The following is a 144,179-nucleotide window of genomic DNA, read 5'->3' as shown; positions in this document are numbered from 1 at the left end:
GTTATAAATATACAAGCATTTTCCACACAACAGTAGGCATATATAAATGCGAGCAATTGACAACACAAAAAGGCGCAACTGTCTAACAAACATTTAATTTTTATAGTCAGTTGTTCATTTGTTTAATTTAATATTAACCTCCCCTAATGAGACCGGTGGACACAATGTCTATTCTTGGTTTAATTTTGGAGACCACCACTCAAAGATCATCATCAATGTTCAGTTGTGGCCTGTACTCATTTTTAATGTATTTGATTGCCATAAAGGTGTCAGAAAGTTTAACCTGATGCTATAAAATCAATCTGCTGCAGCTGACACTATTGCTGTGTTGTTAATCTAATGTAAACACACACTTTTTATTTGCAAGTTGTTGTTTTTATGTAACTGTTAACTATATTTTTATCTTCTGTGGGTTATAGATAAAATACGGCACTTATAATAGTTTCATAAAATGTTTTTTACTTTTAGAAATCTCCAAGCTACCCCCTGTCATTATCCCGCAACCCCCACTTTGGGAATCACTTTTCTGGAGGATTTAACAAATTTAGTACCAGTTTTTTTGGGGGAAATTTGACTTAAATTTTAAGTAGGTGGGGATTCACTTATTAAGAGAGGCTGTAATATTTTTCTATATATATTTTAAACCAATTTTATACACAAATTTTACTATTATTTAACTAAATCACAGTTAAACTGTTGGACAATATAATGGCAAGTTAAAGGACATTTTATTAGACTTAAATTTATAAAAGTTAGACTTGTAAAAGTTATTTATCTACTAGCATAGCTGTTTTTTAGGATCATTACTCCTGTCATTATTCTGTAACAATATTTATCTATAAGAAATCTCACCAACCTAAACTTTGGAACAGCACTTTATGTATTGAAATATAAACATACACTTCAAATAATTTTTTTTACTACCTTTCTAAAAAAATATGCACAATTTTTTAAATAAAATGAATAATAATTGCATAAAAAGACAAAAAAAAATAAATTTCAGAAAATACAAATTAGATATTAAGCACACCCACCATTACCCATTTTTATAGGCCATTTTGATTATATTGAGCAAAATTCTTAGTCAGACATAATAATGATTCATTAAAATGAACTGCATTGCGGATGAAAATGTCACGGTTGGTTGCAAGAAAGCAGACCAAGTTGCAGCAATGAACAAAACAAAGGTGTTTATTGATGGTTTATTGATGTAAGCACAAGTAGACAGACAAGGGGATGACAATGTCCAAGCAGTAGGGGCAACAACACAGGGAAGCAAATGGTAGGGACAAGATGGCACCAGAATAAACAGCCAGCCAGGAGTAGAAGCAACAGTGGTCAAAACCAGAGCTAGATACTGGGAACAAGTCACGTAAACTCCAGACTGGCAGGCCAGGGAAGTCACAACACAGGCAGCAGTAATTGTACAATAAAATAATAAATATCTAAATAAATATATAAAAAAAAATAAAAAATAAAATAAATATATATATATATATATATATATATATATATATATATATATATATATATATATATATATATATATATATATATATGAAATCAATATAAATCCTAGTAGAAGGGAAACTAGACTGATTAGGCTGAAAATGGATAAAAGAGAAAATTTTAATTAAATAAAGAGTTCTAGAATCTTAAGGAGAAAAATTAAACAATCAAAAAGACAGCTAATAATCAAAAACTAATACATGACTGGGAACGACTAGAAGGATAAAAGCAAGACAAAGATTAGAACAAATTAAGTAAACACTAGGAACAAACAAAAGAAAGTAGTAGCTATAAACAAACAATAAATAAATAAACAAGAGAACTAGAAGAACAGGCAAGATAAAACACTATGCAAGGATACAATGCTAGGATTAGGGATGGCTGATGTGAAACAGATGTTTTGACACAATGTGGAGATCCCAAAGCGCTAGTGTTTCTAAACACTGCACCGAATCATAACCTGAAACACCCAGGTCACATGACTACAATGATTCAAAGCATTGGTCATTTCAGAAGCGTTTCAAGACCTGGCAAATCTGTGTTTGACTGACAAGGTGGGGAAAAAAAACCTAGTAGCCTAGTGGACCATGCGTGAGCACAGACTAACAGTGCTGCAAATGGCCCGAGTTCGAATCCCAACTTGTACAAATACTGTGAAATTATGACTTGATGTATTTTAATAATGTTCTTTTATGACCAAAGCAAGACATTTATTCACAAAGTGTTCATTCAGGCGTCAGACTAATGTTAAAACAAAACGAGCATTTAAGAGCATTTAAAAACTAACATCTATAACTGCATCACACTGCATTCCAACACATTATTTCAGCATGCTAGTCAGGAACTCTCACTGCTTCACTAAATCACTTCAAGCCTCAGCTCTATAACATGGGGTTTTAAACCTCAATCTATGTAATTGTTTCTTTGCTGAAGCTGTTCCAGAGCAATACATAAAAAAATGGCCATTAGGTGTCACTGTAGAGACGGGTTTCGAAGCGTTTCGAAGCTTCGACGCATTTGCTTCAATTTTATTCAGTGTTTCATAAAACCTTGCTTTGCCCACTACTAGCTAGGATACAATATAAGCAAAGACAAGCTCACATGGAACAGACCAGCAAAGAAATGAGAACACACAGCATAATATATAGAACAAAGCACACGAGAGACAGGTGAAAACAATCAGGATAACAAGGTTTAAATAAAAGGGTGTGGTAACTGAAAACAAGGAGGAAAGACAAGAGAAGCACATGGCCAACACAAATTAAGGCAATATAAACAAGCACAGGGAAACATTTAACACTGTCAGGACTGTCAGGCCAGGACAATGACAGAAAGGGCATCCGCTGCGTAGAACAGAAGAGTTGGCGGTTCATTCCACTGTGGCAACCCCTAATAAATCAGCCGAAGCTGAAATGAAAATGAATAAAAAAGTGAATAATTAAAAATATTATTATTTATTTAATGAGTCCCTTGTCACCAGTTGTGATCAGTTTTTTGGAATCTAAGTAAAACCACTCCAGTTTAGCAGCCTATTCAATTTAAAATCCAGCTCAGGCATTAACGCAGCCCAATCTTACATTCTGAATTTCACCCAATCCAGCTCCAGCACTTGCAAATCGGTTTAATATTTTTAATTGATGCACAATTAACATCTAACCTCACTCTCCAGTCGACTCCATTTACATATCATCATTTTGCCAGGAGGTCACAACTGTGCATTTCTCCTGACAAAGTTTGAGCTGCAGTGGTGTTGATTTTAGGCTTCCTTGATCTGCTTCAGGCCACACACACACGCACACAAACAGACACAGAAACTGCGAGGCTCATTAACACCACCAAGCAGACAGATTTGGTTGTTTTGCTTGAGTGGATGACAGGGTAAGCGAGCAGATGTCTCTTGTCCTCCATCCCTGCTGCATGTCTCTGTTGGAAACCCTGTGGAGACCTGTTGAGATCCGGGCAGCGCTGCAGCGACACCATGCTGACCTCCCTTTCAAAGCTAACCAGCCTCACAAGCTCTCCAAACAAACATATGCAGTCATGGTCATTCGCATTCAAGTTGCATATATAATTGAAATGTAGAGTGTGTAATTTCGGATAATGGCACAGGTTCTACTCAATTAACATTCGTTATTCTACAGTTGACATTAAAATTAGAGGAACTTGCACTGTAAGTGCTAGGCTTTTTTCAAGTATAGTGTAATGTTCATTATTTAAAATTTTAAGTTCGAATGTCCCCCTTTGCCAACCTCTCAGCTGGTTTTCACAACATCTTTCTGAACCCCGGTACGCTTGCTTCATCGAGCTGCTGTTGTGTGTACAGCTGTTGTTAGGTGATGGCCATGAAAGCCAAGATGCCATAATGGAAAGACGTTTGCACATCACTGTCATTCTGCTTTTACTGAATCTTTTGGTTTTAGTAACATACAAAGAGCCCCGATTCCCAGATTCACTCAAGGACTATTGAATATACAAGACTTGTCACTTGTATAGTTTTGAATGGGGAAAAGTATGATGGTCAATATGGCGAATGGAGCCCCGCCTACTAGTACAGGAACCAAACCTCGATTGCTATAGACTGACGTTTCTCCAGTGGAGACCAAAGCAAACATTTTTTGGTGTTGTAATCTGTACGAAACAAACACGAGGTACAGTCCTCCTGTCAAAGCACATCACATGACAGCAACTACTCAACTACAAACTTATGAACAAAGAGTCGCTGTCATTTCTGGAGGAGATTCACCATCAAGACCAAGTTGGGAATTACTTTAGAAGAGCAGCACGATCAGATGATAATTTTTCAGAGGATGATAATGTGTAGAACAGCCATAAAAGAGGTTGGTGTCGTGATCTTGTTTCTTTCGAAACCAACTGTTCAACCTGAAAATATGCTGATTTTGTTTGATTCTAACATTTAGAAATGAAACTTATGAGACGGTTGTTGTTTAATTTTACTGGTGATTCCAAATATGTACTGTAATTGTAAGCGTGGCAAACAATTTTAGAGAATTTGAGAATGCCCGAGCCTACTGCCAGAGAGGAATTTAAAAGATGGTCGCCAAGGGAAATGACTTGCCTTAAAGGGACTCACGTCCGTTACTTGGTACGATTGCATATATATCAGAAGTAAACCAGATCAGAGTTTTCGCTAACTGTACCCCAGACCACCTCTTTCTTGAGATTGCAGCCAGAACAAAGATTACAACCAACATTTCTGAAGGTTACGGCAGTCAAAACTGAACAGGCCCTTGCATTGAATGACTTCAGCACATCTGCAACCACAGGACATCACTAGTCTCTTACAGGCAAGGGTTTAAGATAAGTGGGTGGAGACAAAAGAAAAATGGAGTATTGAATCGCTTTTATGTATTTGTATACATTTAGGGATTAGATTATGCAAAATGAAGGATGTTCATTCATTCATTTTCTTTTCAGCTTTGTCCCATTATTAATTAGGGGTCGCCACTGCAGATTGAACCGCCAAATTATCCAGCCTGTTTTACGCAGCGGATGCCCTTCCAGCTGCAACCCTTGGGAAACATCCATACACACTATGGACAATTTAGCCTACCCAATTCATCTGTACCACGTGTCTTTGGACTTGTGGGGGAAACCGGAGCACTCGGAGGAAACCCACGCCAACACGAAGAGAACATGCAAACTCCACACAGAAATGCCAACTGACCCAGCCGAGGCTCGAACCAGCAACCTTCTTGCTGTGAGGCAAACGTGCTACCCACTGCGCCACCGTGCAGCCCAATTGAGGATGTAATTAGCTGGTTAAAAAGATACATACCATCAAAAATAATTGTAGGCTATAAACTATGTGTAATAAAAACATATCTTACTTTCTTTATTGTTTAATATGCACCGATCACTAAAACTTGAGATTTTCATTTTATGAAGTTAAAAAATTGTGATCAATTTATCTCAATCCAAATAAAATCAGTCCAGTTTAGTTGCCTATTCGGGCAAATTCCTTTTAAAATCCAACTCAGGCATTAAAGCAGCCCAATCTTACATTCTGAACTTCACATAATTCAGCTCCAGCAGGACAAAAATGTTCACAATTTATATCAGGGTTGCCCACACCTTTTCAGCATGCAAGCTACTTATAAAATCACCAAGTAAAAATGATCTATCTAGTAAAAAAATGCTAAACATATATTTAATAATAAACATATTGAGAATTCTGTATTTGTACAATACATATTGATGTACCTTGCATAACTGTATGAACCCATATTGTGCAATAGCCTACAAATCTGTACATATTTTTGTCATTACCTTACTTTGATGATTTGCACTGAATGGAATCAGCCAGGGAAGCATAGTTCAGACAGTAGCTGCTGATAGCCAGCCTTAAACACACTACCACTACCAAAACACACTACCAAATGATCATCAGTCAGGGTGGAATGATATTTGGGCTTAACCGCACCAACTTCGCTAAGTGCTGCAAAACTATATGATATGCTGGCGTCTATTTTTAATGCCATGCGATCTACCCACGCTTCCTTTGCGATCGACCGATAGATCGTGATCGACGTATTGGGCACTTCTGGTTTAGATTTTATGTGTGAATGAAATGTAAATAGGCTGTTAAACCATTTCCACTGCTAAACTTATTTTAAAGTACTTGAAATGTAAAGGGAATAATTTGTAATGCTGGTGTTTATCACAGACACATCAACCAATCATGAGTGTGTTGAATGATTTCAATTGCAAACAGACAGCATAAATAAATATTAATTAGATGTAATTTTGTGAAAATATTGACCTTTACTAATTAGCTTTACTGTTTAGCTAACTTACTATTTAGCTATACTATTTACTATACAGTTTGAAGTTACTTCAAAACAGTGTATGTAAACTTTTTTAGATTGTGCTAATGAAGAATGCACACAATGTTTCTGGTTACGGATGCATGCATCAACATGGCCAGAGTCTCATAGAAAAAACATAACCTATGAATTTGAAAGTGAGGGGACACAACTGAGATTTTGAAAAGTGGGAGTGACAAACTCATGCTACAGCTGAAAGGGTCTCCTTTTGTCCTTCATCTGGACAGTCTGCTCTCAAAGGGTTTCAGTCACATTAGAGCAGTTCACAAGCTAGCAGAATCAGTGGAAAGTAAGGCTGCACAATATTGGAAAGATCTGATATTGCGATATTTTATTTTTCTGCGATAGTTATTGTAATATAAATGCAATTTCACAAGATGAAAAGCTTTATTTGCTCTAGTTTTCTGGGGAGTCTAACATTATTCAGGTACAGTAATAACAATGCAAAAAATGCAGTTTTTTTGTTGTTTTGTCTTGTTTCTAGTCCAAATATTGAAACATTTTTAGATGAAGTTAACAAGATTGTATTATTTTCACCGTCAGAAGAAGTAACTCAAAATTTAGTGTTTTTCCTTAAAACAAGCAAAATGATCTGCCATTGGGGTAAGTAAAATAATCTTGTTTTCACTTTGAAAGGTAGATATTTGGACTAAAACAAGACAACAATTGTAAATAAGATTTTTTTTTTGCATAAATTGTAAAAATTCTGAATAAATAATTAATCTCTAATAAATTAATGAATCTTTGTTACACCCCAAACATCATTTTGTTTTATTTCCAAATGTTTTAAACTCTCTTGAAATGCTCAGTCACAGGCCTTAAAAACTCATGCAAATGATAAACCTTCACCCTATTATGGTAAAACTTTGCAGTGATTCTACAAATCATACATGTTTTGTAGCTCCTGGTTGACTGTAATTCAGACTCAACATTGCAGATCATGCGATATGGCTATTGCAGATGTGCACATTGCAATATCAATGCTGAAACGATATGTTGTGCAGCCCTAGATTTAATATAATGAAATACACTACTCTTTTTCTCCTGTTTGGATACAGAATTTTCAAATTGGACTAAGCAGTGACCTTGAAATGTAATAAATTGTAGAATTTGATTATAATCCTGTGTGTCTTTAATAGGAATCATGTCATGACTTGTTCTGAACTGATTTTGTGCATCCCATATTTTTATTTATTCTCTTCAATCCTCCTAATGCTCAGCTCTTTGAGCGATATCTGACTCCCCCCCTGCCCTCTCCCAGAAAAAACCTTCCTCCTTCTAGCTTACAGCTGTTGCCCCATGTGTCCTCGACTGGACAGGTAAAAGCTAGTGTGGACTGCTGTTGTACATGCATCTGTTGTTTACCCCAAATAATCAATGTGTCCTGAAATGTTGTTACGCACAGAAATAGACAAAATATGTCTCACCTCTCTCACACTAAATATTAGAGATGCTCTTATGCACAAAATGAACTGAAATATATTCACATCACAGTTTGCACAATCACAATAAACTAATCGATCAATCAACACCTAAAGAGTGTGTGTGCCCTCCTCAGTGCATGTCTGTTTCGTGTGTTGAAATGCATCGTTTCCTGCACTGAATCTGGTTTCATGAGGCAGTTTGCAGTGCACTCACCCAGATTTCTGATTTCTTTTGGTGTATTTAATACTGAATGTACAGTGATTCAGGAAAGTATTCATAGCGCTTCACTTTTTCCACATTTTTTATGTTACAGCCTTATTCCAAAATGGATTAAATTCATTTATTTCCACAAAATTCTACACACAATACCCCATAATGACAATGTGAAAAAAGAGTTTTTGAAATTGTTGAAAATTTATTAAAAATAAAAAAAAATGAAAAATCACATGTACAGAAGTATTTACAGCCTTTGCTCAATACTTTGTTGATGCACCTTTGGCAGCAATTACAACCTCAAGTGTTTTTTAATATGATGCCACAAGCTTGGGACACCTGTCTTTGGGAATTTTTGCCCATTCCTCTTTGCAGTACCTCTCAAGCTTTATCAGGTTGGATGGGAAGTGACAGTGTGCAGCCATTTTCAGATCTCTCCAGAGATGTTCAATAGGATTTAGGTCTGGACTCTGGCTGGGCCACTCAAGGACATTCACCGGGTTGTTGTGAAGCCACTCCATTGATATTTTGGCTGTGTGCTTTGGGTCATTGTCCTGCTGGAAGATGAACCGTCGCCCCAGTCTGAGGTCAAGAGCATTTTGATGCAGGTTTTCATTCAAGATGTCTCTGTACATTTCTGTATTCATCTTTCCCTCTATCCTGACTAGTCTTCAATTTCCTGCTGCTGAAAAATATCCCCTCAGCATTATGCTGCCACTACCATGCTCACTGCCTGGTTTTCTCCAAACATAACGACTGGCATTCACTCCAAAGAGTTCAATTTTAGTCTCATCAGACCAGAGAATTTTGTTTCTTATAGTCTGAGAGTCCTTCAGATGCCTTTTGCCAAATTCCAGGTGGGGGGTGGCTTCCGTCTGGCCACTCCACCATACAGGCCTGACGTTGGATTGCTGCACAGATGGTTGTCCTTCTGTAAGGTTCTCCTCTCTCCACAGAAGAACGCTGGAGCTCAGATAGAGTGCCCTTCGGGTTGTTTATCACCTAAGGCCTTTCTCCCCGATCACTCAGCTTAGATGGCTGACTCTAGGAAGAGTCCTGGTGGTTCCAAACATCTTCCGCTTACAGATGATGGAGGCCACTATGCTTTCAGAGCAGCAGAAATGTTTCTGTAACCTTCCCCAGCCTTGTGCCTCGAGACAATCCTGTCTCTGAGGTCTACAGACAATTCCTTTGTCTTCATGCTTGTTTTGTGCTTTGACATGCACTTTCAACCCTGGGACCCTATATAGACAGGTGTATGCCTTTTTAAATCTTGTCCAATCTACTGAATTTACCACAGGTGAACTCCAATTAAGTTGAAAAATCTTAAGGATGATCAGTGGAAAAATGTACCTGAGCTCAATTTAGAGCTTCACAGCAAAGGCTGTGAATACTTATGTTCATGTGATTTTTCAGGTTTTTTGCTTTTAATAAATTTGCAACAATTTAAAAAAATCTTTTTTCACATTGTTATTATGGGGTATTGTGTGCAGAGTTTTGAGGAAATCAATGAATTTAATCCATTTTGGAATAAGGCTGTAACATTAAAAAATGTGGAAAAAGTGAAGCAATATAAATACTTTCCAGATGTATACCAGCGCAAAGGACAAAAAATAATTTCCTGTCCGACTTTCTTCTGAGGAACAAAAAACTTTTCCATGCAGTTACAACAAATGGGGACAGAAACTCAATGAAGTATGTGAAAGTATAAACAGATTCATAAAAAATAGTCCATATGGCTAAAAAACTATATTTCAGGTTTTGTGATTACATATTATGATTTATATCTGTGAAATATTTTGTCTTCTTTATGCCATGGAATTTCCTATTTATGGATTCTGGAGAACAAAATATTTCAGACCTGAAAGATCTTCCAAGTAATAGATTTTCAGAATTACTAATGTTTGTGTAATGTAATTTGGGGGTTTTCAACCTTTTCTGTCAGATCATTTCAAATAAAATATTTATTTTACCCATGAATTTTAAATGAATATGAACATATTTGCATTTTTGTGGTTCTCTGATGATCATTCAGGTAAACAAAATCATTTTAACTTTAAAATCATTTATTTGAGTTCAAATATTTCACATTAATATGATTTAAGTTATTTACGAAGCTTGAAAGTATTGTAATTGCACATAGAAAAGTGTCTAGAACAGTAGGCGATTTTTTTACTTTGTGTGTTTGACAGATTTTAAGTGGGTAAATAATGACAGTTTTTATTTTTAAATGAACTATTCCTGTGGGAAAATATTTACATTTTTTCTTTGTGTTTATTTAATTGTGTGCTGTACTACATTTGTAGCAGCAGCTGACTCCATCTAAGTCTGGTTTTCATGACAACTCCAGTGATTTGACACAGAAACCTATGGTAAGTTCTTATTTATATGTGCTAGTAAAAAGTCCTGTTAATTTACCCTCAAGCCAGAGAAGATATAGGTGACTTTTTATCCAGTACAACATATTTTAGCTGAATCCCTGGTCCTTGGTTATTCATAAAACGTAAGTTATTGGCTAGCTCTTTGAGACGCAACACAGAGTAATAATATGTCTGTGCAGGAAACTGAACACTATTTAAAGCATTACTCGCTGTAATCCATTGCCTCAGGTAAAATGTCTGGTTCATAAACAAATCATTCTTTTCAGTCAGCTCATTTAGTGAACTGGATGAACCAGTTCACTGAATCAGACTTTAACAGCTGAAACTGTGGTTTGAGCCAGTACATATCTATAAGTCTCCTATAGATATGCTTGACATTGATTTCAGCTCAAAATGAGCCAATGTAATGGAATATATAATACAATAAGGCTGATTTCTGGCAACTCATTCAATGCTCCACTTACTCCAACAGTGACTGAATGGGCCATATCAGGGGTGTCCAAACACGGTCCTGGAGGGTTGTTGTCCTGCAGATTTTAGCTCCAATTTTCCTCAACACACCTGCATGGATGTTTCTAGAAAGCCTAGTAAGAGCTTGATAAGCTAGCCCAAGTGTGTCTGATTGGAGTTGGAACTAAACTTTGCAGGACACTGAGTTTAGGCACCCCTTGGCTATATGCACAGCTAGTATTTTTCAGCCAATGATGAACTTCCGGAGAAAGCTTAATGTGACTATTTTTTCATAACGATGCTTTTCCAGCATCAATGTTGTAACGTAATACAAATACATTTAGTTAAACAGACTTCAGCATTTATTTAGTTGTTCAAGCGTAAAATGAGATGAAAGTGTAATCGCTAACGCCATCAGGATCAGCAGGCGAGCGCAGAAACTCCATTGAAAATTCTGGGGTAAAATAAACGGTCATATTTTAAAGAAATGACGAGGAAAATGGATGTTAATGCAGTGCTTCTTGTGCAGTCTGAGACCCACTTTATATTGTATATCTATCAGGCAGTGAAGATCACTGATTTTTAAAGAAATTAGACCTTAAATGTGGCAATTTCATAATGGAAAGACAATTCACCAGAAGCGATGAGGCTGGCTGGCTGAAATTAAAAGTCTGTGTGCGCATATCCCATTGATGAGCCAGAGGTAATGTGAGGACTAGAGAATAGAGAAGTTGAATAAAAGGAACAATGAAATGTTTTTTATGTAAATTAATCTGATTATGTAATGAACTGATAAATCTATTTGAACCAGACACTATCTGTCCAAAAGAACCAGTTATTTCTCCATTTGTATGAGACTATAAAGGTAATAATGTTGTAAATAATGTTCAATTTCTTGGACAGACCGATAGGTATTCATAGGCCACAGGTATTCATTTTATTCCCTCATGTGCTTATGTTGTGCACTGATGTGCACTTGCATTTAAAGACTCACCAAGGACTACAGATTACAGAAAATCTTCTATATTGTTCTTCTGAAGAACAAAAGTCGCCTGTATATTGATGTCCTGAGGGTAAATTAACAGCATATTTTCACTTTTCGGGTGAACTATCTCTTTGACTCAAGCATCTCTCATGTTTATGAATCACATTCAGGAGTAAATTATACAAATAACTCCTTTTACAATGCAGATTCAGCATGGGATGTCCTCCAATCTGGTTCCCCAGATAGTCTTGACTGAATGCAGCTCTCTCCCCATGTCCCCTTCTGAGGACTCAGCAGAGAACAGGCCGTCCAGTGATGATCACACAATTAAAGACAATGACACTGGAAACGACATCAGAGTCAGCTACTTCAGCCACATTGTCAGGACTCCCCGTCTGTCGCTATGGAAACAAGACTTGACAACCAGCCAAAAAGTCCCTCAGATACAAGACTTGGATGCAGCCCAGAGGGAGCTCCAGAGTCCCGTCCATGATGTGACCCAGTCATGCCTGCCCTTAACAAGGGAGAGAGCAATTAAACAGCCTCTGAGGAGGGAACCCAGGGTTCAGGAGTCTCTCGAGGCGGTGACAGAGGCAAAAAACAAGCCAATGAGAAAGTCAGACACTATACTGTCTGTCTCGCAGCAGAATGGGGCTGCAGAGACATCTCAGGTCAGTTTGATTCGCACGCAAGGAGTCGGAGGGGAAAAGGAAGACATCTGCCACAGCACGTACCGTCGATTGGACAGCCTGGAAGAAACCATCCGTGAGCTGGAGCTCAGCCTGATGGAGTTTAGCACTGATCCCCACATGGGGAACTTCTTTCACCCGCCTGCACAGATGCCAAGTTCCTCCACAGAGAGATCTGGCAGCACTCAACAAATGGCACAATCCCCTAGTGATGGAGGAGGAACAACCAGACCCATAGTGCCACCCAAACCGTCATGCATCAGTACATCCACAGCTAAGGTTCACCCTAGCCTCTGGGGTAACACTTTATTTTACAGTGTCCTTGTTACACAGGTTCCATGTACTTACTATAGTGATAACCGTAAATGATGCATAATTACATGCAACTAACCCTAAACCTAACCCTCATTTTAAACCTAACTATATAGTAAGTACATGTAGTAAATTGGTATTTCTTAGTAGTAGGTTCAGACAGAATCTGCGGACGTTAATTTGCTATTTATTGTAAATAAATTAGTGCATTATATTGTAAATTATTGCAGAATATTTTTAAAAATCTGTGGATTTATTCGGAATAGGGTTGCATGATACTGGAATTCAGTACCAATTGATACGGAAATTGTAAAAACGATTTGATTTCCAGCTGACATTTGAGCGCTATTGAGCATGTTCTTAAACAGCGCTGATTTGCCGTTGTGTTCACATGCTCAACAGAAATGACTGTGATTGGCTGTGAAGGTCATCAGTTCACCGAACTCAATGCTGTTTACTGAGTTTAACCACAGATACAGGGACACTGGAGTGTTTTGAAACCGGGATTCATCAGCGGATCGCTCGTATGTCAGCTTATAGACAAACCAGCTGATTGATGGGACTTTGAAGCAGTCCAGTGTCCATATATCTCTGATTACACACAGTAAACAGCGGTGAGTTCGGTGAACTGATGACCTTCACAGCCAGTAGCGCTCAAATGTTAGCGGGAAATTGACGTTTTTAAAACTTCAGCATCAATTGGTACCGAATTCCAGTATCGTGACAACTCTAATGCGGAATGATTTTGGGTGTAACATAACTAAAAACTTAATATGTTAAATTAAAAATTAAACATTTTTAACTTTTATTTAATGTTTACATTGCAAATCCAAATCAACAAAATTAATTTGGTAAACAAAGCAAGTCTCTCGTATAATATTTCCACCGTTTATCTACTAAAAGACAGAAATTATTACTCTACAAACTGTATTGTTAGTAAATCATATGAACGTTTTTATATTGGTCAGTAATATTACTGAAATTCATTGAAAAACTGCAGATTTCTGCGCTGCCAAATTCTGTGTTGTCCTACTTGGTACTTAAATATATAGTCATACTGTTACAAGAACACCGTAAAACATAAAGTATAATCGCCTTCAGTGTCTCCTGGTCTTTCTGTCGTTCATTCTATCATCTTGGCTCTCTTTCTTCCTCCGCAATGGAAGTTTTTGTTGGCCTTTTCTGCAGGGTTGCTTAACTAGATCAGTTTGTTCTCCATTTCAAATCCTTTGAAAATGTGTTTGCCTCCAGCCTCTGTAGAAACACTTATTGTATCTTTCGCACAATAAATTCTCTTGTTTCGTCCTCTTCTTCATTAGTCTGCTCTTTCTCTTTTCTATTTTAAAATGACTTTGCAATTTGATTACTTTCCCCTTGTCTTATTTTCCTCTGGTACATAAGATTTTTATGTGGTTTTATAAAAAGATAAAGCCCTGGGAAGCTGTTCGCAAGTGATTTTGCTGTGGAATTTATGAGGTATTATCTTCTTGTGTTTGTCTTTTGTCTTCGGAGAGTAGTTGTCAGTGTAAACCGCTTTGAGTTGAGCATGCTATGAAGCAGCAATCCACCAGACGTCATGTGTATTAGTCTTCTCCACAGAGAACAGGGCTGATCTCTGTGAGTGACAGAAGGGAAGGATTTGGACGATGCCACTTATGTTTTCCACCATGTTGCTTTCAGCCCACACATTTGTACACCAGCCAGCATTGCATCATCTCTTCTAACTGTGGCAATTGAGACCCTCGCTCTAGGTCATTGCACCCTTCTTTCGCAGGACAGATGGAGCCTGAAAATCGTGGCTCCACCTGATTGCATGCATTAGATCCTCTTACAAAGCCCTTCGTTCTGTGATGTGCTGATTTGCATAAAACACCGCTAATGGGCCTCCTCAAAGCTTTAAAAGGGCTGTTGGCTGGTTGTGACTCTAGACTTTGGTCTAGGGCTTGATCTTATGTAGGTAATACATGCAGAGTGAGGAAAGAAAAGTGTTCATCAACTTGGATCGTGCCAAGAGCTTTTGTCAACATTGTGCAGAGCCATATGATTTATAATTTCTGAATTGAATACAAGAAATTACAGATAATTTGTGTCTGTGTGTGTGTGTGTAAGAGAGAATGAGAGGACGATGCCGAAATGCTTGCATGTGTTCTATTAAAAACACATCACCCTCTTGCCTGTCTTGCACACTGCTCTCCTTCAGCACTTCCTCTGATTGCTAGTCATGGGGAAAACACTGTTGAAAATTGGATGGAAAATATTATCAAATACAGTGTACAGAACATCTGTTCTTGTTTTTTTTGTTCATATCAGACTAGTGGTGGGAAGGCGTTGTCTCGTCTCAAGCATCTGCAGCAGAGCGGGTCAGAAAAAATCAAAACTAGCAAACAGAGAGAGGACTTCCTGAAGAATCATGGACAACAGCAGGTATGATCCATCTGTCTGTAGTCTCAATTGCTTTTCTTTACTGTCAATTGTTCTGTCGTCTACCTAGTGTTTTAACATTCTTGTCTGTCTGACATTCTGAATATTGTTTTATCATTCTGTGTGTCATTCTACAGTTCTATCAGTTGTTCTAGGTAACATTATATTCAATGTTATCTATTGTTGTAACGTTGTATCTGATATTGTGTTAGTTTAGGATTAGTCTGGTCTTTGAGTGATAGATTGTGTACAGACTAGAGTGTAAAAAATATAGATGTAGTATCCGTGACATTACCCATAGGTAGGGCCAGAGAGAATCTGTGAACATTTTTTATGTTTCTGTGAAGAATTCTGTTGGAAAAAAAATCTGTGGATTTATGCGGAATGATTCTGGGAGTATCATAACAAAAAGCTTAGTATATGAAATAAAAAGTAATTAATTTTTAACTTTTATTTCATTTTTACAATGCAAATCCAGTTAGATCCAATTATTTGGTAAACAAAGCAGGTCTCTTATAAAATAAATCTACTAAAAACAGAAAATATTACTTTACAAAATGTATTGTAAATAAATCATGAACATTTTAATATTACTATTATTATTTCATAATAATATAAGTGAAATGAATTTAAATAAATATAATAATTGAATAAATATAAATGTACACACATTTACACAAGTAAATACATAGACTCAATGATGGGCTAAAAATCTGACGATTTCTGCGCACGCAGATTCCATGTGGGCCTACCCATAGGTTTCTGAAGAGCGCAAATGAAGCAACAAGTGGGGGTGGCCAATGGTCGGCGTTTTGTTCGTGCATCATCGCGCTGACCAGGGGTAACCAAAAAAGGGCACAGAGGCGTGAGCGGAGCTACAGATGACTGCTAACATTTTGCTTAGACAGGCTTTTCTTTGGGAGAAACGCTTAATACTTCATTACCTGTGACTCGTTTGTGTTCTGACCACTTGTGCTTGGTTGTATACTATATCAATAAAGTGTTTCGTCTTTTAAAAACACTGTTGCAATACATTAAGCCACTAAACATTGTTCTTATGATGTTTTTCTACAGGAGGAAAACGCAAATTACTTCCAAATAGTTCAAATATAGTCAGTGTTAGTAAATGTAAGGCTATTGATGAAATCCAGGCAAAATACCATTTGACAACGCTTCAGATGACTGTTTTAGAGCCTATAGCTAATCAATCTGTCAGATTCTGGAGTGCTTTACAGGTCTAAAGAAAATTATAAATTAAAAAGTATCTTAAATAAAACAAATAAATTTATAGACATGGTATATAAGTATATAATAATTTCCCTCAGATTTGAAATCGCGGCTACTTGAATGGTTTGTGAGCACAATCAGTGCACATAGCAATAAATAACTGATAATTGTAGGAAATAATTCAAAAGGCAATTGACTGTGTAAAGCCACATAAAACAAATCAAAAATTCGATGTATATGACAAGTTCAGTGAATAATCAGCTAGAATCAGTGACATGACGGCAATCAGCAAGACCTAGCTGTCACTCAACCCACATAGCAATATATCTCTGGCCCAGCTCTGGCCCGCACAATCAGCTTTTGCTTGGCCCACATACCGCAATGAATTGCTGTACTTGACTGGACTAAGTCTGGCTTCCAGACAAGGGCCAAACATGGACCATATCATACCATAAATAATAAAAATGTATTTGAAATGTGTGTCAAGATAGACCACTTACATGGCCCACATATCAATTATTAACACCTGGGCCAAATACTACATTTTACATCTGGTCCAAGTATTCTGTGCTGCCTTAAATACGGTGCCACCTCTGACAAACCAGGGCCATGTTTGGCCCACATGCTGTATGCCAGTGCCGGATGAATGCCTGCTGTGCCAGATTTATGCCAAATCTGGGTCAGAATTCTTTGCTACCTGGGAAGTGCCCACTCCCTTAATTACGCAGACTTAATATAACTCAATATAAACTAAACAAATGAGTTATTAAAAAATCACCCCCCTCACAGTTGTCATGAAGTGTAATATTAGCTATATACGCGAAAATCGTTTTTTGTACCAGGTTGTGAACACCTTTTTTTCTGCTGTAAAGTTGGCTATTTTAACATGGGGTTCAATAAAAATGTGGTCTGTTTTGGAGCCAGGCCTAGTGGAATTTTGATGAATTGCAGTTTCAGTTACTCTCGTATTAGCTTCACGAGGGAAAGTGAGATGTTGCCGTTTGGTCCAGACACATTGTTAGTCTTGATTTCAGGTCTTAGTCTTGAACATGGTATAAGTATCGACTCTTGATTTTATTATTGTATTAGTTTCGTCAACGTTTTAAAAAGGTTTGCTGAACGTTGGGAGGATTATTTTGTGCTCAAATCTAATTCAAAATGTGTCTGAGGGGATTTCAGTAACTATTCACAACTCAGACTACTGCCACAAGCTTTTAGGAGAGACGTGTGTGTCAGTCACAAGTGAAGTGAGGCTGTGAAAGAACTTTTCAGCAGTGACGAGAGTAGCGTTTTCAAAAGGCTTGAATTGGTGCGTCAATCGCAGAACATTTGGGACTCTAAAGTGCACTGAAAACCCCCTAACAGAACAAAGAAACCAGAGACAGGTGGGTCTCAGGAGAAGAGGGAGAAAGGAAGCATGAAACCTGAGACTGGGGAAATGTGAGCTCTACAACAGAAGCGAAGTGAACGAGACAGGTGGAGAAAACAGAGGAGAGTTTAAAAGATGGATTAGAGGGAGAAAAAGATGCACATGCACATGGCCAGCTGAGGGCCTGTACGCTGTAGGTAAGGAAAAGATAGATATGCTGGTTCTCTGTAAATCTTTTCTCTCTGTTTAATAAATCTGGCCCCTGTTCAACAGGCCATGAATATTAGAAAAGAATCTAATCTTTTATAGGGAAGGGAAAGAGAAGCAGATATTGGCAAGAGAGCAAGCCAGATCAGAGGGTTCATTGCAGCTATAATTATAGGAGAGCATATTTGCTGTTATAGGCACTCCTGCTAAGCCGGATATGATCAGGATTTAGTCTTGTCAGTGTAACAGCTAATTATTCCCTTTGAAGTGGACTGTGTATATCACATTTTTGTCTTAACCCTCCTAGAAGCAAATGGATACAAACCTTTATGCACGCACATCTTTTTACCCGGTCTTTTATAATTTTATGTAGCCTTTTCTCTGCTTGCTGAGCTTTTCACCATGCCTCATGGCCTCGTACACATTTGATTTAGTTTTCCAACCTAGCCTTTTCTCAATAGACTCTTTATTTCAAATGACTACTCTCTGTGGTTCCTCGCATAGATGAAAAGTAAATCAACACATCATTGCTTCACAAACACTTCACACACTCTCTCTGGTACAGGTATGATTCACTTGCCCACTGACCTTTTATCCCAGTCTTTATTAGACTAACATCAAATTCAGTCTGAACCTTAAATGTATTCAGAAGCATGGGGTCAAACTGTTTTGAACGTAATGATTTTGTATCTTTTAAAATCAAACTGTTTGCATACTGCTTTCACGTGGAGTGGGAGGTCCCTATGGGACTACCTTCCCCCATCAAAGGCGCGAGCTTGTTCCCCCCCACCTTCCGGTGGCTGTTTCTGGCAAGCACCAGGCAGGACGACCGAGTTCCCTTGGTCTCTTTCCCAGCTCGGACCAGTTGGTTGGAGGAGGGGGGATTTCGGTGACCCGCTGGTCTCGCCTTCGGGAAGGAAGAGACGTGGGGGCCTAGGGTTTAACGTCCCCTCCTGGTTCCCCACCCAAGGGGCAGGGGGGAAACGCCTGTCCCAGGGCCCTGCTGGCCGATGCTTTTTTAAGGGGCAGCACAGTGGCGCAGTGGGTAGCACAATCACCTCACAGCAAGAAGGTCGCTAGTTTGAGCCCCTGCTGGGTCAGTTGCCATTTCTGTGTGGAGTTTGCATGTTCTCCCCGTGTTGGCGTGAGTTTCCTCTGGATGCTCCGGTTTCTCCCACAAGTCCAAAGACATGTGGTACAGGTGAATTGGGTAGGCTAAATTGTCCGTAGTGTATCTGTGTGAATGAGTGTGTATGGATGTTTCCCAGTGATGGGTTGCAGCTGGAAGGGCATCTGCTGTGTAAAACATATGCTGGATAAGTTGGTGGTTCATAACATTGTGGCGACCCCAGATGAATAAAGGGACTAAGCATGAATCATGAACATAAATCAATGTTTGCATACCCCCAGCACCCATTTTCATTTCACATGTGGCAATACTTGTGAAATGGCCAAAAGGGAAATGCATTCTTTATGTCTGTACAAAAGTAGTAGCTATTTTAATCTGTGTCCTCAAGGGGCATTTCGAGAAGGCTGGGTTAGAAGGATATGGACCAGAAGGTTCTAAGAGAGTGAGAGAAATAAAAGAGAGGGAGAAGGTTAAAGGGGAGAGAGATGCTGGGCGATATATAGATGGAGAGTATTTTTCTGCTCTATCAGGGTGGAATAATTGGCTCTTCATGTGGAAAGACTCTGGCTTTATCTTCACCCCATCGCTCTCTCCCCTTCACTCCTTGTTTCCCTGCTGTCCATCTCCCTCTCAACTGATTTGAGTCTGAGCAGATCTCAGAGGACTCGCTTTTCGCATCCTGTTCCAAAGAAACTGGAAAGTGTTTGTGAGTGATTGATGGTAATAGAGATGCTTATATGTTCAATAAACCCACCAAGTACTTGTCGAGAGTTCTGTTTCTTGTTGCAGTTGTGCATTGTGAGTGTTATGAATGTGCATGGATTTGGTCTAAAGGGATGAAATCCACACATAAAGTTGTGTACCAGGCTAGCATCATGCTATATTGATCCTAACCTGAATAATGTTGTCTTGTGTTTGTCTTCATCCTTCCTTCCATCCTCCCCCACCCCTTGCATTTTCCTCTTTGTCACTGCTACCTGCCTGTGTCTCACCTATACCACCATCCTTCGTCGGCCCCTCATGGCAACCATACACGTCCAACCTCTCAACCCAGTAAGCAGAAGAGGGTGACCCAGTCCAACCTGACCTAACCAAGGCTTGTCCACCTCCTCCTCCGCTGTCTTCACCACCACTTCTTCATCAGCATCTCCTGATTGAAGCCCTCAATCCTTTACCTAGTTCCTCCTAGTCAGTCATGTGTAATTTCAAGAAAATGCCCCAAAACATTACCCAGTTGTCAATATTCACCAGAGCCTCATTTAATACTTAGAGAAAGTGTCTTGTGGGAGGGATTATCAACATTGCAGCCAAACCAAACTCTAAAGACCTCCCAAAATGTTTTCGTTCCTAGCTTTTATGCTGTTTCTTTTTTTTTTTTTTTTCTATCCCTTATCCCCCCTAACTTTGCCTTCAACGTTCGACCCTCAGGCTTTGAGTCTAAACATCAGTAGAGCCAGAGCAACTGAGTCACTCCTTGCAAGCACCAGAGCTGCTAGTTTCTCCGGTCACCTGCCCTCTGGATTGAGGAAGTACCCTCAGGAGGGGGCACTGTCCTCCTTGACAGCCTCATCCAACCAGGCCAAAGCTCTTCTGGCTAGTCTCTCCACATCCAGCCTCTCAGCCGAGGCCCTGCTCCTCTCATCCACCTTCAGACACAACCGGTTACTCAGAGAGCAGAACATCAACTCTTCAAGCCTTCCTCTTCACGTCTCCAATGGCCGATCTCCTCCTTCTCCAACCTCACCCACATCTTCTTCCTCACCCCAATCTCCCTCTGCTCTCACCTCACTGAGTCTATCCTCACTGGCTCTGAAACCTTCCACCATCCGCAGCCTGGAATTCCTCAAGGAGCAGAACAAGACAGAGCTCAAGACGGTGACTCCGGAAGACAATGAATAAGAGGGACCTGGCTGTAAAGGTTCCACATATGGAAAGTGGACACTGCAAGTAAAATAAATTTAATGCAACTTACCTGAAAGTTCCTGGAAGGTTAGTTTCTGTAGCATATTGTTTCCTACCCTTTCCAGGGCTATCCCTACCAAGACGCCTTTAGGATAACAATTAAGTAGTGCATAGAGGTGGATAACCTAATGTTCGGCATCACAGGTTTACTTTTCTCTAGTTTTTGAGCAGATTCAAATTGTACACCCTACTTTGACCTGCGTTTCTGCCAGTTCGCCAATCTAGAGAACAGATGGGCTTGGACACTCACCACCAGCCCGTTTCCAGCTCCACCACTCAGCCAGCATCACAACACCCACGGGAGGCCTGGGGAAGGACTCTTTACCCAAACCCTCACATTCATTTGCCAAATCTCACATGTTGGAGATCTAGCTAAGTTCAGTAGATGTCCATCAAGTGTAAAATCAAGACTGTAAGACTATGTAAAACCAAGTAGAGTTGCAATAATCGAAAGTAAGTACTGTTGTAGTCGGTGTTTGTTGAGACGTTTTATTGCTCATATCTATATCAACAAATGGAATGTTTTTAAAATATACAGAAAAAACCTTAATGGAGGCAGCGTTACTCGTAATGTAGACTTTGGCTAACAGTTGTACTGCTAAAGGGAAATAACTGAAATTGGTGCTATGGTTAATATTTTGCTGATTATCCACTTCCTTAAATGGACTGTTTACCCCCCCAAAAAAATGATTTAATTATTAACACATTTATGTATTGTTCCAAGCCAATATAACAATTTCTGGAAGAAAAAAAGTTAATTTTTTTGTAGTGTCAGATGTTGTTTTGGACCTCATTTTATGTTCCAGAAAGTCAAAGAGGCTTGGATGACATAAAAGTGAATGATGATATCATTTTTTTTATTTTTGGTGAACTAATCCTTTAATGGTCATACACTGCCTAAGAGTACAAGTTTGTTCTCATTTGCACTCAAATAGGTCTTCATACAGACATCTTACATGCTTGCTATAACTTAGCACAAGTTTTCATGGCAACCAAGGAATTGTGGGATACCGAAGGCCAGCATGCTTTAAATCACATGAGTACATTGGATAGAATTGAGGCTCAGTTTCATAGGAGTCATTGTTTTTCTATATATATGTACACTACTACCTAGAAGTCATTAAAAAGCACAACATGGTTTAGAGCAGGGGTGTCCAAAATCGATCCTGGAGGGCCGGTGTCTTGCATATTTTAGTTCCAACCCCAATTAAACACACCTAAAACAGCTAATCAAGCTCTTTCTAGGTGTACTAGAAACTTCCAGGCAGGTGTATTAAAGCAAGTCGGAGCTAAACTGTGCAGGACACTAACCCTTCAGGACCAAGGTAGGACACCCCTTGTTTGGAGGCTAGTGATAGTACAATGATCTGACAATCATCAAACATTTGGCACAAGCTTGTGTTAACCATTGAGTCTTGCAGATTGGATTTCAATTTAAACGAGCAAACATATTGTAATGGTCACCATGTAAGGATGTCACAAGTAAGAAAACTGAAAGTAGTTCCACTTTGCGTGTGCCAGTGGACATGATCCCTCACATAGAAGACATCTGTGGTGTAGAGCATTCCAGCTCATCCTTTCTCCTAATGAGCCAATCAGACTTTTCTATCAAAACCTCATGCACTTAGATTCACTTTCATTTCAACTAGACAATTGTGTGCAAGTTTATGATTACCTACAAAGGCATTCAAATATAAATATCACATCTATTCTATGGTTTCATCTCAAAGTTTTTTTGGTCATAGAGGCTCTGGTTATGCCCACTCATCTTCCTGTCCCATTCCAGCTATCATGACATTCGCACACACACACTGTTAACGCCTCTTTCCCCTTCTCACATCAATATTGCTATGTTCACTATGTAAATTTGTGAATGCCACAACCTGCAGGTTTTCTCGTGAGCCCAGAGAATTTAAATGTGAAAAGGTGAGTGAGAGGGGAATATAATAAGTTGAATAGAGCAAGACGGGAGATTTTTCCAGCTTTCTGACAAAACGAATGTGTGAAATTGATTTCTCGTGGTGCAGGGTTTAAAATAATGGCTTAAGCACTAGGTCGACAGCGAGAGTAAATGGCCAGAGGGAGAGATTAGTGGTGTTACTCCGTGTCTCGCAGCCAAATCGGCCTGTAATTCATGTCCGAAATGCACAATGATTCACACAGGGAGGTGCTGGGAGGAACAAAAAGGTCAAGCTTAGCCTGTTGCATTCAAAGAAATCTCTTAATTTAGGGCACATTTTAAATGTGGTGTGTGTGGATGAAAGAGGAAAAACGAGTTTATTCGGGATTAACATCTGAATTTGCTAGTTATACTAAAAGCTGAGAAAATTTCTTGTGATGCCTGTGCAAAACAACAAAAAGTATGTCAGCGAACTGAGCCAAGAATTATGTCCAAATTCATAAAACAGATAAAAAGTTCCTACATTTGATTTGTGCAGTACACTTTATTTTAAAGCCGAGAAATGGTAAGTCAGAATGACTATTATAGACTGTGGCTGTCATGAGTCCGATGCACTTTAGCTCAACTCTGAACAGCAGAGTTGTTATATAGACTGAAGGCAATTGGGGGAGAGGCTACTTTATGTCTCGCCCTGTCTTCCTGTTTCAGTTGAGATCAAACCTTGGATGCACATTTCAAAAGCACATTTCAAAGCACTTCACAGGACCTTTATAATTGTCAAATACTTCTACAGTGCCTGTTGCTGACTATTTAGGTAAATCTTGTAGGAATTTTGGTGTTTAATTTTAAAAACCCAGTGAAGCAGATGGTGACGATTTTCATTCATCACGTCACATTTTAGGATTGGTATGGAAACCTCAGCTAAGGTGGTACCAAAAAAAGAAACTTCGATGTGATGCACTCGTGCCTTCCAGACGCACGCAGTTGAATAAATGCAGCGAGCGCACCGTGAGTCACGTGACAAGAACTGACCGATCAGCTTCATACTTTGTATGGAATATACACATTTCGGTAGACTAATTAGTAATTTTTTCCATAAATTAAACTTGTATCAGAGTAACAGCAGTTCTTTGTCAGCTTGTCATCCCGGTTGATGATACCCAGCAACATACGAACCAACCCCCCTTCACCCCCTTCCCCCACACATAACCCCCACCTGCCCCTGATCCGTGGTAAAATTGTCATGCATTGATCGGTCCGTGATTATAAAAAGGTTGGGGACCACTGCAATAAATGACATAACAGATGCAGTATGTCCAAACTGTAGTCTACACACATTCACACTACTTATATAAGAAGTGGCTCAACGCAAATTTACTTTTTACAATAGACCAAGAGATGATGCAATGAATGGCTCTGTGGTTTACCAGTTCCTTAAAACTTCATGTGTAAAAAAAAAAACGTTCATGCAAGCTTCATATTCCCATGTCTACAGCTCAAAATATTATTACAAACTAGCAAATTAGATGAATTCAGCAATTCATGCTGCAGTGAGCGCACTGCAACGATCAAAACGTTACCCTTGTGGTTACGGTTTCTCAGAAACGAGAAGTGGGTTTCATGCTTGGATGGAGATGGTAAGAATCTACAGCACTTCCTGTCAGGAAGTACACTTCATTCTTTTAGTTAAGCCATGGGTTGAAATTCGTTGAAGTAAGAAAAGGCTTTCCTGACCCCCTCAGAGACTGCGATGAATATTTGTAGGAAGGTGGTAAAATCTCCCTTTTAAAAGTAGGATCTTTCTGTCTTAAAAACATGGTACAATATCAGCTAAGACATGATATGCACATCTTCAAAGTTATTTTTCACTCAACACTGCTGGTAAAAAAAAATGTATGATGCAAAATTTGCTTTGTATGTTTTGTTTCTTGATTTTTTTTATTAACTGAGATTTATTTGTACATATTTTTGTTTTTTTAAATACGTATATAGCAAAATTATTTATTCAAGTGTCTCTTTGTATATTAAGTTGAAAATATTACTCTGTACAGGCCATTTTATGTATAATGTACAGCTGCATCTTAACCACAGGTTTATAGTTTTGTTAATTATTATTTTATTATAAGTTGTTGGGTGAATCTGAAGAAAAAAAAAGCCTCTGTCCACCAAAAAGAATCAAATTATATAAGTGAAATCAGCATACTTACAAAGCTCTACTCTGTATTGTGACCTGACAGTGTCGTTTGCTTAAACTGATCATTTGTTGTTTAGGGTGAAATCAACAATGTGGATAATGTTAAATGCACGGCCCTTGTCTGCCCTCTAGTGGATGGGAGTAAGTCTGCAACTTCATTGCTTATACTTCAGTTCCTCAGCGAGACAAACAGATGTATAAATCGAGTGAATGTACAAATGCCTTGGTCAACGAAACCGCTGCTTAAATGTTTCTGCCACATTCTGCTAATTTAGAGTTGCAGTTTCCCCCCTCAGAATGACTGCGGGGAAATAGGAGGAGCTGGACGCCTCTTTTAGTTATACCAGGCCCAAAATAACACAGAGTCATTTAAAGAAAGCACATTCTTTGTTAATAAATGGTCTATGATGGAACGTCTTTATGTAGAATATTTTAACAGAGCTCTTTAGTCCCTTAAATGAGATTTTTCTACATGGATGTGTGGATGTTACACAATTCTGACATTATTAAAATACTACTGAACAGTAAAAGAAAAAAAAGAGAAGAGACTATAACATGTATATAAAAGCGTAATTATTAGAGAGTCCTACAAAATTATGTCCAGAAAAAAAGGATTTATTTAAAAGATGGAGTTATAAGGTATATATTAAAAGTGAAAAAATACTAAAAACAATAATTATAGCAATGCATGTATATTCTAAAAAGCAATCGCACGGTGCAGATGATTTTAAAAAACAAAGTTATCTACATGTTTTTTTGATAAAAAAAATAGTCAACGGAAAGAATAGAGAGGTTCACAGCTCGTAGAGACAAAGTATATGAAAAAAATGACTTTTTTATGTCTGATTTCTTTGTAGCTCAGGCATGTCCAGTCTTACTGTAACCTGTGATGATGTGCAAACCAGACTTGATTGGCAAGCTCTGAGTGTGTTTTACTGAGTGATTAAACTCCGCTCGGACCATCAACCGATCCTTTACCCACGCTGTGACCTTCCCATCTCTAGACTAGAGGAATATACCACCTGAGCGTCGCTCTATATACAAATAAGATATATAAACACCTATAGATACAGAAGAAAAAGAAATTAATTTGTCAGTGTGGATGCCATGATAACTTTGTGAGAAATGTGATTTTATTTGATTTGGATTTTTTTTTCCCTGTGAGAAAACGTCGAGAGCTGAGACCTTTTGTACATACTTGCTGTGGTTGTGTGTCTAATAAAGTACAGCTCTCTTCTACGACAACATTTCCACTGAGTCTTTTTTTATGTTGTTGTTGTTCGACCCAGTGTAACATAAAAAGTATTTTTGTACAAATTTTTTGCTAAAATTCCTTTGAAATTACGCATAAAGCAAGTTAGCAGTATGAACAGCAAAATCAAATGTATTAAGCGTGAGAGTACAAAATGTTTTTATGGTTTATGTACAATTATATTGATCTGCTTCAAACAGATTCTCATAGGCTGTGTGTGAATGTGTGATGGGTGTCTGTTAGTGTGACTCTTTGTGGTTGTGTGCACCATCTGCTGTCGTGTGAACTTGTGTTTGAATGTGTGTTTGCCAGATACATTTAAAAAATGTTTTACTATTTGTATTTAGAGAATAAGATTGCAGATTTTATGTACAGAAGCACCCAGGATTGTCTCTTGAAGGTTACACTCAGTTGTCTTGTCGTGGAGCTGCTCTCCGACCATCGCCTCTTCTGTATGGTGAGTTTCTCAAATCTGGCACAGACAAAGAAAAATTATTGTACAAATTTTTGGAATAATAATTTTTAACTATAAATAAATAATGGCTTTAAATTGTAAAAAAAAAAGAAAATGTAAGAGACTGGTTCAAAATTCTTAGTGTCTCTGGACTTACTTTTTCTGAGAATTTTACTGAGAACGTTTTTACTGAGAAAAGTGCTGTTGATATATCATTTAAGATAAGACATTTTTACCTGTGATAATGTCATCAATGGCCCCGTCTGTAACTTGGGGCTTCACTTGTCTCTTCTTCAGCTCAGCAATCAGGTCTAACTGAGGCATTTTGGGCATCATGGGACCCTGATAAGACAACAAGATTTACTTTAACTTTTTCAACATTAAAATCATCCTAAGACAAGAATGGCTGTTGTTCAAAAGTTTTAGGACAACTTTGATGAAAGATCTATATATACTGATGATATATATACGTATACACACACACTACCGGTCAAAAGTTTGGGGTCAATGTGATTTTTAAATGCTCATCAAGGCTGCATTTATTTCCTCAAAATACAGTAGAAATTGTAAAATTGTGAAACGTTATTGCACTATAAAATAACTCTTCAAAAGTAGTTTATAATTTAATTCAATCATTTATTCCAGTGATTTAAAAGATTTATTACAACTTCCTTACTCCAGTCTTCAGAGTCACACGATCCTTCAGAAATCCCTCTAATATTATTAAAAATAATAATAACAATAATAATAATAATTATTATTATTATTATTAGTCATTCATTTTCTTTTCAGCTTAGTCCCTTAATCTGGGGTTGCCACAGCGGAATGAACCACCTACTTATCCAGCATATGTTTTAAGCAGCGGATGCCCTTCCAGTTGCAGCCCATCACTGAGAAATATTATTATTATTAATATAATTATTATTAATGGTAATAGTAATAAAAGCAATAATAATTGGAGTAATAATTTCATTTGAACTACATACAATAAGAAAGAAGTTATTTAAAATGTTTTATAAATATTTCTTCTAAATTATTTTACATTTAATAAATGTCGCATTGATGAACAAAATAATTTTCTTTAAAAACAAAACAAGAAAAAAAAACTGACCCCTAACTTTTGACTGGCAGTGTATATATAGTAGTCTGTAGTTTTTAAAATCTTCCTAAGACAATAGTTTTAGGACAACTTTGATGAAAAGTGATGATTAATTTTAAATGATGCTGTACATTTGCATACATATATATATAAAGGCATATTTTATGAATGCATTTTCAAACCTTTTGAGGGGTGCCATCTTTCTTCTTTGGGGAAGGGGTTGCCTGTTCTTCTGCTGCCATTTCCTGCTTCTTCTTCTGTTCGTTGTCTTGTTCTGCTTGCTGTTGTGTGACACGATAATAGACCACCACAGTAATTAATAATCAAGCTGCGAAACTTGCAGTTCCCTTGCTCGTGGTGTAGAGCTCAGCTCTTCAGCATGCTTATTCAACATTTTATTCCTTTACATGCATTATTTCAAGCAATTCCCATTAGCATCTGAACGATCAAACAGCTTTAATTACCTTTAAAAATGTGTGTGCAGGGCCTGAACTAACGTTTTGCCACATGACAGTGGCTGGTGATAGTAAATCATCTTTTATAGGTTATAGAACTACAGTTGAAGTCAGCATTATTACCCCCGTTTATTTTTCCCCCCAATTTCTGTTTAACAGAGAGAAGATTTTTTTTAACACATTTCTGAACATAATAGTTTTAATAACTCATTTCTAATAACTGATTTATTTTATCTTTGCCATGATGACAGTAAATAATATTTTATTAAATATTTTTCAAGACACTTCTATACAGCTAAAGTGACATTTAAAGGCTTAACTAGGTTAATTAGGTTAACTAGGCAGGTTAGAGTAATTAGGTAAGTTATTGTATAACGATGGTTTGTTCTGTAGACTATCGAAAAAATGCTTAAATGGGGCTAATAATTTTGACCTTAAAATGGTTTTTAAAAAACTAAAAACTGCTTTTATTCTAGCTGAAATAAAACAAATAAAACTTTCTCCAGAAAGAAAAAATATTATCAGACATACTGTGAAAATTTCCTTGCTCTGTTAAACAGCATTTGGGAAATATTTTAAAATAGAAAAGAAAATTCAAAGGTACTAATAATTCTGACTTCAACTGTATATGCATTCTATGCATTATTTGATTAAAAGCAGTTTGAAAGAAGGAATAATATCTAATGGCAATTTGAAATATTATTATTATTATTAAATTTAACAAACCCAAAAAAATACACTTTTTATAACAATAGTTTAATTAAAGGCTTTTAAAGGTTATTCATGTTTATGTTTATGATTTGTTGTTGTTTTTTTTTTTTTGTTTTTTTGCTAGTTTTTTTCTGCTTTCAAATGTTAAATCATAGAGCATGTGAGGAAATGTAAAACATTACAGTCAAGATATTTACAGATTAAAATTATGTAAGTCATGCGATACCCAATTTTTAATCTGAAAGAAAGGTTTACAGGCTACTATGGGGCTCACCTGATTCCAAACATTTGATTTCAGATTTTGTATATGCATCAAGAACTGAGTTACTCTACAACCTATTTGAAGAAATCTTGGGAAAAGGAACTGGGCATACAGAATGAGACTGATACATGGGAGGAATGTCTCATTAGAATTCAATCATGTTCTGTTTATTCCAGGCATCAATGAATTAAATTTAAAGTAATGTACAGACTGCACTACTCGAAATCTAAATTACACAGAATTTTTCCTACCATCTCTCCTACATGTGACTGGTGTAAGTCTGCTGAAGGTTCCCTGACTCACCTCTTTTGGACGTGTCCAAAACTTCATGATTTCTGCTGTGACATATTTAAATGGTTTTCTGATATGTATGGTTTTACCTTTACACCTGACCCAGAAATTGTTATATTTGGGTTCTCTGCTGGATTATTATGTGTCCATACAAAGAACTATAATTTGTGGAATGATTATTGCTAAGAGTGTCATTCTAAAACTCTGGAAATCAGATTCTACTCATCAATTTAAGCCATGGTTAACTTATCTCACTCAAATATTGCACATGGAAAGAATCCATTATGGAGTTATTGATAATCTTGGTAAGTTTTACAACATATGGCAAGCATTTATTGATCACCAGGACCAATATAATGCAGCAGTGTAGTGTTTAATATGCTCACTACCCCTATTGACTGCCTCTTTGTATTTTCATTGAAATTGTTTATATGCCCTAATTGTTTTGTTAATAATAACTTAGTTTTTATTAATTAATTAATTTATCAATTTACTTATTTTTATTTCAATTATTATTATTATTACCATTACTTTACATGCTTATTTCATGTATTTCTTTTATTGAAAAATGTAAAACTAATAACAACACTTGTTAAAAAAATGACAGTGAAGTATTACATTTTCCTCTGATTTGGTGTGAGAGTTAATATTACGGCCTGTATGTACAGTATGTGCTGAACACTTTCAACATCTGTTATTAAACTTTCTCTCACCTTATAAGCTTTGATGAACCTTGCAAAGATTGGGAAGAACATGGAAGGCTGTGTTGTCTTGGGGTTTTCTCCGTAATACTCCACTACAGCCGCATATGCCTCCTTGTTGAGAGAGAAAAAAATTAGAAAAATGACCAAAATTTCATTTATGGTAGTGTGTGTTTATGAGTGTGTTCCTGTGGTCTCACCTGTGCTGTTTTGCCATCTTTAACGAGGGAGTCTAATACATTACTGTTGGCCTTGACAAACTCTTTGAGCGCCGGGATGTCATCCTGCACCATAAACTCCTTTTTGGTGCCTTCCATGCCTCTTTCCAGGGATCTGACATCCTGCAGAACACCGTCCAGAGACACTGACAGAGCAAAGGACAGAGAATTCAGTTTACTAGAACTTCTATGTTAAGTTGCTTTGACACAATCTACATTGTAAAAGCGCTGTAGAAATAAACATGAATTGAATTGAACTCAATTGAGTTGAAGAATCAGTTTGTTTCTGACATCACAGTTTCTGTGTCCAAACTTTCTATCAGACACCAAAAGCAAACAAGTGGTACTAATATATGCTCAAAGTGTGCTGTAATACCATACTATCTTAGATGGTCTGACAGCGACGTGTCAATCCTTAAATTATTAGTGTCTGGAATGGAACAAGTCCAGAGATTATTGTGATTTTCTAAAATATTTTGCTTTAAAGTCTGCGAGAACCGTAAGTTGCTGAGACTTTTATTTCAGTGTGTTGATGTACTTCCAACTTTTGTGTGTGGATTAATTGTTCAACTAAAGAATAAAAATGTGCGCTAGCAAAAAAAAACACACACATTTTCACACAGACTTTAATGTCGAAATGAAATCAAAATGTATTTTTTATATGTATCATACCTGCCAACACTCCCGTCCCCCCGTATTTCAGACCCTTCTCCCATTTTGGTCTCTCTCCATCACAATCACCCCCCCCCCCCCCCCCCCCCCAACCCCCCGCTCTTCAATTCACAAATTGACTTTATCATATGAAATATCATAACCTTCCCTGCCCCCTAGAAATGACATTTCTTCACTTCTGGTCACATGGACGGCCCTTTGGGCGTGGTTATTGGGGCGTGACTCTTTTTTCTTTCATCTATTATCAATCTTCTATCATTTATCAATTAGCAACTGCCATATTCCAACAATCCAATCAGTTCCCAATGGATGAAATCATGCACTGCCTTATTTTTTTTCTTATTTCAGGACCCGTTTCAAGTGAACTTAGGTCACGATCAAAGAAAAAAGGACAATCTTCATTTCTGTTTTATTGTGACTTAAAGTCTGATGTCACAGCTTCTCAGATCACACAAATGGTACTAATATAAACTCACAGAGTGCTGTAGTACTATAATATTTCAGATATGTTATACTTACTTACACACAGGGCCATTTATATCGAAGTTTATATTTGTACCATGTTAAATTGTACCTCATAAATTTTTTATGAGGTGGGTTGTTAGCCCAACGCTCAACCCCCAACCTGTAAGACCAGATATCTTATACTATGAGACAGTAATTTATCAATCATTCAGATATTGGTGTTTTCAAGGCAGCAAGTCCAGAGATAGTTGTGAACATCATGATTTTGTAAAAGATTGTTTTCTTGCTTAATGAGTAGAGGCAACTTAACAAGCAGAGTGTACTGTAGTATGTTTGTCCGTAACGCACTGTGTACATTAATTGTGGTGTAGCATTTTGTCTTTTATGTCTTACCTAGAGCAGCCTTGTCTACAAAGCGGAGTTCATTGTGGAAGGAGGTAAGCTCGGGGTATTTCTCATGCACCATATTTGCAATGAAGTGCAGCAGAGTCTGTGTGCGGTCTGTAGACTTTGTGTCCAGCAGCTGAAAGACACAAGAGAGAAGTGTGTCTGTGAGAAGAACACTGGGCTGCTAAAGACACAGATTAAGTTACAGTATTGCAAAGATAGAAGGCAGAATCAGAAGTAGATCATGCTGAATTTTTAATTTCGGATAAAAATCACCCATCTTTAAGTAATTTAATAAATACTTTTATTTTAGAGCAGCTTCACAGTGAATGTAGATATAAATAATATAAATGTACAATATGACATCAGTTGATGACTATGACGGGATTATTTTGTTTAATTATGCATTTAAAAAGATTTAGTTAAATGCAAATGTGAGATGTTATTTCATTTATATAAAAACTTTATTTTAAACTAATTTTGTTTATTTAAAAGATTTTAAAACATTATTTTAAGATACTGTATATATATATATATATATATATATATATATATATATATATATATATATATATATATATATATATATATATATATATATATATATATATATATATATAACCTGCAAATTCTCAATATTGATCTAGGATAATCGGGGTTATTATACATAGTATGCCAACACGAAAGTTATTAAAATGCTGACTAAAATTTTTTAAATAAACTTAATATTAAATAAAATAAAATGATTAAATTGCTAGTTTGAAATGCAATACTTGTAGCTTTCGTTTAGTATAACTTGATGTACTAAAATTATGTGAATAATTAAATTAAAAATACAAATAATTATTCATTAGATATAAGGCAAGTTTATTTATATAGCACATTTCATACACAGAGGCAATTCAAAGTGCTTTACATAAACAGGAATTAAAGAGATAAGCATAAATAAAATAGAAACAAATAAGATAAAAACAGATGAAAACAATGGAAAGACAGTTTTTCCATATTCCAAAACATCGGTGTATCATTAATTCATTTATTTTCTTTCCGGCTTAGTCCCTTTATTAATCTGGGGTCACCACAGCAGAATGAACCGCCAGCTTATCCAGCATATCATCACCTTAGAATTATAAGGTTCTATCTGACATTTTTGTCAAAATTGAGTAATTGACATATTGTTATTAAATGACATCTTATTTACATGATGGCATGTTTTTTTATAAGTTGTTTACATTTTAAGACTGACTAACTGGAATGCAAAAACTTGAAGCTCAATATCTCAAAATCATTCAGAACGCAGATAGAACCTTATAATTCCAAGGTGACGATATGTTTTATGCCCTTCCAGCTGCAACCCATCTCTGGGAAACATCTATAAACACTCACACTGATACACTACGGACAATTTAGCCTATCCAATTCAACTGTACTGCATGTCTTTGGACTGTGGGGGAAACCAGAGTACCCGGAGGAAACCCACACAAATGCAGGGAGAACATGCAAACTCCACACAGAAACGCCAACTGACCCAGCCGATGCTCGAACCAGCGACCTTTTTGCTGTGAGGGAACAGCACTACCTACTGCGCCACTGCATCACCCCCACAACAGATTATCTGTGGCGAGTCACGTCTTGGATCTAAAAAACCTTAAAATTGTGTATAAAAATACACAAGAAAATAAAAAATATTAATAGAATTAATTAAAAAAAGGAATTAACACATTTTATTTAATATTACATTTTACTACAATTTTTGTTATTTTAGTAATAATAATCATATTAATTATCAGTATTTTTGTTTTTTGATAATTTGACGTGAATGGTGTGTATTTGGGTGACGCGGTGGCGCAGTAGGTAGTGCTGTCATCTCACAGCAAGAAGGTCGCTAGTTTGAGCCTCGTCTGGGTCAGTTGGCATTTCTGTGTGGAGTTTGCATGTTCTCCCCATGTTCGTGTGGGTTCCCTCCGGGTGCTCTGGTTTCCCCCACAAGTCCAAAGACATGTGGTATAGGTGGATTGGGTAAGCTAAATAGTAATGTATGTGTGAATGAGTGTGTATGGGTGCTTCCCTGAGATGGGTTAAATGTGAACACGTTAAACAGATGCTGGATAAGTTGGTGGTTCATTCCACTGTGGTGACCCCAGATTAATAAAGGGACTAAGCCGAAAAGAAAATGAATGAATGGTGTGCATTTATGATATTTAATATGCATGCCATAAAAGATGCATAAAAGGCAATCTGACATTTGAAAGGCTTGGGGAGAACAATCATGATATGAGTTAATAATATTTATAGTTTGTATTATTATTAATATAACCCCTCAGCAACAGAAGATTAGCAAGAAAAGGTTTTATTCCCATGCAAAAGTTTCAGTCCCTGTTTTCTTCAGAATCCTTGAACCTCTTTTTCTCTACATCAAATGTCTCTGTTTGAGCTGCCTCTCAAAACAAATCCAAACAGAACTCTCCAAACTCTCACCTGGGCCTGTGATTTTCTACAGTTATTTACAGTTCAAACACAACAGCGAAACCATGCATAACTCAAAAACACCACCCTTGAAGTTTCAACCGACAGACTGACTCACCAAGTCGAGGCTCTGCAGACGGAAGCCATACGCTGCTCCTCTTTTACTGCTGTTCATGTAGTTCCCAAAGGCCAGGATGATCTGAAGCCGACAAGAAATTGACAAGTGAGCTTCACTGAAGCAGCGCGCCATTAAAATCAACCGAACACAAATGTGCTCTACTCACCTCCAACATTTTCTTCAGCTTTGATGAGGACTTGAGGGACACCGATGCTGCAATGATGGCATCCAGTTGCTACAGAAAAAGGTTTTCAATTAAAACATATGCTTTATGTTGGGTAGGCTGAGGCTCTTATAAATACTGTAAATAATTATTAATTGTTTATTTTTTTTTTAGATTTTTGTTTCTTTTAAAGATTCAGATTGTAGTATTGGGGGGCCTCTAAATGGGAGGGATTTGGATCCTATTATAACATCAGGAAATTTCAAAAAGACTTATTACGTTTATATCACCCCAATATGACCCCCAGTGTGTCCACTTATACCTACACACAGTTCTGTCCAAATAGCTCCCAAAAGATGATTTTCCTCATAGGTGCCCTTTAACATAACTGTAAGAAATGTGGTTATTTCTCACTGTTATTTATTAAAGCATTAAGTCAGTGTTTCTCAACCATTTTCCTGGAGGACCACCAACACAGCATGTTTTGGATGTCTTCTTTGTCGGTCACACCCATTTCAGGTCTTTTAGTCTCTGCTAATGAGCTGATGATCTGAATCAGGTGTGTTTGATTAAGGACACATGGAAAGTGTGCAGAGCTGGTGGTTCAGTAAGGGGCCCGTCACACTGTATGTGGTTTTTGTAATGAGCGGCGCCTTTTTTAATGGACACCTTGTGTTTTTTACATTGCGTTCTGTGTGCCTACAGTTAAAAAAAGTCAATTCTGAGTGGGAAAAGTGTATGAAGTCAGTCACATCTTTTTTATTGTCCAATTAAATGAAAGCAGAGGTGAGGTTTCCGTTGAAGTGACAGCAGTGTTTGTTTTGTCAAGACGACTACAGAGATGGAGGAGAGACTAGTGCTCGCTGTTTCTGAGATATCTGGACTTATCTGGACTGAGTTATCCATTATTCAGACTTCACGATTTGTGAATTTCACAATATTTTTAAAAACCAGCAGGCCTGAATAGTTAATAGCCTAGATAATCGGTAATAGCCTAGCAACCAACAGTAATAAGTGCAGTCAAAGACTATAGAATACATAAGACGTGTCACTCATATTGTTTTGAATAGGAAAAAGTGTAATGGTCAACATGACGAATGAAGCCCCGCCTTCTAGTACAAGAGCCAATCAGTGATCGCTATAGACTCACGAACCTCCAGGGGAGGGGCTCAGACCAGACGTGAGTTTCTGCAGATTTTGTGTAATTCGAACATTTAGAAATTAAACTAAAGACACAGTTGTTGTTCAATTTCCTTGGTGATTCCCAATATGACATTTAATCATAAGCTTGGCAAGCAATTTTGGAGACTTTGATGTTTCCTCATTCACACAAAGTGCCCGAACACACTGCCCGAGAGGCACTTCAAAGATGGCCGCCGAGTGAAATTACTTGCCTTATAAGGACTTAGGCGCAGTGCACTCCTTTTTTTCTTGTCAACAAAAAAAAAGTGCATCTCACATTTTTAGAACAGAAAAATGTGTTCGATATGATTGACCACTAAATCATTACTCTAAATATTTCATGATTATTATACCAGTTAACAACCTTTTTTGCAGCTTAGGTCGTTATCGTGATAATATCGTATATCACGATAAATGTTTGAGTAATTAATCGCAACAAGAAATTTGATGAAACTGTGATGTTAACTGACCGGCTGCAGGCGTTTGATGCTCTCAGGAAAGTTCCCCATGAAGGTGAGAGTGTTAATCCGCTGGGAAAGGCGTGGGATTTTCCCAAAGCGGCTGATGAAACGGTCCTCCTCGCTCAGGTCTTCTAGAGGACGTCCTTCCTTCTCATAGTTCTGGAGCAACTTCATCTCATACTCCGATGGGATGAAACGTTCCAGAAGTTCCAGAAAGTCTAAGCTCAGAGACTGATCATAGCTGACAACAACAGAGAGAGGAGAGTTTCTGTGTCGGTTCAGATAGTTTTAATGGTGCAGTTTGCTGTTCACAAGTGGATACATACCTCTCAATTGCAGTGCAGATTTTGTCAGGGTTCATGCCTCCCTTGCGGAGGGTGATGGCAAGGTTTTTGGCCTTGTTAGCTTCCAGCAGGGACACCTTAGTTGGGGCTTTCTCAGCCACTTTAACCTTGAGCTTAGAAAGATCTGCTGGAGGACTTTGTGCCTTAGTCTTAAACTGCTCCGCAAATAGATCCATATTCAGAGCCTGAGATGAGAGAATGTACAGTATTAACTGACAGATCAATTATTAAAGGATAGTTTGGCCAAAGATTTAAATTCTACTATCAATTATTCACCCTCTTGTTGTTTAAAACATGTTTAACAATCCGTCTACTGGTGAATGTAAATAAACGATACTTATTATTAAATAATTGTGTCCAAACAATGAAAGTCAATAAGGCTTTTTACATTTAAAGGCACAATATGTAGGATTATTCTTTCATTGAAATATCCAAAAACCATTAGGACAGTGTTAAGGCACACCGGGATGCTTTTTGCTCGAGTTTTCAGTCAACGTTTAACGTCTCGTGACTAAATAAAGGGCGCCAATATGATCGTGCACACCAACGTGTGAAACGCCAGACATAAAAGCGCCATTTTTTTAAGAAACGCCTCATGCTTGTTTTTTTGTTTTGACACGCCGCATCAAAACCTTCTCCACCAATCAGAATGGCACTTTTGTTCACGTGCACGGAGCTGCTGAAGTTATAGTAAACAGCACTTGGAGGCACTCAAGCGGAAAACTGTCAATGTGAGCACACATTAAAGAAGATGCCCAGAGGTGATATGAACATGGAGCTGCCTGTTGCACTGGTGAACAATAATCCTTTCTTCATCGCAACAGCTGGAGCTGCTACTTGAACTATCCATGCTTGTTCGAAACACCAGTAACTTTAACAACAAGTGAGTCAAATTTCTGTCTTCTTCTTCTGTTACAAAGCTTAAAGTTGTGTAGCGCCATCTAACATCAAGGAGTGATTTTGCATACTCTTCTGCTCGACACCAGTGTAAAATCGCTTGGGTTTGAATCCAGAAAAACTTCTCGAAAAACGCTAATGATAAATGCAAATGAAAAGCGTCCCGGTGTGTACGAGCCATTACTGTAAATATTTTGCTGACTCATGTTCTTACATTATGCTAATGTTTTGTTAGAATTAGCAATTGTATCTAAAGACACAAACTGCTTCATTGTCATAGCCGGCAGCTAGCTCTCTGCAATTCTCACATGGTCTCCCACTGAAGCTAAGCAGGGCTGTGCCTGGTCAGTACCTGGATGGGAGACCACATGGGAAAGCTAGCTTGCTGCCGGAAGTGGTGTTAGTGAGACCAACAGGTGGTGCTCAACCTGCGGTTTGTGTGGATCCTTATGCCCCAGTATAGAGAAGAGGACTCTGTGCTCCTCAGTGAGTGGTGTCCTTCAGATGAAATGTTAAACTGAGATTCTGAGTCTCTGTGGTTGTTAAAAATCCCAGGATGCCCTTTGAAAAAGAGTAGGGGTTTAACCCTGGCATCCTGGACAAATTTGCCCACTGGCCAGAAAAGTGCTATATAAACGTAATTAATTAGTATTATGTCTCTAATGATGTTATACACCAAAGACACTTTAATATGTTGTCTGATTTATTTGACTGCAAAGAGCAACATTATAACAGAACCTTATACGATTTTAGTATGATAAAACAGTGTTGCTTTTTTGACCAATGATTTTGATGGCATCACTCCTGCACTTCCTGCCAAACATTCTGTCAAATGTTTCTCTACCCAGGGTTAAAAGTGTTCTTTAGATTTATATCTGTGTTTATAACACAGAGTTAAGCACAGTGTGAAAAGCCCTAATGAGTTCCATGAGTGTCATTTCGTACCTACAAAACATAATATTCTGTTATGTCCCACCAAAAGAACTTCACTCAAGTTTGGAACAAGAAGAGTGTAATTTTTGCTGTTACCTCTAACACTTGCTCGTCATTCAGCTCACTAAACACCGTTCCGGACACTTGGTTGGGCTTCAAAGCCTGCCAGTTCAACAGAGGCATCCTGAACTTTGTCTGAATTGCTTTGCGCGCCTTTGGTCCTGTGTAAAACAGCAGAAAAGATGGGTGTTCAGTCACCATGCTCAGTGTACAGTGCTCAGCATATATATGTACATACAAATATTCTATTTCAAAATGGGGTGTACTCAATTATGCTGAGCACTGTATGTATGCTTATTTGTTTAATAAAGTTGAGTTTGTTAACCTGTTTCAGCTCCAGGGGCAGGAGGAGGTGGAGGCCCACAGCCAGGTGGAGGCGGGGGTGGTGGCGGACCTCCACCAGGAGGAGGTGGTGGAGGAGGAGGGGGAGGAGCACCTCCACTTCCAGGAGGAGGGGGAGGAGGTGGTGGAGGAGGGGGAGGTGCTGCAGCACCAGGTAGTGGAGGGGGCGGAGGAGGTGGAGGCGGTGCTGCTGCCGAACTGGGCAGCGCTTGAGAAGCTGAATCTGGCACAGTCACTGCAAACATTGCATAGATGTTAGATAATTGTTGGTTGATTAATTGATTTGGAGGCATGCTCTTTTCCTCTCCAAATGTACAAGACTCTTTCTTATAAACACTCCATGTTTCTTGGAACACATTGTGCTTTGTGCAACTCAGGCTCATTCTGAAAATGTACCTCTATATACATTTCTGGAGTGCGTCAAATACATCCCAGGAGGTATACTTTTTGCAGTTTTTTCGAATCCACCAGAGGCCGCTGTGTGCGCTTTTTGAGATCTCAATTTTCTCTTGCAAGTGCTATTCGTGCCTGCAGTTCTCGCGTAAATCCACCTGAGGCCTCTGTCGACTGACTGTTTGACTGACTAAGTGACTGACTGACTGACCAATCGACTGACCCACCCTCTTCCTTCCCTAAACCCAACCAATAGTGTTTTAAAATGCACTGATTGACTCACCACCCACTTACCTAAACCCAATTGACAGTTTTAAAAAGCAATCCAGAAAAAAGGAAAGCTGCCTGATTTTTTTACCACATTCTCACCCTGTTATTTACTTATTTTATTTTTTGAATTTAGTTTTTGTCTTACCCGCCTTCTGGAACCGTTTTCACTCGATGACTTTTCACTGTATGACTCGAACCCCCTTGTTGTGGTCAACTCCTCTCTGCGTCTCAAATCCACCGATGTACATGGCGTGCTAACTGGACAAACGTAACAGCAGGAAAGCTGTCCATGCGAAGGTAAGTGGTCAGCTGGTAAGCACGAAAAGGAATGGCATCATACCACCCCATATCGCTCGTTTTAAAGATGAAATGCAGCCATTTGTACTTCAGGCTACATAATTTGCGATCTCCCGAAACGTATAGGGCTACGTTTTCAGAATGAGCCTGTGTTGGCATTGTGAGTGTACTTCAAACAGGTGAGTGGGCTTGACAAAACAACATCTGTGTGTATGTAAATACTAAATGTAAAATGTTTTGTTTTTTATGCGAGTCATTTTGTCTAAAATGAATAAGTTTAAATTAAAGATAAATTCATTTCAGTTCATTAGATGCTTTCATTTTAGATGCCAACCAGAAGGAAAATTTCTGCTCCTTCTTCTGCTCCTACCTGTCTGAGTTACAATCTTCTCTATGGTGACTGGAATGACGTCAATGTCCAGGTTTCCAGAGGCTGTGCGCTCCAGACGAAGTAAGCCTTTCTCCTGCAGTTCTTTGAGTTTTTCCTCCAGCTTGGAGTCTTTTTCGCTCCCCTTCTCTCTGTCTACCTGTGAGGGCTGTGACTGACGCTCCTGCTCTCGTTCTCTCTCTCTCTGGATCTCTCGCTCTCGTTCTCTCTGCTGTAACGTGCTCACCTGAGTACAGGACTCCCGCAAGCTCTCCTGTTACAAACAAGATTTACAGTCAGACACTGACTGATTGTCATTTTTGATATTTCTAATAGTACAGACCATTTTGAGAGATGTAAACAATAACAATGGTCCTCCTAAAGTGTTTCCTCTTTTACATTTTTCATTTCCATAGCTTCTGAGAATCTCAAAAGGTCCACATTTTGATAAATAATGTTATGAAAGCTGTTTTAACGTTGAATCGCATCTTGTTACAGTTAGGAAATAGTTTGATAACAAAGCAGGAAATGTTCATGGGCCAATTGCACGACCACATTGAAATAGTCTATAAGCTGGAACAAATGCAGCGTAACACCTTTTTTAAGGTGTCCTTTTTATATGTGTTCTGTGTACTTACTATATTAATTACAAATAATTCCGCATAATTACATACATCTAAACCTAATCTGCATTCTAACTTTAACTGTATTCACCTTTATCTTCAGGTACGAACAGACTCGAGACTTCAGGTCTTATTCACTACCATTCATTTTTAGATGCTAAAACCAGGTTGTTATGCTGCTTGATGTTGCAAACTGATATTTTCTTATTATATTATTCTACTTGGTCTGTACAGTCATGCAAACACTTGTTTGTACAGCAAGTAGTTTTACCGTTTTCTGACGTTAATTATTCCTAGTCATTTCTTCCATAGGCGACTGAAGGTTGCCTAAATCGGAAGTTCTAAAACAATCGCAAAACAAGTGCACTTCAGCATTGAAGAATAAGGTCAATAGTAAATATATGTAATTAACTGTTACTCAGTAGTGAAATGAATACACTAAAACAAGGGCACCTTAAAATAACATGTGACCAAATAGGTAACACTTTAGTTCAAGTAACAATTCACACCAGTTACTACTGCCTTATCACCTGCCAAGTATTAAGATATTACCTGTTTGTTAGCACTTATAAAGCATGTAAATTATTTAAAATCCTTAATTCTACCCAATATCTCAACCCAACTACTACCTTATTAACTATTAACAAGCAGCTAATTAGAAGTTAATGATCTAAAAGTCTAAGTTAATGGTTTGTTGTTAGTAGCATGGTCTTTTTTTTACAATTGCTGTGTTTTGATACTGCATTGGACAGATATTGCTGAATTATCCTCCACATAGAGTAGGACATCATGGACATTATTATATATACATATGGAGACAAAAAAACATGCACAAATCCATGCTACACATATCCATTGGAAACAGTGATATCTGGGCCCTAAGTATGTTTTAGTAAATACTTCTTCTGATGTTGAACACTATATTGGAAAGTATGGATAGTGTGCACATTTCAGCAATACTTCACCTTCAGCAATGCTGATTCTTTAGTTGCCTGCAATAGCTGTTGCTCCAGTTCTGCTATTTTGTCCAGTGCTCCATTCTCACATTCCTGCAGTCTGGCGGTCAGCTACGGCACAAGAATACATACATTAAAGACTTATGAGTGACAGTGCAGCCTACATACATTATGAAGCACATACAGTATGTTATGCAGTAGATGATTATGTGCATTTTGAACAGCATATTTAACCTGTGCATTGTTCTCCTGCAGATCTGCTACAAGGTCCACTATATCTCCTTTATTCTCTGCATCCTCTAGCAGAGCTCCAACATCAAACACATTATCCAAATAGGCCTGGATCTGCACTTGCAGCTTCTCGCTTTCCATATCCTTAAGGGACTGTTCATTAACACATGCAAAACAAACAGTTGTGTGTCACTGTATGAGGATATTGTGCAACTTCATGAATACATACTGCATTTAACACATCTAAAATCATGTTACATATACAACACATATTTAAAAAAGAAGAGAGAAAAAATCACAGGGTGGCTAATAATTTTGACTTCAACTGTGCATGACATAGTTCATATTTGGATTTCAGAAATATAAAATATGAGTCATATATGCAACATATATTTTGAAATATTTTTAAAATGGCCATGTGCATAATATAGATATAAGTATATAGTCAAATGTGAACACAAATATACAATTATTGCTAATATATTTGACATATTTGTAAGTATTTGTAATTGAAAAATATATATATATATGAAAGCATCCTTTTTTGGATTATTTCCATATATACAGTTGAAGTCTGTTTTTTTCCCCAGTTTCTATTTAATGGGGGGAAGATTTTCTCAACACATTTCTAAACATGATAGTTTTAATAACTCATTTCTAATAACTGATTTATTTTATCTTTGCCATGATGACAGTACTTAATATTTAAAACAGTAAATATTTTTCAAGACACTTCTATACAGCTTAAAGTGACATTTAAAGGCTTAACTAGGTAAATTAGGTTAACTAGGCAGGTTAGGGTAATTAGGCAAGTTATTGTATAACGATGGTTTGTTCTGTAGACCACTGTTTCCCAACCCTATTCCTGGAGGCACACTGACAGTACATATTTTGTACGTCTCCATTATCTGACCCATTAACTTCAGGTTTTAGAGTCTCTTCTAATGTTGTAATGTTCTGATGAGTTGATTCAGGTGTGTTTGATTAGGGAGAGGTGGAAAATGTGTACTGTTGGTGTGCCTTCTGGAACAGGGTTGGGAAACACTGCTGTAGACTATCAAAAAAATTGCTTAAAGGGGTAATAATTTTGACCTTAAAATGGATTTAAAAAATTTAAGACTGCTTTTATTCCAACCGAAATAAAACAAATAAGACTTTCTCCAGAAGAAAAAATATTATCAGACATACTGTGAAAATTTCCTTGCTCTGTTAAACATAATTTGGGAAATATTTAAAGAAAAAAATGTCAAAAGGGGGTTAATAATTCTGATTTAAACAATAAATGTTGCATATATGACACGTTTTATTTATGTGAAATCCAAATTTGAACTTGTATGTCATTTATATGTTATATTGCCCATTTTTTAAATACACTAGTTTCCTTTGCTGCACGCATCACTGACCTCTAAGTACTGGTCAAGTCCTAGTTGGGAGAACTGATATTGAAGATGTACACGGAAGTTCATGTTCTCCACTGAGTGAACCACAATGTTTATGAACTGCATGCAAGCCACCTATGAAGAGACATATCAAATTAACATTTAAGCAGGATATTTGTCATATTATTGTCATATTAGATTAGTGGCTGGACTCACCATAAAGTCCACATTGCTGTCGTCATACATGAAATACTCCATGAGCTTCTCAAATCGATTCTTCTCTCCACTAACCTGTGAGAAGGTGAATGTTATGTGAATGTGAAAAATATCGGATGCTTCAAAAATGTTTACGTGAGTCTTAAGTATGGAAGATTTGTGTGTGGTTTTAGTAGCATCATTTGTGTATCATCTGGTCAAAACTTTGAGGTCAGAAAGATTTAAATTAGATAAATGAGGGCAAAACTAGTTGGTTGGTTAAGACATTTTTAACATGTGGTTTCTGTCAAGTAAATGCTTGAATTTTTCAGTCGTCAAAAAATACCAAGGAATAAAAAGTGGCTAAAAAACACATTGTTCAATAATTTTCTTTTGGCTTAGTCCCTTTATTTATCAGGGGTCGCCACAGCGGAATGAACCACCAACTTATCCAGCATATGTTTTACACAGCGGATGCTCTTTCAGCTGCAACCCAGTACTGGGGGAAAAACACATTTATAATAATTATTTTAAAAGTTTCTTTATTGCCACTGATGGGTAACAAACTTCAATATCCATAGAAACGTTTCATTCACAAAATGTTTACTAGAAAAGGTTTTTTGACTGTAGGGTTCTCTGGAGAACTGAAAAAAGGTTCTTCTATGGCATCACTGTAAAAACACCAGTAACACTTTGTTTTAACACAGCCTTGTTATATATGTTACATGTAATTACTATAGTAATTACAATTAAATATGCATAATGGCATGTAAATATACCTAAATGTAACCTGCATTCTAATCATGACTATAGAGTAAATATGTGTAATTATCTACTGTTATTAGGTAGTTAAATAGTTACAGTAAGGAAGACACCTTAAAAGAAAGTGTAACCAAAACCACTTTTTGGTTCTTTATGACACCTTTTTTAAGAGTGTAAATGAAATATGAAGCAGCTGTTTTAACATTGATAATCCCTACCTTTAACATCAAGGGAATAAATTATTTAAAATTACATTTTCAAATAGATTCAGAAAGAAAAATGTATATCAAATATGTATTAATGCATCCTTGGTGAAGATAAAAGATTCATTTAAAATAATCTATGTTAAACCCTCATATTTTGAATGGTAATACATTATTATTTCATTAATATACTGAGTGAAGGTGCAAGATGAAAACTAAATATTTCTCACAGTTTTAACGAATGATATTTTGATATTACTTATCTTAATATAAGTCTTTTAACCTCCTAAAGTCAACTGCTAATTTGATCTTTCCGCTTGGATTTTGCCTATTCAAATTCAAAAGCTTCCCAAATCCACATGCAGAGGTGTAAATGCAAAAGTTTGGTATCATTTTAAAGAAAACCCTTTGAATTTTCTTTTTTTTTTTCACTTTTTGAAGTGATTAAAATAATTGTTTATGTTGTCTGTTATAATAACTCCCTCCAAAAAAAAGTTTTTTTTGTAAACTCAAATTTGAAACTTTTAGGTTCTGTGTGGTCTAGGTTGCTGTAATTCATTTAGTCAGTAATCATAGGAAAAAAGAGAAATGTTTCTATCATAATCTCTGCAAATGCTATTCTATTCCAACTGATGAGAGAACGGAACCCCTTATGGGGGTAATAGGCCATTACGGACCTTTAAATTTGAAAGAATGTGGAAGTAAATGATTTCACGGACCTGGTACCGGGTATATGCAAAAAAATATGAGGACATCTTAAATGTTTTAATGCATGCACATACGTGAAATGCTAGTCATCTTACATCTTTAAAGTTGTCAAAAGCTGAGATGATGATGTCATGGCCTCCTCTAACCAAACACACTGCTGCCAACAGCTCCAAGACAAGAGCTTTAGTCCTATGAAGAACATAACGAATTGTATAATAAGTAGAAGCAAATCCACAAACAACCAACATATACCACAAAAAGAAAAACACATGCACACTAACCTGGGGTTTTTGTTGTTAAGACTAAGTGTGATTTCGTTGACACATCTAGGGTGTGTCATGACTAAATTAAACCCAGACTGTTAGAAAAAGAAAAAAAGATGAGTCAGATAAAGTTGTTTTAAAATTATCTTTTTAGAATAGAAGCTGTCTTGGGATACCTGATAATTCATAATAGCACGTAGACACATAATGCAGAGGTGAACATCATCTCTTTGGGTGGCCAGTCGGGCAATTCGCATAGTTTTTCTGCTATGTGCCAGTGAAGTTATTCTGATTAGGAAATGCAGAGGATAAGAAAAAGATCAACACTGAGTTTGAGAAAATGCACATGTCTGTTCAATATCAGTTCTTCATTTTTGTCCTGTAATCCCTATGTTTTGTTGTAATGATGACTGACCGGACAGTGAGCGCACGCGCTGCCCTGGTCATCGTGTGTGGGGCAGAATGGTTGACATTTTTGGCAAGATCCTCCACCGATCTCTCTGACATCCTCCTGTTGTCTGATACGGAGCCACCATTTTCCACAGATTCCACCTCAAACCTGAGAATAACATCAGCATGGGATCTAAGCTTATTTATATGCTATATGATAAATGTTCTGAGTGATTTTCAGTCACTTTTTGGCTAAATCAAAGACTTAACCGACCAAGTAATTTTGTGGTTATTAGGCATCTAATAGACGTCCATTAGATTTTCACTGACAGCCCAAATTTCATCTTGTTTTAGTCAAGTCGTGTATGTTTAGACATCTATTAGACATCTGTTAGACTTTTTTTAAACTTAAAAAAATGTTTGGTGGGAAGGATTGTTCACATCAACAACAATAACCACAATGATGATGAAGTAGTTCAAAAACCCTTTACACATAAAATGAAGAGTCAGCATCACACCTATAGCGATTATGGCACAGACACTTTTGGTAGAATCACTTTCAGAATTCTATTGATGAACGATGTGAATATTGACAGCCAATCATAAATAATTCTGCCATAAAGAGCTTGAATCTTTAAAGTGGTAGAAGACAGAGCTGAACACTCTTGTATAGCAGAATGTGGTGTGGACAGTTAACAGATAGTTATAGTTAGCATTCTTAGTGTCAACTTTCCTTTAGTCATAAAATCTTCTGACACAGTTACTGCAAACATATTAGATGAAATAATGGTTTATATAGGAAATGACACCATAAACATACGGCACGTCACTTTGAGAATATGACAAGTAGTCCACCAGGACATCCAAGCCTTGGTTTTCCTCATTCAGAAACTCCTGGGCCCACCTACAGTTTAAACAATAAAAGACACAGCATGAAATAGGGAATTTTGCTAACTTTGCAAAAATGTCAGTGTATTTTACTAACCAAACAGTCTACTAATACTGCATGTAAGGGATAAAGTACATCTAGCTGGTTGTTTTTCACAAAATAAAGCATTATAGTCTTACTAAGCCTGTCCCTGTCAGACTTTATGTACTTTATAATCCCACTTAATACAAGGTTACTTGCCTCAAAAGTAAACAATGAAACACGAAGCATCGTCTGAGCTGTAATAATTAACTAACTCTTTAATTAAATGTAAGCTTGCAGAAAGAAAAACAGCTGGATGCAGCCTACACTACTTTTACTATTACTCAGTTTGCAGATGGCCAAACAGTCAACCTTTACCAGTTTTTATTCCTTGGAATGTGATGGTTGACCAATCAGAATTAAGTATTCCAGTGACCCATTTAAAGTAATAACGAGAGTTTAGTTGACACCTAGTTCCAAAGTTATTAGAAGTCATTAGAGTATTAATAGAGACTCTGCTTAATATCTGCTAACACGTATAACTCACTTTCTTCAGGTTATGACTAACTTTGCAATTATGTCAGCTTAATTTTAACTGTACAGCCTACTAATACTCTAATAGTTAACAACTAATTTCGTTTTAGCATCACAATTACATTTTACTTGCCTTCAATTGTTGAAGTAAATTTAACAGTTCTATATAAATTAATTCAGACAGGCTGAGGAATTGTATATGTTTTTTACAAATATACAAATGTATTTTGATGAATAATTATATTTTTCAACTAAAGAAGATTACATTTATCAAGACGTTTGCACATAGTAAAGACACATTTAGTCAACAGCAGAAAATTAGTCAACAACAATATTTGGTATAAGTTCAAGAATCAGAGTAAATATTGTTATTATTATTATTATTATTTTATTTATTTATTTATTTATTGCAGAATAATGCGAAGCTCCAAGAACACTTTTGTGCACAATAAAATGCAAGAATGACTTTGTCCACCAATGTCTCCTATGTGAGATCAAAGTGAATGTTTACTATGGGTAATCTGACTCTTGCGTGTTGCACTGCTAAAACCGCTTCTACAACTGTCAGAGCCTCTAAAAATGAGTGCTAAGCGATTTGCATAAAGTGCACACACAGCGCTTTGCTACACTGCTGTCATTTAAAAAAAAAACATGTCTTTCATTGATAAAATAAAAAAACAATTCGGAATTCGGTAAACACACATTAATTGCAATACATTGTACTGCCTGTACAAAACAAGTTTCTTGACGACCTGACAGGAAGAGAATACAAAGACAAACTAAGTTGTAACTACAGGTGTTGTTTTTTTGGCACTCAAAAGTGTTCTTCTTAAGCTTCATGTTATTACATATTAAGTCACATTTAATGTTTTACAATGTTATTGTTCTTTTTCTGGACTAATTCTGGACCATTACTGTCAATAGAGAATGAGAGAGTTCTCAGGGGATTGAAACAACACGAGGGTGAGTAATTAATAACAAACGTTTCATTTTGAGTGAACTAGCCCTTCAATAACTTTTCAGACCTAGTATAAAATGATGCAATGATGTAAATAGTAATCATAACTAACCCAACACTGGTCAGAAATAGCAGTGAAGTCTATCATTGCACTACACAATAAAATAAAGCAACCACTAACCCAATGTGATTGGTTCTCAGCGATATTTCCAGCTCTCTCAGGACTTGAGTTGACTCCTGCACACGTTTCTTGAACTGTGGAGAAAGAGCCGCAGAGCTACGGTAAGCTAACCGCTAACCGACTGACAGACAATCATTCACCTCTCAAAAAAAGCTTTCACCTGGGCTTTTTCCACAGGTGTGTGTCAGAAATGACAAGAGGTGAAAGACAAATGAGAGTGTAGGAAAGTGGAGAGGGAAAGAACAGACAAAGAGAGACGGCACTGACCCTGCGTGTCACTCCACCCTGGTCCTGGTAGAAGCTCTTGATTTTAGTCAGGTAAGCCGAAGGAGGGTTTTTCACCTGAAATCGCTCCTAATAGACATGAGAGAAAGAAAATCTATTCATAGACTGGTTTCTTGCTTATAGATACTAAAAAAATACTAAAAGATACACAACTAAAAGATGTGTACAGTGGAGATTAAAATATGAGAACAACCTACAATTTGCAGCATGTTAGGTCTTAGTCATTCTATCACAGCAGGAGTAAAAGCAGTTTTAAGCATGTTTCTTGAGTTATATATGAAACTCTTCATACAGTGAGCACAACAGAAGTCTGTGTGGGCTAAACTGAGAATCAATTATCATTGTTTTGGCACAGAATGCAAACAATGCCTACATCTCTCAAATATCATGAATTCTTTTCTCACTCAGACACAACAACTGCCAAAAATCTTTGTACGTACAGGACATTTTGCACGTACATACTGTTTTCAAAACTGTTAACTTATGTTCAAAACAATAACATAATGCAAAACTGAATAAGACAGCAAAATTCAACAGCAATATTTTATTGAAACATATTTCAAATCTAAAAATGCAGTTTAACCAGCCAACATTACTATTGTATCTGTATTAGTGGATGGTGTGCATACAAATTCTTGTATTTTGGAATTACTTAGTGCACAAAAATAAAAATAAATAAATGACATAAAATATTGACGAATTCTGTATCATGTCTGCTTCATTCCAGTAACATATATTATAATTATAAACAGAGATGTGTCTTTGTTTTACACAAGAAAACACTGTGTAATGCTACATGTTGCTAGTGTTTTAGGATAGGATAAACTTTATTTGTCTTCGAGAGGAAATTTGTCTTGAACAAAAAGGTGCTACAATGTTGCTCTGAGCAGACAATAAAATAAATAAAACAAACAAAGCAGTTAATAATAAACAATTAAGAACATACATTGTTTACAGAATAAGACTAAATATATAAATATAAACTATATAAAAGCACAGAACACAGTCGGGTGCTAATGTAATGCTGTTGTGACAGAATGACTATGTTTTTTTTTGGTCATTGTTTTGTGGGTGACAGTGTGTTTGTCGGCTGTCAAACTTTACTAGTGTTCTGGAAGACTATTTGAGTTTATTTGAGACCTGAATAAGGTGTTTTGACAGTTGTAGTGCATTTTGAATGTGAAATAAGCTTCTTTGCCAAGCTGAAAGTCAGTTAGGAGAAGTGTGTGCAGAGTTGCAAAAGTGACCTAAGTATTGAGAAGTGTGTCCTAGTGTCTGTAAAAAAACTGTAAAACAGTTATGAAAATTAGAGGTAACACTTTATTTTGATGGCCCATTTGAGTATCAGTAGTACGTCTGCTTAATGTCTGTTGATATGCTCCTTCAACAGACATTTAACTGACTATAAGAAACTTTGCAAGTACATGTCAACTAACACTAACCCTAATCTCAACCTAACAGTCTACTTATAATCTAATGAGAATTAGTTGGCATGTAGATGCAATGTAGCTTAAATTTAACAAACAGACCATCAAAATAAAGTGTGACTATATTAGAGAGCACTTTCAGATTCCTCACTGTCATTGCTGTAAATCTGGCAACTGCTGGTTCATACTTAAGTATCCGATATTGAACTAACAGCCTAACTTTCCAGTTGTCACTGAAGGTAGTATATACTGTAGCCTTCAGAATGTACAAGGTAAGCAAAACAGTTTAGCTGCATGCTTGCGTTGCCATAATAACTTGTTCTCTGCACACACAGCTACAAATTTACATCTCACTGTTGTCATGGAGACAAAAATATTAACACAGGAAGTGCGTCGACAAACAGTTTCACCGCATGAAGTGCCTGACCTCATACCGCTGTCTTCTTTTTTCCCTCTAAATCTCCCTTTCTTCATTTACATCATCTCATTAAGCCACACATTTGTATTATCCTTTACTGTCATTAAATATAAATAAAAATATGAGTAACACTTATTTGAACAGGTTTTCATTAGACTGTCATGAAACCTTAATAATCATGACATGACGCATGTCTTGAACGTGAATGAGATTTTATGCATGCTTATGACAACTGTTATTAAGTGTCATTTGCTCTGTTTTCTCACGTTAATTGCTTTTTTCTCATGTTACATTGCTTGTTTTGAAAACTTGACATAAATTATTACATCACAACCAGTCTTGAGATTTGACATTATCAAGACAACTTAACTTGTTATAAGTCTGTCATAAACACGACTGTCATGAGGCATTATAATTCTGTCATGAATATTTTTCTGATCATGTTTTCAGTGGAACAAACTGTATTTGTCATTAAAATGTCTCATTAAAAGTGTCATTACTCTATTTAATAATTAATAAAAATAATTATTATTTATAACTGTTGTTAATATTTATCGATATCATTAATATTTATCGACAAATTCAGCTTGTAGCACAGTAGTTGAGATAAAAATACATATGAAGAGTTTATATGCACAAACCTCTAAATGCCCTTTGGTATTTTCTTCTAAAATTAGCTTTTTTCTGTGACTGCTGTGTGTAGGCTCAGTAATTTTACTTTTATAGTGACAAATACGTTTTTTTCATTGGCTTTAAAGTGAAAAACCTGAACAAAAACACAGTAGGCTGAAAAAATGCTAATTTTGGGAGAAAATTTTAGATAGAATTTTGAGGTTTTTGCATATGAACTCTTCATATATTAATTAGGCTGTTATTAAATCCATGATATATTTATAATGGCTTTGTTCATGACAATCATGTTTATGACAGATTTATGACAGGTTTTGTTGTCTTGATCATGTCTTCATAACAAAGACAAAAACAGGTTGTGATTTGTTTATATCAAGTTGTCATAACAAACAATTACCTTTTTGCATTTAAAATGTCCAAACTAGGCCCACACGGAATCTGCGCATGCAGAAATCCACAGATTTTCAGCCCATCATTGAGTCTATTTATTTAGTTGTGTGTAAATGTGTGTAAATTTATATTTTTTCAGTTCTTTAATTAATTTCAGTAATATTACTGACTAATATAAAAATGTTTATGTGATTATTATCTAAATTTCTAATATTGGATTTACACTGTTAAAAATGCCGTGTTCCACACAACTGATTTATGTTGGGACAACATGAAGGAAATAAGTTAACTTATTTGTTTTTACTTATTTAAGTACTAATGAACAACTGACCGCACACAAACATAAAAACAGTCAATAAACTACCAAGAAACAGCACCAGATTAAGAACTAGGGCCCAATTTATGTTATTGTAAAGTGATCATTTCTGTCATTTAGTAGATATATGGTTGATGTATTATATGAGAGACTTGCTTTGTTTACCAAATAATTTTTTTTTTAATTTAACATATTAAGTTTTTAGTTACGATGCACCCAAAATCATTACAATATTCTGCGCAGAAATATCCAAAATATCCACAGATTCTGTCTGGCCCTAGTTATAACTAAGCAAATGACACTTAATGGCAGTAATTATAAGCATGTATAAAATCTCATTTACATCTTAATGATTATAAAGGTTTAATGACAGTCTTATGAACACCCCTTCAAGTAAAGTGTTACCCATATTTGTATTTATTTTTAGCGACAATAAAGAATAATACAAATGTGTACTGAAAAATACACAGTAAAATACACCTCCTTTCCAAAACTCCTAGTTATGATTTTATCATTCAATGTAAAGTCAATTGGAGTATTTGAAGTCAATTGGAGTATTTTTCTATCAATCACTGTTATTCCTAAACTACAAAGTGCAAAGATTTCTACAAATAAGTCTTTTAATTGTATTTACACATCATGGAACAACAACAAAAAAAATATGGTTAGATCAAGAAGCATTTTTCAGTATAGAGACTACAGACACTCTGCATTTTACTGTGTGACTTAATAATATAAATCAAATGATTATATAAATACATCATGCCAGCGTATTACACATTATACCCTCATAATAATCTAAATTATTACAACAGCAAAAGTGCAAGATCATAATGCATGTAACTTATGAATTTGCTATTTGTATTGGTGTCACAGTGTAGCTTTAGCTCGTTTGAGCTTATAACGTGTCTGCCACACAACTTCCTCTCAGAGGTCACGCCTACACCCAAGCCATCCAATCGTTCAGAGAAAACTACTCAAAAATGGAATGACCTACGTATTTCAACATGAGTATTCATTACATATTTCAATATGAGTAATCTCTGGCTCCACAAATGAGAAGTTAGTGGGAGAAACGTTCAATACCCTGGCACACTCTCAGTTCTATTTTGCTGCCAGTACTTAAAAACGCAACTTGAAAAATGTTGAAGTTGATCAGCATATGTGATAGCAGCAGTATCTCACCTGATCACAGACCAGCTCCCATTTCTTCTCATTGTCATACTGGCTCAGAAGCTTCATCTTATCAGGAGGGAGATTCATGGAGCTCTGAGAAGACAAATGACAGGCTCGTGACTAAACAAACATGCTGGCAGACACATGCATTGAAATGACTGCCGTGTAAAATGTTTGTGAATAAATTGTTGACAGTGCGATCAGCTGTCTCTATTAGCTGATTTAGGTGTCAAGATTAAGGCATTCATAACAATGTCAGCAATTGCAAAAAGGGTTTGTACTCTAAAAATTACTGTTGTGCAATGACAATAATGGTAAAACTTTATTTTGAGGGTCCATTTGAGTATTAGTTGACCGTCTACTTAATATCTGTTGATACTGCTGCTAAACAGACATTTAACTGACTATAAGAAACTTTGCTACATGTCAACTTGCACCTAACCCTAACCTAACAGTCTATTTATAATCTGATGAGAGTTAGCTGACATGTAGATGCAATGTAACTTTCATTCAACAAACGGACCAACAAAATAAAGTGTGACCACAATAATGAATCTTTAAAAATATATATATCAATATATTAATCCTTGTACATCAAATTAAAACAGATACACATACTGTAAAGCCTATAAAGGACAGAAAAGCCAGTGTCATAACACCATTAAAAATACTAATATTTAAATATTTACACTTTGACTGACACTGATATCTTTACCAGAATGATCCTGATGCTAATTACCAAAACATTATTAATTTTAAAAACTTTTACCCTTTAAACAACATTTTGTTTGCATAAATCTATTGTTTTTAAAAGGTGTTTTACATTGGAAATACAAACCAATTAAACATGAAAAGGGAAAATGTAACGAAATAATTAAATAGCATTAAGGACTCAAAGATATTATGTGTGTTACTTTTGTATGCAATGTAAAATCTGCTAATACAGAATTGTTGCTTTTCAACTGCTAATCCCATTTCTTAGCCCATTATGTGATTACCCGTGATTAAGTATTTGTGTGTGTGTGTTTTGTTTGAATTTTTTGCATATTTATATACAGATAAAACTGTGGATGGTACACTTGGCACCTTAAGTGTTCAAATTTAATATGTGTGTATTTTGATTTTACCATTCTTTATACTATTTTACCTTTTAAGTTCTCTCAAAATGTCTCATCTTTCTAACTATTCTATTTTAAGTCTGCCTTAATGGAAGAATATTACAGATATTTTATATTATTATTGTCTTGGATGATCAGTGATCAGATTATTTTGTGGAGCATCACATTAAAAATAAACCCAAACCAACACACCCACATAATTATGATCACAGAATTTTAATTCATTTAGCCTGCAGTGCTCAAGTTTTATTATACTCAAAATAATATTTGCTCCACTAACCAAACTTGAAAAAAGATGCCAAAATATTAACATCAAATAATGATTTTTTTTTAAATAGTTAATATTTTGAGGCCTTGCCTTGTCAACAAAATGAAAGCCTGCTACCAAACCAATTGAGGCTTTGTCTTCAAGGTCTTGAGTATAACTACATTTCAAAACTAGCCAAACGTATGTTGTCAGCATTAAAACAGCCAAAATCATCACAAAAATTAAATGAAATAGACAAAAATGTCCATAAAGATGCACAAGGGTCAGATCAGGAATAGATGACATTCATAAATATGGTGTCCAATTCTATTGATAAGCATGCATGTCCATGCCAAAATGAATTTATTTCATAAAAGAAATGTCATCCATAATTCTGGATATTAAAAAACATTTAATTACTGCTGCCAGTGCTTATAACACAAGTTGTACATCACACTGTACAGTTTGATATCAGTGTTACACTAATTGTTTCGTGATGTTGATGGAAACATTTGAATCCTGCAGTAATAACATGGATAATTCTAGTATCAGATATAAAGCAAACTAACATTACTTACTGTTTATCACAGCTTGTAAAACTGATCCTCAATTTTAAATAACATCTGAGTTGCCTATTATACATAACGTCTAACATATGATGCAGCATATGATGAACATCGTGCAGACGCGGGGAAGGAAATGTGACAGTTACCATGTTACAAAATACCTCATGATGCAAGCACTGCTCATTTTAACCATCTTCAAACTTTTAAAGGGACAGCTCATTCAAAACCGAAAATCAGTAATAATTTAGCTTACTATTTACCTAAATTCAATTCTTTATGGCTGAAAAACTTCTCAGTAAGTCCACTGCTGTCTCACAAAATAAAGAAAGCCATCATAGCCTACAGCTTAAGAATGACATTGCATATGAATATATGGGTGAACTATCAATTTAAGTACATATCTTCTCAATTCATTTACCCTACAGTTTACGTTTTTCTTCCTAAGTTCAAACGCTGCTATGTTTGATGTCTGACACAAAGTAACTTCCTGAAAATATGATTAGCATGTCTTGTGGGACACATTTTCAGCAGATATCTATTATTAGATTTATGTTTTTAATATTTTAACAGGATAATTGTAATGGCACCTCTCAGTCAAATTAGAAGGTGTGGTGGGTAAAACTAAGGGGTGTAACTTTAGCGTAGCAACGCTGTGTTCTTGGGTGTTTCCTTCTAAAAGCATTAAGACGTTTCCGCTCAGTGCATGTTTTTTTTTTTTTGCACAAAGAACGAAAGTGCATTTAGAAACGCTGAGCGCTTAATCGGAGGAACAGAGAGAGAGAGAGAGAGAGAGAGAGAGAGAGAGAGAGAGAGAGAGAGAGATGTGTTGGGCAGGGTTTGGGTGGGGAACTAAATGTGGTCTATTGGTACTAAACAAAAAAGTGGTGACAAGATTAAGCTGATAAACTGATATCTCTCAATATTAATCCATTAAACATTCAGTACAGGATTAGTGAAAGTAGCCTGTAAAGAGGAAATCACTGTGAATAGTGACCTTATTTGATGATGATACATTGGCATTATCGCTTCTTTTTCCAGGACAAAATAGTAGGGATTATCCCTGGTTTTGTCCATACCCTCAGCAGTGCACAAAGAAATTTAAGGGATTCCCTTTATCAACAGATACTGGAACAGTCTAGCTGGGCCCTCCTGAGCATTCATGAGCACAAATGCATTCAGATCAAGTATTTTCAGAAGGATCAAATGGCCATTTGTTACAAGGGAGGCTGTTTTTAGCTTCGGAAATTAGACTCTGAGATAGCAATCAACAACAGGACGTCATTCTGTGAAATACATATTACAAGCGGGAAATATAAAGTCACATTTATTAGAAGCCATGGTTCCACTTTTTTATAACTACTAAGTACTAACGCACAGTTTTGGAAACAATGTATGTACTGTGTTTATGTTATATAGTACTTTGTGTTACAGTACAGGTCAGGTGTTGAGTAAAATATGGAACTACGCGCTTTATGCTTAGGTTTAGGTGTAGGTATCATTTTATACCATCAATGTGGGTTGAGGTAAGATTAGAAACAGGTGTTATTGGTAAGTTTTGGATGGATTTAGGGATCAAAGTTGAGACAACTGCATATTTATAGAAATAAATAAATTATTAGAGATATAATTACATGCAGATATTTTTTACAATGCAGGTTCAATAAGTGTAGTATCTTGAATTTTACTACATAAAAGGTTTTGAACACAGGCTTATTGTATGTGTTGTTATAATATACAAGTTGAAGTTGAACATCCTTCAAAATATCTGCTTCAAAATATTCCACTAAAGGAAAAGTGATACAGGTTTGGAATGACATGAGCGTGAGTAATTGATGAAATGGTCCAACATTTACATTAGGTGTCTTTAACTGCTAACAAATTTAACTGTGTATATATAGTGTGCTTATGTTGATGTTGTGTTGAAGAGCAGTTTAGCTATTGGGATATGGTTCAGGTTTTGGACAGGTTTAGTGGTTTATGTGTTGCTGGAGAAGAAGGGTCAACTGGGAATTTATTGATGTAACTACAGAAATTAAATAAAGATGTTTCTAAATACAGGCATTTTAAATTATAAGTACAAAATAAGTAACCATCTACATATATTAAATAATAAATTTTAATACTAATAAATAGTTTTTAGCACTTAACATAAAGGTATCTGTAAAAATATGCTTCAATTAGAAGTTTTCTGTATTTTGTGATCCATGTTTTTATTTTTCCCCATTTATTTATGATTTTGAATTGTGTTATGGGACCTTAATCTTACTTCCAACAACCTTTAATCTTGAAAAGTTTGAAAAAAGTGACTTTTATTAACTTTTTTCTTTTTTCTGAGTTGATTCTGTATATTACGATACAAAACCCCCCAGCTTTCTCTTTATGTTATTTCTTATATTATTTCAAACTCCTAAAATGTAAATAAGAGTCACTTTGCTAATCTGTTGAGTTGAATTATCAACATCAAAAGTTGACAGAGCAGAGATCCCATAATGCACCTCACAACCATAAATAAATGAAAAACACTTGTGAATCACAAAATACAGACATTGTTAATTAACAGCTATTTTAACACTATTGGTCCAACCCTCTCCACCAAAAGTGATGGAGAAGTGAATAACTCTAAGGATCACTAATGCCTTTAGACCCTTATTAGACATCATCACATTATCAAAGGTCACTCAACACTAAGATTATAGGACCTTGTTTTGTCTTATGACTTCTCTTAAGAAGTTCCCCTAATTTGTCATGCTGCCATTGCCGGTTCCTGTACTAAAAGCTCATGTGGAACTAATGTGACAGTATCTGCATGAAGTCACAAGTGTATTTCTGAACATTACTTCATTTTGTGTTTCACATGAAATATTGCACTTGTTTTGAAATCCTCATGTTATCCCTGAAAAATAAAGGTTCCTCCTTTGTCTTACAGGTCTGAGAAAATTAAAATACAGTTAATGTAATACTCGCAAGCCAGAAGTTTCTAACATAACAGGAAGTGTCAGAATAAGCTGCTTTTGTGTCGCTGCATGCCTAATGTTTACATGTCGGTGTGCTGTATAAAGTACTTACCAAAACCACATTGAAGCGTTCTTCTAGCTCTTCCTCTGGGGGCATGGGTAGCTTTGGAGGGGCACATTTCTTTTTAAGAATGGAGGGAGCAGGGTTTAAGCCTGCCGTTGATCCTTTGGCCTCCTGCCCCTCTGCCTGCTCCAACCCGCCGGCTGCATTACCCATCACAGCTTTCCTTAGGAATTCCAGGATATTCGATTGCTTTGGGACAAACTGCTGATGATTCCCGAAAGCCAAACTCTTTGCTCAGTTTTTATAGTCCGTCCAATCCAGTGTAAGTGTAAGCACATGGGCTCCTTTAGGACATGCTGTCAGTCAATATGGACACCTTTTAAACCAATGCAGGGTTTAGGATGATACGGTGCAAGTGATTGTGAAGAAGCTCTTGATGAGGAGGAGAATTCACAACAATCAAATTCCTAAAAGTCTTTTCAGATGCAAAGATTTCAAAACGGAAGATCAATCGTACACACACATTTGCTAAGAAATGAACAAAGAAAAGCTTCTTTATGCTTTCTCTCTATTAAAAAAAAAAGAAATCCTGTAAAAGTTCATCTCGTCCAGGCTTTCAGTGCGGCTGCATGTTCATTATCACTTTAACAGGCCTTTTCTCCAGTTGTCTGCATCTTCAGATGTTGAAGCATCTTTCTCAGCCTTTTGAATGTCCAGCCCTTCGGTCAGGCCTACAGAAGTTTCCTTCAGCAGAAAAGACAGATGTTGTTGAATTTACATGAAGGCACCTGTCCGAGTACACTGTGTGTGTGTTACAGAAATGAGAGAGAAGCAGACTTTAGAGCAGGAGGAAACCACAGAAAAAGCAGAAGCATCAGTGCTTCCTGAACACCGCTCTACAGAGAGAGAAAGAGACACGCTGGGTGTGTCAGTTTAAATTCTGTTTGTATTCGAAAATTCAGAAGTCTTTTAGTTGTTACACTACTCATGTGTGTATCCTGTATTGTATCTTTCGATACTGTTTTACATGAAATGTGTTCCTGATTGTCAACTATAAAATTTAACAACTGAAATACTTTTGAAGCATTTTTTATATAAACATATTCATTTATAAAAATCCAAATCTAGACTTTTATTCCTCTGTTGTTGTTGTTGTTGTTAAGTTATTTGATTTTTTTTAAATATATGTAGACAAAAATAGCTGCTATTTAGAATGGAGCAAAATACTAGATATTTGACCATATAAATAATAAATTAAATAATAAATGAATTAACTAACTTGATATAAAGAAGCTAAATTCTCACACTAAAAATCTGATTTGTGTTGTTCTAGTCTGTTGTTCTTTTATTCAGCCATATTGCAGACAAAACACATAGCAGAGCATCGAGAGTGCAAAAACTGATTTATGGTAGCAAAATTTCATTTTGAAATATGCTAAATGGCAGTGTGTAAAAAGGCTATGCATTTCTGTATTTGAAATTTGCATTCTCCATCACACATGTAAACACATAATAATTTACATTTACTTTTACATAACGTTTTTAAGTTGCAAAATTTTATTAAAAATATATAACTCAAAATTAATTGTGTGAAGACCTGAACTAAAATTGAACACCCGGAGATATTTGCTACAATTTAAAATGTGTTCTGAACCAAAGATTTACAGCAAATATGTAACAAAATGGCGAGTTAGTTGCTTTTTAATGGATTGGAACTCAGACTTAAGATGTTTTTAAAATCGTTTTAAAATCGGGATGGTGTGGTTTTGAAAAGGCATTCTCGTGAAGGCCCATTCGCGAGCGAGTCATTCTATTTAAGGATTTTTCGAGAACCAATTGAACCATTTCAACCAAAAAGAACTGAATCGTTTGATTAGCATCTCCCATAGGTAGGCCGAATACTAATCCATACGTTACTTAAAGTTACTTACTTTAATGTGTCTGACACTCCCTCTGAAGTTAACCAAAATCCAGACGTTATTACTCACACTCGACTCGAGTCAAGAATCGGTGCTGTGGCATTTGCAAAACTGATAGGCTATCTTTCGGACGAGTCCAGAGCACAACTATAGAACACAAACAGTAGGCAAGATTAACTTACTGCCTGTTATGACTGACTGGCACAGCATCAACCCGTAACCGAAATGACTGTTTGACAACTGATTCTGTGCTAATACTTTGAGTGCTGGTATACTGGACTTGAATGAGGGGAGAGGGGTCGAAACCTAATAAAATTATCATGTCGTGGCGATAACTGGTTTGACCAGTTCGCTGAGAACAAGTTAAACTGGCCATCACGAAAATGCATTGTTAAAACCACCTTAAATTACCTTTCTTCTAAATTTTTAAGAATGACAAATATAAAATAAAATCAAAATATAAAATGTTGTGTATGAAATGTGGTATATAAATAAATTTGCCTTGATTTAAAGTGTGTTCTACAGAAAGAAAAGATCCTATTTTTTTTGTCTCACTCTATTCTTGAAATATACCCTAACACACACACACACACACACACATATTGGTTGTGATGGTTTACAAGGATGCTACATAGGCATAATATTTTTTAAACAGTAAAAACAGCTTATGGCCTTACCCCACCCCTGCTCCTAAATACAACCCTCAAAGGAAACCTGTGGTAAATTTTGCATGTGAAAAGACCTACTTAAGTATGATTTTTAAGTGTTTTGAATTACAAGCACATAAACCCATTCTATGTTGTATTACCTAGTCTTAAATGTATAAATGTATAGAATGTATCATGTGTGCATATGTATGGAGTGTATCATCCATGTATATGTATATGTATAGAGTGTATCGTGTGCATAAATATGGAATGTATTGTGTATGTATATAGAATGTATCACGTGTCTTTGGAGTGTATCATTTGTGTATATGAGAGTGTGTCATATGTGTATATAAAGTGTGTATGAGTATAGTGTATAATGTGTGTATATGTATAGAGTCTGTCATGTGTGTATATGAATAGAGTGTATATGTATTGAATATATCATGTGTGCATATATGTATAGAATGTATCATGTGTGCTTATATATGGAGTGTATCAGGTCCTTTCGTTGATGGGTTCATGAACTCCAAGTAGCTCAGTGGTAACGAGACTCACCTTTCACGTCAGAGACCTGGGTTCTATACCAGACCCGTTAGGTATATGTGTATATGAGTGTATATGTGAGTATGTATAGAGTGTATTGTGTGTATATGTATATCCTGTACCATATGTGTATGAAGTTTATCATGTGTGCATATGTATAGATTGTGTCATGTGTGTATATGTAGAGAGTATCATGTGTATATCTATGGAGTATATTCTGTGCATATATGTATAGAGTGTATCATGTGTGCATATGTATAGAGTGTGTCATGTGTGTATATGTATAGAACGTACCATCTATGTATATGTATAGAGTATATGTATATGGAGTGTATCGTTTATATGTATAGAGTGTGTCATGTGCGGATATGTATAAAGTGTGTATGTGTATCGTGTGTGCATATATGTATAGAAAATATAATGTATGTGTGTGTATATGTATGGAGTGTATCGTGTGTATATGTATAGTGTATATGTATGGAATGGATCATGTGTGTATTTGTACAGTATAGAGTGTATCGTGTGTGCATATGTATGAAGTGTGTCATGTGTATATGTATGAAAAGTATCATGTGTGTATATGTATAGGGTGTGTCATGTGTGCATATGTGTAGTGTATCATGTGTGCATATATGTATAGAATGTATAAAGTATGTATTTGTATAGTATGGAATGTATCGTGTGTAAATGTTTAATAAGTATCATCTGTATAGAGTGTATCATGTGTATTTATATTGAGTGTGTCATGTATAAATATAGTGTATCATGTGTGTATACATACATATCATGTGCATATGTATGGAGTGTGTCATGTGTATATGTATGTATGGAGGGTCTCATGTGTGCATATGTATGGAGTGTGTCATATGTGTATATGTATAGAATGTATCATCTGTGTATATGTATGGAGTGTATCATGTGTGCATATATGTATAGAATGTATCATGTGTGTTTGTATAGAGTGTGTCATGTGTATATGTATAGAGTGTGTCGTGTATATGTATAGTGTATCATGTGTGTATACATACATATCATGTGTGCATATGTATGGAGTGTGTCATGTGTGTATATGTATAGAATGTATCATCTGTGTATATGTATGGAGTGTATCATGTGTGCATATATGTATAGAATGTATCATGTGTGCGTATGTATAGAGCGTATTGTGTGCATATGTATGAAGTGAATCATGTGTGTATATGTATAGAAAGTATCATGTTTGCTAATGTAGGGTGTGTATCAGGTCCTCTCGTTGTATGGGTTCAGCAATTCCTAGTTGCTCAGTGGTAATGTGACTCACCTTTCATGACAGAGACCTGGCTTCTATACCAGACCCTGACATGAGTGTATATGTGAATATGTATAGTGTATCATGTGTGTATATTTATACATAAATATCATTTGTGCATATGTATGGAGTGTGTCATGTGTTTATATGGATGGATTGTATCATGTATCGAGTGTGTCATGTGTGTATATGTATAGAATATATCATCTGTGTATATGTATGGAGTGTATCATGTGTGCAAATGTATGGAGTGTATCATGTGGATATATATGTATAGAGTGTTATGTGTGTGTATATGTATAGAGTGTATCATGTGTGTATTTGTATAGAAAGTATCATGTATGCTTATGTATGGATTGTATCAGGTCCTTTCGTTGTATGGGTTTATCAACTCCCAGTAGCTCAGTGGTAACCTGACTCACCTTTCACACCAGAGTTCTGTCCCAGATCCTAACATGAGTGTATATGTGAATATGTGTGGAGTGTAAAATGTGTGTATATGTATAGAATGTATCATCTGTATATATGTGAATATTCAATTAAATTCAATTCACCTTTATTTGTATAGCGCTTTTACAATGTAGATTATGTCAAGCAGCTTCACATAAAAGGTCATAGTAAATTGGAACAGTGTAGTTCAGTTTTCAGTGTTTAAGTTCAGTTCAGTTTAGCTCAGTTCAGTGTGGTTTAAAAATCACTACTAAGAGTCCCACAGTGGAGAGGGAAAAAACTTAACTAATTGGTGAAAGTGAAAAAAAAAAACCTTGAGAGAAACCAGACTCAGTTGGGCACGACCATTTTATATTCTCCGCTGGCCAAACGTCTTGTGCAGAGCTGCAGGCTGCAGTCTCAGCGGCGGAGGCTGGAAGCTGGCCTCAGTGAAGACTCGTCTGTCCCTGGAGCGTCACAGGAATCAGTCTCATGTTCTCCACTCCTCCATGACCACCACAGTAGCTGCTCAGGATACGGCCTGGTCCAGGATATGGAAACCTTGGGGTCATCTCGTCGTTGGTCTTGGATTGAATCAGTGACTCTGCATAGTCTGAATATGTATCGTGTGTAACAGTAAAAACTGTATCATGTGTGTATATGTGTAGAGCGTATCGTGTGTATATGGATAGAGTGTATTATGTGTGCATATGTATGGAATGTATCATGTGTGCATATATGTATAGAATGTATCATGTGTGCATGTGTATAGAGTGTGTATATGTATAGAGTGTGATGTATGTATTTGTAAGGAGTGTATCATGAGTGTGTATATGTATGGAGTGTATGTTGTGTGCATATGTATGGAGTGTGTCATGTGAGTTTATGTATAGAGTGTATCATGTGTTCACGTGTATGGAATGTAACGTGTGTATATGTATAGAGCAGATCGTGTGCATATGTATGGTGTGTATCATGTTTGCATTAGTATAGAGCGTATTAAGTGTGCATATGTATAGAACATGTCATGTCTATGTAAGATGTGTATCATGAGTGCATGTGTATGGAGTGGAACGTGTGTATATGTATATATAATTCATCAACTCCCAGTAGCTCAGTGGTAACGTGACTCACCTTTCACACCAGAGACCCGGGTTCTATCCAGGTTCCTAACTTGAGTGAATATGTAAAGACTGTATCATGTGTGTATATGTGAATATGCATGGAGTGTGTTGTGTGTATATGTATTGAATGTATCATGTGTGTAAATGTATAGAGTATATCATGTGTGCATATGTAAGAAGTGTGTCATGTATATGTATGGAGTGTATCATGTGTGTATATGTACAGAATGTATCATCTGTGTGTATTTATAGAGTGTATCATGTGTGAAGATGTATAGAGTGTAACGTGAATATGTATGGAGTGTGTATATGCAGGTGTATCATGTGTGCATATGTATAGAGTGTGTCATGTGTATATATGCATAGAATGTATCATCTGTGTGTATGTATAGAGTATATCATATGTGCATATGTATGAAGTGTCGAGTATCATGTGTATGTGTGTATATGTAAGGAGTGTATCATGTGTGTATATGTATAGAATGTGTATATGTATAGAATGTGTCATGTTTATCAACTCCCAGTAGCTCAGTAGTAACGTGACTCACCTTTCACGCCAGAGACCTGAGTTCTATCACAGACCCTAACATGAGTATATATGTGAATAAGTATGGAGTGTATAATCTGTGTATACGTAAAGAGTGTATAGTGTATGTACATAGAGTGTGTACACATATATAAAATATGTGTATAGGCAGAGTCTATCATGTGTGCATAAGTATGGAGTGCATCGTGTATGTGTATAGAATGTATCATGTGTGCAAATGTAAGAAGTTTATCATAATGTAAAAAGCGTATTGAGTGTATATGTATAGAATGTATATCATGTGTGCTTATGTATGAAGTGTAACGTGTGTCTATACGTATAGAGTGTATCATGTTTGTCTATATGTATGGAGTGTATCGTGTATATATGCATAGAAAGTATCATGTGTACATACTGTATGTATAGTGTATCATGTCCTTTCGTTGTATGGGTTCAGCAACTCCCAGTAGCTCAGTGGTAACGTGACTCACCTTTCATGCCAGAGACCCGGGTTCCATCCCAGACCCTTACATATGTAAGGACTGTATCACGTGTGTATTTGTATAGAGTGTATCATGTGTGCATATGCATGGAGTGTATCATATGTGGTGTGTATATGTATAGATTGTATTATGTATAGGTATGGAGTGTAGGGTGTGTATATGCGTAGAATGTATCATCTGTGTATATGTATAGAGTGTATCATGTGTGCATATATGTATAAAATGTGTCATGTGTGGTATGTATCGTGTTTGCATAAGTATAGAGTGTATCAATTGTGCATATGTATGGACTGTGTCATTTGTGTATATGTAAGAAGTGTGTCATGAGTGCATATATATATGGAGTGTAATGTGTATATGTACGGAGTGTATCAGGTCCTTTCAACTCCCAGTAGCTCAGTGGTAACGTCATTCACCTTTCACGCCAGAGACCCGGGTTCTATGCCAGATCTTAACATGAGTGTATATGTGAATATGTATGGAGAGTGCCATGTGTATTTGTATGGAGTTTATCATGTGTGTATTTGTATCATGTGTGTTGTATGGATATATATGTGAATATGTATGGAGTGTATCGTGAGTGTGTAAAAATGTATAGAGTGTATATGTATGTAGCATATCATGTATTGAATGTATCAGGTGTGTATATGTATAGAGCGTATGGTTGTATCCGGGTTCTATCCCAGACCCTAACATAAGTGTATATGTATGGAGTGTGTATTTGTACAGAATGTATTATCTGTGTGTATTTATAGAGTGTATCATGTGTGAAGATGTATGGAGTGTAACGTGAATATGTATGGAGTGTGTCATGTGTGTATATGCAGGGGGTGTATCATGTGTGCATATGTATACAGTTTGTCATGTGTGTATATGTATAGAATGTATTATCTGTGTGTATGTATAGAGTATATCATATGTGCGTATATGTATAGAATGTGTCATGTGTGCTTATGTATCATGTTTATCAACTCCCAGTAGCTCAGTGGTAACGTGACTCACCTTTCACGCCAGAGACCTGAGTTCTATCACAGACCCTAACATGAGTGTATATGTGAATATGTATGGAGTGTGTCTATATGTGTATGGAGAGTGTCATGTGTGTATATGTAGAGAGTGTATCATGCATGCATATGTATGGAGTATTGAATTTATCATGTGTGCATAAGTAAGGAGTTTGTCATGTGTAGTGCATCATGTGTGTATTTGTATGGAGTGTATTGTGTGTGCATATGTATGGAATGTATGTTGTGTGTATATGTATAGAGTGTGCCATGTGATGTATATGTGAATATGTATAGAGTGTGTATAAGTATGGAGTGCATCGTGTATGTATATAGAATGCATCATGTGTGCATATATGTATAGAAAGTATCATGTGTGCAAATGTAAGAATTGTATTATAATGTATAGAGTGTATATATATATATATATATATATATATATATATATACACACATGACACTCCATATATATATGCACATATGATACACTCTCTACATATATACACATGACACTCTCCATACATATTCACATATACATCGCACACTCTATGCATAAAGCTCAAGATACATTCCATACATATGCACTACACATGACTACACACATGATACATTCCATAGTACATACATATGCAGGCATGATACGCTCACTACATATACACACATGACACTCTCCACACACATTCACATATAGACACACTCCATACATATTCACATATACATGAGTCTGGGATAGAACCCGGGTCTCTGGTGTGAAAGGTGAGTCACGTTACCATTGAGCTACTGGGAGTTGATAAACATGATACATAAGCACACATGACACATTCTATACATATACACACATACACATGATACATTTCATACATATGCACATATGATATACTCTATACATACACTTAGATGATACATTCTATACATATACACACGACACACTCCATACATCTTCACACATGATACACTCCTTACATATACACACATACACTTATGTTAGGGTCTGGGATAGAACCTGGGTCTCTGGTGTGAAAGGTGAGTCACATTCCCACTGAGCTACTGGGAGTTGATGAACCCATACAACGAAAGGACCTGAAACACTCCATACAAAAGCAGACATGATACAGTCTATACATATACACACGATACACTCTATACATATGCACTCATGATATATACGTACACAATACACTTTACATTTTCACAGATGATACAGTCCATACATATTTACATATACACTCATCTTAGGGTCTGGGATAGAACCCACGTCTCTGGCGTGAAAGGTATGTTTATGTATGGAGTGTATCATGTCCTTTCGTTTTATGGGTTCATCAACTCCCAGTAGCTCAGTGGTAACGTGACTCACCTTTCACGCCAGAGACCCGGGTTCTATCCCAGGCCCTCACATGAGTGTATATGTGAATATGTATGCAGTGTATCATCTGTGTATATGTAAGGAGTGTATTATATAGAATATAAAATATGTGTATATGCAGAGTCTATCATGTGTGCATACTTGTGTATATGTATAGAGTGTGTGACATGTATCATGTGTGTATATGTATGGAGTGTAACGTGTATCATGTGTATATATGTATAGAAAGTATCATGTGTACATATGTATAGTGTGAATATGTCTGGAGTTTGTCATGTGTGTATATGTAAGGAATGTATCATGAGTGTGTATATGTGTAGAATGTATCATCCGTGTATATGTGTGTAACAGTAAAAACTGTATCATGTGTGTATTTGTGTAGAGCGTATCGAGTGTATATCTATAGAGTGTATTATGTGTGTATATGTAAGGAGTGTCATGAGTATGTATATGTATAGAATGTATCATCTGTGTATATGTATAGAATTTATCATGTGTATATATGTATATAGCGTATCGTGTGCATATGTATGACATGTATCATGTTTGCATAAGTATAGAGTATATCAAGTGTGTATGGACTGTGTCATTTGTGTATACTGTATGTAAGAAGTGTATCGTGAGTGCATATGTATGGAGTGTAACGTGTGTATATATAAAGACTGTATCATGTGTGTATAGGTATAGAATGTATCATGGGTGATTATGTATGGAGTGTATCAGGTCCTTTCGTTGTATGGGTTCATCAACTCATGGAAGTAGCTCAGTGGTAACGTGACTAACCTTTCCACGCCAGAGATCCGGGTTCCATCCCAGACCCTAATATGAGTGTATATGTGAATACGAATGGAGTGTAACTGTGTGTGTGTGTATATGTGTATAAGTAAGGAGTGTATCACGGGCGCATATGTATGGACTTTGTCATTTGTGTATATGTTAGAAGTGTTTAATGAGTGCATATGTATGGAGTGTATATGTAAAGACTGTATCATGTGTGTATATGTATAGAATGTATCATGTGTGCTTATGTATGGTCCTTTCATTGTATGTGTTCATCAACTCCAAGTAGCTCAGTGGTAACGTGACTCACCTTTCATGCCAGAGATCCGGGATCTATCCCAGACCCTAACATGAGTGTAAATGTGAATACGTATTGAGTGTAACTTGTGTATCGTGTGTGTGTGTATATGTAAGGATGATGTATCATGAGTATGTATAGAGAGTGTCGTATATATATATATATATATATATATATATATATATATATATATATATAGTGTGTTATGTATAGAGTATGTATATGGAGTGTTTTGTGTGTGCATATGTATAGAGTGTATCATGTGTGTATATGTATAGAATTTATCATGTGTGCTTATGTATGGAGTGTTTCAGGTCCTTTCGTTGTGTAGGTTCATCAATTCCCAGTAGCTCAGTGGGAATGGGACTCACCTTTCACGCCAGAGACCCGGGTTCTATCCCAGACCCTAACACAGTGTCGTGTGCACAGACTCTTAAATGGGCAGGTGCTCATTCACGCTAGGTGAGGCGGTTGGTAGTCGCGGAAATCACGCTAAGTGGTGGGGGTAATGGTCGCGGGACTCCATAAGTATGGAGTCTATTGTGAATATATATATACATTTATACACACTCACGATACACTCCAGTTGAAGTCTGAATTATTTTTTCTTTTTTAAATATTTCCCAAATGATGTTTAACAGAGCAAGGAGGTTTTAACAGTATGTCTGATTAGTTTTTAATAAAAGAAAAAAAAATTTAAGGTCAAAATTATTAGCCCATTTATGCTATATATTATAGTCTTCAGAACAAACCATCATTATAAATTAACTTGCCTAATCACCCTAACCTGCCTAGTTAACCTTATTAACCCAGTTACACCGTTAAATGTCACTTTAAGCTGTATAGAAGTGTCTTGAAAAATAGTAAAATATTATTTACTGTCATCATTTCACAGATAAAATAAAGCAGTTATTAGAAATTAGCTATTAAAACTATTATGTTTAGAAATGTGTTGAAAAAAATCTCTCCGTTAAACAAAAATTGGGGGAAAAAATAAACAGGTGGGCTAATAAGAGCCGGCTCATAATTCTAACACTTCAACTATATATATATATATATATATATATATATATATATATATATATATATATATATATATATGTGTGTGTGTGTGTGTGTATGTGACATTCACAACGAGTGATGTTTAAATCTAATTTTAACTCATAGCACCACCAAGTGGAATAAATGACTACATACTGCACTTCTTAGAGATGCAGAGATGAATTATAGGCTGATGCGTACGGGCTGTATTAATATGATATGTAAAGAAAACGTGAATGAACGAATCAACACTTAATGAGTTAATCGAAAGTCACCAAAATGTGTCAAACGCTGTGGGAGGATAAGTTTGTAGACAGATAATGGCCACTAGGAGGCGCAGCTCGTAACATCCCGTCATTGTTTATTCCAAAATGACGGAAAACAGCGCGTCGCCGGAGGATCCCTGGCTAAAAGTAAGCAAAACTAGTCACATAAAAACCGTCTATTGATTTTATACAACCCTTTCCTTCAAAATCACCCTCGCTACGCGTGTCTTTTAATCGCTTGTCCGTAGGGTTTGGTTTCACTCTCTAGCTCAGCTGGCTAACCTTAAAGTTCAGCAAGTCAAAGAACAATTATCCTCCTTCCCACATGACCCAAATCTGTCTTTCCAGTGCTGATATTGAAAACAAATCACTGCAGAAACAAAACATTTATTATTCTGAAGGTTTATTTAATTAACAGACTATTTGTGTTGTTGATATTACTAAGGAAGCTATGTAACAAGATGTGCAGGATTTGAAACCGCTAAGCTAACTTGCTTGTTGGCTACATTGACCATATCTGGCTGTGTTTCAAAACGTATGTAACTGCCTATCTAGCCTGACAGTTTATTAGGCACCGAAAACTCGTTCGAACCACCGAACCGACTCCCTTGAAGGACTCGATTCTAACAGGTTCTTTCTTTTGTTTTGTTTGACCCTTTTTTTGCTTTCTTTGTTGTCCCTTTTTAACGTTATTCTCTTCATACGCACTAAATAAAGTACGCCCTCATTTCCACAGGCTGTAATGGCACTGTGACAATATGGCAGTGATTGCTCAATCTGAAAGTTTTGAGACACATTATGTATGTAGATGAAATATCTGCTTTTAAAGGGGTTTATTTGGGACACTTCACAGTAGGGAGTTAGAGGTGTCCTAGATAAAGGTGTAAGACAGGACAGGTCACTCAGGCTGTGTTTGGGTTGGTTATCAACATCAGTGTGTCTTGTTTTGACTGTTTTTCTGTTTGTCTTTCTTCACCTCCTGTCACGATGTCTCAGCAGACGGATGGCACCTTCAGTGACAACGGCTTTGACCACAGTGAGTAGACCAATTATTACTTGAGTCTCAGTTATCAGTCTGCCTTTTCCAACCAGTTTATTTACCAAGATGAAAAATGACTTGAAATCATAAACTGAAATCATAAATGTTATTAAAGCAAGCTGTCTTTAATATTTCTAGATATATATCTAATGTCATGCTACCTCTGCTTTTTTGATACTAGTATTTTCTGAAGTACTAGTACTTATAGACACGTGCATTTCTACTTAAACGTTGAAGAACAAAATCCCCCCTCTCTCTTAAAACAAAGTTTTGAGGACTGTCCTGCTCTTAATGTTTGCGATTAATTTTTCAATGAAGTGAACTGTTATTCAGTAGTTTTGCCAGGAAACATTTTAGCGCTTTTGTCATTTATTCATGATTAAAAAGTCTGATGATAACTTGTGTTTGTTTGAATGTTTTTTTATTATGTTTCTTATATTTTATTTTGAATTGTTTTTGCCATAAAGATAGCTTATAAAGCTGACATGGCATTAAATAAAAGATGTGATAAGATACGACACTAGTGCTCATTAATTTGTACTTTTTAGTAGATAGTAGTGATTTTCATTAGATAATACCTATTAAAGTATCTGTTTAATAGGTACCAGTATGTAATGAGGAAGTACTAGAGTCTAATAATAGAAACTAGTGTCAAATGATCTTCAATCAGTAAATAAAATATGTCACATATTTGGAATACATAGTTGCCAAAACTAGATGTTCATACTAGTGAAAATAGATCCCCATATAAGTAAATGGAAACAATGTTAAATTAGATTAACAATAGCCCCCCTGTTTTTTTCCCCTCAATTTCTGATTAACGGAGAGAAGATTTACTCAACACATTTCTTAACATGATAGTTGTAATAACTCATTTCTAATAACTTATTTTATCTTTGCCATGTCAACAGTAAATAATATTTGACTAGATATTTTTCAAGACACTTCTATACAGCTTAAAGTGACATTTAAAGGCTAAACTAGGTTAATTAGGTTAACTAGGCAGGTTAGGGTAATTAGGCAAGGTATTGTATAACGATGGTTTGTTCTGTAGACTATCGAAAAAATATATAGCTTAAAAGGGGCTATTAATTCTGACCTTAAAATGTTCTTTTATTCTTTTATTCTAGCCAAAAAAAAACAGATAAGACTTTCTTCAGAAGAAAAAATATTATCAGACATACTGTGAATATTTTCTTGCTCTCTTAAACTTAATTTGGGCAATATTTAAAAACGAAAAGAAAATTCAAAGGGTGGCTAATAATTCTGACTTTAACTGTATATATAAATCTGTGAAGCACTAGGGTTACAAGGTTATTAGTTCTATAATAGCTACTTGAAGCTAATATATTAATAAGAAACATGCACGTATGAAAATTAACTAATTTTATCTATCTAAAAAATGAATACAAGTATTAAAAAGTTTGCTTTGTACTGTCAAATATTGTACTAACCAAACAACATATTTATTGATATATTTACACTTTCCATGACGTCCATATCTCTAGGTTTTTTTGCAGAGAGCGCACGTAAAGGAAGTTTGGTGTCTAGAGCCAACAGCATCGGATCCACAAGTGCCTCTTCAGTACCAAACACAGGTGATGAGACTACTAATCATTCAGTGTCAAACATAGCCATTCGGTGTGTGTATAAAACTCTTTATTTACTCTGAATTTCTCATTGTTTCCTGTTATCAGAATCACAGGGATATTCATTATTCACCTTTCACTGTGAATGATTCATCCATGCATGCGTTTTATTAATTCCCTTTTCCTTCTTTTATTACCGTCTTAACTGGATTCTCCATTTGGTGATTTGACTTCATGTATATTTAAATACATTTTAAACAGCTGACTTGTTAAAATCTTTTTTGGATATTTTACGTGAATAACAGAATGGATGAAAATGTGTCAATGTTTCCTTATCATCTGCATTTTAAGATGGACAACAATATAGTTTTGCTTCAGCTTTTTGTGTGATCTTTATGACCGCTGATGGCTAACAGATATTTGTTCCTCTCATTGGTTTAGATGATGAAGACAGTGACAACAGACATGAGACGCCTTATAAAGAGTCATATAAAGACCGCAGGAGGCACGCACACACACAGGCAGAGCAGAAACGCAGGGACGCCATCAAGGTATGAGTGACGCTTTTCAGGCAAACAGAGACATGGATAATAGTAGCTGACAAAATTTTTTGCTTTATTAGTACACTAGTATGACAAACTAGGGTAACCAGTTTGGTTCGGATTCAAAGTAGAAGGATCATTCTTTTTGTAATTGACTTTAAAATACATATGCCCAGTCTTAAAGGGGAAAAAAAGGTGATTAACGTTTTGAGAATACAATAAGTAGTTTATACAACTGACCCTGTAAAATTGTAAGAACAATTTAATTATAGCACAGAATGTAACATAACTGCCAAAGACTTTTATCTTTGCACTAATTAGGGACCAAGCACCGGAATTGGAATTGCTCCGTTTCTTCTTCTTCTTCGAAATGAATCATGATTTCGAGGGTCTAAACATGCTCGAAACCTCACGAAACTTTGCACACGCTCCAGAAGTGGCGAAAATTTATGTTTGTTATAGGTTTCGGAAGTGGGCATGGCAAAATGACTCGACAGCGCCACCTTTGCACATTAGACGGACTAGCCCCCGAGCTACTATTCAAGCACACATACGGAAATTGACAGACCTGCCTGAAAATTCACATTCGATAAGATTCCTCTCCTGAAGACATCTACATGCCAATATTGAGTCACAGTCATAGCGCCACCTGCTGACAGAAGGAAGTTTGGCAAAAATGTGTGATTTCTGAGTTTTTTATATATATTTATCAGCTTAATATATTATTGTCCGCTGTACTTTGTCATCCTGAGACCACCGGGCAGCGGTGAGCCTGGGTGCGAGGTCCCTTTCATTGCTGCTTGCAGCTGTAATTTAACTCGTGTTTACTAGTTTAAGAAACACGATAAATCTAAAAAAGAGAAAAAGGTTTCACTTTCATTTAAGGTGTCCATATACATGTTCCACTACTTACACGTACGTACACCAATTATAAAAATGAGTTAGTTATGCATAATTACACACAACTCACCTAAATCTAGTAGGTACATGTAATTAAATTGATATGTACAACAGTAGTTACATGAATATTTACACTGTAACATGGACACCGGAAAATAACCAAGAAACTGAATCAAATAAAATCAAGAAAAGTTTGTTGTCATTTTATGGCTGCTCTTTGGAGGGGACCTGAGTTGGATCATTATTATTATAAAAACTATTATTGCTACTATTATTATTATTTTAAAGCTCTATGTTTGCTGTTGTACGTTTGTTGATGTGTTTTGTTGATTTGCATCATTTGGCCCCCAAAAAAAAAAAAAAAATCAATCAATTTGACAATGCTGTATATTATTGCTACTACCAATAAAGTTAAAGAAATATTAATATTGTAACATGTCAATGTAAAAATAAAGAGTAAGAATCATTTTTATTTTAGCAGTTTTAAACCTATGTAATAATATTTATATTAGATCTTAATTATTTTTTTTACACCATCAAGCTTTTATTTTGCTGGAAAACTACAGCGAGATTGACACATTAGATTCCCAAGTGCAAAATCCAAACTCTTTGCAGATACTGAGATGACTTGTGTTTACTGTGGACCAAGCCATTGAAAACCCTGAGTAGCTTGCGTGTAAAAGAGCACAGTTCTGCATGTTGCAAGTTTAACTCCCTCAAATAATCTCCATGGATCTTTAATCTCACAGAAAGGCTATGATGACCTGCAGTCTATAGTGCCTACATGCCAGCAGCAGTCAGACTTCTCCATGGCCACACAAAAGATGAGCAAAGCTACAGTCCTGCAAAAGAGTGAGAACTTTCAATACCTATTTATATGCTGTTGTCATCTTGTGTGGAATGAAAAAGCTCAGCAACTTTGTATGTGTGTGTGTATGTGTGTGTAGCAATCGACTACATTCAGTTTCTCCACAAAGAAAAGAAGAAGCAGGAAGAGGATGTTTCCACACTTAGGAAGGAGGTGATGGCGCTGAAAATTATGAAAACGTGAGTAGTTGGTTATTTAGAGGGGGGCCGGAAACATTTTAACAGCTCATGCAGACAAGTATAGATTCAGTTACTCTCCTGTAGGACTTTTTTCAGGTTTCATAAGGCTTTATCTGACACCACCTTTCTTCTGTTAAGAAAGATAACATAACAAACACCCTTTAGGAGGCGTTTACACAACAAAGGTTTCAACGAAAAACAACAATTTATAAGCGTTTTCCTGTTCGTTTACACAACAACAGCATTTTTGAGGACTAAAAAAGGTTTACAAAGAGGAAGTTTTTGAAAACGCTGCCATTGTCAAGTCTGTGTAAACGCCTGATAAAAAAATCTTTAAAATTTATGACGTCATGTGTGTGAATAGTATGCATTTAGGGTGGTGTACTTTAAAGACAAGCACAAACAATCACACAACACTGACAGAGTATGTGGAGGTGTTGTTGTTTGCCAACAATCCAAAATCAAAGTGTCGATTTACTTCAGATTACAACAAAAAGTGGAGACACATCTTACACACACTGCAAATTTTATGTACACACCAGCAGCAAGCTGCCAATGACCTGTTGTCACTTCCTTAAAGGTAGTACTAACAAGATGACGACACCAAATACTGGCCAGCATACGTAATACAGCCCGTTTGTAACTGTGTAAAGCCGTGGTCACACTAGAGTTTGAGGTTGCAAAATTCTGTCGTTTAACGCTGCAAAACTGGGCAGGATAAAGCAAGATGATTAGACATTAAATTATGGAGCAATTGCTTGCGTTCTGTACTGAAAAGTCACGTTTGGAATGGATCTTTTATTGGTCTCATGCAGTCACGTGATGGGATTTCACAGGTCAAAGTTCACTGAACTTTTGAACGCAGCGAATCTTGTTGCACAAGCTTGCGTTTCTGGTCTGTTGAATTCACATGTGTTTGAAAGGAAGTCTATGGGGAAAAAGTGCAGTGTGGCCATGGCCTAAGCCTAGTTTACACTACAGGATTTTAAACATCGGCAGATCGCTGTGCCGTTCACACTACATGACTTGATTTTGTGTCTTTAAATCGCTGTTGTTCACACTATGCAACACTACGTAAATGATCCACAAGAGGGGGGGGGGGGTCACACACTACATGATCTGACAACAACTCCTTCCCCAACAGCTCAGTCAAACACCACCAATGAAATGTTGAGGGAGAAGCCAGCAGAAAAAGCTGAATTCTATTGGCTGCTTGTGTGCTGATAGCACCACCGACAGTTCTCTGAAAGCTTTAAAGGGGATGTTTAAAAACATAGGCAGCCAGTTGATGCATCAGCAGATCAATCGCTCATCTGTAAAGCGAGGTCCAGATCTTTGCTGGTGTTCTAGTATCTTAACTACATATTTATAGGCTTTATTACCAAAAAGGTAATACTTTTTAGGGTAATGGTGTCATCAAATATGATGACAGACATTCAAAGCTTAATTTTAATATCTCAATAAAAGCTTTGAATGTAAATACGACGTGACAGTATGACATCTTATATGAGAACGGTCAGAATGAATGCTATGGTAATTGTAAAAGTTATAGAATTCTAGTTCCACTGTTAATATTCTAGCCTGTTCTGAGGCGAGTGCATCGATGTACATTGTGGCCAATCACAGACATTTCTGTTGAGCTCCTGAGCACAACGGCCATTCAGTTCATGCTGATATGCTCTCTCATTGGCTACAGCTCGTCACTACATCTGACCGCACGTGGGGTCAAGTCAGCCGACTGCTCTGGAATATTCAGCATGCTAGATATCGGATTTTCATCTGCGAGGTGTCGGCGACGCGTCAGCGAGCCTCTGTGATGTGTTGTTCAATTATTCACACATACAGACTGCCAAACACCCCCAGATTTTTGCCCGATCTGTCAGCGAGCTCGTTAACTTCCAAATCGGGCTCAAATCAGGCTTAATTTTGTAGTGTAAACTAGCCTTTAAAAGTGGATCGTTTTGAAAAGGTTGTCATGCAAGGAAAAACGTTTAGTTGATGCTTCTCGAGCAACATTGCTGCTTCTCGTTTACTTTCAATGAAGTGATGTCAAGTATTGCTGAGTTAAATTATGGGTCCATTAGGTTGCATTGGGCTAGTTGCTCACTTACAACTTTTCAAAAACTTTCAACTTTTCAATCCCCATTGCAGGTATCACCCAATCAGATCAAATCTTTATGCAAATATAAGTGCAGACACTAGCCAATCAACACAGAGAACAGTGCTATATCAATATGGAGGAAAAGCTGATGATCATGGTTGGTAATCACCCAGTGCTTTATATCTGTGTATACATTTCAACACTACTACTACCATGCTTTTTTGTGTCAGGGTCCAAGCTGGATGCCATAGGCTATCGTCAATTGCGTCAATGTGAAGCTTTAGACACACCCTCCATCAAGCATTAAACCCTTTAGACCTTTGAGGGAGGGAGATATTTAGAAAAAAAAAGTCTATGTTCACATGTGTCTAACAGGCAGACTGTGTGGTTTGTTTCAGGAACTATGAGCACATTGTGAAGGCCCATCAGAATAACCCTCAGCAGGGCAGCGAGCAGGTTTCAGATCAGGTGAAGTTCAGTGTTTTTCAGAGCATCATGGACTCTCTGTTCCAGTCCTTCAGTGCCTCTGTGTCGGTCAGCAGTTTTCAGGAGCTCTCTGCCTGTGTCTTCAGCTGGATAGAGGAACACTGCAAGCCACAGGTGCACAAGCTCACACATTTAAAAGGATAGTTCATCCAAAAATCCAAATGTACCTGCTATCTAATCACCTTCAAGTGGTTCAAAACCTTTGAGGTTTTTTTTAAACACAAAAAAATATGTTGAAAACCTGTCACAGGTGTTCAGCTTTCTTCAAAATATCTTCATTTGTGTTCAGCAGAACAAAAACAAAAGGCAAACTGGTTTGGATCAAGTGTAGGATGAGTAAATGAAGTAAATGATGATGAATGGTTATTTTTGAGTGAACTATCCCTTAAATTTGATACATTTTCAGTTTTATGAAGCAAATGTTTAAGAATTACTATAAATAGTAAATATAAATCATTATTATTAAATAATTTTAATATAAAAATAATTGTGGTTAGAGATTTCCCCAGTCTGATGTATGAAATAATGCATGTTTGGTCAATTTTCTGGTAGAACATTTGATAGAAGTGGCAAAATGTTAGTTTTAATCTAAATATTGACCATAACTGTACTCAAGACTCCACTATATTTTCAGTTATTTGTAATTTTCTCAATATGGATTGTGAAGAGCTTTGATATATTTTGCACTTCTGTTTATATTGTTTATATTTACCCTTTCTACAAAGGCAACATTTAGCCTAATTTTTTTGTTAATTAACAGCAGATTTAAAGGCACGATATGCAAGATTTTTCATTAAAAAATTTAATAAATAAATGTTATTAGCCCCCCTTTGAATTATTATTATTATTTTTAAATATTTCCCAAATGATGTTTAACAGAGCAAGGAAATGTTCACAGTATGTCTGATAATATTTTTTCTTCTGGAGGAAGTCTTATTTGTTTTATTTCGGATAGAATAAAAGAAGTTTTTAATTTTTTAAAATCCATTTTAAGGTCAAAACTATTAGCCCCTTTAGGCTGTATTTGTTTTTGATAGTCTACAGAACAAACCATCGTTATACAATTACTTGCCTTATTACCCTAACCTGCCTAGTTAACCTAATTAACCTAGTTTAGCCTTTAAATGTCACTTTAAGCTGTATAGAAGTGTCTTGAAAAATATCTAGTAAAATAATATTTACTGTCATCATGGCAAAGATAAAATAAATCAGTTATTAGAAATGAGTTATTAAAATTATTATGGTCAAAAAATGTGTTGAAAAAATTTCTCCCTTTAAACAGAAATTGGGCAAAAAATAAACAGGAGGCTAATAATTCAGGGGTGCTAATAATTCTGACTTCAACTGTATATATAAACACTAGAACAGTGTTATATATTTTGCTTATATACATTATGCCAAATGATTCAAAGAATGATTAAATCCAGAGAATTTAGCAATAGTGACAGGATCATGTCCTGTGTCCTAAAAATAAAGTTTTTTTTTCCAACAGCAAGAAAGTTTTAATAAGTTGTGTTTTATTAGACTGCACAGAGCAATTTATAACAGAGCCCTAAAATATATTGATCATGACTGGAGCAGGAAGCTGTGGACAGTGGCATAATAAAAGCTCCACTGCTTTCATTAGCTAGAGCAGGGGTGTCCAAACTCGGTCCTGGAGGGCCAGTGTCCTGCTGAGTTTTGCTCCAACTTGCTTCAACACACATGCCAGGAAGTTTCTAGTATATCCAGCTTGTTCAGGTGTGTTTGATTATGGTTGCAGCTAAACTCTCCAGGACTGAGTTTGGACACCCCTGAGCTAGAGGCTTCAGCGCCTTTGACCCTTATGTAATACTACCATGACAATAAGCCTTTAATACTAGACCTCATCCATGAACATGATTTCTGCTGTCCCATAGGATGTAATGAAAATGGCAACTCCCATGATTCCTCATACATGCTGCATCCCAATTCGCATACTTATACTACACCCTAAAAGTATGTACTTTTTTTTTTTTTTTTTTTAAGTTTTTTAAAGTCTACCTTATTGGACAGGCAGCAGCAGGATAATCTCCCATTTATGAGTCTTTCATGCAAAAAAATCTTCTCAGGTCTTTGGATAATTAAGCGTTTAGACGTTAATGTCCAAACATATCTTTATGTAAGTTCAGTATTGTTGTTGAGGATGAAATATAACACGGTTTAAATAGGTTTCAGTTGGCTAGATATTAATGAACAGTAATTCAAACATCTTTACTGAAGCCTCTCTACTTGGTCTCGCATGTCCACCATGTTTGTAGTTTTACACTTTTCATCACCGTTTGTAGTCCTAATCAAATTCACGTCCAACGCGCAATGTATTGTGAGCAGTATCAGCGGTTAGACTATGGAGGTTCTACACTCAATTTTTTTTTTTTACCAGAAATAGTAAACCATCCGGGAACCTTTGGCATACTTTTTTTTCAACATACTACAATTTGGGACATACTAATTCTATTTTCAAATAATATGTAGGACAGATAGTATGCGAACTGGTTTCCCAGTAATGGGTTGCAGCTGGAAGGGCATCCGCTGTGTAAAACATATGCTGGATAAGTTGGTTCATTCCAACCTGAAGAATAAAGGGACTAAGCAGAAAAAAAAATTGAGTATGCGAATTGGGACGCAGCATTAGTCATAAACTAGGCCTTTGTTTGTTGTGAATATACGCCCTCTAGTGGCAAAAATGACAGTGCCTTTAAATAACTTTTGAAAATGCCTTAAATGAGCATGTTTTGTGTTTCTGTATTGTTGACAGACGCTGAGAGAGTTTGTGGTGACTGTGCTGCAGCAGGTGAATGGTCAGCTGTATTGAAGCAGTCAACACGTCTGTCCCTCAGGCTAATATCTTATTCAAGAAAATAAAGACACTTAAATACACACACACACACACAAAATACAGCAGGGCTCAGCACACTACTGGACTAGGGAGCGTTGAAGAACTCTGAAGAAATGAAGCAGTGTCAAGTATTGACTGATGTTGTGAAGCAGTGATTCCAATCAAAAAGTGTGCAAATGCAATAATTTAGCCACATTTGTCAATATATAACTAGTGATTTAAAAGGTACTAAGAGGGAAAACATGTTTGAGATTGCATATTCTGTTTCCTCGTACACTTTTAGCTTGTTCTGTGTTTTGTTTAGTCAGTGTTTTCGAAAAACACCTCAGTCCTTAAGAGTAATCATATCAGTTCAGGTTGTTTTTCCTCAGTATTTGCATGTTCACAGATAAAACAGCATCCTGACAACACCAAATGAGAACTGTCAAATACCGAGGTGTGAAATGTTTCTCAATTTGCTCGATTATAAACTAGACAGCTGCCTGTGAATGATAAAGCTTGGTGTGTTGCGTTGGATTATCACCTTTACCTCATGTTTTCCAAAGCACAGCTAGGTTTTGGCCTTTGCGATCAGCTTAGTGCTGGAAAGGGGAGCTGAGAGATCTAGTTACACTGTGATGTATCACTGGCAGTTGGTTTTTACATCCAAAAACAGCTGTCTTGTACGCTTTAAAAAAAAATAAATAAGTCAGGCGATGCTGAGCCATCTTTCCATTTTAAGCATTTTGGTTCCTCTTCTAAGCTACTGTCTTTGGGATGCTGTGACCAAAGATTGCAGTGCCTACGCACAAATAATGGAATATGAACCTCTTATTATCATGTGATGTTGATTTTTGTTCAGCTGTGTTTGTCGCAATTATGTTCAGTGTTTTATTCAATGTTTATGTTGATGGTTTAAGCTCTTGTGATCAGTATGTGCTGCGTAAGCTATCACTGAAGACACGCAGATGCCTTTTTGCATGGTAGCAACTTCACACGGTGTGACCGCCCAATTCTATTTATATTTATGATGTTAATTAAGGCGTAATTAGAATTGATGTCTACTCAGGACAGATTTCGGTGTACTGAGATTGTTTAAAATAATAAAAGCAGAGCAGATGATTGTGCAATCAACTGTGCTGGAATAAGGGACGTCTTTACTAGTGAAGCCATACAGTGAAATGAAATGCTAGCTCACAGAAACTACTCCACTCTGCTTCTGCATTTCTGACTGCAATGAGAGAATCCGCTTGAAATATTTTTGTATCGGTATCATTTTTTAATTGAAAAATAAAGAATGTTCAAACTTATTTACAGCCTGTTGGTTTGTTCGCAGAATAAGAGTTATAAATAGGGTTGGTTTTCGATAGAACTGCTCTTTTAGTGTCCCAGAATGCATTACTTTGTGACATTTCCAAAGGTCATGTTTCCTGGCAGCATCTGAATTAATCAGCATGCCTTTTCATCAGATGTTGGGCATTGTCACTTTATGGTCCTCGTCTGTTTCAATCCCAGCCTCCTCCTGACAAAACACAAGAGCAACTTTAAAGCTTCCATGAAAACATTTTTATTGAACGTTTCAATTTAACATTTAAGAAATATTATAATAACTTCTCTTTTATGATGATGTAACTATTAATACAACAGCAAGACAAATTGACAGTCACAGGATATTGTCGCAATAGTTAGGTTAATAATAAAAATCCATACATTTTCTCTATAGGGAACTAATCTGAAATTTAAAACCAATTTCCTTTTAAAGTCAGACCTATCGAGAGTTCCAACGTTGTTAATCAACTGTATGCTTTTGTTTAAAGCTTATTCTAATTTCAACAATCAAAACAATCGTTTAATGGCTGAATTTGTGCAGAAAATGACAAAAAATGACCACTAGGTGTCACTGTAGAGATGGGTCTCAAACCGTTTGAGAGCTTGGACTGTTTCAGTTTCACGAAGCCTCACTCTGCCCACCCTACTCGGCTTCATGGGACTGGGCAGAGCTAAGGAGCTATTATGGCATGCTTTACTTGCTCAGAGTCACCTGATTGGTGGGACTTTCTGTACAGCATCATTTTCAACTCAACTAACTTACATTTTAAACCATCATTTTAAACAATCTGGACTACATTACCCATGATGCTGTACAGACTTTGATTAGTGAGATTTTCTGTACAGCATTATGGGTAATGTAGTTCTCCATAAAAGGGCCAAACATCACGTGACCATGGTGGCCATGAAAGGGCTAAAAAGTCACATGACCCAGGTGGCCATAAAAGGCCAAGACCCAGGTGTTTCTGATCATGCTTTGGTGCAGTGTTTTGAAACACTTGCGCTTCAAGATGGTGGCGAAACGTAAAGTCAACCATCATAACCTCCCACTGCTATCGAAAATAATTAAATATATTTTGCAAAAAACTTGAAATGAATTTGTGTGTCCAGATTTTTCTCCTTTTTAATTCAATCCTTTCATTCGCCATGCTTCATGGGATTGTAGTTCTTTCCTTTATTAAAGCCATCCCCCATTAAAATACAGTCTTTTAGCTTTGTTTTTTTGTCTGATTTTCACATAATTTATAAAATGTTTCATCTCGAAATGGGTTGGTTTTATAGGTTCACACTTTAACAAACAAAAAAACTTGAAATAAAAGTGGACTGGCACGAATCTACAGACAATATAACAAATGACAAAAATATAATCAATTCCCAATGGGCAAATGTAGTCCTACCATGCATGTGTTCATGTTCAAGAAGCTGACTTACCAAGAAGTGTTTTTTGCTCTTTGGATAACCTTCCAAAATAGCTCCCATCATATCAGAAACCTAGCAGGTGAAGAAGAAGAAAACTACTTTAAAGTTGAGCTCGGATTTTTCAACTACATATCTGTATAGTGCAAGTTAAATAGCATAACCAAAGGTACAATTTGTAGGTACAATTGACCATTGACATTGATAAATAGTACCACATTCTGCAAGAGAAGTCTCCTTGGAAATGAAAGCACGTATTATGGCAGCATCATTAAAATTAGTTGGCATTTTGTCATTAGGGTAGAATTAGGTTGTGATTTAATATTTTTTTATGGATCATTACCAGTCTCTTCCTCTTCCTCCACTCTTTCACATAAGTCTCTCTCTCCTTGTAAACCTGAGGGGCAAGAAAAACATTTGTCAGCAACATAAACGAACATAATATTGACTGCCCCAGGACAGCGACATTATCTGAATAAACTTCACCTAATGAATCAAACACATTCCAGAGACGCTGGAAGGCTTCATGTTGTTATTTTTGCATTACTTGCAACAAAAACCATTGAAAAGGCAGTGCTCAATAATAAGCAGAGCCCGGGGCCAAGTCAATGAATGAAACTGTTATTTGTACTAATTCAACAATATGTTTTATGCTCATTAATCATTCACAGAGTTTACTGTCACACACTGAATATTGCTTATTTAAATACAAAACAATGTTACATAACTGACTTAAGTTTTTTTTGATGAAATTGTGCATGTGAGAGATGAGCTTTACAGGATGTTTGCAATAATTTATAGACGACAGCTGTATAATTGTTATTATTATTATTATTATTATTGCAGAATTTGCTGAAAATAACTTTTTTTGTTTGGTAAAGTCTCTTATGCTCACCAAGATTAATTTTATTTGATCAAAACAGCAATATTTTGAAACCTTTACATTTTTAAATAATTTTAAAAATATTTTACATGTTATGTATTTATGTTATGGCATAGCTCAAAAATGTTTTAGTTTTTATTATTTACTGCTTAACATTTGTGTGAAATCCATGATATACATTTCATGAATAGAAAGTTTATTATAAATATTACTTATTGACCCAAACTTTGTTCATTTATTTTATAAATGTGAATGTCTGTGTTTTTTTATATATGAATGTCTCAGCCTGATCTCACGAGGAAACGCAAGTATTTTACGTTTTGTCAGTTTAGTGTCTAATTCGTACGAGTTCAGTCGTATGAAAATGTACAATAAAAAGGAGTCATAGCACCCAACCCCACCCCAAAACCAAACCGTCATTAGGTGATGAGCAAATCATACTAAATTGTACGAATTGGAACGTACAAATTCATACGAATTAGCCACTAAATCAATAACTTACGAATTGCTGAGAGATTGCGTTGGAATGTAAACACACACACACACACACACACACACACACACACACACACTATTACCTCTCATGTGAAATGGTAATTATTTAAAAAATATTCTCCAAGTAATGATTTGTTTTTAAATGGCTAATAATATTGGCTATAGCAGATTTTTTTATCTTTTAACTATTTTATTTTTGCTATTTTTTAAAAAAGAGTTAATAATATTGACCGTAGCAGATTTTTAAAGGACAAAAACCTGTTGTCCAATGACTTTTCTAATAAACCTAGTTAAGCAGTTAAATTGCATTTGAATACTATTACCTTGCAAAATAACTAGTACATAAATATTAATAAATAAACACAAGTTATATAAATAATAAATACATTCATTCATTCTCTTTTCGGCTTAGTCCCATTTTTAATCAGGGATGACCACAGCGATGAACCACCAACTTATCCAGCATATGTTTTACGCAGTGGATGCTCATCCAACTGCAACCCATCAATGGGAAACACCAATACACTCATTCACACACATACACTAGTCCAGGGGTGTCCAAACTACGGCCCGCGGACCCTCTGTGGCCCGCAATCAGTTTTGTGGCGGCCCACGAGGCTTTTTAGAAATGTTATTAGAATCTGGCCCGCTATACAAAAAAATGAACGTAATTCAATAAATAACCACCGGGTTGTTGTTATGATGTAAAACGACCGACCAAAGTGAAGGAAACATAATTGATAATCACGTTTTGGCGAGCCATGGGGCAACCAAGAAAAAGGAAAATCAACAGTAAGTGCAGGAAATTTCAGTCACATTGGGGCAAAGAATATTTCTTCACAGAGGTCAGCCGGAAATCTGTCTTTAATTTGCCAGGAATCAGTTGGAGTAATGAAGGAATATATTAAAAGACATTTTAAAACAAAACATCAGGCCTTCAGCTCTTACACTGGTGCCAAACAAGATCAAAAAGTAAGACAATTAGGAGCTGCTCTCAGCTCAACAACAGCAGTTTTTTCATGCTAATAAAGCACAAGAAAATTCTACGCTGGCTAGTTATGAGGTAGCTCAGCTAATCGCACAGCACAGGAAACCCTTCACTGAAGGAGAATTTATAAAGGATGAGTGTTGCAACTGTAATTTGCCCAGAGAAGATTCAAGAAATAAAATAATTCAATAATAATAATATACACACTTACACATCTATCTATCTATATGTGTGTGTGTCTGTAAAATTTGACCCGGGACGTTTTTTTTTTTTTTTTTTTTTTGCATCTGGCCCTCGGTCCAAAAAGTTTGGACACCCCTGCACTAGTCTTTGGACTTGTGAGGGAAACCGGAGCACGTGGAGCACATGCAAACTCCACACAAAAATGAAAAACTGATGCAACAGTGCTACCCACTGTGCCGCCATAATAAATACGATTATAAATAATAACAATTATTAAAATAATAAAAACAAATATTATGTACTGTCATTATGGCAAATAAAAAAATAGTTATTAAAAATTATTTATAAAATGAGTGTATTAAAATGTATTGAAAAGAAAAACAGCACTTGATCAAGGGATGGTTTATTTACCATTAAAGACAAGGGTTAGTCTAACTCTAATTTAGTCTTTAATGGTATATAAACCATGAAATTCCTGGCAAGCAGGAAAAAAAAAAACAATCTGATCCAAAAACAAATTTTACATTGTGCGCTTGACAAACAATGATAACCAGACATTAAAGAGTGCAGTGATTTTCGAACCTTCTCCCTCTCCTCAGGGGTCACATGATTTGTAGCTGACTTAATGTTCTCCAGCCGCTCTCTGTACCCAGAACACTCTGCCTGCAGCTCCTGGATCTGTGCCTTCATCTCTGCTGTGGTTAATGAGCCGTTCAACTCCTTCAGCTCTGTGGGCACAGGCATGAGCTTTTTACCAAACGCGAGTGTGTGTACAAGTTCAAGCACCACATCTTTTTCCAGCGGAACATTAAAAGTGCACACCTGTATCCAGCTGCCGGCAACTCTGTGAGATGGTCTGTACTTCAGTATTGATTTCCCCAATACGAACATCCATCTTCTTAAGGTCAGCGTCACTCACATCTTCAAACTGAGACTGAAGGAACAGAACAGACATCTGTCAGGCTGATTCAGCAATACCAGTCCCTTTCAGGATTACGGCTTGGCATGAAATGAAGTTTATATCCAAGTGAAGGATTTGATTATTATGTGTGTGTATTCTACTGTTTTTACAGCCTGTTTTTCTGTTCTCTCTACTGTGTCTTTTCACTGCAGAAATGTGTGTGGGTATGCATATTCTGTTCATCTTATCTCGGTGTGGCCGGAACCTTTCGTCCTTGAGCAAAAGTAACTATCTGACTCGCTCACAGATGCGCGCATACCTACATGCACAAATTCTCACGTATTCTGGTTGCTGTAAGCTGTTTTTGTATCGTTGTTTCCCTCCTTCTATGATAATATTCTTTTGTGTTAGGGCTCAGTTGCAGGAGGACCCTCAATGTGTATATAAGATTGCTCTTCCCTCCCTTGTGTCAGAATAAAATCATACTGAACCATTCAGCTGATTTTCTTCTCATCTTTTCCAAGCTTGGACGGTCTTGATGCAGACACTCACTGGTGATACAAAATACTAGAGTGAAGGGACCTAAGGAAAAAATGGATTTTCCTACACCAAGTCAATTGGCTTTTAACAAGACAGAATGTAAGACGAGACATCATTTTGTTCACCAGGGATGGATTGGATTGTTGTGGTTTGCTATTGTTTTGATTTGTAGGGATTGCAGGCGGTCCTGCCTCATGCCAGTAAACGCTTCATAAGAGAAAAGATGATGTTGTTCAAGAGAATTTTATTTTTTAAGATTATTAAACTCTTTGGTTTTTGGAAATTTGTTTTTGAAAGCAGTCAGAACATTGTACAGTAGGTGTAATAGTTCTGTCAAACTTGCGCATGCTACCTCCCAAAGATTTGCTGTTTATTGTGGCATTAGACAAGGTTGCCCCTCTCTCATTTATTTTTATTAGCTACTCAAGTTTTAGCACTGCATATTAAAAGAAGTCAATTTAATAGTATCATTGCTTTAGAAGTACAATTTAAAACTTATTTTAACTTAATTTTTTTGAAAAAAAAATGTTGTACCAAAAAAGATCAGGATATATTGAGGAATTCACTAATTTTTCAGGCCTTAGAAAGAATCTGGATAAATCTGTATTATTTCCCCTTACAGAATGCTCCTTTATAAATATAGAAAATATTCCCGTTAAACATAAATTAACATATTTGTGTGTAATCATTTGTAAAAATAATACAAATAAAAAAAGAGAGAGGCGGAAGTATTTCAAGGGCTCATTAATATATTTTTAAAAATAATTTTTATTAATTTGCTGCAGCTTTTTTGTTTGATGTTTGTTTATTTAATAAATTGTATGTTTAAAAGAAGTCAATTTAATAGTATCATTGCATTAGAAGTACAATTTAAAACTTTTTTACTTAATTTTTTTGAAAAAATGATCAGATATATTGAGGAATTCACTAATGTTTCAGTCTTAGAATGAATCTGGATAAATCTGTATTATTTCCCCAATGCTCCTTTATAAAAATAGAAAATATTCCCGTTAAACATAAATTAACATATGTGTGTGTAATCATTTGTAAAAATAATACAAATTAAAAAAAATTTAAAAAAAGAGGTAGTATTTCAAGGGCTCATTAATACATTTTAAAAAATAATTTATATTTGCTGCAGCTTTTTTGTTTGTTTGTTTGTTTGTTTATTTAATAAATTGTATGTTTAATAAATTATAAACTCCAGTCATATAGACTTTTCTTGTATTGTTACTGGACGAATCAATGTATTTGAACAAATCTATTGAATGAATGATTCAATGACTCACTCATAAAGACTAACGTTGTTTCATTACTGGATGATCGATCATTTATAAATGAATCGTTCAAAGAAATGTCTTTAATGTATTTGAATAGTAAACACACATTAATGGTTGTTAACATGTTATTCTCTCGCTCTACTTTGTTTACCTGAAAGGAGGTTATCCGGGTTACAAATGAGGAGAGCGCGCGGGGGCGGGATTTACGGGAGAATGTTGATTGAAGAGGTCTTGTGTGTGTGAGAGGAGTGAATTAACGGAATAAATTGTGCTTACTAAATAAAAGTCGTGTTTATTCAACTTTACAATGGTTACTGTCACCACCTACTGTCGTAATAATGTAAGAGCTCAAAACATAAAGTGGTTTAATCCATGTGTTAAGAAGAGACATGACCATTTTATATGATGGACAGTTTTGATTGAGAAATTGATTCATATATACAAGCATGCTTGAGACTATTGAATGCAATAAATATTGCTTGCTGATCAAGATTTATGTGTAAAAAAACTTACTGTATAAAGATTCATTTTTTTCATGACTGTTTTGAACCACTGGATTTTTGTTTAAACACACTTTGAATGGAGAGATAAAAACATCCCAGGTTCTTTAATTGCAATCTGGAAATGAGCAAATATTTAATGGGATTTGAAGGACATGAGGTTGTCATGTCATTTAAGGATCAACCCAATCTTTACAACACACACCCTCTATTCTAATCAGTGGTGGAAAGAGTACTGAAAAATCATACTCAAGTAAAAGTACCATTACTTGGCCAAAAATGTAGTTCAAGTACAGTAAAAGTATCTGTTAATATTACTCAAACTGTAAGTAAAAAGTAGCCCTTTTAAAAGTACTCAAGAGTAGTGAGTATTATGCAGTGAACAGCTGTTGTGTTTACATGCAATTTGTGCTTGTGTGAAAACGTAACATTCTGTAGTGCATTTAGTGATTGTTTAAGGCCATTTTGGCAGTCTAAAGTCTCTGGGTCATTGCTAGGGCCAGACGGAATCTGCGGACATTTTTTGCTATTTCTGCACAGAATTTTGTAAAAAAATCTGTAAATTTAGGCAGAATAATTTTGGGAGTATCATAACTAAAACTTTAATATATGAAATAAAAATAAAACCTTTTTAACTTTTATTTAATGTTTACAATGCAAGTTCAATAAGATCCACTTTATTTGGTAAAAAAAGCAAGTCTCTCATTTAATAGATCTACTAAGACAGAAAATATGACTTTACAAACTATATTGTAAATAAACCATATCAACATTTTAATATTAGTCAATAATATTGCTGAAATAAATAAAACCTAAATAAATATAATTGTACACACATTTACATTAGTAAATACACAGAATCAATGATGGGCTAAAAATTTGCGGAAATCTACAGAAATCTGCGCGCGCATTTTATATTAAGATTTTGACATGTTATTGGACACTTTTAAAACTTTTTAAAAATGGTTTGCTGCTTTTATAAAGTGCCCATGTCATGAGGTTGTTCAAACAGATGCCATTTAGTTTCCATGTGGATTTGATTGGGCAGTAATCACAGGACTGGTTTTTCTTGTCAGCCAATCCCCATAGAGAGGAAAAAATAAAGTAGTGATGCAATTTGAAAAATAGTGGAGTAAAAGTATCGATACAGCACTAAAAATGTACTCAAGGGAAAGTAAAAGTACACATTTTTAAACTACTTAGTAAATTACAATTCCTGAGAAAAACTACTCAATTACAGTAATTTGAGTACTTGTATTTTGTTACTTTACACCACTGATTATAATGCATTATATGAAACATCAGACCAACCTGATCTGCAAAATAGATCTTCTGCTTTCCGTAGACTTTCTCTTTAATCTTGCCTTCCTGGGCCAGCTGCTCCATTGCTTTGACCACCGCCTGCAGAAGTGCAGGAAAAATAAAGGCTTTAAATGGTAAAGTTAAAATTATAATAAAACTTTTTAAACAATTTTTAAAGTCTCTGTAATAAGCATAAATCATACAACCCCAATTCACAAAATGTTTGTAAAGTGCTATAAAAAATAGCCTAAGTAATACATCTCTTCTCTACTCGACAGAACAACCGGTGAAATGTGATTCATATGAAACATATGTCGAATGTTTTGTTTGTTTATTTTTCCAACGTTACCGTTTTCCCCAGTCCACACTGCTTCTGTAGGTTGGTAAAGACATCCTGAGCACTGAAGGGTCTGTTTTTCTCATTCAGGTAAGCGAGGATCTGTGCGACTGCTGTGTGTGAGAAAAAAAATGTCATTTAACGTTAACTTAGACCTGACTTTTACTAAGTGAAAAAGCTTTTACGAACTTTCACTCATGTAGGTTATTTAAACACTTACCCGCGCTGTCTTTTTTGCTCATTGTTTATTCTGTCAGAATATGTTAATGATCTGAACACTTCTGTCGTTTAATGTACTTCAGTGTTCTTCTTCCTCCTGGATTGTTTACTTCAGTCAGCTCAGCTTTCGCGCGCCGCGTTGAATTGTGGTCTGCTGATGACGACCCTACGCACGTCATCGTTTTTAAGACGCCGCCATTTGTCTTGAAAATATAATTCTGTGTATTTGTCAACTATACTCTATTCCGGAATCAAATATAAAATTCTATTGTGTTTATACATTTAACATTTTCCAACGTTACCGAAAATGTTCTTTGTTACTATAAATTTCAGATAAAAAAATATTTAAAAATGCAACATGTAGTTCAAACTATTGCTTTTTAAGACTTATTTAATAACAATTCTAAGCATGATTGTTATATTAGCCTATCCTATTATCACAATTAATTTAATTTTTACACATTTAAAAAAAAACATAATAGTTTTAATAACTCATTTCTAATAACTGATTTATTTTATCTTTACCATGATGACAGTAAATAATATTTTACTAGATATTTTTCAAGATACTTTTATTCAGCTTAAAGTGACATTTAAAGACTTCACTAGGTTAATTAGGGCAACTAGGCAGGTTAGGGTAATTAGGCAAGTTATTGTATAATAATGGTTTGTTCTGTAGACTATCGAAAAAAAATATAGCTTGAAGGGGCTAATAATTTTGACCTTAAAATGGCTTTTAAAAATTAAAAACTTTATTTTATTCTAGCCGAAATAAAACAAACAAGACTTCCTCCAGAAGAAAAAATATTATCAGAAATACTGTAAAAATTTCCTTGCTCTGTTAAACATAATTTGGGAAATATTTAAAAAAGGAACAAAAAATTCAAATGGGGCTAATAATTCGGACTTCAACTGTATATATACTGGTGGGAGGTGTGCATTGTTAGTACCCCAGTGACGATACACAGCCATATCGCACTGCTACGAGTGTGATATTGTGTTTATACAACAGCTTGACAGCATAACTGGTATATAAAAAAGAAATCAAACACTTAGAATATAAAAACCCTTTTGTAAGAGGAACTACTTTCTTCTGCCATTCATTCACATCTGCAGCTGATGACAGAACAGCAGAAACTGTTGCTACTTCACCAACGTTAGTTTACATATAGAACTTGCTTAATAAAAAACACTATACAATTCTGTTTTCTGTGGGTATACTTGATTTATTAAGTTTGGGTGTGACATGCTATTAGTATATCACTCATCTGATAAATTTCCTTTCTAATTTCAAAGATTCTTTTTCTTTATTTCTAGAAAATAAAAATTTTAAATCAGGGGTATCAAATATTTATTTCCTGAAACTGGCATATTGGCAATTTATCATCTTCATATGAATGTAAACATGTCTGAAAATATGGCACATTTTTGTTATTTTATTTAAAAAAAAAAAAAAAACAATCCTCTAAATGACCGTCTTTATTTGAAATTTGCAAGATATGTAACAGATTATTGATACAAGACATTTAAAAAAATCTCTAACTGTATTAAAATAATAAATAAATTATGAAATGAAATCTTAAATAATAAAATTTTACTGAAAAAGATCACACTTTTCACATCGAGGGTTTGTTCATTCATCAGTTTATTGTCTTGCACATCAAAAGTTATCAAAAACTAATTACAGAGAATGGGAAGTAAAGGGAAATACTTCTGTACACAAATAAAAATCACTGACACTGCAGAATCCAGCTACGGAAAGACTCCTGAAAATAAAAACGCTCACACGAAGAAAGAAAAGATGAGTGATTCTGTATTTTGCGTTTGCCTCAACATGGCAGACTTCAAACGGATATCAATTTAAATCACTAACACCAATACAACATCAATAGATGACGCTGGACATTATTTCCTTTCATTTAAACCAGAACTCCACTGTTCCATTTGAATTGCTGGTGACTTTAGTTTGAATTAAACACGAAAAGATGAATAGACGAGGTAAATGTCCAGATTTTCCCAATGGATGGTAATTACACTGACACACTTACTAGAATGACAAAATATTTCCATGCTTTTTATTCAGCAGACAATCAATGAATCAATTTTTCACCTCAAATATTTTCTGAATTGCCCTTGTTAACAATGAAACGTGTCTGTATGCATTATAATGATAAATAAACTCAATTAAAAAGGAGAAAATAGGCTTTGGAATCTAAAAATAACTATGTGTTATGCTTTATCCATTTCAGCAATCCAGAAAAACAAAACTATCCCACAAATGTCATGTATAACACATTATTTACCTTGAAAAACAATCCACAGCAATCCAAAAAAATAAAATAAATCAGCAGCAATTCAAAACCCTAGGGCTCACAATCAAGCAAGACAGAAAAAGTAAAGGAAAAAAGGGGGTTGAGTAAATCACAGCAAAACTCTAAACTAATTCTGAACTCAAGTTGGCTGGATAAAATAAGACTTGGATTTGAAATGTAATAAACTGGAACAGCAGGAAGTGACAGACTGTGAATACAGAGATAAAAAAAGACAAGCTGTTTCCTCAACGCTTCATTACTTTAAATAAAGGAAACCAAACTGTTTGCTTGGAAAATAAAACAAAAAAAAACCTTTATTTGACTGCTCTCTGATAACAGAATGCCTTTTCATTGCAGTTCTCCTGCTTTTCAGCATACGCAATAATGAAATTTGAAAGCCAGCAAAGATATCTATATAATCAGCATCGCCTCAAACACAGAAACCTGGCAAAAGTGCAAAGTTGAAAGAAAAATGGGTCAGCATGTACTAAAGAAACAGCAAATTCCACTCATTTCTTTCCAACAGCTCCATCACACTAGAAAGGATGAAGTTAAATCCTTTGCGTCTTAGTATTGTACTTAATGCTCCGAATCTCATATCAGACCAGGATGCAGAGGATATAGTTTGACCTGTATATAAAAAAGTTCCTGTGTAAAGTCCTAACAGTTAAAGGTGTGTTTGACTAAAGGCTGTGTATGAACAGGTGGCAGTTATAGCCCAATGTCTTGTTTGAGGTAGAGTCATCACAAGCAAAATGAATGTACTGCCTTTATATCCAGATCAACAGCATTGCTGAGCTGTTAAGCAAGCTGGCGATGTTTCATGTTTATTTTGACTGACTGGCAGACGAACAGATACAAAAAAACAGCAATCTGAGAGAAAATATAGTGAAAATCTGCCTTAATATTCACTAGAGAAATCTTGTTTTAGAAAATCTTTGCTACCATTGATTTTAACTCTTGGTTTTCAAGTAATGAAGAAAGAAATCCAGCCCAATATGAACACACATGTAAATGTCACTGTGGAAGAAATGCTAAATGAGCCAAATGACAAATAAAAAGCTACTTTTACTTCAAAGTTGAGGCAAAAATGACCAGGAAATGAATAAGTAACCAATATATTTTAAGAAATATGTCTTTTCTTTGCTATAAGATTGAATTGATTATGAATGTTAGCGTGTAAAGAAGCAAATTAAAGGTGAGGAAAGGTTAGGTGCAAATATATGGTAAAGTAAAAAACTGACTGTTGTTTATTATTTAGTGACCATAAGTAAACTAAACTCTTTAAGGGTCAGTTCACAAAAAAAAAATCACTGATAAACTATGATTTTTTCGACTATATGACTTTTGTTCTGTGGAACATTACGACATTTTGATTAATGTTGCTAAAATAGCAGTTCTGATCTACTGATTTCCAATAAATTGTCAAAAAAACAACTTCTCAAAACATCCGCTTTATGTTCCACAGAAATAAAGAAAGTTACTTAAGTTTGGTGAAATTATAAGAGTAAGTAAATGATTTATTAACATGAGATGAGGCTGCAGTTTTAATAAGTCACCATTACTTCAGATTCCTTTGATCAGCGATGTCTTGACTATAGATTTCAGGATCTTCAGAGACTTCATATTTGTACACATGGTCAGCACTGATGGTGGAATGTCTGATTTGGTCCCTTGTGTTATTATTGAAGACACAAACAACACAGTCAGCATGAAAAAGAAAGATGTGAAAACTTTGTAAGACGTGTGTGTAAATTTGCTGGTTTAGAAGAAGTTGAAGGTATAGTTCACTCAAAAATGAAACTGGCTTTTAACTTACTCAAGCTTATAGGCCAAACAAGATGTTGATAGATTTTATTTTTCTCTTAAAGAGTTTTAGCTGAAACTGTGCTCTTTGGTGAGTCAGAAAATGCAAGTCAAGAGCACTTAAGCAATCAAAAGCACAATACCCAACCATAAATAAATGAATACCCAAATTAATACAAAACTAAATGAATACCGATGGCTTCTGATGATACATTAAGGTCTAATAAAGAGAAATGATTGATCTGTCCAAGAAATAATGTACAACATATATTATAACCTTTAAAACACAGCTTCTGCAAACAGTCTTGAGTGCAATCACGAAAGTCTGGAGCTTCTGGTTACACGATTGATTCACTTCACAAGACCTCAATGTACCGCCAAAAGTCACAACTATTAATTTCTATTAATTATTACTTCTCAAAAATGAATAGTTTAATATTTAATACATTCAATTATTTATTTTGGACCCTTAAAGTGCTAGAAAAATCACTTAAGCTAAAAATCTTTACTGTTATATTAAAGAAAAGAAAAATTCATCTACATAATGAGAGTGAAAAGCCAATTTCCATTTTTGACTGGCCAATCCCATTAAAGGGATAGTTCACCCAAAAATAAAAACTTCTCATCATTTGATCACCTTCAAGTGGTTCTAAATTTGAATTCTGTTCTTCTGTTGAACATAAAAACAAAACAATCTGAAGAATGTTGGAAACTGGTAGCCGTTGACTTCCAGAGTAGGAAAAACAAATACTATGGATGTCAATGGCTGTCCAACATTCTCAACTAAGAAAAAACTCAAAAGGTTTGGAACAACTGGAGGATGAGTAAAGAACTACAGAATTTATTTTTGCGTGAACCATTCCTTTAAAGCAGGGGTGTCAAACTTTGTCAGCCCAGCAGTTTAGTTCCAACCCAACTCTAACACACTTACCTGTAGGTTTCAAACAAGCCTGAAGAACTCAATTAGTTTGACCATGTGTGTTTAATTAGCGTTGGTACTAAACTGTGCAGAGCTGCGGCCCTCCAGGAACTGAGTTTGACACCTGTGCTTTAAAGAGATCCCAAATGTTTCTATGATTGTTGTCCTATTGCTTAGCCTACAAAGTAAATCGGAGTCTTTCGCACCCGAGTCTCACGCACACACCCAAAAACGAAACGAAAGAGGACACGTAAGCTCACGGAGCATATCTGACGAAGAGTCTGACTACAAAGAAGATTAATTCACAGTGATATCATCTATAGCCAGGGGAGAGATCCTGACGAGTGATGCTAATCATTCAATAACAGTGCAAAACAAACACGCTTCTTCTCCTTCTCACTCAGTCAGAAAAAAAAGAAGAATTAAAAGCATCATCTCGGTAGACATTCAAACCAACACTGCAAACTTCTACTCGGATCAAGGTGCGAGGAACACAAAGAACAGACAGACGGAGGAAAGCATCCACAAAACGTCGCTCACTGTGGCTTCCCCAGAAAGTTGGACAGGAAGCTGGATCCCTGGGTTCGGTTTTGACCGCCTTGACCTCCTCCAAATGGATCCAACTGGTTGAGCTCGGACTGATCCAGCATCTCAAAGTCTTCTCCGTCATAGTCCAGGTCTGTGTCCAGCTCAGAGCTCGACTGCTTTCTGAATCCTCTCGGAGCGGCTCCAACGCGGGGGGCGCTTTCTCTCCGAGGACCTTGCGGTGGACGGGGCTGCATGGCTCCTGCAATGGCTGCCTGGATCATGTTGCTGGCGATGACCCCTGCCAGGTTGCTAGTGAGGTCAGAGGTAGTATTTAGGGAACCGAGGGAGAGTTCGAGGTCTTCCTGGTCCGAGTCCATCTCAGTGTTCAGGTCCAGCAGGGCAGAGGTAGAGCCACGGTGGCCGGACGGCGCAGCTGAGTTAAGACTGGGCAGCCCTATGCTGGCGTCATCATCGTCCTCCATCAGTGTGGCGTCCGGGTTGATGGAGGGGAAGTCTGGGAGCCCACAGGCAAATGATTCCTCTGGATCGCTGTGTCTATCTAGATCTATATGTTGAATAAATAGTGATAATTATTATAAATTGAACAAATAGTGGTTATCATAAGATATGCTGGTCGGTGGTCAGTAATGTGACACTGCTTTTTGGCCTATTAATTAGTTCAAAATAAACCCTGGTTTTAAGAGTTTGGGCACAAGTAGAATTTTTAAAATGTTTTTTTTTTATGCTTTTATATAATAAAAAATATAAATATCAACAATGTAAAATTAAAGTAATATAGTGAAAACATATGCTGGAATAGTTGGCGGTTCATTCCACTGTGGCGAGCCCTGATAAATGAGGAACCAAGCCGAAGAAAAATGAATGCATGAATTTTGTGAAATGTAATATTCCAATTTAAAATAACAGTTTTCTATTAGAAAATAGTCTTACTTTTTTCAAGAATTATCAAAGATAAGCATTTATATTTAAGGAGGAACGAAAATATCTGTCACTTTTGGTCTTATTCTTGCTATTTATTAATAATTTCTTTAAAATTATTTGGTTAGCATGTTTTTAAATTTATGAATGAACTCATTTGAATTAATTTAGCTCTTCAACTGCCATTTATGAACTAATTTCTAAATTATTATTATTATTATTATTATTATTATTATTATTATTATTATATGTCTTTTAAAAAGTATATTAACCCAACATAAAATGCACAAACCATTTTTGTTACAACTCGACATTTTAAAACAGAATATGTCATTCTTTTCTTCATTATATAAGAATGTAGAGTCCTACAATACAAGCATTTTACACTTGCGATTAATGACCTGTTTCAACTGAGTGGTACGGTACGGTATGATCGGGGTCACCTTTATCACGCTTGCGTTTTCACTGCCAAAAGGGTACCAATGGTGGGCGTGGTGTACGACAGAAAGTTTCAGTCGACGTCATTCTCGCTCGAGGAAATGTCAAGGAAATATAATGCTTTATACACAAACACTCATGTATAAATGTTCATTACTAACCTTTCTATGAAAATGTTTTGATTTTAACTGCAGATCAATGATAGCCTACTCTATCGTCTGCAATTATATAAAATAAATAAATAAATGCAACATATATGAACCCATACAGACCCTTACAGTCTCCAATATGTTACCAATTACAGAAAAACTACACACAGTATACATTTAGTTCTCATTTGGGTTGAAAAACACCACGCAACATTTAGCTCACAGTCAGTGAACACCTCTCATCTGTGTCTTTAATCTTCACCAGCACATGTAACCCCTGTTAGAAAGTCATTCTGACATTCCGAGTACATAATAGTCCAAAAGATGATGATAATAATTAAACTTGACAGTTTGTTCATGGTTTAGGTTGCTGAAACAATCATTTGCTCCTTTTTTTCAGCTTCTTCTTTGTTTTTTTGTGCTTCACTCTCTCATTTGTCTGTTTTTTGAAAGGATCGGATGTCAGAAGCACTTTAATAATCACGAGCACGTTATTATCATCAGCTCAAAAAGTTCGTTATTTCAAATATAGACGCGCAGTGAGCGCACGTGAGCTCTCTGGAGAAAGCGAAACCGCTCACACTTTTAGACAGCCTCGTAAAACAACAACAGCACATGGCAAATTTTGTTCTTCTTGGCTTTATGGCTGTTCATCAAGACAACGGCAAGGTTTATTTGAGCTTGGGTCGACCATGACTTGTCATTATATGTATATATTTTTACGGTGTAATGTCTCGGCTGTGTATTTAAAAATGGCAGTTCCTTTGTTTTCATTCTCCTGCTTGTGGATGCACTAGTAATGCTTCTCTGTAAACCAATTGCGTTCAGCTGTGCGTTTAGCTCCACCTTTTGGTACCCTTTTGTCATGCTAGGTACTCTTTAGAAAGGGTACCCAAAAAGTGGTACAGTACGGTTCGCCTTTTGGTACCATTTGACAGTGGAAACGGCAATAAAAACGTACCGGTCCATACCGTAGCATACCAATCAGTGAAAACGGCCATCAAAAGACTTAATGTGTCTTACCCTCTGAGCCTTCGGTGAGGGGGGTTTGACCCCTGGAGAGATTAAAGGTGCCGTTATCCATGTATGAAACCTCTGCATCGGAGTGCTCAGAGTCAGTCAGTGCTAGTTCCTTAGCCACCACGGCTTCATCAAACTATAGGTGCAAAACATTCAAGTGAGTTCATTAAAGTGAAAGTGCAAGTGAGTTAAAAGAGAGTTGCTTTTTACTACATGATCAAGCAACTGTTGTAAATCCACGTTATATTTAACATCTGTTTCTGGACTCACCGTTGGGCAGAATGCTGCCAGTTCCTCTTCACTGTCACTAACATCATCCGAATTCCCGCTCCTGATGGGCTTACGAAGAACTACAAACACAGAGGGGTCAACATTAGTTTTGAACAGTTTTGATTAGATGCAGTAGTTCTGCAAGTAGTTTCTTCATTCTAATATAAGACAACATTAAACAGAGCTGCTAACTTCTGGATAAACTGACAATGACATTATTATTTTTTTTTCAAATAGAGATTATAATTCTTATGATTCTTCCATGATTCTGAATGGAAGTTTTTAATAAAGTCTAACTGGTGTAGGTTTTTTTAATTAAATGAAGTTGATTACTTTTTAAAATATGAATGAATGATTCAATGACACACTCATGCATAAATTATTCAATGGCAAATGCCTTTTTAACAATTGTCTTTTGGCGATAATCTGAATTACATAGTTTTTTCTTGAAGTCTATAATGCACATTTGTAAATGATGCCACTATAATTTCTGTTAGTTTTATTCTTTTTCTCATTGCTTTATCTGTTATAAATACATTAAATTGAAAGGATTTGTGTTGGAGTTCGTGGTTGTAAGTGTTTTATTTTATGACAATGAAGGGCTGACAAAGTGTCACTGTCACCTCACAGCAAGAAGGTTGCTGGTTCGAGTCCTGGCTAGGTCAGTTGGCATTTATGTGTAGATTTTTTTGCATGTTCTTCCCGTGCTCGCATGGGTTTCCTCCGGGTGCTCCGGTTTCTCCCAAAGTCTAAAGACATGCGGTATAGGTGAATTGAATAAACTAAAATTGGCCGTAGTGTATGTGTGTGAATGAGTGTGTATGGCTGTTTCCCAGTACTGGGTTGCAGCTGGAAGGGCATTCACAGTGTAAAACATATGCTGCATATAGACTGATTTATACTTCTGTGTAGAGTGATCAGCGTGACCCATGGCGCCTGCCTTGCGTGTCGTCATGCATTTATACTTCTGAGCGCTGTTTGTGTTGCTCTGCAATAACACTTCCGAAACGCTAGCTGGCAGTAGGCTTTTATGTTTCTCTGTGTCAAGTTTCTTTGTGGGTGTTTTGTTTTTTCTAATCGCTACCTTAATGTACAAGTAGCTAAAACTCATTCAGAGAACCAGTGGACGTGCAACAACTTTAATCATAAGGTAAACACAAAACAAAAGTTTCCATCTGGAGATCCTTCACGGGACTCGAAACTTGTTAACACTCGCTCCATCAGGCTTGCGGGCTCTCAGCACCGTCTATGCTAATCACACGTCGTTGCGATGTGTAGTTATATTTTTTGAGAGGTGCGCATCAGCATCGGCGGCAGCCAGGGCGATGGCTATGCGACCACTCTAAGGCTGCGCCGGAGCATACGCGTGCACTTGATGCAGAAGTATAAATCAGCCTTTAGTTGCTGGTTCATTCTGCTGTTGTGACCCCTGATGAATAAAGGGACTAAGCCGAAGGAAAATGAATGAATGAATAAAAGAAAGCAACTTACTTTCACAATGCCAAATAAGGTGGAAACAGTGTACCTAATTTAATCCCATGTTATTATGAAAAATTCCTCATCATTTACTAACTCTCAAGTGGTTCTAAACTTTTATGAGTTTGTTTCTTCTGTTGCACACAAAACAAGATATTCGTGAGAATGTATATAAAAAAAAAAAAAAAAAAGCACCAATTGATATTAATAGCAAGATAAAATATTCAATAGAAATTGTTTGCTGTATTTGTTTTCCAAACATTCTTTATAACATCTCTCTTTGTGGTCAACAGAAAAAAGAAACTCAAACAGGTTAAGAACAAGGGAAGGATGAGTAAATGATGATATAATTTAAATTCATTAATTTTAGAATTTCGTCAGAATTTAATCATTATAATACTTAGTTTCATTTTGTAAAAAACCTGTCCTTAGCTATGGCCTTCAATCACAGGATATTTATTTACTGTCTGTTCCAAAAGTGCAGACAGATGGGGAAAAAGGCTTTTGAATAAGCAGCAACTTTAGCATAGAATAATTTACAAACAAATTTGCAGTTTAAAGAACTGATTTCACTGCTTTATTAAAAAAAAACAAAAAAACGTATAAATGATTTAGAAATTGAAACACAGGCTTGTAGATGTTTTAAACAGTCTGTTTGTCAATGTGTGATTCATGTTAATTGTTTTTTGTTTGTTAGACCTAAGTGACATGTAAACTGCCTAATCTTGGAGATTTTCAATCTCAATGTGTCTTTCCTGGTCAAATAAAGGCTATAATAATAATAATAATAATAATAATAATAATAATAATAATAATAATTCTTAAACTACAACTCCAAAAAATAAAAGACTGAAATATTCAGGTTATTTTTTTTTATCTTTTATGGATTTATGTATAGACACAATATACTCACATTGGTTGTCTAGAGGCTTTGACATCATGTATCCTTTGGCACTGAAGTCCAGCCACTGCAGGGCTGGCTCCAGCTTCACACACACATGCTGCCACAGCCGATAATACAACGCCAGTGGGCACAGCAACACACCCAGCACTGAATAATAAATCAGAAAAATATTTAGCATTATTTAAGGCACTGGAGATAATGAGCCAGCCCAGAAGGATTTCTGCTACTCACAAGCCGCATATGAAAGCACAAGTCCAGGGATGTAGCGCCCCACCATGGCCACTAAAGTGAACAGGCCACAAACCAGCACACAAAACTGCAAAACAAGTTTCAGGATTTTTGCATGAAATAAAAATGTATCAAATGTTTTGAATAAAAACAAAAGTTTTTGCATCTTATAAACAATGACTGCATCTGAAAGCTCTAAACAAGGAAGTTTGCATGTTGCTTCCTTTTTAAATGGGTCATTTCCTTTCCATAATATTCCTCAAACTAATAACTATATTCTGCACATGAATATTTGATCTATAATAACACTATGCAAATGTAACAACGTTGACTTTTCCAGTGTAAAATTAGTGTACCAGTGTATTTGGGAGTAATCTCACCTTCCCTGGATTGTGCCGTTTGAACTGCACAACATTTGTTGCACAGGAAGACCCTGTAACCCAAATTTCAGCCAGGTGGTGGCATAATTCAGGTACACTTAAAGTCCCAGGCTGCACCAGACCCCAGCTGTGAGCCAATAAGAATAGAACAAAGATAACAATTAAACCATTTTGTCCTTTAAACTGACTGTAAGAACAAATACAAATCACACGTTACCTTTCATTCTCACTCTCATCTGTTTTTTTAACTGTAAAAGACAAAAACCAAACAATGTCAGGCACATTTGTGAAAGTTAACTGCAGCAAGCTTTCTAACATTAGTTTAAAATGCACCATTATGCATATTAAAAGCCCTTATTTTAAATCAAAGGTTAAAAATAAAACTCATATGACTTTTTAGTAATGTACAATGCAGCATGCAACAGTGTCTATTTTATCAAAGTATTCAAGAGAATATATATTTAAAACAGCACATTACAGAGACAAGAACAACTAAAATAAAACATTTACTGGTGCAAGGCTGCACTTTTGGATTTCAGCTTCCAGTGCACCATCAGAGAGAGTTTTGATATTTGTGGTCACGCACGCACGCACGCGCACACGCACGCGCACACACACACACACATACAAAAGAAGCTGTTTCACAAGGGAAGCGTCAAATGGTGAATCGCCGTTCATCTGCTGTTTATTTTCAAAGTAGAAGTGTTTCTGCAATTGAGCACAATGCTTGCATCATGGTTTCAGCGCATCACCACCATACATGCCACTGTCTGTACTCCACAGCGCCATCACAAGCCCCTGCTAACAACTGACCAATTGAGAGACCTCTCGATCTGTCTTAGGCCCCGTTTACATTCATACGTTTTCGTATTAAAATGCATAAATTCTGCTACGGTTATGCCTTCCATCCACACTACCCTGGAGTTTTCGAGCGCTGAAAACGGTGCATTTTGGAAATGCTGAAGACCGATTTCATTTTAAAACGCTGCTGCTCCCTGTCAGTGTGGATGTCAGAAAATGGAGACATCTGAAAACGGAGGCTTTGATTGGGGCTTTCACAATATTAAGTACACACAGTTCAGTCTTGCATTCTTTCCTTGGCTACGCTGTTTCACTTTCTTAAGAATAAAATGAAAACATGATATAAGGAACAATGTACAATAAGTTTATACATTGTAGGAAATAAAGGCAAGCAATCAGTCAAATGTGTGGAATCAGTGTACGTGGTTACATTTATTAATATATGAACTTATCTTTGCACTCAGCCAAGGCACGTTACCTGAAAACAAGTAATAGACTAAAAGACCAAAGAGTCGTTAGATACAGAAACGCTAGATAAAACGCCAGTTTGGAAGTGAATCGTTTTCATTCTAAAACGCCGTTTTAAAACTAAAATGTTTTAGTGTAAATGGGCCTTAAAAAACTGGGAGAGTAAGAGTGATTCTTAGCTTTAAGATATTCAATATCTTTAGTTTAATAGCAGGAGTAAAGTCCATGAATTCTCAGAACTAAAAACTAAAATGGCTTTTTGAGAAGCTTGTTAATTATGGGACATGTTCTCTCTAAACTGATGGCCCACCATTGTAATTGGTCTACCTTTTATAGAGTATTTCAAAACAAAACATTCATCACCATATTTCCTCAGCACGTTGAAACACACTGACACATAGGAGCTGTGTGATTTGGGGAAAATATCTAATTGCAATTTTTTTGACAGATTGCGATTTGATTTATGATTTAATTTTGTAGTCAAGCTTCAGCCCAATAATCTGTAAGCCGTGGCAACAATTCTGGAACAGCTCTTAAAAAATACCTGCTTTTGTTTAGCGTCTATGACAAAATATTCCCATATACAAATGCTGTTTTTTTTATATTAATTTGTCTAATAATGCATCTGAAGCAGCGGACGCCATTATCCCACTTGTCAGCGCTTTTCTGTTTGTTTTCTTTTTTATATTGTGGGCATAGTTCGATTGCGCAATTCTAATTGGGCAGAACTAAAATTGTGATCACTTAATTGGCTAGTAAAGATGTCACACACAGCCGGTGATCTGTCGATTTGTCCTACCTTATCAGATTGCCCTATCTTCCATTCAAAAAGTAGGTAGCACATTTTGATGATGCAATTTGCTACCCATCAGATTTTGCTAGCTGTAGTAAATTTTAATGGGCGACGCAGTGGCGCAGTAGGTAGTGCTGCCGCCTCACAGCAAGGAGGTCGCTGGTTCGTCAGTTGGCGTTTCTGTGTGGAGCTTGCATGTTCTCCCTGCGTTCGCGTGGGTTTCCTCCGGGTGCTCCGGTTTCTCGGTGTTCATGTATGTTTCCCAGAGATGGGTTGCAGCTGGAAGGACGTCGCTGCATAGAGCATACTCTGGATAAGTTGGCGGTTCATTCTGTTGTGGCTTCCCCAGATTAATAAAGAGACTAAACCGAAAAGAAAATGAATTAATGTAAATTTTTATGTAGATTAGTGTGATATGAAGCTGTAATATCGCCCTAACCTATCTAATCCCTAACCCCAACCTCAGAACCATTCAAATTCAATGTTGGTAGCATAATCTGACGGGTAGGATAAATGTAAGAATACCTGTTGTCATGCATTTGCTCTGCACAGGGGAAATGAAATAATACACACATATTTCATATTGCAGCCCCTTGTGATTAAATAATCACAGCGTTTCAAATTGCGATTTGATTTCAATTAATCACACAGCCCTACTGATACGTACAGTAATGATGATGTCACTTATACAGTAGCAAACTCTTATTCTTATTTCTAAGGAAGTAGAAAACAGCTCAACTAAAGTGTTCAATTGTCAAAGCAGATGTTGCTTCTGAACAGCCAGTGAAGACTATATACTGCCATTATGCAAACTAATTATGTTTGTGCATGAAGCAAGACTGGAATTACTGATAAACGACGACAATTAGATAAGAATGTGTTGTTTCTTCTGAAAAAAATAGCTCCATTTATTGTACATGTGGCAGACCATACATTGCCATATAGTTATAGTTAAGTTTAAATAATAAATCAAGCTTAAAAGAGTCTCTTTAATTAGACTAGAATTTGGTGCTCGTTCTATTAAAGCTTCCCAAAGTGCAGAGCAAATGCTAATAAGCCTCTGCACATCGGCTACATGCAAAATATTGATTCAGGTCGATACTGTTCAGCGCATGGAACAGCACTGCTAGAAAATGTCACTTTCATAGGAGCTGTGCGAACGGGAAGAGAGAAAAGAAACTTGAGTGGGTCATAGCACAGGGAATGGAGAGGTTTTAATTACATCCACTTTAATTAATATTGAGACAGATGGGAGATAGATGAGACTGCAAGGTCTTGTGTACTTGGGTAGCAGTTGTAAACATGGATGACAATTTTTTACCTCTGATTTTGGGCCAGATCTTATTCCTCCAAGTGTCCACACAAACAGCCAGAGCCAGACTTGATGCCAGCAGAAAGAGCAACCTTAAAGAGCTCAGAGCAAAAAACCTGTGAAGAGAAGCATGCCTTTTATTAACACTGCAGTGTGAAGGAAACAATGATTTCAATGCAGACTCTGAAACACTAAATCTCTGACCTAAACCTTGTGATACGCCATGCATTCATCATGCAGAAAGCCTTGTACCACAGGTGTTTCCGGCCCCAGTGTCTTCCTGTGCAATCTCAGAGAAGGCATGTGCTGCACAAGCGGTTGTGATTTCACAGCATGGCTAATTAACTCTTTCTACACATTTTTACTACAAAATTCCATGACCTTTTATTGACTTTAAGGCAAATATTTAATTCAATTTATCCTTATTTCTATTGCGCTTTTACAATGTAGATTGTGTCAAAGCAGCTTAACATAGAAGTTCTATTAAATTAAAACTGTGTCAGTCCAGTTTTCAGAGTTGAAGTTCAGTTTAGTTCAGTGTGGTTTAATTTTCACTGCTGAAAGTCCAAACACTGAGGAGCAAATCCATCGATGCACTGCTCCACAAGTCCCAAACCAAGGAAGCCAGTGGCAAGGAATTAAAATACCATTAAAAACCAATTGACAACCTAATTCATGACCTAATATTTCATGTAATGTGCATACTTTAATCGGGGGTGGTCAAACTTTTTCTTTTGAAGGTCTAAAAACCAAACTTGATTGAGGCTAGTGGGCTGAAGGTAAATATTTGTCATAGGTAATTTCTTAATTTGTATATTAATGTTTAAAAATGACTAGAAAACATTGCCTTATATTAACTAATACAGTATTTTTTATTTACATTTTATAATAAAACTTATTACAGTAAAAACAATCTCATTTATAACAGAATTACACTAGTTTTTGCCTTCATTTGCTCACCGATGTCTTCTGCATAGTCCTTTATCCGTTGAGTGACAGTGTTTACATTTTAAAAAAAGATTTATTTACATTTAATTAAAACATTCCATTTCAGTTTGCTCTAAATAAAAAAGCAATAAAACAATCCAAAAGCTACCTCAAATTAAAAATAATGATCGCTGTGTTAAAGGCATTCGCCCCAACCCTCTCCATCGTTCTCATTATCCCCTAAGATGGGACAGTGGGCCAAATCAAAGGTTACAATGAGCCAACTTTGGCCCGCGGGCCCTACTTTAGGCATCTCTGCTTTAAATAATCCAAAAAAAAAAAAAAAATGCACATTCAACTTTATTACAGATTATTTACAGAATATTAGAACTAAAATACATAATGATTATGATGAAAATTAAACATTTATTTAGATAACACTTAATACTGATATAATAAATAATACGAAAGCATGATGTGACTGTCCACAGACGCAAAAGAGATTGCAAACACTAACCATAGTGACATTTACACAAAAATTATTAGAATAATAATTAAAGAAAATTATGGAAAACGAATGATAGACTTAAATGACCTGTAGAACTACATTATGGAAATGTTGCAGTTCCAGACCAAAATTCAAGCCCTTCAAAATATTCGAGCAATCCAAATATTCCCCAGTTTTGAGAGTGAAGCAGAAGAGCAGCTGCCTTTTTACACAAAGCAGAGTTTTTCCAGGACTGGAAATTGCCATCTGTTAAATTACTTGAGCAAAAGCGGAGCCAGTGTGGAGACAAGGCTAGACTACTGGTCTCTCAGTGTGAAACCAGACAGTGGATGTGGTGATGACTGGATCAAACAACAAACCACATTAGATGTCAAAGCCATTATAAATGGATATAAAATCCCTATATCAAATCATTGATACATATGGTATTGGTGAAATGGTCTGAAACTAAGGCCACTTCCAGAGGTTCAAAATAGATCCGATTGATAATATAACTGAATGTGCTTGAATACACACTTAAGGCCACCTAGTGTCTACCTAATGACAATTCTCAAAATGTAATGAAACTGCATCAGTGTTTCCTCTAGGATTTTTTCCAGCAGTGGCGGCAGGCCTTTTTTTTTACACACATCTACCAACTACCTGTGGCGTTATTTCAATGACAAATGTCGTGAGCGCAGTATTAGAAGTCGAGATTGCATTTATGTAATAGCCTACAGCATGCGGATCTCTTTGCTTGCATGCCGATTTATTCTGCTCGTGCACAAAACTTCTTGCACGCCCCCTCAAATATAAGCCGCTTCAAGAGCGCGCAGATCTTCTTCTGCCCTCTCAAATAAACGCTGCTGAGGTGCGATTTAGTGCGTTTATGTACAGAGTATGTCTCCCGCATTTATTAGATTTGCTAGGAATATTTCTGAATGCCTCCGGTATTAATGTGTCCTGAAGTAAAGTAAAATGGCTATACATCGTGTTTGCTGGACTCACGCATCACGCACTGTCAGTCAGCCAGTCAGTCTGTATGTAACCTTAAAGGGTTAAACAAATGACGCACAGCACTACTACTCTACTACTCTAGTACTCTAGTACTCTGTATCATTTTCTGTTGTCTCCTGGCATGTTCATATGTTAATTGCACATGCTTATCTGACTATATTAGCACATACAAACTGTTCACACCACTGTAGACCCTCTCTTCAAAAAAAATAAGCAATGTGGTCAAAAAAACAAAACAAAAAAAACAGGTTTGATCCAATTGACCGATCCAAATCCCAGATGTAAACAAGAGCTTTATGAATTTGGCAAGTTTCCCAAGCAACCTACCTTGCAGTATTCAAGTCTATATGAAAATCTGGGGTCGCCACAGCGGAATGAACCGCCAACTTATCCAGCATATGATCTATGCAGCGGATGCCCTTCCAGCTGCAACCCACTGCGCTACCGTGACACCTTACCTTGCAGTATAAAGCATATATTGCCATTTAATCATTCACCGAAATCAAACCGATGACCTTGGCATTGCTAGCATCATGCTTGTCCTGTTTTAGCAGCAGGACTATTAAGGGATTTTGCCTAGGCCTAATATATAAAAGGCCTAATATATAAAAGGGAAGTGAAGTAGCTTTTTTATTTAGTCTTTAGTACATCATTATAAATATATGTCTTTACAGTAAAAGAAATACCACAAGCGTGTTCCTCTTCTGCTCAGAGAGGCAAATAAAAGGAGATAATAAGATCTGGGGGAATATTTCTCTGATGGAGAGGGTGACTGCACTAAGTGAATGAAGACTGCATGCCTGAACAGTAAAGAAAAAGAGACTGTGGCATCCAGCCTGTACTAATACTGTCTTTCCCATACAGCTTTCCTTCCTAAAGGATTTCATCTAAGCTTCAGACGTACTGAACGGTCTTTATAGAATTTAATCGACATAAAATCTAATTTGCAACCCATTTTACTAATGTAACACCACATTTTTTCAAGAAAAGAGGAAAAATGTTGTGGGCAGTACATGTCAGGCTGGAGCCTTGATGCAAGTTTGCTTAAAAAAAAGCTTAAATGACTATTTGACCGTTGATTAACATTACGATTATTATTAACGGTGGAAAATAAAACCAGAACATGAATTTCATTAATAGGGTTAATTTGCATAAACAGACTGGTTTGTAGCACATCTAGTTAGAATATAATATAAATCAGGCTTTTTATTATCTGAAATGTGCTGCATCTTCATTCATTCATTTTCTTTTCGGCTTAGTCCCTTTATTAATCAGGGTCCACCACAGCGGAATGAACCACCAACTTATGCAGCGGATGCCTTTCCAGCTGCAACACATCACTGAGAAACACCCATACACACTCATTCACACACATACATTACGGTCAATTTAGCTTACTCAATTCACCTATAGCTCATGTCTTTGGACTTGTGGGGAAAAATGAAGCACCCGGAGGAAACCCACGCGAACATGGGGAGAACATGCAAACTCCGCACAGAAATGCCATCTGAACCAGCCAGGGCTTGAACCAGTGACCTTCTTGCTGTAAGGCAATTGTGCCACCATGCTGCATCTTATATAATTCAATTGATGTTATGTTAGGCGTAGGGCTGCACGATTCTGGCAAAAATGTGAATATTACCTTATAAATACAGTATGTGACACTTTTAACCCCATTTGATGGTGTCAATGTTGCTGTGAAGACTTGTGCAACTGCCTTGCTTCTCTCCTGACCTTGAAAATATAATTGGCTGAATGATAGAAAAGCTGAATTAAGATTGTGTGTAGGGTCAAATCGAGATTGTGATCTTTTTCGATTAACATGCAGCCCTAGTTAGGCGAGCAGATATGAACAAGGCACTGGTGTTAAATGGGAAAGACAGGAGTATTTTGTAGTGCTTTTCTTATACATTAACATTATATTGAAACCTGTTTAAATTTTCCAAAACAACTAAACAGAGTTATGGAATCAGAAAAATGTCAATCGGTAAACATATTTTATATTTTAAATGAGGAAAATAAACATGCGTTATGGATATGACCAAAGAAGTCTGCGAGTTTACAGTTTACAACATACTTTGTTGAAATTCTGAGAGTTAAACTACACAACTCAAAAGAAATAATGCTCCAGGATAAAAGTTGGCTCACTGTAGAACAAACATGATTGATTTTATTTTATTTGACATTTTTGATTTTATGAGAAAAAAAAAAACTTCGTTATGGATGTGACAGATGTAAAATTGGCACTTGTGTGCATTTGTAAGTTAAACATAATTGTTTGAGAATATTGTCAGAGACTTGAGTATTTTTACACACAAAAAACTTTAGGTCAAATTATTATTATTTTTTTTTATGGAGAGGTTGACATTTGCATGGAATTGCTCATACATCACAGAAGTAAACAGGTTTCTTTTTCATGTATATTGACCTTAGAAACACAAATGTCAAGTATGTACTGAAAGCACATGGCTTGCCATGGTAGGATGGCCAGTGAAAATAATCAAGGCATAAACAAGAGGCCATGAACACCAGGCCCATCCAACTGGTTTAGGAACTATTATACATCCTACTGATCTCTCTGTGTGGCAAATGCTCTTTGATGACTACATCAATAAACCACATGACCTGGCAAAAGATTTACACCCTATTTGAGTGGAAGGTTGAAATGTCATGAGACAATGGCAATACTTTATTTCGAAACAGAAAAGACTGCAATTAGAATACAATTCTTCCATTTAGGCACCTAGCTGATGCTTTTACCCACATTACTTACATTGACTGCACTGCATACTTAAAATTTGGAAGGAATGTTATCATGACAAAATAAAACAAAAATTAGCTTATCAAACACACCTCTATTAGTTTTAATTAATTGTACTCTTCATAACATTAACTAACTATATACAATGATTTGCATTCAATTATATCAATAAATACATATGTAATTGAATAAAACAAGTGTGCATTTCTGCACAATCTCTGTCATAGTGATCTACTGCCTACACAATGACTCACAGTAGGAGGTGGATTACAGGCAACATATAGAGTACACAAACAATGTACTCAGAAATGTCCTGCAAACATATCATAGCTTAACAAGCATTAGTAAAATCATTCAGGCATTGCATCTAACTCAAAGTTAAACCTAAGAGTTGAACTAGTATATTAAACCTAAACTCAAATAACAAACTGTTGCACGGACAGCATTATGTTTACAGTAGCACCACCACCAACACAGCCAGAGCTCTCAGTCTAAATATAGTCTCCTAACCTGACCATCTGTTTCTTATCTTAAATTAAAAGGAGCAAAAGTCTGGAACACCCAGACACGTATATGCATCCATCTAAAACCTGAAAGGCCTACGCATGGTCCTCAAAAGTCCATTAATAATGTAAACGCTTCGGCTGAATGCACTGGGTTGTAAACAGAGCCCGAGATCACGTTAAATAAATCCATGAAGATAAAGCTCATCCACTCACCAGAACGTGACGTTGGCGGCCGTGAACAGTAGGACGCTGTGAAAGGGTCTCTCCCATAACAAAACGGACTGCAAATAGGTGAGCAGGCGCTCGTGTGGCCCCAACCGCTCCAGCAGCGTTGTTTTGACCGTGCGGAGCTCCTCGGATGTCCCACCGGAGCACGAGCCACTCCGGAGGCCGCCGCTGGAGCGCAGCCTCCCCGCACAACCGCTCGCTTCAGTCGCTTCTTCTGCTCCACTCGCCATACTCAACGTGTTTCTTTAAAAAAAGTGTCAGTAGACAAACCAACAAAGTCTACAATAATGTAACGCTAAAAACAACCCTCGCGCTAAAGAAACGGTTTGGTTAGCGAGCTAGCCGATTAGCCTGAAGCCGCTCAGGGCAGAGCAGCAGTGGGCAGACCTCGTGCGTTCAAGAGGCTGCCGTTGTTGACACGGAGTGAATGAGAATTAAAACCCATTATTGGGCACGAAGGTGCTGAATTAATATGTTTAAGTGTCAACTTGGCTCGAATTTAACGTTGTCACCGTGCTGCTGTCATATCCAGTCGTTGTTTTGTCGCGGGAGCAACAGCGAAGACTGAATGGAGGACGGGCTTGATCTGGCCAATGGCAGCTCAGGATTATAGTCAGAGCTGCTGAACAACAACCAACACCTACCACTGAAGTGAAGGCTCTAGCTCTCTTATGCCTCACTTATAACGCTCACTACACTTACCATTCATAAAATACTCTCAGATTCACTCTTTCTGTGCTTTATTCTGTTAGTAAACTTGTTTATGAAAGACAGTTTGATGTTTGTTCTACTAATAAATAAAATAGATGTTATGTAGATGGATATTACTAGGGTGTATATGCTTTTAAATTGGGGATAGAAGAATTAGGAAAATATTTTATGTATTTTAAAAAGGAGTATATTAATATTTCTTATTTTAAAAAGTCAACATTCATTCTTCAGGAGAGATTTAATTTCAGTTGAAGTACAAAAGTATAATTATAAAAGTTTTAGGACAAATTTTTCATAGTACAGAATGCAGTTGACAATCAATGTCATTTATGAAACAGTAACTAAGAATAAGATCTAAAATACATATTTTAATTTAATAAAACTGCTTATACGTCTTATATTGCTACATGGATAGAGAAAAAGACACATATTGCCATTTTAAAGTCTCACAAATTTATAAAAAAAAAAAATTCTTTACCCTTTCCAAAATTTATAGCTATTTAAATATATAAATAAAAAATATATTAATCATATATCCCCATTGCAAGTATCTTAAGTAAAAAAAACAAAAAGTTTCCCGGAGAAATGTTAGAAAAAACCTGCATTTTAAACCTGACCAGAATTTTTATCCTTGCAAAATTCTGCGGAACTGACGCGCAGCTTTGATGTTGTTGAATATAAACGCATACATTTGTCTTGAATTACGTCCGTAGTGCCCTCCACGTTTATTATTTCTTTTATATATTTGCTGTTTTCTATAAATACTTATTTTGTTACATCTTAACCAAGATGGATCTAGTTAGATTATAGAGTGGCTTTAAATGTGTAAAGTTGCTGGAGTTTGCGCATGCGCAGTGGGCGTCCGATAGGCCGTTGCTGTTGGAGCGGGAACACGCATAGTGGTTGACTGACAGCAGCACGTCTCTCACCTTTACTGATCACACAGCTGAAATAACAGCAGGACGGGATGCCTCGAGAAATCATCACCCTGCAACTCGGACAGTGCGGGAACCAGAGTGAGCCATTTGCTTTATTAGACTTTACTTGATAACAAGAGCCATCTGTACATAAACAGTGTAACGTTACGTTAGCTAGCTATCCAGCTAACGTTATCATACTGCACAGCTTTACAACGACACTATAAAAAAGCACATGTAATAAGATCAGAAGATGGTTTGATTGTTTACAGCAATTTTTCAGCTACAGGAAGCCAAGCTCTTTCATTAACGTTAATCTCCATTTAATACTTCTGACTGTTCTTTGTTTGTGTTTGCTGATCAATAATACTAAACGTGGTATGCTTGCTTTGTAGAAATTAACGTAGTCAATTTAGTGCCATTGGCCGTTTTAGAAAGAGGGATTTGGGTTGTCTTTATTTCTAAGAGGAGACAGACTATATCCATCATATAAGCTGTAACGTTAAGCAGTAGCCGTTATCTTGCTAATATTCAGCCACTACATATAGCATTTCCCAGTAGCTTTGTCTTTGAGAAGTGTGTTTTAACATCATGCAGTAATGTACTTGAATAAATGTACGCTTGTCCTCATTGTCGTTCTCTGCAGTTGGTTTTGAGTTTTGGAAGCAGTTGTGTGCTGAGCACGGCATCAGTCCAGAGGGCATCGTAGAGGAGTTTGCCACAGAAGGCACTGACCGGAAAGATGTCTTCTTCTATCAGGTACACTGACTGATTATGAATGCCAATTATCAAGCGTAACTGGGTATGGGCCAATATTAGCCCAAGATTCTGACGGTATGATAACCGTTAATAAAAAAAAAAAAAAAATCACTATTGTTATTACTGCTCTAACCTGTTGTTTTTAAATGTCTGTGTAAAAAAACTTTTCACCATTGAACACAATATATTTTATTTTAAGAAAAAATATATTTAATTATTAATACATTAAACATGCCAAGCTAAATAATTTAAAAAGTCATTGATTTAAAAAAAAAATCATTCTGCCATCTTCATTAGTTTCAAAAACAGTTTTTTTTACAACTTGAAAAGGCATCTTTGAAAATCTTACTTTTTTGTATGTAATGTAAGCCACTGCACTGTTCAGGTCTAAAGCATGCTTGAATGTTGGTGTATAAGTAATTAGTTTATCAACTTGGAAAAAAACCAAACAAATAAAAAAGCTTACATATACTATAGGAATGGTATAACAGGACATTTTCGTTTTTCCTAACTGTGGTAAATTTCGAAATCAGTTATTGTCCCATGCCAAACTGTAATCACACCATATCAAGACTACCGTTTTAGGTGTACATTTTAGTAGGGATATAACTAAGCATTTATATAAATAATGGAGTTTATTTGGACATCAAGCAACATGGAATTGGAAGTGGAATTCCAGAAAGCAGGTTGAAAGTTATGTGATATACTTGGGTAAGTTTAAGCATGTAAGCGGACAGCCTCAACTTTCAGGTTTCAAATACAAGGGTATAACCAGCAATTTGTGCTCTGAACATATGGACAAACTTGTTATGCACAAAATATGTGTGCATTTCTTTAATATATTTTTTTAATTTTCAGTTGTTCACGTTTATTTGTACTATTATTTATTTAGTTAAATTTTGTCTCACACTGTGGCTCTGCATTTCTTTTTCTTTCTTTTTTTGGAACGGTATACTCTCTATTAGAGCTGTGATGAAAAATGTTTAGAGAAATCGATTCTGTGATTTTTCAAAATGCATTGCTATTTTCTCTCAAATCAATCTAGAGCTTAGTTTTTAACAGCAGATGGAGCTATATGCTTTACAAAGCAGACAACAGTACTTTGCTTTCACACAATTCCTTACAAATATCATTTGAACCTAAAATAATTGAAGTTTTAAACAATTTATAAGAGTGTTCACTGCAGTGGCAGATCTCGAAAATGTATGGGTTGACATTAAAATTTTGCAACACTGAATCAAGCCTGTTTGCATTATGTTTGTGGATTCAGTGAATGCTGTACATATACTGCTTCAACAACTTTGTAAAGAAACACAAATGTTTATTTGATTTATGTAAAATTAGCAGGATTTACCCTCCATATAGTTCACATAACATAAAATAAAAATATCCAATTTACTTAAGTTTCTTTCTTCTGTTGAACACAAAAGATGTTTGTTTGTTTTTTTAAAAAAGCTGAAAACCTGTAATTTTTTTAGTGCATGGTCAAAAGAAACTAGAAAACAACACCATCTGCTATTAAAAAACACAAACTACCACCAGGTGGAGCTATATTCCAATGTGTGCCGTTGTCATAGGCCTTCCACTCTTGTCCATTACATTTTGTGGAGGCTTTTTCATGAGCTGATGGGAAATTAACTTGAAATAAATAACACAAGTGCTAGTTTAATTTTTATCTGATTAAAAGACTATTGCAGTTGAAGACTTAAATTAGTTATATAACAGAAGCTGGACTGAAGTCTTACTGTTTTCAAAAGGATTGCATGTTAGTTCTATGTAACGAGACTGAATTTAACAGCTTTCTTCTAAATAAGAGATGTTGCAATGAATTGTATATTTTGTTTTACATAATATTTACTAAAATAGAACTAAATAATTGAGCCATGCATTAATAATTTAATTACAAGTTAATAATTTAACTGCTTAAGTTGGATTTGCTAATGTTTGGATAATTTATGAAAGTAAATATACCTGCTTCTGACATTTGTAAGCTTGGTGGATGCAGATAATTGCAAATATCAGCTAAATGTCAGTCTAGCTTATACATCAGTTGTCTACTTTTATAAAATCAGCAGCAGTCAATTTACTACTGATATCACACAATGTAAGATACTTTAGTATTCTCATGATTACTTGTCATTTTTAGTGCCAAACTGCACTAAAGAAAAGTCACTTTTTTTTGCAATGAGCACCAAGAAGCACGGCCCCGCATTATATTAAGCAGCTTTGTTCGTAAATCGAAATGTAAACACAATGTACTTAATGTGTTCATGTTGTGTTGCAAACCACTTCTGGTTTTATTGAGGTAGATAGGGGTTACGACCAGGTTTGGTGCTATGGATAGGTTTAAGGGTGGATTAAGATGTAAGGGATGGTCAACAGTGTAGTTACAGAACTGAATTACAAATGTAATTACTTGCAGGTATTTAATCAAGCATAAGTACATACATTTACACAATAAGTACATTGTAATGAATTTCAGTGTAAGTACATATTAGTTAAGGCCACTTAATATAAAGTGAGACCAGAAGCACTAATGCACTAATGTTCTTTTTTGCTTCACCCCATTTAGGCGGATGATGAGCACTATATTCCTCGTGCTGTGCTGCTGGACCTGGAGCCCAGAGTCATTCACACCATCCTAAACTCCCCCTACGCCAACCTGTACAACCCGGAGAACATCTACCTGTCTGAGCACGGCGGAGGAGCTGGAAACAACTGGGCCAGTGGCTTCTCTCAGGTACTCTCAGTGATCGTTTTTCCGTAATTTTAGGTTAAATTTATTACATTTTAAGTTCTCATTTATTTTCTTAATCACATTTATTTGCAGTTCCAAACGGATTGAATTTATAATCAAATAATAATGCTATTAACTATTACATACATTTAGTGTCTCTTTATTCTGATTAAATTACTGTACATTTTTATAATTCAATAAAAAACTTACATGAAGGATATGATTGCATAGGTGTGCCAATATTAAATACCAAAGTCAAATACAAAGTCAAGCTAAAAGATCTTAAACTCATTGTTTCACGTTTGACAACTTTGTCCTGTGTCTCATAATTAAATGATAGTTAGTAAAGATGACGTGCTTGTTCATTATAGGGAGAGAAAATTCACGAGGACATCTTTGACATCATTGACCGAGAGGCAGATGGCAGTGACAGTCTGGAGGTAGGATTCTTATTGACTGCACATCTATTGCATGCAAATGGTTGAGCATACCATATTAAATTTAGTTTAGAAGCAAATGCCAATGAAGTAGTTTAAAGTAAATGTTGAAGGTATGTATGTGTATTATGACTGGGTTGGTCTTTGCATCCTGTCATTCATTAATTCTATTTTCTCTGACGTTCTAAGAATTTCAGTTTATTTTTTTTAAGCAGATTAAGTTTTTAAACAAAGTTAAACGCTTTCTGATGATCTCCAGATGGTAGTGACGTACCATTTGACGTACTTTCCTTTTTTCCGTCCTTCCTTCTTTAGGTTTCTGACATGCATGCAAACTGTCTATAAATGTAGATCCTATATATTATGTGTACGTAAAGATCTATAGATGGTTATACAAGAGTGCTATTTTATGCCTTATTTTGCACTGTTAATTTACAAGATACAGATGTTCCTTCCATTAAAACAACAGACTCAGCCCTCACTGTGTAATTTGTGTTGTTCACTTTATTACCCACAATTACTGGTGTGTGCATGCACATGTGTAAGTTGTGAGTGAAGGTTAGGGAGTGGTTTGGAGAATGATGTTACCAGACAGTTAACTGCAAGCACGTATGCGTGCATGTGGCATATCAAACTAACTGCTAAAAAATGAGTGACAGTTTCAGAAATGAATCAGGATTTACTGAAAACAAAAATTCAAAGAATTCAAAATACCATCTTCTTTTACCCCTAGAGGATATTCCTGCAAATTGTACTGTTTGGGACAATGTATTTCAAGTGATAGAAAGTTCAGTTCAATTATTCGACTACTCAGTGTTTGGGTTCAAAATACAGAATAAACAGGGGTCATACGGTCATGGAAAACCTGGAAAAGTCATGGAATTTTGACTTGGCATTTTCCAGACCTGGAAAAGTTTGGAAAATCAGAAAAACCCACAAAGTTTTGGAAAAGTCATGGAAAACAGATATCTGTATACTTTATTATAGGTTAGTTGTATTTACTTCTTTTCTGTCCTTGGCCAATCACATACTCTCACATTATTAGTGCAGTGTAAGCATTATCTAAATCAATTTTACATGGATTTAAACTTAAATTGGGTGTCATGGTGGCGCAGTGGGTAGCACAATCACCTCACAGCAAGAAGGTCGCTGGTTTGAGCCTCAGCTGGGTCAGTTGGCGTTTTTGTGTGGAGTATGTTCTCCCTGTGTTTGCGTGGGTTTTCTCTGGGTGCTCCGGTTTTCCCCACAGTCCAAAGACATGTGTGGTAGGTGAATTGATTAACCTAAAATTGTCAGTAGTGTATGAGTGTGAATAAGTGTGTATGGATGGGTTGCAGCTGGAAGGGCATCCGCGTGCGTAAAACATATGCTGAATTAGTTGGCGGTTCATTCTGCTGTGGCGGCCCTAGATTAATAAATGGACTAAGCTGAACAGAAAATTAATTGATGAATAAATATAAATTGAAACTAAATAGATTTTTGCGTGTTTTACGATATGCTGTAGTAAATTTTAACATGGATTTTTTTGTTTTTTTACCACGCATATGTAGATACTGCATGAAACATTAACTCATGAAAATTTACTTAAAAATCTTGGAAAAATCATGGAAAAGTCGTGGAATTTTAGCAGTAAAATGTTTATGAACCCTGAATAAGCTTAACATTTATTTAATATAATGTTTTCTCTCTTCTAAATGCTTGTATTAAAACTATTTAAAAAAATATTTCATGTCTAAGCAGAATTTTTTGTATAATTTAGCCAAGGTCCTGTAGAAAACATTCTAATGATGCTTTTCTGCTCAAAAACACTTTTAATTAGTATTATTAATGTTAAAAATAGTGTCATTTTCATAATGTTTAATACAAATGCAAAAAACTAATTCAATTTAAAAAAAAATCTAAAAAGTTTTAAAACGTCACTATTGATCAGTCTCTGTAGATCAAAGGTATACTTAAAAAAAAAAAGTTTGAATAATAATGCAAATGGTCTAAAATGAAAAAAAATTCCCCCCAAAAAATCTGTTCAGGTGCAGTATTCACTTTTCATAGACATATTAGTCATTAGATATATTTAATACGGAAGTACAAAGTGGCTCAGTTAGCATCCAGTCTTTATAGTTAGCAGCCACTTTAGTATTCGTGCATGTTAAATATTCTGTTTTTGTTTTTAGGGGTTTGTGCTTTGCCACTCTATTGCTGGAGGCACAGGATCAGGTCTGGGATCTTACCTACTTGAACGACTGAATGACAGGTGCGAAAAACTCACTTTACTATGTTTTCATCCTAACATGTAAATCTTTTCAAAGTTTTTAATAAATAAAAAAAAAAATCCCAAATGTGAATTAAATCAGTGTTTCTCAACCACGTTCCTGGAGGACCACAAACACTGCATGTTTTGCATGTCTTCTTTGTCTGTCACACCCATTACAGGTCTTTCAGTCTCTGCTAATGAGCTGATGATCTGAATCAGGTTTGTTTGGTTAAGGAGACATGGAAAATGTGCAGAGCTGGTGGTCCTCCAGGAATGTGGTTGAGAAACACTGAATTAAATGCGTTTCCGTCAAGTTGTTAGAGCGGCTCTCTATAGTATTGGTAACCTAGTAACCACAATTAAACAAGGCTAGCATAATGGAAACTGCTCATTAGTCACATTAGTGTAATGTTTACTATATCAGACTATATTCGGCAAATGTGTTATTCACATTTTCACATAAAGACTGTAAAAACATTTTTATTTGAATGCAATACTTCAAAATGTGCGTTAATGTACAGTGATGGAAACCCAGCAAGTCATATGAGACTCATAAAAAGACTTTGAATCCCCATACGCTGCCTGTTTTTATTCACTCCACCTCTTCTGAAACGTAGATCCACACCCTTCACATTGTTGGTCTAGACTAGCAGTCATGAAGCGTTTGGGTGGCAGTCAGTGTAATTAGAGGGAGATGCAGGCAGCAGCCATCAGCGGGTGTAATTACCTCTCTTTAGGGGTGCGTTTAATACCAATGCGTGTGCAACCTCAAGGGCACCAGCGGCGTTCAGCTGGGCACGTGTTCTTTAGCCTTAAACATTCAACCGTTCTGCTGTCTTTTTTAGGTATCCTAAAAAACTGGTTCAGACCTATTCGGTCTTTCCTAACCAGGATGAGATGAGTGATGTTGTCGTACAGCCATATAATTCTCTCCTGACGCTAAAGAGACTGACCCAGAATGCAGACTGTGTGGTGAGTGAATGGACAACCGCACACACTCACACATACACACACAGAGAGAGCGAGAGAGAGTCTGGTAACCTTTTCAGCTGACCTAGAATTTGGTAGGAGGTGTTACACACTGACATACATACATACATACACAAACACAGGTTTGTTTTTGTGAATTGTGGGGACTTTTCATAGCTTTAATGGTTTATATACTGTACAACTTGTATTTTCTATCACCCTGCACCTAATCCTATCCCTACCCCTTACAGGAAACTGCATTTTTACCATCTCACTTTTGAGATTTATAGGGTTAATTTCTACTTCGAGTCCACATGGTAGGTCCGGCATAGCCTTTGCACCCTTTGGCGCACCCTGGCACGAACCCTGACATGCACCTCTCAAAACAATTTAACTACACGCCACAACAATATGGAGCCAGGCCAGTGCATTCACTGAACATTTGCTATTTTCTGTCCCTTTCTTTCCTTGAATGAATGAGAATGATAGTAGCATTGCACACATTTCCGGCCAAAACATTGGCAAAGAAACTCAATACAGGTTACCATAGAAACCCTACTGCTACTAACATTTAGGAAGTGTGATTGCAGAGTAGCACAGACAGGTCTGCCGCCACAGCTGGAGAAAATCCTAGAGGAAACACTGCTATATATACATAATATATAATATATATCTAACCCCTATAGCAGATCTAACACAAGTGGAGCTGGGGTGGAGGAGGGTCACCCGAAAACAATGGGAAATGCTGTTTGGCATCGTTAATAATTTAGCTACAAATTCATATTTATTCCGTCAAACTGCTGTAAACACCCACAGTCTTCTCCAGCGCATGCCTCTCTCTATGCAGCCACTTTCTACATCTTAAATAACGACCTCGCAAAAGATACGTGAACGTTTCATTTTACTTACACATGCTTATTCTGAATATATGTGAAAGACACTTGTGAGGTTTTATTTTTGAGAGCAGGCGTGTTGTTCAGCTGTGTCTTCTTCATTTCTGATTCACGCTCAAACTGATATGGCTAACAAATACTCCAACTGACAGTATTTACACAGCAGAGGCAATGCGCGTGCATGTAGGGGCTCGACTGTTTTCCTGTTGACGTGAAGCCAATCCGCAAATCACAGCACATTTTGTTAGCTGTCCAATCAGAGCCTCTTGAGGGCGGGCTTTAGGAGGGTCTAGGAAATATGACATCCAATTTCATGTTAGCTGAGTAGCTGTATATAATCAAAGTAAGATATAAGATATATAAAAATATTGTGAAATATAAAAAATATATTAAAATATTGTGATTTTTCTACAAATGAAGCATGAGCACACATTGCTTTGCATCTTATAAACACAACCAAGCCCTAAAAATACACTCTAGATCACCCCTCATAAATATTTTTGTGCAGCAGCACTTCCCTAAAAATCACCACAATCTCAAATGTAATTGAGTATAACAAAATGTATTGCAGAAAAAAGCAAAGTATGGCAATGTCAGTTTTTCCAGTATCGTGCGGCCCTAAATGAATGCGTTTCTATTTGAAACAGAGCCCTTCTCATACACAGCCTGCTACCCTAACAGCACATTTCCTCACAGTTACACAATCCACCTCCTCAAACAGACCTTCTTTCTTCCTTTTCTGCTTTCATTCCCCAAATAGCAGTGGATGGAGGAAAGATGGACAGCCTTATGTGATTATCCACTTCTCTCTTTCCATTTCCTCCTGGTTAACAGTAGCTTGGTCCCAGAGTACGTTTTATTATAAACCATACAGCGCTCTGACACATCTGTACATCTGGAATTGACAATTTATAGATGTGTCAACATTTACTGGTACTGTATATTTTCTGACTGATAACCATCTGCACATGATTGAGGAGATAATTATTTAACAAACACATCCTGTTGACTCAGAGGAGTCAGTAATGATGTATTATATAAAGGTGTTTAATAGTGTTTGCATATCCTTATTTGAGCTTTAGAGTGATTGATGGCTTTGATCAGTGTAGCTAAAGAAATACTTCATTGTCCCTGTCTCCAACCAATCTTCATGTGCACTTTAGAATAGATTGAGCTCTAGTGGAAGAAATGCCATTAGTAAAGGTTAAGATGCATATTGTGTTTCTTGAAACTGTCAGCTAGCTTTATTCTCATCTCTGGCTTATATAATAATGTCAGATCAGAGAGTCAGCTCAAAAGATGAGGAGGTTAATAGAGGTGGATGATATTGTCTTTCTTGGTGAGAATACAGATTAACTTCAAAATCCCAAGCATCATTATTTAGATTATTGTTATTAATAGGAGTTCGTCACAAATTTAAATTGTCACTATTTATTTCAAAGTTCATAAGACTTCAAAACAAAGATGAAGGTATTTTTAATGATAAATGTATGTCCATTCTTTGGAAGTCTATTTCACTACGTTCAGAACTCAAAATGTTTGTAACGTTTTCTTGAAGTTGTCTTCATAATTAAAGAGAAAACATTTTGTTATTGTATTAATTATTTCCTTTTCTATGCCAATTTTTTTTGTGTACATATTTGAGTCATGCAACAATGGGGAAAAAATGTAATTAAACTATTTGTCCATTTAACGTGTTATTAATTTGGAAACAAAAGCAAGTGCCTTTATTTAGGGATCACTGAATCATTGATTTGCTTTATTTGTCCACAAACACAGTTAGTTAAAGAGCTAGTTTACCCAAAATTAAAAAAAAAAAAACCTAATGTGGAGGAAATTATGTCAGAATTTCCATTTTTGGGTGAACCTTTTCTTTAAAGGTTCAAGACACCTTGGAGTACTTTTTAGAAATTTTAACAGATTTGTGTGTGTTGAGCATCAGTTAAGACACTGTTAGCACCTGTCAGCTTTAATTGTTGGGAAAACTGGATAATTATGTGCTTTTGTCAGCTAATTTCATCCTCCGGGTTTAAAATAATTTTTGGGGTGGGATCAAAATCAGTGACGTAGAGCGAATCTGCTAGTGAAGTGATGACACGTCGGTTTCTCATTATTATTCATAGCTGAGTTTTCTTGTCCTATGAGAAGAGCCTGCTTCTTAATTATTCATGGCAGCATGTGTCTTCCGAAGGCAAGGCAGACCTGCCGAGCTGTGAGACCCAATGACTGGGTAAGACCTCGTCCGCGCATGGCAAGCAGTAGCCGTTCATGAAGGGTCGTAACGTTTGTTTCAATGATCCACAGGGTTTGTTGTTTTTTCCCCGTGATTCTGACAGGGCTGACAAAGCAATGCTGTTGGTTCGCAGCAAGCATTTTTTTGTTGGGAGAGCTGGATAAGAATTGGAAAATGGCGGACTTTTATCAGTTGAGTTTGTTACCATTCAGACACATCGCCTACATCCAAGCTGCTGTGTTCGCCCATATTTAAAATCCTCCAGATTACCGGCTGCAGGGCTAATGGTTGGAATAGGTAGGGCAAAAAACCTGCTGCACTGCTATATACACTGTGTCTACATTTAGACCCGGGGATTCAGGAGTAGAGAAGTCCTGCTCATTTATAGTGTTTACATGGTTGTCTTTATAATGATAAAACAAATTGTGGTTATGTGTGTATAAAATTTCGAATAACATGTGTAGCAGGACATTAAATTACTGCTTATTTATTTGCATTTTAACTTTGTAAACTATAAAATCATGGCTCTCCTCATGGTTTGCATCTCATTTTGTGAGCCAACTGACAACAGTTGTTCACTCCCCTGCTCTGCTGGCCACGCCCACTCCTCACTCTGAAGGCACATATATGACATTGATTAAAAACTATGGACAAAGGCCCATTGTGACATCTTGATTAATCCCTCTGCTTAATTTAAATGTATATGTTATCTGCAATATGTTATTCTGTTTGTAAAGATATTTCATTTACGCCACTGCAGTTGCTGGTATTAAATTCATGTAACAAAGTCGTATTAAAGTCGTGCTGGCATAAATTTTTTTTTAAGGTATTAAAAAAGGTAGTAAAAGGTATCAAATTCAACTTAAGAAGTTCTGTGCATTTTTTTTTTTAATTCTAAAGGTAGACTTGAACTGAAAGAAGGGGGTTCATGGCCCTTTAAATAGCTTGACACTTTTCATAAAGAGTAAGAGAACGATGCAGCGTGATGTCGCTATTAGGGTGTTATTACTGTAGTATTATTATAGTATAATTTTATAATTTAGTATTCAAACAGCACCACACAATATTCATACTGTTTTCAGATGACTTTATAAAAATAAATATTGATATTAAATACTGTGGTAAAGGATAAATATTTACATTGCTCCACAGTGTGACTTTAGATGGCAATTCTAGATAAAATTACTTTATTTAGATTTCAGTTTGACATGCTCTACCAGTTGAGTGGTTCTGCAAGATTCTCTCATTTTAGTTTATCGTAGTTCTAGTCAAGTAGCAGAAAAGACTGGGCTTATTTAAAAATATATAAACTTAAGCACCTAATAGTTTATTATTTAAAACAAATGCATAATAAAATAATTCCAGTACAATGTTTGGGATGCAAGAAGACCTCTAAACCCATACTGCAAAAAGTGCTTTGCTTACCTAGAGGTTTTGTCTTGTTTCTAGTCCAAATACCTACAAATTCTTAAATCAAGAAGCATTTTCCAGACAAGTAAAAATATTTGGTCTTGTTTTGAGAAATAATGTGGCCGAATTGAACGAGTGAAAAGAAAAATAATCTTGTATTTGATTTAAAACTAGATTATTTTTCTTACCCCAGTGGCAGATTATTTAGCTTGTTTTAAGAAAAAATAAATCACTCAATTTTGCCATATTATTTCTAATTAAGATAAGTCTAGAAAATGCTTCTTGATTTAAGAATATTTAGTTATTCGGACTAGAACCAAGACAAAACCTCTAGGTAAGCAAAGCACTTTTTGCAGTGCACAATCCTGATTAAAAGTGATCTTATCTTTTTCTCAATGTTTTTTTTCAGGTTGTGCTGGACAACACTGCTTTGAACAGAATTGCCACCGATCGACTGCACATTCAAAATCCTTCATTCTCTCAGATCAACCAACTGGTGAGTTTTAAAGCGCATCTATCTTTCAGGAGAACATAAGCATTAAAGTACTTAATACAAAACTCCATGACTTTTCTAGCAGTTGCGATTAGTAGCCCTCAGTTTGAGTAATTATAAAAAGTGTTTTACCAAGTAGACAAGAAAAGACCTGAATTTGTTAAACATATGGCAACTTTCCTTTGTTCATATATTTAGCCAATTTTGTTATAATAATTGATTCCAAATAAGTGTGGAATCATTACAGGGTTAGTTCACCCTCATGTCATTCCACTCTCCTGAGACCATATTTGGGACACAGATTAAGATAGTGACACTTTTTTTTACTATTATTATCATCCTTTTACACTATTTTGCATCTGCCTAATATAACCAAACATTCGCGATCATACAGTCAATACAGTCTCACATGCTCTACAGACACACAGAGACGCACCGTTTTGGCACTTAAAAAAATCATCAGGTCGGGGATTCTAAATCTCCTAAAATGTCCGGATTTCAGCTTTTGCTTTCTAAAGCTGTGATTAATCGTTTGCGTTTTTGCATTACCTTTTTACTCAAGCCTACTTTCACTTGGCTTTGCAGCTGACTGCGCACACACAGTAATGAGTGAGAGAAGCATTCAATAATTCATTCTTGAATCTAAACGATTCATAAAAACTTTACTATATAGTCTGAAATGGCAAAATGACTGGTCTAAACTGGCTGCAAAATATAACTACACCATTAGTTAAATCAACACATTTGCCTTATTTAAGTAACCTACAAGTTTTAATCTTGTAATTATGATAATTTTTTGAGAAATTGTCTGTTTTTATTCCTTTTTCTGTCATTTATTTGTCATTTGCTGATCATTTTATTAATTTGATGATGTCAATATATATTACATAGGCTATTTTATATACATGTGTAAAATGCTTTGGCATTCAAGTTTGCTTTGAACTTAAAAGAGAGAGAAGCCGATTTTACCTTTCATGGCTCCAGAATAGCATAAAAGTAAGAGAAATAGTGGATTTCTTTTTATTACAACAATCTTTTTTTTTTACATTTTAACCCACTGAAAAGAAACCGTTTATAACAGTGTCATTAAAAAAAATTGTTAATTTAATTAATGTTATGTTTTTCGCATATAACTATTAATGTGATGTGGGTAAGAGGTGTGTTTCAATCCGGCTACCACCGCAAGTATATTTCAAACCTATAGGAAGAACTGACAACAGTTTCAAAACATTTAAGGTTCATAAATGGAATCAAAAAGATTGCCAAAACTTTCATGTGACTTCAGTGGTTTAACTGTAATCATAAAAAGCTCCAAGAAAATTGTTCGCAAAAAAAAAAAAAAAAAAAAAAAACATTCGTTCGCCTAAATCCTCCACATTAGATCAGGGTGTTTGTTTACTATGGGCAATTTTCTACTTAGTTGTCATGCTACTGACAATACATCCTACTGCCCATCGTAAACGCACACTCTGACCTGACACGGATGGGAAGACATAGACAAACAATGTTTTTTTGGGGGGCACACAGATGTGTTCAGAGTCTCATCTCCCATTCCCTTTAAGAGTCAGTTTTGATAGGGCCCTGAAAGTCTCAGCACCGTTGCCTATGAAAAGTATGAAAGACCTGATTTCCCTCTTTCATTTCATCTAAAATATCTTAATTTGTCTTCTGAAGTTCTGCAGCACTACTAAAGTAATCTCCAAATTCATAAAACAATTAAAAAACGATTAAAAATTCCAATATCTTGGCAACATCTATTTAAGAATATTCATTCCAAAAACAACAAGGTTGCTTGTCATTTAAAATAAGATACTAAGACATGGGACATAAGCAGATAATATCTGCAACAGTATCTAATATATGAGAGTACAGCCCTGTGTTTAAAGCATTTTATAGGCTACCTTAATGTACTACGCATAAATGGAGAGCCCTTAAATACTCACTGACACTGATTCCAAACATTAATATACATTCTCCAACGTCACACCATTCTGCCATTTACGTACATTGGATTGAGTGAAATACAGGGCCCTATTCATCAGTTCTGAGGCTTCCAACCCAAAGTATGTCCTTTTCATTTTAAAGCCCTTCCCTGCAGCAGAGGGACTGTCCTGGTGTGGTTCATGTAGGGACAGTATGGAGTCACTCCTCATATATTAGTAACAGTTGGGCGCTGACACAACATGCATTTCACACTTCAAACAATCAGAAAACCAAACCAGAAGTGTTGCCTGCCAAGAGTTTGTTTGGCATTGAGACAAGAGGAAGATTTTACAATATACACAGAAATGTCAAGAAACTGAATAAGCTAAACCCCAAAACATTCACATTAAAAAAGCATCCGGGTGGTCTATCACAGCTGTATTGTATTATATGCGGTGTAAATTGGAAATGGTGCCGCCTGTCAGTTTCAAGAGGATGAAACATGGGGAGTTGCCGCTTCTGAAAGCTGTAATCGGCGGCGTGACATGCTGTCGTGTCACATTCTAATGACGAGGTAATAAATAAGCAGTGACATCTTGTGCGGTGTTTTCTCTTATACACCCATACAGCACCCTGCTCCAAGGTGAATAGTTCACTTTTGTCGACTCATCCATCACTGTCTTATAGTCATATGAAATGGGTCATATAATGCAAAGATTTGTGACCAACCAGAGTGCCAATAGAAAACTGGTTTCTCCAGTCCAGGCTATTGTGTTCTTAAATAGCAGCTACTTTTACACACAAGTGTACCATCAGCACACCCAAATAATTAAGACCACAATTTATTTAAAATAAATAAATAAAAATTTGGAACTTTGATCTCTTTCTTTGTGATCCCTGTCTATCTAGCCCAGTGTTTCTCAACTAGGGTACGCAGATCCACAGTGGTCCTTGCCAAATTTGCAGGAGGTCTCTAGTAAAATTAAAGGAACACTCAATTTAGTTTTTTATTTTTTTGGAAATAGTCTCAATTTGAGGTGACACGGTGACTCAGTGGTTAGCACTGCCGCCTCACAGCAAGAAGGTCGCTGGTTTGAGTCTCCCAGTGTCGACGTGGGTTTCTTTCACAGTCCAAAGACATGCGGTACAGGTGAATTGAATGAATCACATTGGCCGTAGTGTTTGTGTGTGAATGAGTGTGTATGGATGTACTGGGTTGTAGCTGGAAGGGCATCCGCTGTGTAAAATGTGCTGGATAAGTTGACGGTTCATTCCGCTGTGGCGACCTGAAGGAAAATTAATGAATTGTCTCAATTTACATCTCACTTTGAGTTACACAGTTGAGTTTCACTATTTTTGAATCCAGTCAGCCGATCTCCTTGTCTGGCAGGAGCACTTTTAGCTTAGCATAAATCAGTGAACCAGATTAGACCATTAGCATCTCAAATTTCAAAAAAAGTTGCTGCAGCAGGTAAATAATATTACGCAGTGCCTGAGAACAGTCCCCAGCTAGGTAACTAGCTAACAGCACTGTGTAAAATTGTAAGTAAGTAATGTGTATTTATACAGCGCATTTATTGAGTATGGTCATACTCCCAAAGCGCACAATCACGAGGGGGGTCTCTCCACTCCACCACCAGTGTGCAGCATCCAATTGGATGATGCGACAGCAGCCACAGGACAATGGCGAGTGTAGATACAGTGATAGGGCCAATTCGGTGGATGGGGATGATACGAAGGGAGGGAAATAGGGCCAATGGATGGAAATTGGGTTACACTCCTACTCTTTACGAGAAGTGCCATAGGATTTTTAATGACAACAAAGAGTCAGGACCTCGGTCTAACATCTCATCCGAAAGACAGTGCCTGCTTCAGCTATGGTACGGCAGCAAATTGTTTTGATAGTTACATTGGAATGAGAGTATAGTTCCTATACATAGCAACCTAGAAAATAAAAATTTTTCTATTTCTTGGTACGCCATGTAACTTCAGAACCGTCGGGCTTTAAATAGGGAAATTATCAACTTTTTAATTTTTATTTTAGCAAGGTGCTAATGGTCTAATTTTATTTAATGATTTATGCTAAGGTGAGCTAAAAGTGCTCCCACCAGACCTGCAGATCGGCTGTATGAATTTAAAAAATGGTAAAACTTAATGGTTTAACTTCAGGGGACTTATAAAATGAGCCTATTTTCAAATAAGTGTTCCTTTAAAAAATAAAATCTAGAGGCTTGTGCACACCAAGCTTGTGCTTATCATCAGCATTTTTCAAGATGCTTTATGTTATTTATGACCAAGCAAATTTTCACTGGCGATGAGCCGAGTGAAACCCAAATCACTCCCTGACATTAGATGTCATTTAATTAAAAAAACAGAAATACCCCAGTGCACAAGGTGTTTCTTTATGGCCTTTATCAGTTATATGACTTACAATTAATGTATTTTACATTACAATTAACTGATTTAGTAGATTTCACAAATGATAACAACTGTCTGAACTATACAATAAAACTGAAAACCACCAGTGTTATGTGCAAAAAATATTTACGTACGGCCTTGATATTGTTGCTTCTTTATACTTTAGCTCTGTATATTTTTGGTAATAAGAATTAGCTGATTGTGGTGAGGATGTGAAACCAGGGATATAAGGTGACAGACCGTATTTGGAGATATTATGAGTCCAGACTGTCAAAAGACAACTGTGTTTTTCCCTCTAACAGGTGTCCACCATAATGTCGGCAAGCACAACAACCCTCCGTTACCCTGGATATATGAACAATGATCTGATTGGTCTGATTGCATCCCTCATCCCCACTCCTCGCCTCCACTTCCTCATGACTGGATACACACCGCTGACCACTGATCAGTCTGTAAGTTCTTCAAGTGGGAATTTACATAAAGAGCTTTTGCAGAAATGCAAAAATTGTAGCTCTGTTGTAAAGACTAGTGATCTGCTCTCTGCTGTCTGTATGTAGACTACTAAATAAACTATGAGTGACTTCATCAGGAGCGTTCACTGTAGCAAATAAACATTAGGTTTAAGCAGTTTTTTAACCATCTAATGAGCGGTCTGTCATTCTGTAGACCTATCTGTTTGTTTGTCATAGTTTAAATGACAGACTGACTATACATTGAATCAAACAGATGAAAACACACAATTTTTTTTTACCAAAATATGTTAAAGCTTTTAAAAAAAATTTAAAAAGTCAATTTAGGAATACCCCCTTTGCCATTAAAGAGACCAAATTCTGTTATCGTTTTAAATATGTCCCTTTCTTGGCTAAATACTGTGTAAATACTTAGGATGTGCAATGTTTGGGGAACAAAGTCCTCCATTTCTGTTATTTCCTATTATGTCATTCTGTGTATTTACCTGTCCATGTGTTTGTATGTTCTCTCGATTTATTCACCGGTCTCTTTCTGACTGTTCTTTATTTGTCTATGAATGATTCTAGAATTTCTTGTACATTTTATTTTTAAAAAACATATATTTTATTGAAACTATTTAGAATAATTACACCAAATATATCAAAGTTTTGTTTACATTTCTTTACTTAAAGACTCCAGCTATACCTGTTTTTGACCCTCTGCCTTCTCTGAATCTTACATTCAGCTTTGATTATCATGAAATAATTATTGTGCCCAATTTTGATTCTTTTTTTTTTTTAAAGGTAAATATTTACATAAACATCGATGTTATTTGTAATTTCAGTTATTGAAAACAAATTTTATGACTGTCCCTATGTTCAGGTCAGCTCTGTTACATCGTTATAACATTGATTATTAAAAGGCATAAAAATCTTTACAAAAAAGCATGCGATTTGCTCCAAGTGAATCACTTTCTTTGGTGGGAAACTCTGGAAGGCATTGAGAAATGTCATAACTGTTGCCTCATTTATACAAAACGCTTAGGATACACCAATATTAGATAAATTATTTGTTAACATTGTTTTTCAGATATTTCATATTTTAAAAACAATATTATTATGATAAATTCTCTTATACAAGCCATGTGGTGTCTGGTTTGGGGTTAGCATCTTAAGCTAAAGCACAAAATGGTAGAAATGTCAACTTGTCATCAACGATGTTAGTGGTTTATAATGTTTAACAACAATTGAAGCAACAATTAGTAACAGAATCAAGTGTTCAGTTTACTGTAAACTATACATTTATTATGATTTTCCAATTGAAAATAAATGTAAAATGCCTGAAATGTACCCGCAACAAGTCCTATATGTCTCTCTGCCTGAAATTATGGCATTCAACATATTGTTTTGATATTATTCTCATAAATGAACACTCTTCAAATCATATGGTGTCTTCTCAGGTGGCAAGTGTGAGGAAGACTACAGTTCTGGACGTGATGAGGAGGCTCCTGCAGCCCAAGAACGTCATGGTGTCCACAGGCAGAGACCGTCAGACCAACCACTGCTACATCGCCATCCTCAACATCATCCAGGGAGAGGTGGACCCCACACAGGTCTGAGCATATTAGACACCCGCAACACAGTCTCAGCCACATCAACCTGTCCTAATGTTTATATGTGGCTGTTGCAGGTCCATAAGAGTCTCCAGAGAATCAGGGAGAGGAAGTTGGCTAATTTCATCCCATGGGGTCCTGCTAGTATCCAGGTTGCTCTGTCCCGCAGATCGCCCTACCTGCCCTCAGCTCACCGTGTTAGTGGACTTATGATGGCCAATCACACCAGCATCTCTTCAGTAAGACCGTCGCTTCACTTATCCATGTCTGCTGTATATTACAGTTGTTTATTATTAGTATTGAATAACAGCTTAACAGTAATTTATGCTTACCAAGGTTGAATTTACTTGATCGAAAATTTAGTCAAATCCACTGGGAAGCCAAAATAAAAAAAAATGTATAGCTACAAATATATAGTAAAATCAGTAGTATTGTGAAATATCACAGTTTAAAATTAAAATGGCATTTATTTCTGTGAGGATGAAACAGAATTTTTAGTATTATTCTAAGATCCTACAGAAATCGGTCTAAAATACTTGTTTGACACTCAAGAAGCAATTGTTTTATATCAGTGTTGAAAATATCAGAGTTTATATTCAACACTTTATTGGTTTAATGCACCTTTACTCAATCAGAGAAATGATAATAAAGAAATTACTGATACCAAAGCTACAATGATTCTGGAATATATGGTAAGATATAAGCCCAGATATACCATATACTTCAAATAAAAGTGAAGAATGAACTCAAATGATGCCATTTCGAACAAAATCCAGCCGAAGTTAGTTTTGAATTTTTTTCGGCAGTTTGAAACAGTTCACCAAAGCGGGTCACTTTTTGGGTTAGTTCGTTTTGGCTCCAAAACACCTTTGAGCTACCATTGGGCCATGGCGATTACACAATTGGTGGGCGTGTTCTGAAACTCCGGCGCCTTTGAGTGATTGATTTGTGTCTCACATCCATGGAGGCCAGAGAGGAGAACAACAACAGCAAATTAGCAACATGGATAAACTAGAGGGTCGAGTAGCAAAGCTGGTACAGATATATCCGCACCTGCATGATCACTCGTGTAGAGATTTTAAAGACACTGTTTTTGCACACCAAATGAGAAACACCACTGTGTCTGGACATATCTTTTTCAGTCTACGCACACTGGTGGACTCATTCAGTGTCTGTTTGTGGCAAAAAGAAAACAATGTAAAGATGTGATGCTTCTCATCCAGTGTGTAACAGGCTGGAGAAGGTTGTTTGACAGATTTTTACAAATCTGTTCTCCTTTAACAGCTGCCATCATTGTGTTTAGGGTGGTGTATGTATGTATTATTATTAATTATTAAATAATTATTATGAAATGATAAACGCATAATTCACACAGAACCCAAAACACTACCCTGCATAGCATCCTTGATTATGAAAAACTAGAAAATGCGTCCAAAAATCGCATACTTCCATACTATTTAGTACGATAAAAACCAAATACAAGCCAAGAAGTATTTTCGAATTCATAGTATTAAAAAAAAAAACAATGGGACTAAACCTAATGACCTACTACTTCCGGCGAGATTTTGAAGTGCGCATCCAGTGTACGCTATCCCATGATGCCATGAATTCGTAATGGGAGTGAATCGTTGTAACTGACGCGGGTAGGTCACATGATCACAACAAATGAAGGAAATAGTACGTCTAAATTCCATTCATACTACTCACATTCATAATACACAGTATGTGCTTTTCTAACAGTCATGTAGTAAATTCTAATTCAAATGATGTAGATACTCGAGTAGTAGGTGATTTCGGACGCAGCTATGTAATTTTTAAACTTCATATCCAGGCATGGGATTTTCTATCTCAATAAAGAAGCAATTCTGGTCCTTCTAGACCAGTGTTTCTCCACCACGTTCATGAAGGACCACCAACACTGCATGTTTGGATGTCTCCTTTCTCTGTCACACCCATTAAAGCTCTTTCAGTCTCTGCTAATGAGCTGATGATCTGAATCAGGTGTGTTTGGTTAAGGAGACATGTAAAATGTGCAGAGCTGGTGGTCCTCCAGGAATGTGGTTGAGAAAAACTGTTCTAGACAACTCTACTATACTTTGTCATCTCAACTTTTAATGAGCCCAGTTACTCTAAAAAAAGAATTGGTCCCTCTCATTCAGTGGTCACTCTCTAATCTGTAGTTATCCTGTCTCTGTCAGTTGTTTGAGCGCACCTGTCGTCAGTACGATAAGCTGAGAAAGAGGGAGGCCTTCCTCGAGCAGTTCAGGAAGGAGGACATGTTCAAGGACAACTTTGACGAGCTGGATAACTCTCGTGAAGTGGTTCAGCAGCTGGTGGACGAGTACAGCGCCGCCACACGTCCCGACTACATCTCCTGGGGCACACAAGAGCAGTGAAACCCCTTTCGCAACTCTCCGAAACTCTTTCTGTAAAATATACACACCGACTTCAGTAGAACAGAATAACAGTAGTGGAAAAAAAGGCTCCGTTCTAAATCTTTCATGGCTCATCAGTCACACTGTACCTCCAGAGCCTCACTCGTGTGTGTGCATAAACAAGTGATTTGTCACGTTTACAAGCCTATAGAAGAGTTCTTCATAACCTGGTGCCTCTATCCTGAGCTATAGCTTTCACTTTTGTCTCCGTTTCTGTCTCTCTCTCCTCTCTCTCCTGGATTTCCTGCGTTTCTTTTGATCCGAGAATTTATGGCTCCATCTTAATCTATTTTTGTACCGCACTTTGCACTCTTCAGCACGAAATCTACATCAATCGACGTCAAGGTGGCCTGTGCACAAACTTCTGACCACACACACACACACACACACACACACTGGACGTCTGCACAGATAAGACTGGGTGGTCTCAGAATGAATGTAACCGTAGGAGGGAGTGTGAAAGATTAAGCCTCTTAGAAAAGATCAGACTTCTGAATGCTCCGTCAAACTCCCTCACATTCACACTTGCATGCTTTTAGACAAAAGGCGCTGGCTTTCAGGGGATAAGACTATGATTGTGTGATTGAAGCCGCTTTTTCTCTTGGTCTCGTTGTCATGGATTATTCTAGAAGGTTATCTTAAGAGTTTTGAGAGGCGATCATTGAAGTCAAGTGTTATGCTGTACAGTACCTCAAGCCATCCAATCGGTGATGTTTCTTTACTAGTCTATGGAATCAGTGATGTTACAGTACCTCACCGTCTGGCAGACTCAATCATACAGCACAATCCAAACGCATCACCTTCATTTATTTCTACTTCTGCTCCAGAAGCTGAACCTTCACGTGCCAGATGACTTTCTCTGTTTTGTCTCTTTTTCTTCAGTTGCCACATTGTTATTATTAATGTTATGCTGTGTATATAGTTTGCTGTCAGATTTGATGCATTTACTGAATAAATGTTTTTGTACAAGAACATTTCCTTGATTTCTTGGGGTGTTTATTATTCTGGATGAATTTTAAATTACTTCGAAAAACATTTATGCTCATGTTAAAGTTGCTGATATTTTTGATTTAAAGCGATAGTTCACTCAAAAATGAACATTTTCTCACACTTATGGTTTTAAACATTTATAAAGTTTCTTTTTGTTGAATGCAAAAGCTATTTTGAAGACTTTTGGAAATGTGTAGCTCAATGGCTACTAGTTTTCAGCATTATCTTAAATTTTCAAAAGAAAAGAAAAAAACTCTAAATAGGTTTGATGACAATTGTCATTCTCAGTTTAATCTTATATCAGATTTGTACACAGTTTGGTTACTAAAATGATACAAATAAAACTATAGTTACATCAGCTTTCTGAAGCAAATATGAGTGAAGCTGCGGTCACACTGGACTTTTCTCCCCATAGACTTCCATTCATACGCACACGAATGCGTCAGACGGGAAATGCAAGCTCCTGCGACAAGTTTTGCAAAGCTCAAGCTTGGTGAACTCTGACCTGCGAAATCGCATCACTTGATTGCGTGAGACCAATCGAAGATTAAAACATGACCTTTCTGGACAGAAATTTAAAATAAGGACCAATCGCTCGCTTTTTAAATTGTCTAATCATCTTGTTTAATCCCGCCCCTTTTTACAGTGCCGTACAACAGAATTTCACAAGCTCAAACTCTAGTGTGACCGCAGCTTGATTCTGGACAACAATACCGGTTGCATATTTTTTATTATAAAAAAGCTAAAATAATTTCATTAATGTATACGTTGTAATGATAGAATGACGTTTGATAATCTGAAGGTTCAGGAAAAAGAAAATCATCTAAATTCTGAGAAATTCACCTTTATAAAGTTGCCTAAATATAGTCCTTAGCATTTTTGATTTTTAGAATTTTGATATTTATATATGGAGCGACATGGTGGTTCAGTGGGTAGCACGATCGCCTCACAGCAAGAAGGTCGCTGGTTCGGGTCTCAGCTGGGTCAGTTGGCGTTTCTGTGTGGAGTTTGCATGTCCTCCCCCGTGTTTGGTTGGTTTCCACCTGGTGCTCCAGTTTCCCCCACAAGTCAATGAGGTGTAGGTAAAGGGTAAGCTAAATTATCTGTACATTGTATGGGTGTTTCCTAGTGATGTGTTGCAGCTGGAAGGGCATCCGCTGTGTAAGTTGGCGGTTCATTCCGCTGTGGCGAACCCCTGATTAATGAAGGTACTAAGCCGAAAAGAAAATCAATGAATGAATGATATTTATACACAGTAGGAAATGTACAAAATATCTTAATGGAATATGACCTTTATGTAATAATAAGAAAAATTCATAATTTTGCTCAAAGTAATGTATTTTGGACTGTTTACAAAAATGTATTACTCAATTTAAGTATATTTTAAAGGTCTAGAATCACGCATATCATTCATCTGCAAATGTCACATCATATTTACAGAGATTATATAGAATGCCTACGATTTTTGGACTGCTTGCAAAGTTTAACTATATTAGGGTGAAAGTTTATGAATTGCTTGGGTTAACATGAAGTAACATGCATATAGCTCCTTTAACTTTCAAGAAGATAAATGGTTGAAAATCACAGCAGTAATTGAATTTAAAATCAACAACATGGTGATCGATTATGTTCGTTATGGGGTTTTCATGTCATGTTATAACTTGGGCTAGAAAAAATTTTCACGATTGTTAACACACTAAAATTAAACTTTTCCCACAATTAGCAAAATCATACACTCAAGGAGCAAAACACAAGGCTAGATCTGCACAACTGTAAGCACATTGTCAGCTTCACACATTTTGCAAAACATTACACACAGTGATATGCAAATCACTAAACACACTTGGATGCTTTTGACACAGAAATTTTTCATAATGGAATTTCCTTGAAATTTCAAAGCAAAGGCCTTTAAATGAACACACACATGAACCATAGCTTAAACACAGCCATCAGGTGTGCACACACACACTGCTGCAAAACTGTAGACACACCAATCAGCTGTAACCACAATAAAAAAGCTAAAGGTATAAACTATTAGTCTTCAGTAAACATGTTTACAGTACTATAGCTATAAATAGTAGTCTTCAATAAATATGTTTTACAGGAGCAATAAATATAAATTTTCAATAAATAAGCCAATGTTGTAGTATGGAAGAGGAAGCACGAAAATGAGGAACATTGGTAAACAGGAGACGGATTTTTTTTTACATTGAAATGTATCCATCACCAGAAAGCTGAATAAATATGCTTTACATTGTTGTATGGTTTGTTAGGATAGGACAATATGTAGCTATCAGTCTATCACTTTTTGGTGAATACAGTATGTTCATATAGCAATATCTCTCAAACCTGATTATATCAGTATTAGTCAGTTAAAAATGATACAAGTGTTTAAGCTTGATTACCGCAGTGTGTAAATGAAGCAGAAAATAAAATAAAAGCGGCTAAAATAAACACCCTCAGATGTCAAAATAAATTATTTTTCATTAGTTTTGAACTTACAGCTGCTTTTAACCATGAAACTGAGTCATAATACATCTACAAAAACATTCCACAATGTTAAACTTTTGCAAGAATGTTCGCAACCATGCATCCTTGTTATTTCTGACAACTTGGATTTATGTAGAGGTTATGTAATAAGATTCAGAGCACATGATATGGAACAAAGATGGCAGCTCTCACCTCTAATGATGTCTGGTCTTCATCTCTCCACCATATTATAAAATATGGACAACAATAAACTGAATCAAACACATTCATCATGAAGTCCAGTCCTGCTGCAGGAGCTTCAGTGTCCAGCTGAATTTGGTTCTGTGCTGTGCAACACATATGTCTGTAAGTTGCTTGTGATCCTCAAGACCTTTATTAACTGTTTCAGGTGCATTTAATTAGGACTGGAGCTAATGCTGGAGGATAACACCATTTCTTCCAAAGGATCCTGCGCCAAACATAATGTTATTGGATTACAAATAAATTACTTTGCAACTGGCATTTCTATGTTAAGCAGTGGGTTTCAGCAGGGTTTTTGTTTCTTTAATAACTCAGGGGTCCATTCTTCATTCGTGTATTACTCAATTAGCTGGATTTGGTTATTGACGATTTGACATGATCCAGTGTTCTCCCCAAGGGGTTCAAAGAGAACATTTATTAATATTAACTTTTTAAATACAAACGCGTACTATTTTAAGGTACCAGCTTAGGTTCAATTTGTATATGATAGACGTGCACAATATTTGAGTTTTTTTTTTTTTAAGGAATAATAATTTTGACAATAGTTTTTTTTAGAATAGTTTTAACAGCTAATATGACGGTGAGTTGATGCTTTGCAAAAGTTGCAGACACGTTTACCGATATAAAAATGTTTTTTTAAGCAAAATTAAGTTAGTCATTCATTCATTTTCTTTTCTGCTTAGTCCCTTTATTGTTCTAGGGTCGCTACAGCGGAATGAACCGCTAACTTATCCAGCATATGTTTTACGGAGTGGATGCCCCTCCAGCTGCAACCCATCACTGGGAAACAAAATGAAGTTAAACAGCCAGTTACTCCTTACACAGATTAAGAAACTTCAATAAGCCTATAATAAAAAAAATAAAGCTGCTGTGCTGTCAGCCAATCGTTGCATTGCTGATCATGATTTCGAGGATCGATAGATCTGTCCTTCACAACACACACAGCGATCCCAGATCAGTTCATCCAGATATTTTAATCTGATTCGCGAACTTGTTTGAAGAACCAATTTAGTCTGAGATCAGTTATCAAGATTAAAAGATCCAGGATCTGTTAAATCATCTTAGATCTTTTAAGCGAGGTACGAAGAACGGACCCCAGATGCCTGATTTTAGCTTGTTGATACTTTTAAAAACTATTCATAATGTTAACCGTTGAGTGCTGTTGGCGACGTTTTCATCCACTATTGAGTGATTTTGAGTCCTAATTTGGCAACAATCTTCTGTGTTTCAGCAAATGGAATGATTTTATTGTGACTAATCTTAATTTGACACACATTTTGGCAAAATGCTTTCAATTAAAAAAAAAACAACAACAATACACTATGAGCAATTTTTCTTTCGTTATGTTGGTGGCTGTTTTTGCCCCATTGACTTCCATTATAATCACATTTTTGATTGTAATGCCATGAGACCATATAATCCGGCATTCTTGATTGTTGCTGGTTTTCCCTGTTGGGAAGAGGTACAATTTGTAACTTTTACAGGTGATCAGCAGTTGCAGTACAAAAAAAAAAAAGCTTTGTTTCTGACTTGGATGTGGATGTGTGAGAGACCTTTGCGTACTTATCTTCATATGTCTGAGAAAATCAAACAAGCAGCTCAGCTCTCAAAACATAGTAAACACAATAAGTGTATCTATGCACACACACAATAATCTGCTGTTTACTCCATTTAAAAGCCAGAAACTGTTTTTGCACACGCCTAACTAAAGGGTTAATAGTGGCTACTGATAATCAACAGTACCAATGACACATTTTACCTCCTCCCAACAGGGAAAACCACCAACAATCAAGAATACATGATTATATGCCATCATGGCTTTGTGATCAAAAATGTCATTATAATGGAAGTCAATGGGGCATAAACAGTCGTGACCATTATACATGTAATTTAAACAGTAAACAAGGGTTAACAAACACAAACAGTTAAATATAGAAAAATTAACAAAAAAAACCCAATAGGAAGCAAATTTTAATCGTTTATTACAACTCCCAAAGAAAATCTAGTTTTTGAGATACCAATTTCAAATTTGGATGTTACGTGTTTGCGTGTATGGCTTTGATTTTCTCACAGTTTTACAGTAAAACCTGCTTCAGAGAATATATGTCTCACATCAGTTCATGAAAATACCCCCCCCCCCCCCTCCTCACATGAACAAAGTACACCTGACACTCAAGTGATATTGCAATGGTGCTGCTTTTTATTACATACAGTATTCATCCTTTTGCATTATTGCACATTTAAGTTAGCTGTACAAACAATAGTGCAATTGACTATTACGTGTGTAACATAATAAAGGTACCATGCAGCATACGAACGGTCTATAAAGCATCATAGGTTGTCGTTGGAGTTACATGTATGACAGTGAGCGGAGCTGCCTGCAGCTAAAGAGTGACGCAAAAAACAACAACAAAAGAGCACTACTGCCGTCACAGGGGCAATAGCGGAAACACAAAAAGAAACCACACTGATGAAGAAGTGATTGCCCTCCACCTTTTGACTTCAAGTAGCAGGTCAGATTTGTATTCAGGCAGACAAGCTGCGGTAGAATAAAGATTGCGGTGAGATTAAAATACTCTGAATACAATGAGCCTGATTATGAGGGAGTTAAAGATTGTACAGTTTGTTTGACAGGCACTAGTGGCTCCTCTGAAGGCAACCTGATGCCCCATAGAGGACCAATCTGGGCAGGTTTTATTGCTTCAGTGACAGTTTGGCAGTCATTCGAAGGGGCGAACAAGGGACGCCAACCCCTAAATATTTGGTCCATGTGACTTTAAAAGGGACGAATGACTTTTTTGGGTTGACAAACTTCGCAGTAATCTACAAAAGAAACCCGTTGTGGAGCTTTTGTGATGTGGGGAAATAAACGAAAACCGTAAATAAGCATATTTGAACTGTCGTCATCAGCTCTTTCGATGCAAGCACTAAAATACAAATACAGGTCTTTATGAAAGATATATAAAACGAACGTAAAAAGGACAATAAAAAAACTTCACTTACACATAATGTTTACAACGGACAGCCATAAATAAACGAACAGGAGTAACACGTTAAAGGAGGACAATATGAACTCTCAGCAGATAAAAAGACAATGAGCCGTTAGTCGTGAAAGCTTTATAACAAAAGCAGACGGAGGCTACGGGTTAGGCTTAAAGGGATCATTCACCCTACAAATAAATGACAATTCTGACATCATTTCCTCATCTGTGTGCCTTTCCAAACCAGTATGATGGATTTTCATATGTAGAATATAAAAGAAGGCATTTTGTCCATTCAATGCAAGTCAATGTGGTCCAAACAAAACTTTGTTAGGACCCCATTGACATTCATTATGTGGAGAGAAAAACAACTTACAGGTAAATGATGACAATATTGTTATTTCTTGCATGAACTGTCCCTTTAATGGAAATGTAATCTTTAGAAGCTGGCGTAGCAACTTTGCATATCAATAGGGTTGATTATTTGTCTATCTTCAGTGTTTAAAAAATGTGTTCAAGAGGCTTAGTTTAACCAAAATTGTCTTCTTTTTTTTTTTTGGAAAATGTTTTATACCTTCACAGGTACCAGGCTGCAATATGGCGTCTAAGTTAGTTGGTTTTAACCGGATCTAAAGATCTGAGGCTACAGGACGCGCAATTCAGAGGAACTGTAAGCTAACAGCAGTCAAGCAGCACCAGGTCGGGCTCAAAGCATTTCACAAATACACTCGCATCATACAGACGAGCTAAAGATCCTTTGGTTTCTACAGCTTAAAAAGTCTCGCGACCACACACACACACACACACACACACACACACACACACATGCCACCATCAGTTCGGTATTGGCCAGTTCTCAAGGACGTCATGATTTGCACCTGTTTTAGTTTGAAGGTCATGTACAGATTGATGAATGGGTTTTATGGCGAGCCGGACAGGAGGTTGAGAAGGACGATTAAGCAAGGTGAGTGTGTATGAGCGTGCACAATGAAAGATGGTTTGTGCCGCCTAAATATAAAACTCTGTCTTGTTTTCCAAAACATATAAACATCTTTTTTTTTTTTAAAAAGGCATACATTTACACTCAATGAAGGTAAGAAAAAAGTACTAAAGGCACAGTTCATCCCAAAAAATCAAATCCTGTCATTATTTACTCCCCCTTAACTTGTTTGAGTTTCTTTCATGTGTCAAACACAAAAGAAGATACTTTGAATAATGTTGGAAATCGGTAGCCACTGACTTTCATAGTATTTTTCTTTTTGCCTACTGTGGAAGTTAATAGTTTCCGAATATTTTCCTTTGTGTTCAACACAAAATGGAAACTCAAACAGGTTTCAGATCACATGAAACAGCAAGTGAATTTCGTTTTGGGTGAACTATTCCTTCAATTCAAGGTACATTCCTTGGAAAAGTTAAAATAAATGTTTCAAAAATACAGGTTAAATAGTTCACCCAAACGTGAAATTCTGAATTGTTTAACTTAAAACTGTATGAACTTTTCTGAAGAAGATGATAGAAGATATTCCAATGAATTTTGGTACCAAGTCAGTGTCTTGTTGTTATTGTCAAGACACCAAACCTAAATGACCTTTTCATCTTGCCAATAAAAATAAAAAAATATACCAAATTTTTTTTTTTCCCCTTCAATGGAAGTCAATGGGGTCCAAAAAACAGTTTGGACCCCATTAACTTTAATTCAGGGGAGCCCAAACTTGGTCCTGGAGGGTCTGTGTCCTGCAAAGTTTAGTTCCAACCCCAATCAGACACACCTGGGCTAGCTAATCAAGCTCTTATTAGGATTTCTAGAAACATCCTTGCAGGTGTGTTGAGGCAAGTTGGAGCTAAAATCTACAGGACACCGGCCCTCCAGGAGCGAGTTTGGACACCCCTGCTTTAATTGAATGGATAAAAGACTTATTTTATTTTCTACAAAAGAAGTCAGAACAAGTTTGGAACTACTTAAGGGTCCAAATTATAAAAGAATTCCCTTTGCAAAACATTCTTCAAAATATCTTCTTCAGCATACAGCAGAAATCCAAAATTCACACAGATCTGCCAAAAAATGTATGGTGAGCAAACAATGACAGCATGTTCATTCTTGAGTGAGCCATACCTTTAAACAAAAATGGATTTTTTTTGCACCTTTCAACTCCGAACTCACTCTTATATTCCTCTTGGTGACATTTGGCGGGCTCCCAGATGGCAGGGGCCTGCTGAGGCCCCCTGTGTCCTTTTTGGGATTTTGTTGGCGGCGTAGCAACTGAGTTCCTGAAGCTGGTCTCCTGTTTGTGGCTCTCCTGACTCCCTCCATTTCCACAGCATCTGCTCCTTTCAGTCTCATCTGAGTTCATTCTCATAGCGAAGCTCATTACAGGGACGCAAGCAGCCAGGACTGCATATATGTGTGCGTGTGCATGTGTGTGCGTGTGTCGTTCACTCTTCACACCGGGTGAGAGGGCAGCTCAAATAGGGACGGGTGGAGTTTGGGGTTCGTTTCGAGGGAGATGCAGTCATCTTTGCCTAGCTGGCGACGAGTGGCACTGAAGTAAGCATTCATCAACTGCATGATCTCAGTCAGCTGAGAGAGAGAGAGAGAGAGAGAGAGAGAGAGAGAGAGAGAGAGAGAGACTTTAGTAAATTTCCACTGTGTAAAATATGTGTCACAGATATACTGTCAGCGCTAAGCTACTATTCTAGTACAATGACTCTGTTATGCTCTAGAACACTTTGTACACCACACTTAACACTGGGTAAACATCGTTTTTAGGTTAGTATGAATTAGAGAAGCAGCACTGTTGTTCAAATGTCTGGGGTTGCTAAAGTTCTCCGAGGGCTGCATTTATTTAATCGAACAACAATTTTAAATAACCATTCGTGTTACCATTCATTTATTCATTCACTTTTTTTCGGCTTAGTCCCTTTATTAATCTGGGGTCACCACAGTGGAATGAACCGCCATCTTATCCAGCATATGTTTTACGCAACGGATGGCCTTCCAGCTGCAACCCGCCACTGGGTTGTGTTACCATTTCTTTTCAAATGTCATTTATTTGTGTGATCGTCAGAGGTGGAAAGAGTTCTGAAAAATCCTAATAAAGTAAAAAGTACCATTACTTACCCAAAAATGTAGTGCGAGTAACAGTATCAGATGTA

General features: G+C 36.3%; 7 protein-coding genes across 8 annotated transcripts in view; 3 read left to right on the top strand and 4 right to left on the bottom strand.

Moving 5' to 3' along the window:
* The window catches only part of srcin1a (SRC kinase signaling inhibitor 1a), a 263,387-nt gene extending 243,086 nt beyond the window's left edge, over positions 1–20,301 (top strand). The window contains exons 14-17 of the mRNA XM_056452793.1: positions 10,298–10,363; positions 12,014–12,775; positions 15,119–15,232; positions 20,216–20,301. Coding sequence (XP_056308768.1) covers positions 10,298–10,363; positions 12,014–12,775; positions 15,119–15,232; positions 20,216–20,218 — 945 coding nt within the window. The 3' untranslated portion in view covers positions 20,219–20,301. The remainder of the gene's footprint in view (positions 1–10,297; positions 10,364–12,013; positions 12,776–15,118; positions 15,233–20,215) is intronic.
* Positions 20,302–26,328: 6,027 nt separating this feature from the next.
* Positions 26,329–59,196, bottom strand: fmnl1a (formin-like 1a). Its single transcript, XM_056453913.1, has 26 exons — positions 58,410–59,196; positions 53,422–53,505; positions 49,038–49,124; positions 48,771–48,844; positions 47,008–47,091; positions 46,213–46,356; positions 45,974–46,085; positions 45,816–45,892; positions 45,630–45,723; positions 43,883–43,957; positions 43,691–43,801; positions 42,291–42,440; positions 42,066–42,167; positions 40,481–40,751; positions 39,134–39,385; positions 38,845–38,969; positions 36,901–37,103; positions 36,584–36,815; positions 34,935–35,003; positions 34,769–34,849; positions 32,191–32,320; positions 30,643–30,806; positions 30,455–30,556; positions 28,205–28,303; positions 27,160–27,265; positions 26,329–26,941 (listed from the first exon to the last, which is right to left on the bottom strand). The coding sequence occupies exons 1-26, from the start codon at positions 58,572–58,574 to the stop codon at positions 26,877–26,879; spliced, it is 3,258 nt and encodes a 1,085-aa protein (XP_056309888.1). The 5' UTR covers positions 58,575–59,196; the 3' UTR covers positions 26,329–26,876.
* A 10,967-nt stretch (positions 59,197–70,163) lies between these two features.
* mlx (MAX dimerization protein MLX) lies at positions 70,164–80,801 on the top strand. 2 transcript variants are annotated; one of them, XM_056453911.1, is made up of 8 exons: positions 70,164–70,242; positions 71,092–71,131; positions 72,643–72,732; positions 73,165–73,274; positions 74,915–75,017; positions 75,113–75,212; positions 77,712–77,913; positions 80,576–80,801. In XM_056453911.1, exons 1-8 carry the CDS (start codon positions 70,201–70,203, stop codon positions 80,630–80,632), a joined length of 744 nt encoding a protein of 247 aa, XP_056309886.1. In that variant the 5' UTR covers positions 70,164–70,200; the 3' UTR covers positions 80,633–80,801. The 2 variants fall into 2 exon arrangements, with proteins under 2 accessions (XP_056309886.1, XP_056309887.1); XM_056453912.1 differs by having other exon boundaries at positions 70,178–70,242; positions 71,095–71,131.
* A 1,069-nt stretch (positions 80,802–81,870) lies between these two features.
* psmc3ip (PSMC3 interacting protein) lies at positions 81,871–91,132 on the bottom strand. The gene is made up of 8 exons (XM_056453909.1): positions 91,010–91,132; positions 90,802–90,902; positions 90,462–90,551; positions 86,752–86,863; positions 86,512–86,657; positions 83,724–83,777; positions 83,396–83,455; positions 81,871–82,157 (listed from the first exon to the last, which is right to left on the bottom strand). The coding sequence occupies exons 1-8, from the start codon at positions 91,029–91,031 to the stop codon at positions 82,101–82,103; spliced, it is 642 nt and encodes a 213-aa protein (XP_056309884.1). The 5' UTR covers positions 91,032–91,132; the 3' UTR covers positions 81,871–82,100.
* Positions 91,133–94,623: 3,491 nt separating this feature from the next.
* Positions 94,624–112,249, bottom strand: retreg3 (reticulophagy regulator family member 3). Its single transcript, XM_056453910.1, has 9 exons — positions 111,663–112,249; positions 105,761–105,867; positions 102,595–102,625; positions 102,378–102,504; positions 102,001–102,085; positions 101,779–101,916; positions 99,390–99,469; positions 99,123–99,255; positions 94,624–97,138 (listed from the first exon to the last, which is right to left on the bottom strand). The coding sequence occupies exons 1-9, from the start codon at positions 111,905–111,907 to the stop codon at positions 96,582–96,584; spliced, it is 1,503 nt and encodes a 500-aa protein (XP_056309885.1). The 5' UTR covers positions 111,908–112,249; the 3' UTR covers positions 94,624–96,581.
* Positions 112,250–113,244: 995 nt separating this feature from the next.
* On the top strand, positions 113,245–135,299 carry tubg1 (tubulin, gamma 1). Its single transcript, XM_056453908.1, has 11 exons — positions 113,245–113,404; positions 113,952–114,064; positions 116,637–116,804; positions 117,173–117,241; positions 119,410–119,489; positions 120,335–120,461; positions 125,404–125,490; positions 130,131–130,280; positions 131,738–131,890; positions 131,968–132,129; positions 134,089–135,299. The coding sequence occupies exons 1-11, from the start codon at positions 113,356–113,358 to the stop codon at positions 134,284–134,286; spliced, it is 1,356 nt and encodes a 451-aa protein (XP_056309883.1). The 5' UTR covers positions 113,245–113,355; the 3' UTR covers positions 134,287–135,299.
* A 4,923-nt stretch (positions 135,300–140,222) lies between these two features.
* Positions 140,223–144,179, bottom strand: part of plekhh3 (pleckstrin homology, MyTH4 and FERM domain containing H3) — an 86,452-nt gene continuing 82,495 nt past the window's right edge. Inside the window, exon 13 of the mRNA XM_056453907.1 lies at positions 140,223–143,604. Coding sequence (XP_056309882.1) covers positions 143,467–143,604 — 138 coding nt within the window. The 3' untranslated portion in view covers positions 140,223–143,466. The remainder of the gene's footprint in view (positions 143,605–144,179) is intronic.

Source organism: Danio aesculapii, chromosome 3, assembly GCF_903798145.1.
Source record: "Danio aesculapii chromosome 3, fDanAes4.1, whole genome shotgun sequence".
Lineage (NCBI taxonomy): Eukaryota > Metazoa > Chordata > Actinopteri > Cypriniformes > Danionidae > Danio > Danio aesculapii.
The sequence above is the reverse complement of the archived record's forward strand: the minus strand, read 5'-3'. Positions and strand labels throughout refer to the sequence as shown.

Bases quoted from the DNA above. Each gene is read 5' to 3' on its own strand.
- mlx (XM_056453911.1), top strand. From the start codon at position 70,201: ATGACGGAAAACAGCGCGTCGCCGGAGGATCCCTGGCTAAAA. The intron at 73,275-74,914 runs GTATGAGTGACG...TTAATCTCACAG, and splicing joins AACGCAGGGACGCCATCAAG to AAAGGCTATGATGACCTGCA. The intron at 77,914-80,575 runs GTGCACAAGCTC...TATTGTTGACAG, and splicing joins AGGAACACTGCAAGCCACAG to ACGCTGAGAGAGTTTGTGGT.
- psmc3ip (XM_056453909.1), bottom strand. From the start codon at position 91,031: ATGAGCAAAAAAGACAGCGCGG. The intron at 90,903-91,009 runs GTAAGTGTTTAA...TCTCACACACAG, and splicing joins GAGCAAAAAAGACAGCGCGG to CAGTCGCACAGATCCTCGCT. The intron at 90,552-90,801 runs GTAACGTTGGAA...GCACTTCTGCAG, and splicing joins AGTGTGGACTGGGGAAAACG to GCGGTGGTCAAAGCAATGGA.
- retreg3 (XM_056453910.1), bottom strand. From the start codon at position 111,907: ATGGCGAGTGGAGCAGAAGAAGCGACTGAAGCGAGCGGTTGTGCGGGG. The intron at 105,868-111,662 runs GTGAGTGGATGA...TTCTCTTCACAG, and splicing joins GCCGCCAACGTCACGTTCTG to GTTTTTTGCTCTGAGCTCTT. The intron at 102,505-102,594 runs GTAACGTGTGAT...ATTGGCTCACAG, and splicing joins GATGAGAGTGAGAATGAAAG to CTGGGGTCTGGTGCAGCCTG.
- tubg1 (XM_056453908.1), top strand. From the start codon at position 113,356: ATGCCTCGAGAAATCATCACCCTGCAACTCGGACAGTGCGGGAACCAG. The intron at 116,805-117,172 runs GTACTCTCAGTG...TGTTCATTATAG, and splicing joins GGGCCAGTGGCTTCTCTCAG to GGAGAGAAAATTCACGAGGA. The intron at 131,891-131,967 runs GTCTGAGCATAT...TGGCTGTTGCAG, and splicing joins GAGAGGTGGACCCCACACAG to GTCCATAAGAGTCTCCAGAG.
- fmnl1a (XM_056453913.1), bottom strand. From the start codon at position 58,574: ATGGGTAATGCAGCCGGCGGGTTGGAGCAGGCAGAGGGGCAGGAGGCC. The intron at 47,092-48,770 runs GTTAGTGGTTGC...TTTAAACTGTAG, and splicing joins CTGAGAACCAATCACATTGG to GTGGGCCCAGGAGTTTCTGA. The intron at 45,724-45,815 runs GTTAGTGTGCAT...TGTTCTTCATAG, and splicing joins CTTAACAACAAAAACCCCAG to GACTAAAGCTCTTGTCTTGG.